At 42.9% G+C, this 144,179-nt stretch overlaps 1 protein-coding gene across 9 annotated transcripts; it reads left to right on the plus strand.

Annotated features, from left to right (window-relative positions):
* Positions 1 to 27,291: 27,291 nt before the first annotated feature.
* Positions 27,292 to 111,037, plus strand: TNC (tenascin C). Of its 9 annotated transcripts, XM_016152373.2 has the most exons (30): positions 27,292 to 27,661; positions 50,317 to 50,357; positions 50,581 to 51,172; positions 53,711 to 55,120; positions 56,368 to 56,631; positions 57,764 to 57,879; positions 58,579 to 58,735; positions 60,858 to 61,127; positions 61,838 to 62,023; positions 62,979 to 63,068; positions 64,538 to 64,801; positions 71,072 to 71,344; positions 71,889 to 72,161; positions 72,826 to 73,098; positions 75,617 to 75,889; positions 78,201 to 78,473; positions 82,338 to 82,634; positions 85,788 to 86,060; positions 87,637 to 87,909; positions 92,667 to 92,789; positions 93,905 to 94,048; positions 96,131 to 96,250; positions 97,890 to 98,033; positions 98,756 to 98,886; positions 102,116 to 102,248; positions 103,929 to 104,080; positions 104,856 to 104,952; positions 105,819 to 105,980; positions 108,313 to 108,476; positions 110,295 to 111,037. In XM_016152373.2, the coding sequence occupies exons 3-30, from the start codon at positions 50,716 to 50,718 to the stop codon at positions 110,403 to 110,405; spliced, it is 6,903 nt and encodes a 2,300-aa protein (XP_016007859.2). In that variant the 5' UTR covers positions 27,292 to 27,661; positions 50,317 to 50,357; positions 50,581 to 50,715; the 3' UTR covers positions 110,406 to 111,037. The 9 variants fall into 9 exon arrangements, with proteins under 9 accessions (XP_016007859.2, XP_016007850.2, XP_016007867.2 ...); XM_016152364.2 differs by lacking the exon at positions 50,317 to 50,357; XM_016152381.2 differs by lacking the exons at positions 50,317 to 50,357; positions 72,826 to 73,098 and having other exon boundaries at positions 27,293 to 27,661.
* Positions 111,038 to 144,179: the final 33,142 nt, after the last annotated feature.

The following is a 144,179-nucleotide window of genomic DNA, read 5'->3' on the forward strand; positions in this document are numbered from 1 at the left end:
CCCTAAAGAAGCTCTTACTTTCCCCTTGATTGTCTAAATGTTCAAGATAAAAGGGGGCCTCAGAGATCATCAAATGCATGGTGCATGTCGTATGTGTAGGTAAGAAAACTAAGATCAAGAAAAGTGGTATCCCACACAATATTGTCTGAAGAGTTAGTGCCAGAATTGAGGCTCAAATTCTAGTCCCCTTATTCTTCCTTCACCACCCTTTCTACTGGACTATAAGGCCATCTGTAATTGATTTACAAATCTCCTTTTTCCATCTATCCACTCACATCCACCCAGATCCATTCTCCTCCAACCACACGAGAAAGCTAAATTCTACCAAACATATCGTCATGTTCTCTGCTACCTTTGTGCTTTTACATGGGCCATTCCCTCAACCTCAGAGAAATTTTCCTCTTTGCCCTTCTTGACAACTCCCATTCATCCTCAAGACTTATCTTTTCTTTAAAACGTTTCCTAAGATCTCACCCACCCTGGTTTTCAGGCCGTATTAGGGCAGCTCTCTTCTTTTCTTCTAGAATTTCTCACAAGATTTATTGTAGCATTTATTACACAGAATTGGAATCTAGTTTTTAGATGCAGGCATTATTCTAAGTACTCTACAAATATCGATTCATTTAATTCTCATAAGAACTCTGGGGGAGGGTGGTTAAAATTGATTCATCTTATCTGTTTCCGGGCCACATGTTTGTTCCAAAAATACCTATTGAGCACCTACTATGGCCACACATTGGGCACATATTTGTAACCAAGATAACTTAGCCCCCGTCCTCAAGAAGCCTACTTATAGTCTAGTGAGAGAGGCAGGCAAGGAAGCAGCTGATTATTAAAAATATATATATACATATATATTAATATTATAACAGGAGGAGACTCTGAGGTCACATGGGAGGAGCTCAAACCCAACTTGAAAGGGGGTGTCAGAAAAACTTCCCATGGGGTGTGACTTTTAGGTTTGGCCTTGAAGAATCAGTTAGTTGAATGGAGAGCAGGCAGAAAATGTTCTAGTGTAGAGAGAAGTTCATGATCAAAAGAGAGAAGGAGAAGAATGTAGGTAGGAAAAGTTGGGAGAGTAGGGTGAGGAAAACAGTAGCACTAGTTGAGAAGAGCTGTCAAAGATGGACTCAAGTGGTAGGGTGGTAGACGATGCAGTGCTCTGTAAGCCATATTACCCAGTTGGCTAGACCATGAACTCCTGGAGGAATAGATTTGCCTGTGTTCTTCATACCCAGAATAGCATCTAATGCAGAGTAAATTATCAATGAGTGTTTGTCAAATCATTGCTTGAATGAACAATGAATGAAGAACAGAATGCTTTGAGGTAATGCCTTTTCTTTTTCTTTCTTTTATCCTTTCTTCTTTTCTTTCCTTTTTTCTTTCTCTAAGATTTATTTGTTTGTTTGTTTATATGTTTTCAGAGAGACAATTTCATCCCCAAATACTGCAATCGAAACCTCTTTGGGGCTTGCTATGTGCAAAACAGTTTATAGGACTTTTTTCTAAATCTTTCACCCAAAATTTTCAGTTCTATAGAGCTATATTGGGGACATGTGTTTGGCATTTTGTAGCTGGAAGGAAAAAAAGCAGATTCCTGAGAAGCAACAAGCTGAGCCCAAGTGATAAGAGGAATGATGAGAAAAAGAACAATACTAAAAGGAACTTTTTGAAAATACTTACAAGTACATAAATCATCCTGTAACCATGCTGTCTTGATTAGAAACCCAAAATAGAAAAAAATGATTTTCTGTGCTAATATTTCATCATAACTGGCAGCTCAAAACCCCTGGGAGCCTGGAGTTTGTGGATCTTTGAGTTGGGAGCTGGAAGGACTCATCTCAGAGCATTACCTTACAGCCAGTTCCCAGAGTAAACCACAGCACTGAGTGTGGGCTTCCGGAACCCTCATGGAGACCTCTGATTCTAGCACAGACTTTCAAAAAGGAGACAGGGCTCCCTCAGGGGGTTGGCTGACAAAAGAAAGAAACAGTTAAAGGATCAAGTCATACCAGGCATGCTGCCAAACCCCAAGTAGCTCTGTGGGTCACTGGCTTAGGACCAGGCTGTCAGAAGTCTGCCAATTGGTCCTTTACGCAGCACCCTCTGTGCCTATGACTGTATTTAGTCAACTGAGACCACAGTCCCTGCTCAACACTCTGGTAGTGGCATGGTGGGTAGAAAGAGAAGAGGCTCTATAGATATATAGATGTAGATTGAAATGCTGGCCCTACCACTGCATATTACCTAATCAAACTGTCAAATTCTTGAGTGAAAATTAAGAGCGAAAAAGAGAGAGAAAGCTGTGGGCAGTGGGGAGGAAGAAAGAAAAAAGAGAGAAGGAGAGAAAAGGAGACAGAGACAGAACAAATGGAAGGAAGGAAGGAAGGAAGGAAGGAAGGAAGGAAGGAAGGAAGGAACGAAGGAAGGAACGAAGGAAGGAACGAAGGAAGGAACGAAAGAAGAGAAAAAAGAAAGAAGAAAAAAGAAGAAGAAAAAAGAAAGAAACTCCCTCCTCCCTCCCTCCCTCCCTCCTCCCCTCTCGTCCTCTCTTTCGTCTTCTCTCTTTCTTTCCTTCCCCTCCTTCCTCCTCCTTTCCTCACGTACGAGGAAGGAAGGAAGAAAGGAAGGAAGAAGAAAGGAAACTTGTGAGAACTAAATGGAATCCTTTATTAAAGCGTGGTTCTTTGCACACAACATGACTTTGTTAAATATTTGCACCTTTCCTTATACTCACTCACTGTCAGTATAAGGCTCTGACTTGTTACTCAGCTTAGAGCTCCCAAAATTTGTGCAAATGCATATAAATTAGCCCTAGTCCTTGTCCACAAATAAATAAGGATTTAATAAACAACATTTTGAGATTTTCTCACCTTAGTGAGGGAAGGGAGGGATCTGTTCTTGTTGAGAATATTATGCTCCAGTGAAAATGCCTTTGATGACCATGTCCTTCGCTGCTTTCAAAAGTCTTTAATATTTTTTAGTTTGAACTTTGAAAAATCAGAATTCTAGTGGTCTAGGATATAGGTTTGGAGTCAGTCGGGCCTAAATGAAAATCTCAGTTTTACCAGTTACCAGTCATGTGGTTCTGGAAGTGTTATTTAATCTCTGAGGCCCAATTTCCTTAGCCATAAATGAAAATAATAAGTATATCTCATAAAGTTTAAGTATTAAATGGTATTACATCCACAAAATTGTGCAACACAGAAGGTCTTCAATAACTTCATTTATTCATTCAACAAATAGGTATCAAGCACCTGCGATGGGCCAGGAGGTACTCTAGGGACTAATGATGCTATTGTGAACTAAACAAGGTTCCTGCCCTCATGGAGTCTTAATTCTAGTAAAGGAGGTAGGCAATAAAGAGCTAGAATAAATGTTAAAGAAAAATAAGATGAGCGACAGGAGTGGAGGTGCTAGGAAAAAAGCACTAGATGCTTTTCCCCTTTGCTCACACAGTCCTTTTTACTTTGTATCCCAAACTCTCCCACCCCCTAACCGTGGGCCTCCAGGAAGGATGAATAAGAGGTTATGGTCTGTTGAACTGAGTCATCTGGAATCCTTTAAACAACATTGTGAACACCAATAGAAGAGTACATGGTCATCAAAAGGATGGACAGTTGGGGTGTCGCTTTGGAGACCCCTGCAGACTCACAGCTATGCCGTCTCCAGGCTCGTCATGGTTGACACTACAGAGGCAATTCTTGAGGAACAAAACTCCCCCCCACCAAAAGGAGGCAGTCCTCAATAATGCCATCTTTGTTGCTGCAGAACATCAGTGACCTTGTTCTGAGCTGGGTCCAAGTCGAGAGGAAAGAAGAGAAAGGCCAGCTGTGAAAAGATCAATTTGTTTCCAATCCACTCTTTCTTACCGTCAGAGAGGCTGGCTTCCCACATTGGCCGGGTCTCTCAGGGACAGATGCCAAGTAGGGCATAGACTGAAGAAACACCTCCTGTTCCCATGAAGCTGGAGCATTCAGCCTTCTGCGCAGAGTCTGTGGTGTATGCCATCACCCAGCTGTATTGCTTTGGGGAGACACAGGCTGAGCTAGCCAAGGGGGATGCCTCGAGTCTAATTTAAAACTATATTCACATTCTCCTCTTATTCATATTTGAAAATGCCAGTGTTAACCTAATATGGGAGAGTCAGTGCTTCCATATGCCATTGTTGGGCGTATAAATTGGTGAGACCTCTTCGAATCCATTTGGCAGTATCTATGGAGATCAAAAGCTTTGTTGCAGTCAGTCTACTTCCAGGAATTTATCTTTTTTAGATAAATTCTCAGAAGTGCATCAAGATGAATGCATAAGGTTGTTTGTTGCAGCATTATTTGACCTAGCAAAGGTCTGGAATCAACTGATTATTATGCTGTAGCTAAAAAAATAAAAATAAAAATAAAAAATAAAAAAATAAGAAGTCCAAAAGAAAAAAAAAGAAAAACAATATACAATTTTGTATGTACGGTAAAATGCATTTGTTATATATAAGTTAATCATTCCATCAGCATGTTCTGTCGTACTCTGGTCACACCTCCATCTAATCTACTCCAGTTTCAAGATATGATATTACTCAAATGGCAAAAGAACTCATGTGGGCCCTACAGGTGTGCAAGATGCTAGGAATGAACAGATACCATAGACAGGTGGAAGAGTAAAAGGCCTTGTAAGCCTCAATTAACTCTACTCTGTGGATCTGTCTTCCTGGGCCAGGATGAATTAGAATCAATGTCCAGATTGAACAGTGAGTTGCTTATATGGTTTATGATTTTCCCTGAGCTCCATCTGAGTGGGAAACTAAGATCATGCTCCCAGTATTTTCAGGTTTTCAGTCCTTCAAAATAGATGACCCATTTCCTTGGTTCAGCAAATACCACAGGAAACAAATGTGAAGGAACCTTAAGGCTCTCTCAAAGAAAGAACAGCTCATATTTGCAGTCAGACTTTGCTCCCTTCCAACTCTAAGTGACCCCTCAAATTTTCCGGTAACAACTGTTATCAAGTGCACAATGAGCACCAAATTTTGAAAACAAGTAATTCTGCCCATCCTGCTGCTAATTAGCTATGAAATTTCGATTGAGCTTCCTGCTCCCTAGGTTTCAGCTCTCTCTGTAGTCCATTCGATATGGACTGTATGTACTTGGATCAGCTCGGGGATGGCAAATATAGAGCACCTGTTCCACTACTTTCCCTGCTTTCCTGACAGGCATGGCTAATCAATCACAGCACTCTTTCCTACAGATGCTCCAGATGATTCCTCTGAATCTTTCTTAATGTAGAACGCTAAGAAGTCACTAACAATTAATCGAAATTGAAATAAAAGATAATGCTTAATTCCCTTCTCCAGAAGAGACGGTCTCTGGAATTTATTTCAGATTTAACATCCTGTTTCCATAAATCAAGGATTAATTTGAATCCCAGATCATTCATAAAGTCCACCTAGATTGATGAAACACAAGTTAGTTTTCCCCACTTTTGTATGGTCTGGTCCATAGAAGTCAATATGTATTTGTCTTCTGGCTGCTTTGCACTGTTATCTCATTGTTGTTATTTGTACAACCATGCTTCCTCTCTGATAATACTTAATTTAATTACAGCAACTTTCAAACTGTGGTGCACTGAACCCCCAGAGGTACTCAAGGATTTTCCAAGAGCTCCAGTTGGCAGAAAGTTTTAAGGGAATTTTCAGATTCTCCACTTCCATTTGTATTTTTTCTCAAGAATCAGAGCATAACGAGTCTCCTTTTCATAAATGCCTTTCTCCTACCTTACAAAAGGAAGCCATAGCTCTCACTCATCTTGAGTTCCCTTAGAGTACACAAATTTCTGGGGGACCAAACAAAGGTACAATTCAAAATTCTGCTGTAACTGTTGAGAAAGTGAATGACTAATGATCTAGTAACATGATTTTGCAAGTCATATGACTTACAATACTTTAGTTAAAATAAAACTGAAAAGACATCTAATTAAAATGTCAATTGAGAAATCTTAAAAATGCTTTTGGATCATTATCCTTATGTGATTTTTGGCGCACAATCTGGTAGGAGATCGTAAAAAAAAAAAAAAAAGTCTTTCTTTCCTAAGCCGTTTGTTTCTGTGAATAGGCTTCTCAGGGCTTACAGCCAAAAAATTCTAGAAATAGAACTTGTATAATACCATCTCATGCTATTATTAATGACTGTTTCTCAACAGATTTTTGATGTAATTGAAAAAAAGTAACTCATTCAGAGAAGCATTTTCAATAAAACCTATGATTCATGTCATAAATATTCATTAAAATTTTAATAAATGTATAGTGGATCAATAAACTGCTTCTAATGATTGTTATGATAATTCAATCTGGAAGAAATTGTTTTGAGCTAGAACTGTATATTTATCGAACATTAAAGAAATTTTAATATCAATTTTTATATATATGTATATATGTTTTGTTTCAGAGAAATATGATAATATGATCTATGAAAGATTTGCAAGTATAAAAATGTGCCACATTAGGTAAACTCTTGTGGAAGAAATGGGATGGAAATGCATATTTAAGGAGAAAAGAAACTATGTAGGTTTTCAACTGTTAAAAGATCTTATTCATGTATTTCTTAATAGGTAAATGGTGCCACCCAATCACTATGCAATTTAGATTTTATTAGATCCATTTAAAAGAGTGATAAGACAGTTTTATTTTTTAATGACTATGTTTTCAATATACTTGAAGTTACATCCTTTGCAACTATTTAAACATATAATTAAAAACATGTCAACTTAAAAAGATCTATAATTTTCTGAGATGATTTTAGAGAGTAGAAAAGTAAAGTCTTGAATACTACTCTATTTTTCCACAGTGAATTCTCTTCAATAAGTATAGCATGACAGATTAAAAGGTAAGTGGTCAAGGAAATTCAATATAATGATGAAATAATCCATGTAAAGGAAGGAAGAATGGCACATTTTTCTAAGTATAAATGTTAACTGTCAAGTTGGGCTGAGATTGGACTAGATCTGGGCCTCCTTGTCAACCCTAGCCCAGTATTCCTACCCCTAGACCCATTTTACCCTTTATAACTGGGTAACCTAATTTGCATTAGAAAACTGAAAAAATTTTAAACCCTGGGTCTTTATTGATATATTTTTAAAAACCTATAATTTTTAATTACAATATATAATACTGGTTCCTTAGAATCAATGTCTTGCCTGGGGAACACAAGCAAAGCAATAAATACATGTATCACGTTTTTAGGATGTTCTTTTCTTCTGTGGTCCATTCCAGATGCTCTGTTTTCCAAGCAGATTGCTGAGCTAAGGTGAAGGCAAGGAGGTGGTAGGAGTGGGGGGAAACATGTTGTCTACCTACTGTTGTTTCAGTTTTAAGTGAGGTTTATTTATCCATTGATTCATTCAGTAAGCTTTACCTAAATATCCACTCTATGCCACGTTCCAGGTTAGAATCTGGGATTTCGAAGGCCAGAAAGACACAGTTTCTGCTCTTGAAGATCTTAAAGTTTACTAAGGAAAGACAAAATTATGAACAAATAGTTAAGATACTCTGTAATAAGTGCTATATTAGAAATACTATCAAGGTGCTGGAAATCAGAGAAGACAGGGTGATCAATTCTGCAAGAGGTGGTGTTATCTGAGCAGGGTCTTAATTAAGAAGTGAGAATGAAGGGCAGTTCTAGCCGAAGGCACAGCAAACACTTGGACATGGAAGCACATACGATCATGACAGTTGAAGGATGGAAGATATATTGTGGCTAATGCATAGAGTAGAATCAGAATTTAGGAGGTTGGAGTAGGAGATAAAGTGCAAAAGCAAGTTATGTATAGGTCATAACGAGCCTCGAAAGCTCTGCTGAGGCATTTGGAATTTAAGCTTGTTCCTCTGAGCAAGGGCTTCCCCGTGAGTAGATCAAAATTTTAGAATGATAATTTTAGATGGCCATGGGTTAGAAGATATGAAAAATATCTAGCCCAGCACTGGATCCAAACAGATTCTCAAAAAAAAAAAAAAAAAAAAAAAAAAGAAAGAAAGAAAGAAAAAAGAAAACAGAAAAAGAAAAGAAAAAAAAGAAAGAAAAGAAAAAGAAACAAAAACAAACAAAAACACTTCATTGGTTTCTCAGTTTCTTTTTCTTCCTCAAAAAAGATCAGGACTTTGAATTCATGACATACAATGCATCCAGGGAAAGTTTTATACTGGGGAAAAGAGAAAATAAACCAAGAATAAGGTACAAATTATTCATTTGTCTGATCAATATTTATCAAGTGCTTATTCCCTTACATATGGGTCTACACATTTGTTTTCTCTACAACAAATTTTCAAGAAGGAACTATGATTCCTGCCTTATTAATGAGGACACTGAGTCATAGATGGGTTAAGGGAACTTGCCTTATAGCATATAGCAACAAATCATATAGCAACAAGAATTAGACTATTTACAAACCCAAGCAATATCATCTCTCTGTATCATGATCACTATCTCACTGATAAGGACTATGAGAATAAACACACACCAAACCAGCAGGGAGAATGCCTCTAGACATGAATTTTGCCTCCCCTTGGGTCCATTTCAAGTAAGTGGATTCTAGGTGTATGCGCTCACAGGCCAGGTCTGTAGATGAATGAAACATGGACACTGTGTTTTCCTATGCCCGGGCCCACTATGAAGTCTATTTGTCACTCTTGCCTCTGTTCCTGAGCTAGAACTCCCAGGTCATAATGGTGGTCACCCTCATTCTTCCTTTAATCTCATTTTGGTAAGTGACCTCTCCATCCATGGAGCCCCCCATTCAGAAGGCTGCTTCTCTCTGCCTCAGTCCCCACATCTAACCAATTGCCAAACCCTGGCACACTTGTCTTTAATGTCATTAAAATCTTTTTACTTCCCTCAATTCCCACAGCTCCCACCTTAGTACAAACTAATATCACCTCTTGCTTAAATGACCATGATGGCCTCTCACTGGTCTGACTCCATTTTGCCTTCTTAACTCAGCCTTACACCGTGGCCAGGATGATATTTCTAAAGCATTAATCCATCCTGGTCTCTGCTCTGCTGACACCCCGGAATGGCCTCCCTTCACCTATCTATAGGAGTGAAGTTCAGAATCTTTCACATGGCTCTCGAGGTCCAGAATGAGAATCTACCACCCTTGCCTGTCTCATCAGCCCAACCCCGAGCACTCCCTCTGTCCCCCACTGCCCCTCCACTAACATTCGTAAAATTCAACATGCTATTTCTCCCCTCTACATTCTGGTAAGGACAGACCTTTCTGCCTCTCTCCTACTGCCCTCTCCTTTATAACTCCAAATCACATTCAAAATTCTGTTCAGGTTTAACCCTCTCTAACAAGACTTTTCTTCACTCCCACCCACCTAGGTCTTTTACTCACTCTGATGGCACTTATCACACTGGATTACAATTGTCTCTTTACTTGTCTATCTCTTCTGGGCTATATGCCTCTTATGGGCAAGTCCCCTGATACATCTAAATTCCTCACTGTTCAGAACAGTGCTATATACAGAGCAAGTAATCAGTAATTATATATTAAATAAATGAATGAATATACTGATTATCATCTTCATCTCATAATGGATTCAGTATGTTCTCATAATAAATGCTGTATATTTGCAAACAGCATAATTGCAAAAGTTAAATAAACTTGAACATTGTCATTAACTCATTAGGGCCACCCCCAGACTCCCTCTTTCAGGGATGGTAAAGATGGCTTCACCATCTCCATGGGACCACAGGGGAACATCCCCCCACAGGGGAACCAGCTCATCCAGATGATTGGAAACGGGCTAACAAACTCCCTCCACAGTGGTAAAGGTCCGAACAGGCCTTCTCACTGTGGAGGAGAACATGATGGATTTTTCACACAGCTTTTCCAAAAACAGAGAGGAGTCTGCTCCAAAATCTGCAAAAGGAGAGTTCCTGTAACGTTTCCTTTTGGGGGAAATTTTCCAATTCAGTGGGCCCCAGGCTACTGAATGAGAACCATTTTCCCAGTCTTCTCCCTAACATACACTCACTCTCTCTCTCTCTCTCTCTCTCTCTCTCTCTCTCTCTCTCTCTCTCTCTCTCTCTCTCTCTTCTCTCTCTCTCTCTCTCTCTTTCTCTCACCCCCCTCCCCCCACCCTCATTCAAAAACAGATGCTCGAAGACTTTCTGAAATCAAGGGTTGACTCAAAGGAAAGTTGTATTTCATAAGCCATTTCAAGAGAAAAAGACAATGGGCTTGCTAAAGGTCAAGAAAGAAGATGAAAAAGAGCAGAACCCAGGGTGGTCCAGATGCCCGGCCTCTTCCCACATTGTGACACACAGCTGTTCGGGAGAAGTTTTGCAAATGTGATCCTAAAATATACCTCGACGTCAAGGAACATTCTTTCTATCATGACGAAGCACAGGACAATACACGTCCTATGGTAAGTGCCTGTGGCAGAAGCCCAAGATATTTAACACTGTGATTCCTTGGTTACATCACAGTTGAGCTTTCCTAATATTTTATATTTTATATATAAAACGAGCCTTGGGTGAATATTGGGTATTCACCTAATATTCCTACCTTGAGAAGGGAAGAGAAGAATTCCAAGGATTCAATAAAATTTATTTTGTTTCTTCCATTTTCAGGGACTGGTTATGTCATGCTTGCGGAGCACACAGAGTTAGATGAAGATGTATTTTTAAGCCCTCCAGAAGCTTAATATCTAGGAACCTTCATTTACTCATTTTTAATATGGAACTAGTTATATCTGCCCGCTGTCAGTCTGAGAAGAATCTACGAAATAGGATTTGTGGGATAGTTATCCCAGGGCATGGCACGTATTTAGGCTCATAATAAATGTCACTCACCTTATTTTATAATCTCATAAGAGAGGCACATATGGAAGCAACTATTTAAAATCCAAGGCAAAGAGTGTAATCGAGGACTAGAGATACTAGTAAAATATAGAGGGGCATTCTGTGCTAAATATTGAAAAATGAGCAGGTGGCATTTGGATTGAACATTAGAAGATGAAATGGCATTTTAGATCAGATGAGAAGGCTCTTTTCCCAGAAGTCTGTGTAACTGAAGTGTATCGCTTGAGTGTGGAAAGAAACACTTCCTGGCTCAGTTAGTTACTGTTGTGTCATTTGTTAACATTATCAAATCTTTTCCATGTGGCTCTACTTCCTATTCAAAAATAGATTAAAATGAGAAACGGAGATGCTAATTCCCAGCGCTTTCTCGTAATTTGTCTCTTCCAAGAATACTAATGGCTAGAGGGTGTTAAGTCTCTGTATAGTGACTCCTCGGTGACTCAATCTTCTTCTCTGGAGAACGGAAACTGCCATGAGTTTCTTGGGGATGGAAGGAGGAAGGACATAATTTTATCAAAGAGATTCTGGGAAAAAGAGAATGATACCCAAGTAAGTAGAGAATCAGTGCCCTCTCAGGCACACAGTTTTGCTACGACAGATGAGAATGTGTAGCAGAGATTGTCTGTGAACTACAGCTGCAAGCACACATGACTAGAGGAAGTCCCTAGCCCAGTGACATGCACACGGGGGTGTTGATGGTGCCCAAATCACTGCGAACAAGCAGCAAGTTCTCATCAAGGCCATCCATGGGCAGGTATTGTGTGCTGTGAAACTCTCTTTTCTCAAGTGGGCATTGTCATTTTGGGAATGTCGGAAAAGCTGCATAAATGCATGCTCCTTGGTTGAGTACACAGTACCCATCATAATCTAGTCTAGCCATATTTCCCTCTCTTGATCCTTTCTCCACCCCTCCTGAACTCCTCCTATACACTCTTTAATGCCTCCTTGCCTTTGAACATACTGTGTTTTCCACTGGAACATCCTTCCCTGATGGCTTTACTTTGAGAATGTTTTAAAACTCAGTGTAGAGATAAATCAACTAATCCTCCCTCTAGCCTAGGTTAGATGACTCTCAAATGACATGTACCTACTTCAGTCATGGGACTCATGCCATTGAATTATAACAGTTCTGTTCCTCCTTCTTTTTCACATTTGACTATAAGCTCTTCAAGAGCAGGGACTAGCTATGTAGGTCCCCTCTGCCTAGCATTGTAAATAGTCTGTTCAAATAAATGTCATGGAACAAAAGAATCAATGAATTATTTACAATATGGGCAGATTCACATGGAACAGAGGCAAGAGGGCCCAACAGACTCTCATTCCCAAAGAGTTTTATTTTCTACCCTACAAATTGGTTGACCTAGTCTAGTCCTTAGAAGAGTATTGCTTACCACCTTGTCCCTAGCACATCATTGTCACCAGGAGGAAGATCTGTATGTAGAAAGAATTAGTTATTAGTTGAAAGGTGAGATCCGAGGAACAGAGCCAGATCTGTTACACACCAAAATTTCCTCCTGAATTCCTGACCAGCTCTTTCAAATTCAAGAACAAACCCCAGAGATCCTGACTGTGGCAGAGACTTCTAGCTATTCATTAAAAACTTGTTTCTTCACCTTCCTAAGACACATAGATAAACTATATTTCCCAGATTTCCTTTCAATTAAATGTGGCCATGTTCCAGCCAATGAAAGGTCACTACCGTGGTCCTTAATCCCATGCATGCAGTTCTCCTTGCTCTTCGCACTTCTCCCGATTTACTGGTAAAACAAGCCTCCAGGAAAACCAAGATGACAGAACCATCAGATGGAAAGATTCTTCTATAACTGCTTGAAAGAGAGTCAACCCCTTGAGCAAGATATAAATTTCCATTTTGTTAAGCCACTGAAAATATGTCTTTTTCTATTACAGTAACTATTGTTACCCTAATAACTATACCCTCTACTTGCACGTGTATCACCCTTGATGTCATCAGTTGGGCATAAGAGCAAGGGGGGCCACAATGAAGACAAATAGCATCTGGAGCTTGAGATAGAAGTCAGTAGTAGCATGGCCAGGTGAGAAACGCATGCTCGGGTGGGAAATGGGCAGCACTAGGAACTAATTTCGCCTGTTCCCCTCATTTGGCAACTAGCAATGCCAACAGAGAAGTCCTAGATCTCCCATCCTTCCTCAGTGTTGGGGAGGTCTTGGATGAATCACGCTTTCTGTTGTGAGCTCTCTCCTCACTAGCGAGAAGCATCTAGCTTAGTGGATAAGACTCAGATTTCATAGAATATGAGACCTGGGTTGGAATTTGGCTTTGCCACTTAGTAGCTCTGGCCCTGGGGTGAGCCAGCTTTGCTCACTCTATTATATCAGTTAAACACATACACACTATTTGGAATATTAGAACTGCTCAATAATTAGTATCCATTCTTACTCTTTCATATGAAATACAAATACCTTCCAGATTTCTATCATTTATATATTTCTTTTTCAAAAATTACTGAACACTTCCCATTTGACGTTAGCACAAAAAATACACACACAGAAATATCCAGTTCCTGCCCTCGGAAGAGGCTGCTAACATCCTTTTGGCTTTTTTCTATTTCTCTGCTTTCCTCCTTTTGATAGATAGAACTGAGAACAAAGCCTTCTCCCCGCCTGTCTTGGGATCCGTTTGGGTTCTGGAAGGTGAAAGGTCAGCCCAGAGAGCACCAGGCAACGGAGGGTCCCTCGGAGCCAGAGCGCTGTCTATGTAATCGGATCTGACCACAGAGAATGTGACTAAGCGAAACTCCATCTGCTGCGAGGTTTCCCTGTATTCCCAGGAGGGACCAGAGCAGGATATGAGGTGGCGGCGGTGAGGTGAGGGTCTACACGGAAATGGTGAGCTTCCTCATGTGTAATGTGTCTCACCACAGGCCTGCGTGGGTCTCCCCCAGCATGACATCATCCTGGAGCTCACTCGGGCTCAGGTCCACACACACTGCTCCCTCCGCGCATCAGGGGACCTGGGCTGTGCATGTGTGTGAGCATGCATGAGCATGGTGTGTGTGTGCGTGCGTGCGTGCATGCATGCGTGTGTGTGCACATGCACATGCGTGTGTGCTGCTGGAGGATATAAACCAGGGTTTCTCAGTATCGGCACTATCTGTGCTGGATGAATCTTTGTTATGGGGGGCTGTCCTGTGCATCGTAGGTAATCCCACAGCATCCCTGGCCTCTACCCACTAGTTTCCGGCACCACTCTCTCTCAAAAAATGTCTCCAGTCAATTCCAGATGCTCCTGGGTGGCAAAAACTCCCCCAGTTGAGAACCATTGGCGTAAACTGGAGGGTGAAACAAATTAGACCCCTTCGTATTAAAGGCAAGGGGAAAGAACAAAATACATTAAGTATTCCAACACCACATCTAGTTTTAAAAATGAACTAAAAGCTGGGGAGGTAGATTCGTTTGATAGTTCAGATGAAATCTATTTAATAAAGAGGAAATTTTAGAACTAATAATAATTGCCAATTTTTGATCACTTTCTATGTCCTAAGCATGCATGATACTAAGCACTTTATCTCACTGATTCCTAATGCTAGACTTGAATGTAGGTGCTCTTATCCCCATTTCACAGATGAAAACACTGAGGCTCAGGGAGGTGAACAGTCTTGCCCAGGAGCATGTAGCTTGTACGTAACTGAGCTGGGATTTGAACTCGGGTCTGTATGAGTTAAAGTCCAAACTCAGAGCCACTGGTTTATCTTAGTTCATTACTTGGAGTCTGTATGCAACACATAAAAATTTCAAAGTCTGTGATTTAAACCAACGAGTATTTAATGAGAATTACGTTCAGCATCAGCCCAGACAGAAGGTGGGTGGATGTGAGTGGAAAAATCAGACTTTCCAAGCCTTTACTTAAATAAGACTAACTCACATTTTTAAATCGACATGAGATAGTAAACAATTAACCCCTAAATTGGTGGTAAAAGCAGATTAAGTAAAGAGTATGCTGAAGAGCAAGGATATGTTTAAATGACTGCGTTTCTAATCATCCATTCCTGAATGGGGCAGCCCATATTCCCTAAGACTTCTCAGTGAGGAGTTGGAGTTGAAGGCATGTACTTGGCATTGGATAATTCTGAGTTCCAATCACAGCTCTGACACTTACCAATTATGTAGCTTTGGGCAAAGCACTTTACAGTTGGGAGCCTCAGCTAACACCTCAGCAAAATGGATATTGAAACACCCACCAGGTATTAGGAACCAGTGTAGAGTGTCTCATAGCTACTTGACTTTTCTCATACTCACACTCATACTCATCACTGTTTGTAATTATATGCTTATTTGTGTATTTATGTGTTTAGTGAATGTCTCATCCATGAGCCTGAAAGTTCTATGAAAGTGGGGACTGTGCCTATTTTATTCATTGCCTCTCTAGCACCTTGACATTGAAAGCATTCGAACAATGAAAAAAACAGATTCCCTATCCCTCTGCATCTCTATCATATAGATCCCTCTTATAGTGACTTTCACTACAGCATATATCACATTGTTTTGCAATTACCTGTTTCTGTGCCTATCTCCTCCATAGGCTATAAACTCCTTCAGTGCTGATGAATCACTTTATAATCCCTGTGACGTGATCCCATCACCTGTACCCAAGCTATGATATATGTCCAAGTCCAATAAATATTTATAAAGTAAAGACATTGCTGCCTTAGAGGGCATTTGTGGACCAAATTCAAACTCAGAAAAATATTATCTTTCTAATATCTTCCAACTCATCAATTCTAGGAATTAGTAACTCTAACAGCTTCCAGTTCCGCTCACACAATAGCCACCAATCAGGAGCAAAAGATTGAGGCTGTTATTTTTATTGTTTTAGACAAGTGTAGACCATCAATAATTCTGTATTGAATTAAACTGGCCACTTTTAGAAGGAAAAATTGTGAGCCAGATTTTTCATATCTACACTTGTACTTCAAAGATGATTAGATTCCATCATTCACAAAGCCAATAACTATAGAGTACATATTATATGCCAGCCACATAGTAAATGGTGGCTACTTACTTTTGGGTCAAAGTACTGCTTAAATCCTGCTGGGTCATTCAACACCTAGTGAGTGACTGAGACATTAGGGAACCTTCTCAGTTACCCATAGGAAACTTGATATTCCTCTTGGATTGTTTGAGTTAGCATTAAAGGCTCAGAAGTCTCAGAGAAGGCTCGGAGACAAGCTCTTCAGCCTCTGGTCTCAGCAGCTTTGGAGAAGGGAACATCTGTACACAAAGAAAATGGTTCATTAAGCCATAGGTACCTCCTAGCCATAGGGTGGCCTCCAAAGCAGAATGCTGAGGCATTGGAAAGTTGGCATACCTGTAGGTCTCCTCTCTCCAACCATCATGCAACTTCCCTGAAAACAGGAAAATCTATTTCTTCATTTGTGGGAAGGAAGAAGGAAACTAGCATTTTCTGAGGCTAGCCATAAGCTGGTAGCTCTATGTCTATTGTCCAGTAGTGCATATAATACTCTACCATATTAGAGGATAAGAAACATTCATTTCTTTCTTTTTATTTCTCTCAACCATGCCATTCTGTTCGAAGTCCTCACCCAAGTAACTGGTAACTGATACAATTTTTTAAAATAAAAATAGAATAAAAGTAGCTGAGTAATTAGTAAAATTGAATCTAAACTGTGTTGGGGAGTTATTCCCTTTGCCTACTGGGTTTTTTTTGTTTTTTTTTTTTTTTTTTTGGAGTCCGGGAGTCTTACATGACCCAGAACATCTGGAAAGCAGTTACAGGCCTCATTTCCTCTCTGTCTGTGGTAGATATCCTCATTGTTCAACCCTGCATCCCTACAAGTGAGTGGCTCTGCTCCTTCAATACCCAGCTATGGTGTCTTACCAAGGCCCAGAGCCTGCTCAAGTGCGGTCCACAGCCATAACCAGGTGAGGTCTCCTCACATCCTGGAGCACTGTCCTGGAAGAGGCTGTTCTTCCTCACTTCTCATTAAATAACTCTTACAAATTCTCCCCCGCCCCCCACAGTCCCATTGTGTGTCTGTTATGTTAGTTCTGCCCAGGTGGTGAGTGTTAAAGTGTGATTTTTTGGTCTAAGTTATGATCTTATATATTAGGCAGTTGTCATCATTTCCATGTCCCTGCATACTTACTAAATAAGCATTATTCCAATGCAGCACTATTGACATTTGGGCCAAAAAATAATTCTTTGTTATGGGAGACTATCCTATGCACCATGGATTTTTAGCAGCTCTGCTCACTTAATCCAGAAGCATCCCTCAAATTGTAATGGCCAAAATGGAGAGATATTACCAAATATTTCCTGGAGGGTAAAATCACCCCTGGTCGAGAACCATTGCCCTAGAAGTAAGCCCAAGAGGAAAGGGACCATGTCTGTCATATTTGTAGCTGTGCTCCCAGTATCTGCTAGTACAGAGTCTGTGTATCCCATCCATATTCATGGAATGAAGAAATGAAGAAACAGTTGAGTAAGTTTGTCAATGAAAATATTGAAAATATTACTATGCCCATTTCCTCTCTCTCCCCCTGTTTTTTCAACAGGTAAAGTGAAGCAGTAAAATATACTCTTTAGAGAAACAAAGTGAACAGGATCCTGCACAAGATGAAAAGAGATCTGGATTCTAATCCCACAACTGATGCCTCAATTTGAGGTTAATAAGAGTGTCTATCCATAGGTTAGTTATGAAGATTAAATAAAGTTAATAATGTGTAATACACTAAAAAATGTATTCAATACACTGAAAGTGCTCAATAAAAATTAGCAATCACAATTTATAGCAGATTCCCAGTGGCAGAAGTAAAATTCCTCTCCCCTATGAAGGACCCTTCGAAAGCAGCCAACCACTCACACACTTGCCTAGGTGTGGACTCGCGAACACCACACCTTTTATCTGTGCTCCCTGCTCGTCTCCTTGACCCTCCAAGGTCCTGAATCTGTACTATGACAGTCACCACCTTGTGATATCTTGATTGGGCATCTTCCTGCTCTACCTAGATTCTACACATAGCTTTGATATTCATAGAATACTCACAGATGGGAGAAAGGAATCCATTGTCCAACCATTGTTCCTCAAACTACAGGCCCGGGCTACCTCACAAGGACCCTCCTCCACACCAACCTAGCTTGTCTTTCCACTGCAAGAGTGACAAATGGCCAAGCCACTTTATATTTAGCCAAATCTGATCTGGAGTTTATCTTTGTCACAGCTTTGATGATAGAACTGGGAATTTACTAACTTAAACGAATATGTAAGTGCCATTTACATAGGTCAAATGTAGTTGAAAACCAGCAATTTCATATAAATCACCTATTAGATTAGCTGTGCAAACAAAATTGCAACTTGCTAAAGAGCTAAAGTACTTCCACTTCCTTTAAAAGCAACCATTTCCGACTAATTTCTGCTCATTAAACCAGGCTCCCAGAAGAGCTCTCACTGGCAATACTACACTAGCTTACAGGAGTTACTAGCAGAATATACCTCAAAGTGAGCAGCCCTCAGCTCATCTTCTACAATGCAGCTGTCTCACTGATTCATCCTGGCCCCCACCCCCTCCTGTCCTTGGGGATTATCAAGGCTTCACCGTAATTTCCTTATAAAGTATTTTCACCGTGGGGAAATCTTCTATCATCTGCCTTAAACCATGAGTCATGTATCTATACTCATTCCCCATATACCATTCATCTGCAAGTTGAGTCCAATCCTGGTTTGGGCAGGTGTTCCAAAGAATTTAGAAAGTTTTTGAACTTTCCCTACAGAGGCCATTCTCTGAGACAGTGTCTGAAAGACCTGCTTGGTGTCTCACTGAGGGGCTTCTTCCATCTCCAAATACCACAGCTTTATCTGATGAGATCACAGAACAAAAAAGGAAACTGAAGAAAAGCTGAAAAGGGAGATGAAACTTGGGGATCTTGCCCAGAAGCAGTGAGGAGTGGGGACCTTGGCATGTGTCCACTTGCTCTTCTTGGTCACCTTTTTGTCTTTTCTGTCTAAGCAGAAAAGCCCAACCTAGGTGGAAAACTCTGCTTTTTGTGACTCTCACAATGATCTAGAGAAGTTACTTCCTCCATGAGGAACACCGTTCCAAGAATAAGCAGGTCTGGATTTTAGCCCCAGCTGACCATTTTCAGTGGGTGGGCAAAGTGAGCAACGGCTCTGAGCCTCCTTTTCTTATCTCTCGTTTGAGCACAATGATCAATCAATTAGCTTTTTTCACTTGACAAAGTATGCTGCGGATGAATTCTCAGAGTTACAGATGAGCAGTTACCCAGATAAGCCTGACACTTATTAGGGTCAGGCTGGCTCTGGAATGATAAGGATGTAATGTTTAAGTCCAGTTTTACTCCTCATTCTGGGCTACATCACTCAACACGGCAAAGCTCCTATATCAAGAGGCCACTTCAAAAGTGTCAGACTAATGGTGGAGGTGCAGCTCCCTCCAATTTCTCTTTCTTTCTCTTTCTTTCTTTCCAGCCAATACCTAAAACGTTATATTAAACAAATTGCAACAGGAAGGTATCTGGAAATCTAATGAGATAAAATTACCATTTTTAAGGTCCTATTATACACAAGACAGACAGATAGTATCTCATTTTTAACTTGTATTAGTTTCCTGTGGCTGCTGTAACACATTACCACAAATTCAGTGGTTTAAAACAGCAGAAATTTATTCTCTTACCTTTCTGGAGGGCAGAGTCTGAGATAAATTTTATTGGGCTAAAATCAAGTTGTCCATAGGGCTGGTTCCTTCTGAAGACTCAGGGAAAAATCTGTTCTTTGCCTCTTTCGACTTCTAGTAACTGCCAGCATTCCTTGGCTTGTGGCCACATTACTTCAATCTCTATTCTCCGGTCACAGCTCTTTCTCTTCTCTTATAGTCAAGTCTCCCTCTGCCTCATTCTTATAAGGTCACTTGTGATTGTATCCAGGATAATCTCCTCACATCACAAACCTTAACTTAATCATGTCTGAAAAATCCCTTTTGCCATATAAGGTATTTACAGGTTCTGGGAAATTAGGCTGTGGCTAGCTCAGGGGGTGGGGGTGGGAGGTGTGTTATTCAGTCTACCATAGTTCTGTCAACTCTATGAAGTGTATCCTCGCTTTCATTTTATAGACAATAACACAGATGGGGCTCAAGGAGTGAAGGAATTTGAAACATGTCACACACTTATAAATGACATTACTGGGATTAAACCCAAGTCTGTCTAGTTTTAAATCACAGGCTTCTTCTATTATACCATTGTACCCCATAAGACCATATATGGTATCTGCAGTGGAAACCCAAGAGCCCAGCATTTTACAGGAGACTTTCTGCCAATCCAATCCATGCACTGGCCATGCAACTTTAAACAAGTCTCTTGACCTCTCCTCACCTCAGTTTTCTCACCTATAATATGAGCGTACCCTAGGGTATGAAGACGGAAATAATTTTAATGCTTTGTAATGTTATTAGCAATTACGAGTGGTATATTCACTACCACTCCTGCTATTGGAAGACTGTGGGGTAAGGCAGAAGTAGCAAGGACAGCTCAGGACCAAGGCCAGCCCAGAAGTACTCTCCAGGGAGGAGAGTGATCCTCATGTCTCTATGTGCCAGCTCATCAAACTCTAGGCCCTGCTGGAGGAGCTTCCAGCTCAGAGGCAAGTGTTAACTATCCAGCTGACTGAATAAGGGAGGGATTTTGAGCATCTCCTAAAGAAATGGAAAATATAACGACTTGGAAAACAATGGGAGAATAGGGCTCTTAAAGTTCACCATTGAACATATAGGCAAATGTAGTTACAGTTTTCAAAGTGGATTAATATATTTTCTCTAAAATAAATAATCTCTCAGACTAACACTAAACATCCCCTTAGGAAAATACACATTTCAATAAACTTGCGTGTGTGTGTGTGTGTGTGCGCGCGTGCGTGCGTGTGTTTTGCATCAGGTACACACAAGGATGGAGGGGAGATTTATGAAGAGTGTTTGAGTAAATAGAGTAAGCAGTACACTCAGTTTGGTCTACCTGGGAATGTCATGGCCTGTAACAAAAGGAGCTACATATTTATTTGCTTATACATTTTTTATTAACTCTTCTTATTTTGGGGAGCATGTTTCTGGAACATATTTGAGATTATCTCTTTTCCATCATTTAAACATGAGAAAATAAATGCCCAGAGTAAAACAAATAACTTGCCTATAATTGCAAGTAGCCACCATTCAGAGATTACTTAGTATGTGGCAGGCATAAACATTTGACTAAGTGTATTATCTTTAATCCTGAGTATATTCAAAGAAGTTCTAATGTACCCATTTTACAAGTGAAATGGGACTGATAACAGAGAAGGTAAGTAATTTGCCTAAGGCTCCACCCCTTTTCATAACTAGTTAGTAACTGAATTAGGATGGGAACCAAACCTACATCAGGTGTATTCATAATTCCAGCATTAGAGATATAAACTTTTCCTTGGACTCTGCGGCCATAGCACCCAAAGAAACAACCAAAGTCCTCTTGCCTCATTAGATCATTATGCAAAAACTCCACAATCACTCTCAGTCCAAAAATGTCATCTTTGCCTTCGAGTAATTGTTGACTTAAATACATGAGGAAGACCCTTAAAAACTAGAAGTTGGAACTAGCGTCTACAACCGAGGTTCAAGTCCTCTTGCCGCCATTCATGAATCATATCTCTTGGACAATTCACCTAGCCACTCTATACCTCACAACCCCATCTGAAAAATGGAAATAATATCTACCCAACTCAATGCTTGCAAACTACTTAAATAGCATCTATGTCACGGGGACTACTGAATGTGAGCCACTGCTATCTATCATTGTCCACAAGAGAAATTTAAGAAAAACAAAGGAAAGAAATCAGGAAAAGGGACAAATTATACTTCTTCAGAAGTATCCAACTCAGCTGTGGCAAATCAAAGAAATTTAATCTTCAAAGCTGTGTGTTTTCCTCCCGAACCAACCCAAGATGGTTTGACTTACTTATATTCATCACTACGGACCAGTGAAGATGACCAAAACCACCTCCCCAGCCCTCTGTAGGAAATATACAGCTCCAGAGCTTCTAACAGTGTTGGCCAATGCTAGTCTTTTGAGCTCTCCTTTCCTTTGTCATCTAGATAGGACACAGTCTTTAGAAAGTGTTAGCAAACAAGATAGTGCCAGGTAGCTTCAACTTCCTTTTTTCCCCTGTTACCCTTGCAGGGCCCAGAAATACTTGAAACAAAAGCCAGGACTCACTCAGGCTTTCATAAGCACAGTACAGCTAGGCAAAGTGTGAGCTTTCAGCTGAAATTGAGGGTCAGGGAGAATCATCACTTATCATTTTAAAAATCTGCATAGGGCATCAAGTTTACCGAGCACTTTCTCTCCCACTCTCCTGCTTGGCCTTCATGCCAGTCCTGGGCAGCACTTGACAGGGATTCTTATCTGTCTCACTAAGAGAAATCTGAATTTCCGAGAAGGAACATGACTTTCCCAAAGTAATTTACCTTGTAAATGGTCGAACTGATTAAACCCAAAACTACTTGTGCCAATTTTATGCCTTTTCCACCTTTTCCATCACTCAGCCAATAAGTTGGTCAGTCAGTCATTTCATGGGAACATTAATTGACTTCCAAGTGTTTGGGGATAGAAAGCAAAGAGCTTGTCCTCAAGGAGCTCCCACAGTCCTGTTGGAACATGAATGAGTAAATCAGTAATAACGATAGGGACTTTCATCTAATAAATCATTTCAAGAAAGTTTTATTGTTTACCTCCAAAATCTACCATAGATCTATGAAATTTTAAAACCATGATATGCAGAAATGGTATTCAAAATAATTAACAAGTGGCAAAGCGTAGGCACCAGTCATTAACAGGTGCTGACTACAAACACATCTGTGAATAAGCAGATGCCTACCCTCAAAGTATTCATGGTCTAATGGAATAAACAGGCAATTTATACAATGTGCTAAAAATGAAAAATGAAAGTTTGGATGAGCATGGAGAAGGGGTCCTTCTCCTTCAATACAAGATCACAGAAACTTAGAAGTACTATGAAGTAAATCTTGAAAAATAATATAGAAATTCGCCATGTAGATAAAGTGAGCGGAGGGTTATTTTAAGGACAGGGTATTGAATGCGCAAAGGCTCAGAGGCCTCTGAATTATTTCTTTGAATTTTTTATTTAAAATGTTTAAGTTGCTAAGATCCTTGGAGATTGGGTAACCATGACGTTAAGAGTCAGCGGAGGGAAGGGATTTGAGTGAAGTCACACAGTATGCTGACGCAGCATCATGACTCATACCCGCTCTAAACCTAAGATCTTGTCACTCCGCTGACCAGAAAACCACTCATTGGTTAATCATGCGGCTGGTTTGCACTATTCCTCAGGCAGGGAAGCTTGCTCTCCTACATCTCACTACTCATTCAGTGACCAATAATGTCTTCGAGGTTTTTCGCCCTTGTTGTCCAAGAAAAAGCGAGAAGAGATAGAGAAGAAGAGCACTGAACAAAGACTTGCAGAGGGCAAGTTGGGGAACCTTAACTCTAAAAAATGCATCTAATTAAATGACTAGCTCATCGTGTTGGACTAGAGCTCCTTCGTTTCTTTGGGAGAGATTTCTAGAAAATACAGTCACTTGGGGCTTTTGGACGAGAGTTAACACAAGATGAGTTCCAAGAAGAAGAGGACGAGGTTGAGAACTGAGAGAGTGGGTAAGCAGGAAGGGGGAAAAAGGGGTCCCATGGGAAGTGGGTGACAGACTTCTCAAAGAAATGGACACTCGGCTTCCTCAGATAGTGCTAGTCCTCACCAACACGCCACTTGTTGGCTGATCTAGCCATGAAAAGAATGTATTACATTTAACACACCTTTAAGCAAATGAGAATGATCTCACCTGAGGTGAACCCCAACGTTCCCCCTGGCCTCCAAACCACAGCCTCCACCAGCAACTCGAGGATGATGATTGCAAACAAGCAACAACAAAATCAGTCTTTGGCGAAGAACTCTGTGCAGAGGTGGTATTTACAAGCATTTACTTTGCCCTGTCACGTGGAAAAAATAGCAATTACAGTACTGAGAAGAATGAAATGGTAAGAGATCGGAAGCCAAGACGCGCGGCCTCTGCCAAACAGAAGGATGACTGGTTATTAACCCCATGAACATCCTCTACTGTAATGTCTGGAGTGGCTTGGTTTCTCAGTTCTGACTGTGATGGCCATCTGTTGGTGTTCTTGGGTAAGTCATTTCTCCTCTCTGAGTTCCCTTTCTTCATCTGTGCAATGGATGCACTGGATACAATGATCTAATTTCCCTCTTACGTTTTATGGGTAAAAAAGAAAGGATTTAATTATAAAGCACAGCATGTCAAACAATCACTTGTTATTCCATTACTTTATTCATTCAACAAATATTCACGATACCCAATGCTCGTTACTAGGCACAGAAAGAGCAGGCATGGTCACTGCCCTCTGGAAACCAAGAAAGTAGGAAGGAAAATGAGACATATGTATGTGTAACTATACCATGTGGAGGCCATGAATATCCTAACAGAATTACAAAATGCTGTGGTGCATGGAAGCTTTGCTTGTGGAAAAAATCTAGGAAGCTCCATGGTTAAATTAGATCCGAATGGGATGATAAGGGATGCGAGGAAGTGGAAGTGAGGATTCCAGGTAGAGAAAAACATTAGCAAAGTTCCAGGTAATAGAGAACACATGACAGATGCAGACCCATTTGCCCGGAACAGAGGCTGCAAAAGGTCCAGAGATGGATGGTAACAAGTCCTTGTCTAGGCCCCCCTTACTGGAAAGCCAAGGTATGACTTAAGACGCCACATAGGTTTTGGAGAAAACTCTTTTTACCAGTAGCCTACTTCAAAGATATATAAATAAATCTAGTCATCTGTTATGTTATTGAAATATACTTCTATAATAGTTAACTTCATGCTTAGTAATATTCTTGTTTGTTTGCTCCACTGGCCTGTTTCCAGCCTCAGGGGCCAGCCTGGTCATATTTGGCTTTGTTTTCCCTGCCACTGGTTATGGCACTTGTAGTAGGCCCTAATCAGTGATTGTGGGTTACTACAGGGGGTGTCGGGTGTGGGATATTCCCTAAAGAAGCCATATTTATCACCCAGTTTTCCAGCAAACTCTCTCGTCTTATTCAAAACACATATAAATGTAAATATATATTCATTACGTATTATGTGTAAATGTAGTTTATGTGCCATATGACATGAATTGTATACTCTTGTAATATTTTATTCCCTAACCCAGAAGACAAACTTGGTAGACTTTGAAAAGCCAAGAGGCATGGAAGCATTCACTACTGGTTGAAAGACATGGCCTCATGCCATTGCAGTATGCTTTGGCTAAAACACAGAATTAAAAACTTACAAAACAACTAACATTTGAATTGGCCAAAATGGTTCAAAAGTTCAAATGAGCAGTTTTATGACATGACTATTTATGGGCTCTCTTGCTGTCTGGGACAGTCACTTAAACAGAGAACCCAAGGATACTAGAGCCAGAGCAACCATATGGGTAGCCTAATTTTGTCCCATTGTTTTCAGATGGAGAAACTGAGGCCCACAACAACAATGATAACAAGCGAGGGGATGATAGCATTCAGTGTTGAAAACAGGTGGGTGATTGAAATCTCTATTAGTAGTTAATAAAAAAAAAAACAAAACAAAAAAAACAACCCAGGGATCTCTGAATTAGCGCTGTGGAACAAAGAAACATATCTTCCAGATTCAAACACGGCAGTGATCTTTATACAAGCAGTGTTATAATCTAATAGGGCATAAAACATCATTTAAATATCATCTTAACGAACTTCCTGAGCAGTAACGTGTGATATTAAGAATTACGAAGCCCAGTTTGATAATCTCAGTGCTTCCCAGGTGAATTTCCTTAGTTACACTACTTCTCTGAACCTCAGTTTCTTCGTCTGTGAAAAGGGGACAGCACTCGCGCCGACCACAGATGGCGGTTGCAAGGATGCAATGAAACAATGTCCCTAAAGCGCCTTGTACAGCACCTAAGACAGACTTAACAAAGAGGGCCCAACAGCAGCTGCAGGCTACATGATGTCTCATTTTCTTCCACTATCATAAAGTTACTATGTGCTATGACAAGCTCAAGCATGGGTGCCGTGCCCTCGCTCCCGCCCCACTCCCTCAAATGCCTGCGTGTGCCCCGAGGATACTCGGTGCATGCTAACCACCAAACTAACATATGACTCAGAGCTTGGAAAGAATCCACAGCAGGCTGGAGAGCAAAGGCGCAGCTTATGTCTCGAAGATTAAGTTGTTATTGGAGGGGAACAGGATTTTGCCACCCCAAAATGTCTCTTTGGCATGATGATAGTTTAGGTTGATTATTTTTAAGAAACCAAAGACTCAGGAAAGGACTTTTTTTTTTTTTCTTCCCCCTTAACTGCCCAGAATATAGATAAAGAACCTGGCTCAGGATGAGCACTATCACCAGAGATATCTACAAAGAATATGGGGGCAGGACTTGGAAACAGAAGTCCTCTCCAGGGTCCCACTGTCTCTGCAGGGCCCAGCAGAACATTTGTTTACCAAACATTTGTTTTCCCATCTCCACTTGAATTGCCTTCCTCCCCTTTGAAGCCCCACTCCTGCCCCCCTTCCCTCCTTAGTCTCTGTGGCATATAAGCCCCGATGCCTGCTCATTTGTGGGCCTCATATTCTTATGGACCCCCCAGACATACAAAATTAAGTTTTGTTTTCTCCTGTTAACCCATGTCATGTCAGTTTAATTCTTAGACCAGCCAAAAGAACCTAGAAGGTTAGAGAGGATTTTTATTTTTTCTCCCTGATACACCTTTTTAGTTTTTTTCTTGGAGCAATCACCTTTCAGCGTTGAGAATAAACTTCAGAGAGCTTCCCCCAGGAGCTGCAGCTTAGAAGACAGGACCGTGTCAAAAAGCTGCTCCCCTACAGAACACTGCTTGCTCAGTCGATGAGGCCCCAGGCAGCTGGGCATAGCTGTCTCCCTCAGGGGAGAAGAAAAACTGATCTGAGCTCCCAGCAGTATCCCCACCTGCTGAGAACTAATCCTGGGTTATTTCTCTTCTGGCCCAGAGAAACCCAAAATTCCCCAAGCTTTTGAAGGGCTTTATCTCCTCTTTCCAGGAACTGGGCTCAGCCCATGTGCTTTCTCAGAGGTGCCCTGAGCAGCTGCTGCCCAGAGCCCAGGCAGCCCGCTGCTGCTCGTGTTTCCAGCCTGCGGGAGGTGCAGAGCCAAACCCCACGGATCCGGCTCCCTCTCCCTCCCCGGGCTTCTGTCTCACAATTAGAAAATCCGTTTGGGGAGCAAAGCAAAAATCACACTTCGCTAACAGCTGCTCTGCGTAGGGGGCTGGAGGAAGGGAAGCAGGAATTCCTCCTTTCGCCATAAATTGTATGCAAATGGGTTCTTTTCCTGGCAGGGAGCAGGGAGTGAGTGTGTCTTTCATGAGCTAACCCCGTTCCTCCGCTGGGAGAGCTGTTCCTTTAATTCGCCAACCGAAAAAGTGGGAAAGGATGTCTGGAGGCGAGGCGTCCCATTTCAGAGGAAGGAGCTCACTATATAAGCCAGCCAAAGCTGGCTGCACTGGCCACAGCCTGCCTACTGTCACACGCTCTCCCGCGCAGACACACACCCGCCTCTCCATACAAAGACAGCTCCTGGTGGGGTGACCCTGGGGGGTCTTGCGCGTGGGAGCCCCGCTGCTGCTCATATCCAGGTACTTAGTCCGTGGAGCTGGTTCATTCAAGGATCTAGGTCTCCCAACTCCAGAAAGGTAAGTCTGTTTTACCTCCATCACCAAAGATCATTGTGATACACTGTTTTCATTCCTGGTACCAAGTGGATTGTGTTTTCATAATTATAAAACTTTTGCTTTGTCTTCGCCGCTAGCAAAACGCGGTGTTTGTTAGGACTTGGGTGCACCTTGACTGTTTTCTATTTGCCCACTGCTAATCCGATAGGTTTTTGTCTGTTTGTTTCAGTTCTTTGAATAGTTACACATGGAAGGAACTTCTTGTAAAAGTTTTTTGTTTTTTCGTTTTTTGTTTTTGTTTTTAATACGTTGTTCTTCAGAGGAAAAGTAAGAATTTTCTCTTCTTGGCTGATTCACCTGTGAATACTTTTGTGAAGGTTAGGGAAGTAGAGTTTGAAAGTAGAGTTTGCTCATAGCCTTACTCTGGGATGAGATAGAGGGAGATTATGTTAAAGGATCATCTAGAGAGAACAATAAAATTTTACATCTAAACAGCCCTTACCTTATAAGCTTACAGTTTTGTATCCAACCCCTCATTCCACATCCACCCTTTGGTCAGACGTGGAAAGGGATGAAGGCTGGGGACAAGAGGGAGAAGGCATCTTCTAGGGCCTGATGAACAGCTTCAGGCGACAAGATGGGAGTGGTGGACACCAGTTTTCATTGTGAAGCACGAGGGGACTCTCTGTGGATACCTCCTGGTTCACCGATCCTGGTGCTGGGTACCTGAGTACGTATGGGTTGCTTAGAGCCAGTAGTATCCCAGCTCTTTCTACGATCACCTCTCCCTCCTCACCTCTCATCACGGAAAGAAATCCCTGAGAAGCAATTTCTCCCTGGGATAGGAGTTCTACTTCTCCGGCTGACTGTGAAAAAGCACAGGGGTTCCTTTCTCCCATCAGTTTTATAAGGGTTATGATAAAGAGCTCAGGTTTTAAAACTGGGGATCCCTTTAGTGTCCCCGCCACCACCACCACACGTGTGACCCTGACGAAAATACATAACCTCTTTGAGCCTCACTTTCCACTTCTCTAAAATGGGCATAGTAAGGTCTGTTGTCACTATGAAGAGGAAATAAGTGAGTGCTCAGTACCTGGAAGTTTGGATAATCATTGTCATTGCCAAAAACTGCCATCACCTTGGACCTTTAAAGAGGCACTTAGCCATCCTCGGATGGTTCCTTGTGCGATCCCCACCCGCCTGTTCCTACTCCCTGTCTTTGTATGTTGCCAGCACGAAGGGTGTCTCCCTAGGCAGGCAGGTCAGAGACTTGGCTGTATTTTACAAGCAGGAGGCTGTGTTGGCACAGGTTGCGAGAAAAGGGAGCTGCCTGGGGCTGGATATAAATGTCAGGTTCTGATTCCAGAATGCATGAGGGTTTGAATTTGGGCATTTGCAGATTCTAAAGCTGTCAGCTAGAAAGTATGATGCTGCCGGAAGACTCTTTGGAAATGTTTTCCATCCAAGGGGAGCGCAGGACAGAACCCCACTTGAAGAATGAATGCCTCTTTCTCATGTTTTTGTGGACCTTTCCCCTCTTTTTATAGAGCTTTCCCATATGTGCTTTAGAGATAAAACCCGCTGCCCACTGCAGCCAGCTTTCCAGCTTGACCTAGAATATGACAAGCCCAGCTCAGGACTGGGGAGAGATTCTTTGGGTGCTAAAGAAACCCGTGGAAAGTTTGCTAGCATAAGGTGTATCTGAGCCCTTTGCACTAGATGTGAGTGTGCTGTGACCCTGTGCTTTGGAGGGAGGTGAGGGTGTTTGGGAGAAGAAAGGGGTGCATAATATGAATATTCTGATTTGCTCAAAAATTGTGAATCGGATAAAGATTGAAAAGGATGCTGCTGCCAAACTCCACAGTTGTTAAGGTTTTTTTTTTTATGCTTTATTTGAAAAACCTAGCTTCCCTATCTCATCTTCCACTGTCTCCCCAAGCCCCAAGAAGTTACTAACTTTCTAACCCTCAGCTTTGTCATTCATATAAAGAGAATGACACTCTTGATCTCATTGGGCTCTTGTGACACTCAGATGAGGCAAACTCTTGGCATAGTACCTGGCACGTAATAAGAGCTCAATAAATGGAGGCTTTTCTTGGTTTTACCGCTTATCAATTTGCAAAAACGTTCCCAAGATTAATGTTCTAAGACAGTGGTTTTCAAATATTTTAGCAATTGAAATATGTATTAAATGAAACTGAGGGCAAAACCCCAGTATACGACAGGTAAATGTGAGGCCGATCGGGTTGAAATGGAGGTGGAGGGTCCAAGACTCACCATCTTGCTCTGTCAGCCACTGAGACATCACCACAGAATCTTGAACACACAGAACACAGTTAAAAATCATAAAGCCAGGTGGCATGCATTTGGGCTGCAATTTTGTACTTTGACAAGGCTCTGTGGCCTTCTGAGTCTCCACCTCTAATGGAAGTCGGAGCAATTTTCCAAGTAGTACGGTAGACAGAAAAATATGTGGGAAGTTTAAAATGCTTAATGAATGATGATTATTTTAATTAATTTTAATAACAATAGCCAAAACATCGAGAGACTACTCTTTAAGCTATAGGCCCTTTGTGTACCTCATCTAACTAAATAGCCACAACATGTCTCTGAGAAACAGACCATACCTCTTAGACAAAGGCATGGCTTGAAAAGCAGAGAGAATGAGTGAAGTTTCCTGACTTCTAGGATTTAGAGGAATGGAGCCTGTTTTCAGACCCACCTCTTCATGATCCCCAAATCAGAAGCACATTTCACTGTGTACCTGCCGAATGCTGCTACTTCTTGAACCGCCTTTAGAAGGAATAAACTTTCTTTCTGACTAAATCCGCCCCTCCAGCCAGACTGTGGCCACCCATAAATACAGCAGTAGCCTGATCATATAACCAGAATGGAATTTGGAAAGGGAATTCAGGCTGACAGAATGAAAAACACATCCCCCCTAATTCTACCCTTTCTAATGCTCACAAAGAACTCAGAACACCTACCTATTCTCTCCTCCCTCTAGATTTCCAAAGACACACAGCCGTGTTTGCTTAGAGAAAAAAAAAAAAATCAGTTGGCTTAAAGCATAAGGCTGTCCACACTGAAGTCACTTCAGTTCGAAAAGCAGAAAGTAGGCAATAAACATTTAGTTAACTCAATATGCAATCCTTTTGTGATAATAAAACACAAACACACACACTTAAAATAGTTAATATTGAAAGCTATGTATCACCCATGTGAAAGAAGGGTTTGCCCATGGTTTCCCATAATTCTCACTCTAGTACTGCAGGTTATGAATTCCTAGCTCCATTTTATGGCCAGAAAAATTGAGGCCCAAGGAAGTTAAGTGACTCATCCGAGGGTTTTCCAATAAGTGAAGGGCAGACTTGTCTTTAAACCCAAAGTTTCTGACTAAAACCCCACCATTCCTTCCACTAAGCTGCATTGTCTCCGGAAGTCAGGCTGGGCTGACCTTGTACAGAATCCCGACCAATGCCTCTTAGTGACTGGCCAAGATGGTAGAGAAGCCCCCAACCAGCAGTCTATTGATTTTACAGAAAGGCCTGGCGTATGTCATTTGTCATGGTGCTCTGAAAAGGTCAGCTCACGGGGATGTACTTCTCTGCCTGGAAACAGAAAAGTTCAAATTTCAGCCCCCGGAGAGAGAGGAATGACACTAGTGGTAGCGGTTAGGTTATTGTTGCTGATTTTTACCCAATAAAAGTAGGCACACACTTTGCCATGGACTACAACGGGGAGCTCTGACTGGGAAAGCAGGACTGTACCTATGTCTGCACTTTCTCTGAAAGCCAGGTAAACTGAGCACTTGGTTTTAAAAGAGTCAATTTGGAGATAAAGGCAAATGAGTATGTCCAACCTTGAGGCAGTGAACCCCAGGACAATCAGGAAATGGTTGTGGGCTCTGAGCCACAAACTCCCCGGAAGCCTTTGAAATGAGATTATCATTCGATAACTTGCCACTTTGAGAAGACTACAGGGAAACTCCTTGATATGTGAGAAACAATAGACGAAGTTTCCTTTCCAAGGAGGAAAATCCCCTCAAACTCCAGGCAATAATTCCATTCAAGACAATGGCAATGCTGGCCTCACCTGCCGTAAAGGGGCTTTACAAACCTTTTATGACTTCTTTGCAGAGGAGAAAAGTATGTGTGCCTACCTGAATGTAACCCTGGTGAGACAGATTTTTTTTTTCAGTTATGCCGTTTGGCCTAGAAATTCTCGTTCTGTTTCCTTCTCCTTTATCTCATACTTTCAGCTTCTCCTTAACTTTAGCAACAACCTAGTTCAATATTTCATTGCTCTCTTTGATCCTCCATCATAGAATGAAAGCAAAATGCCCAAGTCGAAAGCAGATTGTGAATGGAAAATCCCTTCCATGTGTATTTTTAGTCTGTTTGTGAATAGAAATGAAAAAAAAAATTACTTCATGCCAAGTTATCTCAGATTTTTTTTGAAATTTACTGAAACTCATAAGTCCTTAATTAGGTTACCATAGTAACTCAGATAGCTTTGGTTGGTCCTTTAACCTTCCCCAAATGCCCTATGTCAAGGGTGAGGGATAGTTCATAAGCTCTGAAAGTAGACAGCTTTGCTTCAAAATTAACCACTAATCAACTCTTATCCTGGAGGAGGTGAGCTGGCCACTACTAACCACTATCATCAACACATCCAAAAAGTTCTCCTAGGACAGGACTCAAGGCTACAGTATTAGCCAACACTTACTGAGTATGGGCATTGTGCCACTTAATCATCAACCATTGTTTCCAGCAAGCCCCTCCCACCCCAATTCAAACGTGAACTAGGTTGAGGCTTAAAAAGTTTAAGTAGCTTCCCCAACACAACACAGATAGTGATGCTGGAGCCAGAACTCAGAGCCAGTTCCAAGTCCCAAGCAAGTGTTTACAGCCATTATGGTAAGCAAGTGGTGTTCAGCATCATAATTCTATTCATCCTCTGACACCAGAGAGGGCTAGACATAGCGAAGCTAAGAAATAGTCAAAGCTTATCTCCCAGACCCTAGTCTTCTACTCAGCAGGGTGGCTGCTCTTGGTGTCTCCAGCTTGTTCCTTTAGGTTTCACTTCCTGTGGAAACTAATTAAACAGTGTGTGATTTCTAGTGTAATGTGTTTCCTCTGGTAGGCTCTAAGTTGCAGTGGGGCAAAACCTGATTGACACCTCATTGCTCCTAGCATGGACATACACACAAGCAGGTGCTGCCTGAGCAAAGGTGTGCTTGCCCTGCAGGCTGGCTTAAACGCCCCTCTTCCTGATTCCCACAGAGTCCTCTATTTCCCCCACTGACCTCTGTGCATCATAAAAATTGCCCTGATGATGGCCTCCCCCTCCACAATTATAAATTGTTGGCCTTGTTTAATTCCTTTCATTTTAAAGATGATGGCATTGAGACTTAGAGAAGGGAACAGTCTTTCTAACATTTCATGCCAGTTAGCAACAAAGTCAAGACTGAATCTTTGGTCTTTTGACTCTTGCTTTTGGAAGCCAGGGAGAATATAAAATGTATCAGAGTTAATGCATTGTTTTAAAAAGGAAAAATTAAGAGTTTTATTTTTTGAACAGCTTTGGTACACGTGGATGAGCTGAGGAGTCCTCTGTATTAGTTATCCGTTGCTGTGTAACAAGTAACCACAGAATGTGGTAGATTCAAACAACACACATTTATGATCTATAATTTCTGTACATCAGGATTCCATGCACAGCTTAGATGGATGTTCTACTTCATGATCTCTCATGAGGCTACAATCACAAGTTCGACTAGGATTGCAGTCTCATCTGAAGGCTCAGTGGGGGAATAATTGGCTTCCCAGCTCGCTCATGTGGCCATTGGCTGGATTTACTTCCTTGAGGTTGTTGGATTAAGGGCTTCAGTTCCTTGCTGGCTGTTGGCCCAAGGCCACCCTCACTTCCTTCCACATGGGCCTCTCCAGCATAACCCTTTACTTCATCAAAGCCAGACAAGAGAGCAAGAGAGCCTACAAGCGAGAAAGGCATCACAATCTTGTGTAGCTTAATAGTGTAAGTGACATCTCATCGCCTTTGTCATGTTCTGTTGGTTAAAAGCAAGCCACTAGGTCATCCCATGCACAAGGAGAGGAGATTACACAGGCTATGAATAGCAAGAGGCAATATCATTTCCTGCCACTGCTTCCAATGCTCCAGTGGCACTGACCTCCGACAACTTTCTGTCAATGACAAGTTATCCAGCACACCTATACTTCTGTTGATGAGCAATCAATAATGATGGCAGCTACTAAAGTAGATGATATCTTATTTAATCTTTCCATCCATTTATAAGGTAGAGCCAGGTATTTTGCATTAGATGTCATTATTTATTAGTGAGCCATGATTCCTTTTGAATACCACCCTAGGGTTCAAACTCCTAAGTCAAGGATTTCAAATGTATTTCATTCAAAAGCAAGACATCCAATGTGACTAAAACTGAAGCTCATCCATTGAATACCTTCCCAACCTATTTCTCTTCTAGCATGTATAATGAAGACTGAAACTTAGGATTAATTCCTTCTCCCTTTCCACCTCTTCCTTGCTTCTCTACCATACACCCAATATTGTGGGCTCTTCTGCCTTGACAAGTAGGTCAGTTGACTGCCCCCCCCATCCCCTCATCACCACACTAGTTTAGGCTGCAGCATCTCAAAGATGGACCACTCCGACAGTTTCCCTTTTGGTCCCCATCCCACCAGCTTTCCTTTTCAAGCTATTCCTCAACTGTGAGTTGCAGAAGTCAACATGCCTAGGCCTAAAGATTTCCAAATGGTTCTCTTCTGGCCTCAGGGAAAATTCAATCCCCAGCCTGGTGTTCAGTATTTTCCAAGGTCCGGCTATTAGTCTTTAAACACACCTTGTACTTCAGCTATAATTCATGTTCACACCAACCATTTCATGCTTCGTGTGCCCTTCCAAATGTCATTCCATTTCCTAGAATTCCCTTCCCTATGTTTTTCACCTACTTAATGTTCCTGTCAAAATTCAATTCAAGAAGCACCTCTTCTAGGTAGATGAGATGCCCCTTAACTGTCATCCCATTTCACCCCATGTGTTTTTCTGCCATCACTGTATCATTCTGGAATTGCCTGTCTGCTCTTCCTGCCAATGAATTTCTTGAAAGGATAATTTATATCTGGTTTAATTGTAATCCAGTATAACTAGAATCAAATTAATTTTCAACAACATACAGCAGTCCTTGCTATGTTCCAGACTTCTTCTTCCTTACAAGAGTTTACTCAGAAAAGCCAGACCTTGAAGTTTTTTACATGCTTTGCCCTACAGGCTCTGAGAGTGATATCATAACATGTGACAGGAGGAAGCCAGCCCAGTCCTGGGACAGGAAACTGTCTCAGGATGCAGACTTGAAGGAATGTCCTTGCTTTCAGAGGTGGCCCCCAGAATCAAAGCGTGCACTGCCTGGGGTTTTAAAAAACCAGTACCAAGGACAGAGGAGGCCTGTCTGGGGATTTGAGGTTGAGTCACAGGAGATGGGAAAATCTGGAAGCTATAACAAGGATCAGTCTACAACTAGAAGGAGGGAAGAAGGAAAAGGGCTCTATCATAGGACATGGAGAAATTCACAGCCCAAGGGAAGGATTAGATAATGGTTGAAAGTATGGCTTTGGCATCAGAAAGTTCTGAGTTTAAGAGCTTGCTATTTGCTTGTTGCGTGATCTTGTCCAATTTATTTAACTTCTCCAAGTATCATTTTCCTCATCCATATTAAAGCCAATATAGCAGCACCGACTTCATAAAGTTACTGTGATGGTTAAATGATACAGTGCAAGTGTGTTGCTTAGCAGAGAAGCTGGCACTCAATATTAATGTTTTATTGTCATTGTCATTGTTGAAGTGATTCTTGGTAATGAAACTCCATTAGACAAACAGTTCCCTAAAGTGTGTCCTGTGGAACAGCATTCTCATGAGATACATCTAGAAAAGGGTCCTGCGGCCAAAAGAGTTTGAGGAACACTTGATACTGTGTCCTGTTCTTCGAAATTCATAGCTCATATGTCCATTCAATACATAGTTCTAAAGGCTGGAGTACAATGGAAAACAAGATATATCAGATCCTTTTATTCATGGAGCTTACATTATGGTGGAAGAAGGTGGACCATGAAAAGTAATCAAATACATGCATAGTACAATTTCAGATAGATATTTGTTAAGAAGAAATATAAAACGTGGTAAGGGACTAGACAATGACTGGTGGTATAAAGGGTCCTCTTTTAGAAAGGATGGGGCTTGGAGATAGCATTTGAGCAGAGATCTGAGTGAAACGAGGAAATAAATTCTGTAGGTAGTGGCTAGGAGCGGGTTTTATTCTGAATGTGATTAGAAGCCAATGGGAAATTTGGGGTGGAAGAGTACATGATCCTGAGAAACTCTATAGCAGTCAGTCTATTCAGCTTTGTTTAACCTAGTGTCCCCAATCTTATTTGACCACAAATACGCTTCCCCATAAGACATCTACCTGAAAACATGTTGGAATACAGTCTGGTAAATTCTGCACTGGAGCACAAGGTTTCACAGATTTTAAAAAGACTGTAAATTTCCCTCCCTCAGCTAGACGTACGGTAATAAGCCAAACAAACCATTTAGGCCAAAACAGGCATGCCCAGAGCAGGAAAACCTAGCTCTAGAAGAAAGACATGCAGGATGTCACCCTAATTAACAACTCTTTTTGGCTAAGATGATCAGTGAGCACAGCCAGCTTCAGCAGACTCTGGAACCCCATCTCAGGCCAAGAGAAACTTGCCAACATCTGCCTAGAAGCTAATAAGTATTTGCAAACAGTACACCTTGGCTTGAGCATTCTCCAAAGGGAATGTGTATAAAACTTGAGCTCCTTCCAGAAGCTCTGGGAGAAAGACTGAGGTCAAATATTTCAGAGCTTACACGTGGACAGCCACCAGATTGCTGCTGAAGATCTAGGAAATGGAAGGTGAAGGGTTCTGCTTGGGCTCTGCTCTCATTTTATCGAGTGGTGCTAATTTAAGCTTTCACCTTATATAAACTGCAGGAAATTGCTCGATGATGAGTCAAGCTGGTATAGTAGTTAAGAACACATATTTTAGAGTCACAAATCAGGGTCCAAAAGCTGGCTCTGCCTCTGAGGCCAGTCGCTGAGTATCAGTTTGCCTTCTAAATAAGCATAATAATAACCTATATCACTAGGTTGCCATGACAAATGACAAGATAAATGATAACATGTATAATAAAAGCATCTATGATAAGTCTTGGCACAAAACAGGTATACAGTAGGCTCTCTACAGAGTGTTAGTTTCCTCCCTGTCCAATTTGTTAACTAACTACTATATTCTAGCAAGGGCTGGCAAACTATTGAGTAGCTGCCTATTTTTGTAAGTAAAGTTTTATTGGAACACAGTCATGCTCATTTATTTATGTCATGTCTATGGCTACTCTCTCTACAATAGTAAAATTGAGTTGTGACAGAGACAATCTAATCAAAAAATTAACATTATCTGGTCACTTAAAAAAAGTTTACTGACTCCTGCCATTCAGTGTGCTAAATTTATATATATAATTTCCAACCACCACAAGCTAGCAAGTTGAATATTATTATACTTACACATAAAAAGAGATTGAAACAGAAAGATAGACTTATCTAGCAAGTCCCCCTGAAAAAACATATGCCAAATCCTATACTTAAAGGAAGCTTAGAAGAATGATAGAAGAGTTATTCATTTGTATGAGTCATCCCACTTTACCCCTCACTACCTCTGACCTTGATCTCTCTCGAGCTAAATTTCTTGACTCTCTGGCCATATGTTTAGTTAAATAATCCTGCCTAGAAGGGATTTCCCCCCATTTATGTGTTTGTTTGTTTATTCAGGTAAATCCATTCTTTCGAAAATAAAAGTTGTAATGTCTAGAGCCTCTGAAATGCTATCACGTCTTGACTAATTTCTTGGACCAGATTTTTTTTTTTTTTAGTAGTATATAACATGAGGCCCAATTTTCCAGAAAGGGGAGATTTTTAAGCTCCCTTGTCTGCTACTTCTCCCTTTATCTTCCTCTCACTCACTTTCTTCCCGGGCCAAACTCAAGGGGAGTACTCTCTTTCCAGGGACTTTAGAAATTTGCTCGAGACATAGATACTATAGTGCATTCGTCTTTGTGCTTCCCCTTAAGTTACTTAAATAAGTTAAAAACTTAAATAAACACATGAACCCTAATTCCCCAACACCATCCTTTCAAGAGGTCCCATTTATATTGATGATGTCGAATCTCCCTCTGATATTTAATGCATGAATATTAGTTCTTTTAACAATGAATCTTGCTTCAAAAGATAATTTGGTACAGCAGAGAGAGCACTGGATTTAGAATTCTTAGACTGGGTTCTTAATTCTGAGCCAAATGACTACTGACTGGGCAACTTATTTAACCTTCTCAAGCATTCATTTCTCTTAACATACAAACAATGCTTCCTAACTCATAAGGCTGGTATCACAATTAAATGGCATCTGTAAAGTGTCAGGGATGGGATGAGTATTAAACCATTTGCCTCACTCTTAGTTTAAATTGCTAGAGAGCCTTCATCCTGGAGGTTTACACTTGTCACAGACTTGTCATAGGTATGTCATTACTCCCATCTAATATGTAAGGAAATGAAAAGAGAAAGGGTCTAGGAGTTGTTCCAAATCTGCATGCCCCTCATTGTGTGCCCTCAAATGTAATCCAGGAATGTACTTCAAACAGAAAATAATCAAGTAAGTTTGGGAAATGCTATATAAATTCTTCTCTTCTGAGAGATTTCCAGTGAACATGAGCATGTTAAAGACCCTGGAAAACCCTGAAGTAAAGAAAGCTGTGTAATTTGTTTGGCTTAAAATAACATATGGTTTAAATAGCATTTTTCAGGCATATTTAATTAGAGAATTTTTTTTCCTTGCATTAATACTCATCAACATGTTGTAGATTATACTTCAGAAAATGCTGCTTAAAGTTAAAAAGTTAAACCAAAGTTAAGGATTAGAAATTCTGTATTTCAGGCTCATGTGCAGCTTCTCCTTCTCTCTGTGAGCTTTAAAAGTCTTCCATGACCATTGTTTATTCTGAGCCCTGTCAACGTCAGTCCTTTTAACTTAGTCACATAAAAACCACCATTGGACGTCATTAAAGGACAGCAGAAAAACTGACTGTTAGGAATGGGGTCTCTGACTCACTGGTCAGTCCACTTGAATTAAATTCCTTCCAGTCGTGTGACCCCAAGCTGAGTGAGCCTCAGTTTCCTCATCTGTAAATTGAGAAAAATAAAGGTAGCTACCTCAGATCTGGGAGAGGATTCAGTAAGATAGTCCACATAAGACATGTAAAGCAATTTCTGGCACAGATGTTAATGTTAGTTTATTGTAGCATTTAAATGGTCCCATGAGAAAGAGAGAGTAGATAATGAAAGAGTGTCTATCTTGCCCAGGATCACACAAATCAATTGCTGGAGCAATCTGTTTTCCAAGAGTCCAGTTTCCTGCTCTCAGTCTTAGAAGCATATTTTCATTTCAGGAGTCAACCGTTACCAGAATGTATCAAACTTTATTAAATTTGATCTATATAGGCATTTATAAATGTCATTGACTCCATCTGGCTCCCTTTGACCCAGGTAGCATTCCATTCGTCTGAATATCAGCCTACTGGGTTCAAAAAACTTATCAAAACTATGTATTCTTGCTATGCCAAATATTTGGCATATGTATTAACATTCTCCCCCCATTCTAGTACCCACGGCAGACATTGCTAATCCATCACAGTATGCTTTGCCCTTGAGTCCAAACATCTTTGATTGTAGTTCCAGGCAGCCATATCAGCTAAATGAAGTTGACCCGTAAACTCAAACTTAGTTACCATCCCAAACCAATTTAACCTCTTAACAAATACACGAACCTCTACAACATTATTGTCTACTAATATGTTCAATGTTGTAGAATTTCCTAATAGGGAAGGCCAAAAAGGGAAAGGAGAGAAAAGGAAAATAGATACTATCATGTGGGTAGCATGTATTATTATTCCAGGCATTTGTGACACAATTATCACATTCAATGTCTCCAACAACCCTGCAAAGATCTGTATTTACAGTTGAAAAAAACCATAGTTGAGAAAAGTTATAGGACTTTGCCAAAGGCTCCCCAGCAGTAAGCAGAATTTGATGGCAGGTCTTCCTGGCTCCAAAGGCCATGTTCTCTCTTCTCCATCACAGTGCCTCCTTAAGTGTTTTCAAAGTCTTTTTGAGGCTACATCTTTGGCATTAGGTGCCTGGTAACGGCTTCACAAAGGCCACACTGTCATAACCATTTTTAGAAAATTTCTTGTCTAGAGTTGAGTGATGACTCCATCTACAACCTGTCCTTCTTAGATAAACCTCTTTAATTTTTAACCATGGCTCAAAAGATTAACAGTCTGCTTTCCAGTACTTTTTGAAGAGTCAGCTAGATTTCTTAAAATTCTGGATGAAGGCCAAAACAGAGGAGGCTATTGTTCCATTGGGAAACAATGAATTCAAATCTATTTTTGAAACAATTTTCCAAAATTTTACAGGAACTTATATCGTTGCCACTTGGTCATACCACTTTTTATTTTCTTTTCTGTCAAGGCAAGAAATAGAAGAGGGAAAGCAAGTGCTCTGCAGAATTTTTAGTTCAAAAATTGAAACCAGATCTTACCAGGGCAGTTTGTGGTCTGAACGTATCAATGGATCTAGTCATATTTCATCCAAGCTTTTCTTGGGTATAACTAAACCACAAATATGAATCTCATTATTGTGCTGGATGGAAATATTTTATGGATTAAGATTTGTGGGCTTAATTTGTTGGTAATGAAACTTCTGTTTGGGGGATGAGAGAATATTAATAATAAATGCTACCTACAACTTGAGAAAGAAACACTCCGTGTTTGGGAGTTTTTGTATATAATGTTGGCCATTTGACTTGGATCTAAAAGAAAATCCAAGATTAAGATTGATAGAAATGTTGCTGAACTAGCAATGGACCTTAGGTAACCAAAACCAAAGAGACTCTAGAATTGGAGCCACATACTTGCTTATTTTACAGGAGAGTGGATGTGACTCGCCCAAGGTCACCCGAGTGGTTGGCAGAACTGTGACCTGGGTTCATTTTTTAGCTCTTCAATCTATTGCAGTTTCTACTACATGCCCCTCTGAGAGCTTCAAGTTTCCAGGAGCTTAAAAACAAGTAATAAAGAGCCAAACTATGAAAGGAAAGAGAGTTGACCCAAATTTAACCAACAACAAATACTGCAATGAAATTGAATTACTGACAAATAATCCAGGATGTGTCCTTCACGCCAAAACCAGAGTTTCACACTGAAGATATCACAGGCCTGGTCAATTCCACCTCCTACCAAATATTCAGACAAGTTTACTTTGATCATACAGAATACTTGTCTCAAAGCAGACAGTATTGGGCAATCAAGAACGTTTGGGGTGTTGACTAGAATCTCATGGGAATAAACCTGATCTATCTTGGCCACTCTTGTAACCCCTGTATTTAGTGTGGTATCTGGCACATAGTATGTAGTGACTGAATATTTGAAGAAATAAAAATGAACTGATTCCAGGAATTAGTTCATTAGATGAATTCCTCTTTAGATCTTGCCTTAGAAAAGATCACAGGAAAACTAATTACATTATAGCCATCAGGAAAATAAGAATATTCGTTCATTCATTGATTTTATGAATATGAACATCTGTTGTATGTTAAGTTTAAATCAAGAAATATATTCAGCTTTATTTTATTTGAATATCAGTATATTGTGCATTTACCACATTCTAGACACAGTGCTTAGTTGGGTATTAAGAAATGAATGACTCAGCTATCGTCCCTGCCTTCAAATAGGAGTTTACAGCCTACAAATAGTCAAACTGCATTCTAACTATGTGAGGACTGACTGCATGCACACCAACTGCTTATAATCTAACCTAAATGCAACCAAGAATTTGCTTATTGCTCTAAAAGAACAAGATATACATCCATAATAAAGCCACCCAAAATCGTTTTTAGAATAGTATATGATGGAAATGATATCAAATCAAATACTCAGAGAATTCAGAAGAGAGGAAAAAGTTAACCTAGAAAACTTCTAATAATAGATTTTTTGAGCTTTATCTTAAAGGGCAGATAGATTTGTTCACTCAGAGATGGCAAAAGAGCTTCTGAAGAGGCTTCAAGGAATCTGGAATCCTCTCTCAATGATAACTAAGATGTGACAGCATGCTTCATTGCCACAGTACCCACAGAATGTCTGGCACCTTAAGGCCCTAATTCTAGGGCACCAATAGTATTTTCCTTTGAGGCAGGTGTTTAGAAGTTATATAGACAGAGCTTAGCTCTGGTCTTGAAGCATACTCCTTTTCTTAGCAATTTAGCTCAAAAGGCTATATATAACATTATGGTTCAGAACATTTACTCTGGACTCAGACCTACATTCAAATCCCAACTCTACTACTTAATAGATACCTGAACTTGCAGTAGACACTTAATTATTCTATGCCTCAGTTTCCACCTCTGCAAAATGAGAATAAAGATACTGCCTTAAATCATTTTGTGAGAATTTGAAATTAGATAATTAAAATGTTTAGCACAGGCTCTGGTCATTCAAACCAGTGCTGCTTCTGAAACTTGCTTGTGTATGTTCTTCTAGTTCCTGAGATTTCTGGAAACACAGAACAGTTTCTCACTTTAGCTAGTCTCCCCAGCACCCAACACATCGTGCAGCACATAATAAGTAAGTAGCAAGTAGCTCTTGAAAGGATCTTAAGATTTTTATTGTTGCTCCTGGCTGGGAATGTGTACTATGTTCTCAATCTACTGTGACACTCAAGAATATCACAAATATTAAATCCACAATACATAGGTTTAAAATCAATTGCATTTTGTGAGTTTTCAGGAGGAAATTGTAAACTTTATGATCATAGGGAACATGCCCATCTTTATTGTTATATCCCTCATACTTAACTTTGGGCTTGACACATGGTCGGCATTTAATAAAGACGTACTGAAAAGATCAAGTTAGATGGATGCATGCATACATGAATAGAAAAAAAATGAAGAAATGCACGGGACCAAGAAATCTGGAAATCTTTTAACACAGATGTTCTTTGAGATCCCATTGTTCATATTTCTCTCTGGGATCATTAAATTGACCTCAGACTAGGAATTACTAGAAGTCTTTCTTATGCACTTAATTTTGAAGCCCTCCCAGTGATCTGGGGAAAGAGATAATCAAACGTCTTGATCAAGAAGCAGAACCCATGAGTTTAATATCAGCTTTACCACTAATTTGCTGGTGGCCCTCTCTGGTTGTTTCAGTTACGCTCTCCTCTTTCATGTCATGTACTACCTCTAAGGAATCAGATATGGCTGCCCAGAGTGATATACTCATACCAGTTCTGAAGTGTGGCTCCATAGAAGTGTGTTGGTATTGATTATAAGTATCTGCCACTTGTACTAGAGTCCTGTGTTTGGGTGCCACAGATTTGCCACTCTTGGATTCTACAGTTGATTCTAAGCCCTGCTCAAGTCTGATTTTGATTCTATAATCTGATATCTGTCTGTGTCTATGGAAAGTGCTGAAAAGCTGAGCCAAACATTTCCCGTCAGGAGCAATGTCTTGGAAGACTAAACCACAGGCAGCCTGTTCTGGAGAAAGGCCTGGCTGAGCAGCATGGACAACCGTCCCAGTAGCAGCCCTGCCTCTTGGCCAGGGTACTAACGTCCCAGAAAAGAACTCCACCCCAGGCCCATGGACTTGATTTTCTTGCTACTGAATTAGAATAGATAGGCTAGAAGGAAAACCAGGACTGTAGCCACAGCCTCCTTACTCTCTTAAGGATTTCAAAGTATCTTTGTCGCTTGACAAGCTGAAAAACAAACAAACAAAATTATACGGTTCCCTGGAAAAAGCAACACTGAATAGGCAGGGCCGCCTCCAAAATTCCCTTATGAATTCTTCATCCTTTAGATGCTTGCCTTCACTAACTGCCTTCTCCAAACAAAAGACACAGATCCTTACATAATAACAGCACACACCAGTTACTGAGATCGCCCTCCTGTTAGGCACTATCTGAAGCATTTCCATGTATTATCTCATTTTCTCCCACTTGCAGTTGAAAGAACTTCATTGTAGGGTTGATATTACTGTTGTCATTTTACAAACAAGAAAATTGAGGTTCAGAAAGGCAATGTTATATATCTAAGAGCGTAGCTACTAGATGGAGCCATATGAAGTTGCCCCTATCCAACCATTTTTACCTATAAAAATGGCAATTCCATATGGTTTAAACTAAAAGCAAATGGCAGAACCAGGATCTGAAGTATTTGATTCTAGAGCAGACATTCTCAAAAAGCACACAGAATCTGCTTGGATATTTGTCAATTGTAGCATTTATCATTCTTACCTATAAATATTCTTTATGTGTCTGTTTCATTTACTGGACTCACTGAGGGCAACTACTATCCATCATTGGTCTCTGGAATATCTCCCTATGCCTTAGGCAATCCCATAGCCTGGTCCTAGCACTCACTGAACTCATCTCTATTGAATGCAAGAATGAATTATTTTTAAAATAAATCTGTTCTGAGATGATTGTTGGCTCCACTAGCATCCTTACTGGGCAGCAGTTAAGCCACTGTGCTACCTAGATGGATAAATGCTTTTCAGTGCTGGAATTCAAACACCTAGGGCTTGGAAGGGCTTTGGTTTGGCAATCGGAGTTTTTTTCAATTCTTTTAAGATCCAGGTTGTGCTGGACTCACTCAGCTATAAAAAATCAGATGTCCTTAGGAAAAAAAAATTCACACTTAAGGCTCTTTCCTGGCTCCCGTCTCTTTCTGACACATTATAAGAAGGAATTTATGAATGTTGGGAAGGACAAGGGGTGAGGAATTCGTAGAACCTTTAAGAACACCCGTGTAAGCAACCCCGTGCTAAATTGACTATGCACAATAAAATTCTCTTGGTGTGAGCTGTCTCATGGGTTGCCAAAATGATGTGGAAAGAAATTCTTGTGAATTGCTAAGCAGTGAGAATCCTTCTTGTTCCCCCAAACTTAGGATATTTCACATACATGCCTAAGTCAACAAGATAAATATACACTTTGAGCTACTAAAAATAAAGTCACAAGTAACTAATTCTGAAATATGACTCCAGCTAGTTGAAAGCCTTATCTTTATCTAAAAATGAAATTGTTTATTCTCCAGCTGTGACTAAGGAAAAATTTGAAGATTGTTGATTCCTTCAACTAGCAATGGTCATTGTCCTGTGGTGAGGTGCTTAAAAATAACCCTTAGTTTATTCCATGCTCTTTCCAAAAGATTAGCTACTAAACAGCTCTACTGGGGGAAAGCAAGAGAAAGATTTGATAATAAGCCAAGAGGCACTTCAAGTATAAAATTATTAACCAAAGACCCTTGGGACAGAGCTGCCATGATATTGACTATGGTTTTCCCTGCCCTAAATGGAATGTTACTTGAGAGTAATGTTCTAAATAAAAATCTCTAATACCAAAATCTGGAGAATCATCCTATACTGGCGATGTCTAATATCAAAGAAATTGAAACAAGAACTAAGACTTACCTTTCATCAGTAATGAAGTCCTAATATTTTAACCTACACCCCCTCCCCCAAAGAAATAAAGCCTTTAGGACCATTGTTTTAATTAATTTATTTTTTTATAGGGAATAAGTGCCACAAATGTGCCAAGTATTTGGAGACCAAGGGACTAAATACAGAAGCCTATGTGCTTCTCAGCAGATGACACTGTGAGCACTTAGACACCTAGCCTTAGAGAGAGATACAGTGATGCTTTCCGGGCTCAGTAACTGCTTTTCACACCGCCCTTAATCACCTCCTCACTACGGTTCTACCAATTTCATGTACTTTTTCCTTTCCACCTCCCTAGATGCACTTTATACCCAAGTAGAAGTCAACCTTCAGTATCTACACATGTTACGCTACCTTTACCTACCTCAGGCAGCCACAAAGGGAAGCTGCTGTTCTTATTCTCACCTCTTCCCATGTATTCTAACTCCATTGCCTTTTCTCATGCTGTTCCATCTTGCTAGTCTTCTGTAGGCTTCAAATTCTACCACCTCCTACAGTTGTATCCATCCACTCTTTAGAATCCCACCCATTCTTCAGACCCATCCTAGGTACCATCTCCTTAGAGATGTCTTTCTTGAGCACTTCTAAAGAATGTAGCCTCCCTCCACTTTGAACATTAATAGACTTAGACCGATCAATCCTTTTTGTACTTATTAGATTATTATTATAGTCATGATGCATCTCCCTGATTCTCCCATCCCTTCTCGATGCAAAATTTCCTTTCTAATCTTTTCTCTAATTGACCAGCATTATTATTGTTACTTCTATTATCATAAGTGACCATATATTAAGCACCTACTATGTGTCAGGCACCGTGCTAGTAGTTTAATATGCATCTTCTCATTTTGTTTCATCATCCCACAACACTGTGAGAAAGATATATGTATAAGCGAGTCTCAGAGGAGGAAAGTGAATGTTTATAGGTACCAGCTACTAAGTGGGAAAGTTAGATTCTAACACAGGTCTATTTATCTCCAAGGACCAGGCTGTTTCTCCCACATCCAGCTGCTTCATCTACAGAATTGATTAGACTGCCGAAGGAAATGGACTGAGTTCCTTCAAAAACTCTGGACCAGAGTAGTGCAGGGTCAACAGAAGAAGGAGAATCATGAGTTATCTTTGACAAGTTTTACCAGCTCCAAAGAGAAGGGTGAGGCAGAGCATGGTGTTAGGTGTCACCAAAGTGGTTTCTGGAACAGCTTGTTTTTGGTTTGATTTGAGGAGAAGAATCTTGTGAAGGACTTGAGGCTCTAAGTTGTACAGAGAGAGAAATAAGAAACAATTTCCTATGCCAAGGGCAGGGTGGAGAGAAAGGATGCTGATCTGGGGCAAGGCAGATGGAGGACACTGGTCTTAAAGACCATTCCTCCTTTGTACCTGGATGTTTTCGAACATGCAAGGTATGAAAATTATGGTGTGCATAAATATTTGCTTGTGTTTAGGTGAGTTACTGAAAAGAACTCCCTAATCTCCTAGCATCTGTGTCTGAGGTACTCGCCCATTTTCGTTAGATGGTACACTTAACAATATTATAACTTTCTTATAGATTCTCTTTGACCATCTTGACTCAGTTCCCTCATTCATACCATGGGCTTAATAACACGAACCACCCCTCTAAGCCAGTACTACTTAATAATCTTCTTCTGATGATGGAAATGTTCTTTATCTGAAATGTCTGGTCATATAAACACTAGCCATGTCACTATTAAGCACTTGAAATGTGGGTAGTACAACCGAAGATGAAATTTTTAATTGTATTTCATTTTAATTCATTTTAATTTTAATAAACCACTTGTGGGTAGTGGATAACTTTGGACAGCCAGCTCTAGAGCAATGAATTCAAAGTTTTCTACCTCTTCTTAAACCTTCTCTCTCGTGGGGAAATCTTTGTGATAGACTTTTTCCTCCAGATTAATTATGTTTTTATTAATTAAGTTAATGGGAAAGGAGATACCTAAAGAGTCTCACAAAAACAATTCACAGCAGTTCATTGGCTCTCAAATTTTATTTTGATAAAGATAGAAAGCGAAGTCTGGTCCACATGTAAATTTTTGTGCATTTAGCACACATGCTGAGACAGGGTGCAGATCAAGGCAACATGCATGGCCTTGAAATAGCCACTTAGTCCTGGATATGTAAACCCCAACAATCTATGTATTAAGCCAGTTCAAAGGCTGTGTCTTTTTCTGTTGCCTTTCTTTGCAAACACTGACTCACTAGATCCTTTAATTTCACCATAAAATATAGGTAAGTAGGAAAATGGAGAGAGAGAGAGAGAGAGAGAGATTTGCCTGGGAACTCTGAAAGAGGTCTCCACTTTACTGAAGAATGTCCATCCTTGCAGACTTGCATATGCCAAGGTAGTTTTCAAGAGTTGGGAGAAAGAAAATCCCGGAAAAAATATTAAGTGAAATTCATATTGTTTACTACAAAGCTTCCCTTTGTTTGACTCCTGTTACTGCCAAAGACTATACCATTCCCATTACACACACTGTCTTTCACACTTTTCACAACAGTCCTGTGCAGACACTCATATCACATTTTATTGACAACATGATTCTGGCTTGCGGTAGTAGACAACGACCTCCCTCAAGGAAGAGGAAGTGGTTGGACAGTGACTCAAACCCAAGACGATGCGTGTCTATAAACCTGTGCTCTTCAACACCATCTATCGCTTCCCCACTATTCCAGCACCTCGGAGCTTGCTATATTCTCAAAGATGCCCTTTTAATTGGATAATTCCAACTAGAGAAAAATTTCTCTTGTGCTGAAATTTTCCTTCTCTTAACCAACCCTCCTCTACATCTCCGACACCCACACACATTGGTGCTTTTTCTGTCCATTGGGGCCACCAGGGACAAACCAGCTTTTGCTTCCCCAGGATTTATTGATCTCAATCCTGCCCCTCTCAACCGTGGCTTTTTCTACTACAGGATGAACATGCACAGATCAACGCTCCTTCCTCCTACAAGATATTTTCCAGACTTCGCATTACTTTATCACTTCATACAAAGATAAGAATCTGCTTGTACTTTTTACAGAGTCCCTATAGAATAAATTGTTCATTATCGAATTTGAAAAGCCCTGCTGTCAGAACTTGATCCTTTGTGTCTAACCTAAATATCACAAACCGCAATGTACAGTCATTTTCCCTAGGTCTGTCTTCAAAGAGGACATTAACCAGACAGTTGTCTGCATGAGAATATTTTACATTCTTAAAGATTATTCTTCGTTTTCTATCTTTTGCCTCTTTGGTGTAAATATTTCCAGTTAGAATACATTTATCTTCATAAGATTTGCTACCTCTCCCATGAGTGATTTCCGCAGTCCCTCTTTAATCTAGATTCAAGTCACTGCTGAATTTAAGACAGGATTCAGTGAGGAAGGCAAGCTTAAGCGAAAGGAAGTTGTTGTCCTGTACTCGTGCTAGGCTTTGTTCCTAGAAGTGCAACAGAATTGCATCTACGTTTTAATATGTGCCTACCATGGGTCTGACAGCATGTTGGGCTAATCCATAATTCCCAGAGGAAGGATTTTGACCATCATTTTACAAATAAAGTTATGGTTTAGAGAGGATAAATGGCATGACTGAGTCACAGAGCAAGTCAGCGGCATTTGAACCCAGGTGTGTCTAATTCCAAAGCGGAGGCATTTTACACCTTACAGAAGCTATAATGGGTCTTTCCCAGAGTACAAAAACATCCACTTGCCCTCAGACCACCATGAGCCAACGGGAAATACACAGCCCTCAAGAATCTCATTTCTTTCCTCTAAACAATGCAACATTTGGCTGTGCCAATGCACGTCTCTTACATGCACAGTGAAAAATCCTCATTCGACCCATACTCCAGTCATTATTACCCTAGACTCATTGCTTAGAGTCTCAACCAGCAACTCTAGTGGCCTTTTAAATGGAAATTTAAGTCATTTAGCAGTACACACAAAAGTGCTGGGTAATAGTCCAAAAGCATTTTGAACTTGGCTCATGGCCTTTTCTCATTAAAAAAAAAAAAAAAAAAAAAAAAACAGAATTGATGGGGAGAGGGTGGGAAGGAAGGATTTTCTGGAAGGCGAAGAAAGTTAAAGCAATGGCAATAGAGTATGCAATCAATAAATATGTGTCCAGTAAACAAATCAGATGGGCTACACTGGTTTAAGAGAAGCGAGCTTGCCAAGTTCTCTTCTTCATAATAATTTTCATTCAGCAGGCTTGCCTACATCACAGATCCACAAATTCTTTAGGAAAATATTTTGAATGAGAAAGCATACTCAGAAGTTTATCGTTTCTCTTTTTGTCTTAGTTTTCGGTTTTTGTGTGTTTTTGTTTTGTTTTGTTTTGTTTTGTTTTGTTTGTTTTTGCCTAACTACAGGATAAAAGACCTAAGTAGATATTATAATAGATAGTTGGTAAAATATCAAATATGAATATAATTTGAATGTGGTATGGATAATTCTTGATTAAATGCACAGCCAGTATATCCTAGGTCCCAGGCCCCTTCTTGGTCTTACAGAAATGCTTCTTGGTTCAATTTTCCCTGCCACAATCCCTCTCTAGGTTTTGCAAAGATTTTCTTTCATCATGGAGGAGATGATGTTCATGCATTCTATCATTGGAATAAGATCTTCCTAGGGGGAAAAAATGCTGAAAACCCTCTTATAGGATAAGTAGTCTCAACACCACATCTAATTGGCATAAATAGCCAACTTAGAATGTGCAGATGTAAGAACAGCATGGACATAAGAAGATGTCAGTTTGTGAAATGATTGATTGAAAACCAAACAGCTCTCAATTATTGTCTTGAACTATATTCAAATGTATTCCTAATTAATTAAAGAGGACTATAAATTACTTAGTACCATATATAGATTTTTCTCACATGCTTCCAAGGCATATTTTAACTAATGTTATAACCACCTAGAGATTAATCATGTCTTCTCATCTTTACTCAGTAATATCACAACCACTTTTGACAATACCCCTTCCTTCTGCTACTTTGTATCCCATACAGGTGAACAATGATACCACAGATGACTAAGACAACTTAGCAGAGTAAGAACTGCCTCACAAGAGCATATTCTCCTCCAACCTCTATACCTAAACCTGTTTACTCCTTTAGAGATGATTGCATAACTACACTACAGTGAATATTGAAGGAATATCGGGAGAGTTTCAAACACAGAAGACATAAAATAAAAATTCACTTGGAATTTCAGATATTCAATAGATTCAATTAGTAAATATTAATAAGCCTGTTGGTTTTCTTTGCTTATAGAAGAGAATTCCTTCAAGAAGATCAGTAACAACTGATTTGGTTTCAACTGTGGGTCCCCAGATCCCCAGTTCTGCCTGAGAGTGAGATACCGAGGATCCTAGAAGCCCAGAAATATCCAGCCCACTCGCCTCCACAATGGGGGCCATGACTCGGCTGTTAGCAGGCATCTGCCTAGCTTTGCTCACTCTCCCTTCTGAAGCTGGGGTCCTCAAGAAAGTCATTCGGCACAAGCGACAGAGTGGGTTGAACGTCACCCTGCCAGAAGAAAACCAGCCAGTGGTGTTTAACCATGTTTACAACATTAAGTTGCCTGTGGGGTCCCAGTGCTCAGTGGATCTAGAGTCAGCCAGTGGGGAGAAAGAGCTGGCCCCACCATCAGAGCCCAGCGAAAGCATCCAGGAGCACACCGTGGATGGGGAAAACCAGATCGTCTTCACACACCGCATCAACATCCCCCGCCGTGCCTGTGGCTGTGCCGCTGCTCCTGATATCAAAGAGCTTCTGAGCAGACTGGAGGAGCTGGAGAGCCTGGTGTCTTCCCTGCGGGAACAGTGCACCATGGGAGCGGGCTGCTGTCTGCAGCCTGCTGAAGGTACGAGCTGGTGACTTGCATAGCCCTTCACTGTATAGATGGGAGAAATGATGAGCATGGCAGGATCCATCAAAGTGGGTTCCCTGAGGAGCTAATCTCACAAGGGGTTCATTAAAAAGAGATTTTATGGTCAAATCAATGTGGAGACTGTAACCATCTCTATTCCGCTCTAAGTGACAAATGTTTCTTAGAGGAATTTGCAGGCCTTTGAAAAGTCTTGCTTCAAAAAACTTTATTTCATTTTAATTACTAGTTTCTACAATTTACTTGACCCTGAAATCTACCCATTCTCTACCCTAAAACCTATGAGCACATTATGAAATTCCTGACTCAAAAGTCACATTCTGAACTATAGCCCTGTTACCGTATTGTACAAATAGGAAAACGAAGGCCCAGAAGTAGGATGGAGTCCTTCAGGTCTGCAGTGAGGGGGCCACAGTATTCCATACCACAGTGTTCTTACAAAGGCACAGTGCTGCCTATGGTGGTCCAAAGTCCGTGGAGTTTGGAAAAACCATTCCAGTTGCACGGCAGCAATGACAATCCCAACCATGGGCTGAGCCCTTTCATGTGCCAGGCACTGTCATTTGTTATCTCATTTAATCCTCCCAACAACCCATTCAGATAAGATCGAATGCGACCATTCTACAGATCTAAGAACTGAGACCCAAAGAAGTTAACCAGCTGGCACAAGATGATGCAAAGGGTAATGAGAGCTAGGCGCCTTGAGCATGTCTGTGTGTCTCCAAGACTCCTAGCCTCCCAGTAATACCTGCCTGCATGCTTTTTTAAGGAATTTTGCCATTTTGGAATTACATCTTCATCTCCATTCCCTAAAGTTGGTAGAGCTATAGGAGTTTCAACAGCTTCAAATCGGAAATGTAAATCTCTATTTCTGCCACTCAGAAAAATTACCAGAAATTACTCGGGCAAATTAATTTAAGAGTAGACTTAATCACCATAAGTGGAGAGTACTAAAATAGAACATGCTGTAAGATTCTAAGGCAAAAAATAAAATAAAAGTTTTCTTTATGAATAAATTATCTTCCACCTCTGTCAATTCCCCGACAAAATGCAGACAGGACTTTACACAATAGGATTAATTCTAAAGAGTGGACTGAAATCATTGTTTAGAGCAGTGCTTTCCAATAGGAATATAATGTGAGCCATATAAGTAACCTTAGATTTTCCAGTAGTCTCATTAAAGAAATAAAAAAGGTATAGGCAAGAATAATTTTAACAATCTGTTTTATTTAACCCAATAGAACCGAAATATCCATGTTTCAGCCTGGAATCACTATAAAAATTATTCATGGATATATTACATTCTTTTCTTTTGCACCAAGCCTTTGAAATCTGGTGTGTATGTTATACTTAAGCACATCTCAAAACGGACTAGCAACAATTTAGTTGCATAATAGCCACATGTGTCCTGTGGCTACTGTACTATATTGCAAAGGTCTAGATTTTCATTTTTCAAACCAAGCTTTGTTTTTTTTCATCACCATCTTTCCTGCTGTCAGAGAGGGGATCAAACATATCAATGCAACTATATTTAGATTCAGAGAAAATGGAGTGAGCTTTGTTACTTCTCCTTGGGCTTGCACCATGGAGACCATGCCAGTTACCCCTGCAAGTTAAGTAAAGACATTAAATAGACTTTAAAGAGCAGAAGTCATGTCGGTGCTGACCACGCATTCCTCAGACCCACTCACCACTGCAGACTCTAGGAAAGTCAGGAAAGAAGGATAGAGGTGCCTACGTTTTGTGGGGGCAGAGCCAAATTGCAGGTTGTCCTGACAGAATTAGAAAGCCATTCCTTTGCCTCATTTCAGTTATGGAAAATGGGAAAGTTTTGGTCACGTAGACCTATATACCGACTTGAGTCAACCCAAAAATCTCTGAGTGAGAACAGCACACTGAGCACAATGGTCAGCTCTTAATGTCCTGGTTTCACCCTGATACACCCCAGGGAAGTCGGCCGGGGGTCCCACTCGACCCACGAAGAAACTGAGCTGTAGAGCATCTCAGTCCCTTCCCTAATGCAGCACAGCTATTGAGTCAAAGAGTCAGAATAGAGTTCGGTTCAACAACTGTTTCTCGGACTTCTCTTTTGTGCTTGACCTTGGCTAGACACCAAAGTAACAACACAGCCCAGTGTAAAGCATTCCACAAGGTAGTGATTGTAATCATTGGGCTCATGGGACTGCGTGAAAATTTGATGAAAACTAGGGATCTTCTCTCCAGTGGTGGAAACACACATCCCCACATGCACACAAACACACACACACACCCCTAAACACACACTATCTTTGCATAGAAGTCCACAATTCCAGAGAGTACAGATTAACAATTCCTACCTGGTATAATTAGTTGTGAGGCCCCTCTGATTTCACACGCTAAGCACTAGTTTTTAAGCCAAGTGGGGCCCAAGGGTGCAATGGTGCTCTGGCTGAATTTGAATCTGGGTTTGGCGGGTAGAAACTGAGAAATCGGGCTGCTGCGCTCAGCTGAGAGCCTCTGTTCCCTTCGCTGCAGGCCGCCTGGACACCAGACCCTTCTGCAGTGGCCGGGGCAACTTCAGCACTGAGGGATGCGGCTGTGTCTGCGAACCTGGCTGGAAAGGCCCCAACTGCTCTGAGCCCGAATGTCCAAGCAATTGTCACCTGCGAGGCCAGTGCCTCGATGGACAGTGCATCTGTGACGAAGGCTTCACCGGGGATGACTGCAGCCAGCTGGCCTGTCCCAGTGACTGCAATGACCAGGGCAAGTGTGTGAATGGGGTCTGCGTCTGCTTCGAAGGCTACACCGGAGCTGACTGCAGCCAGGAGATCTGCCCGGTGCCCTGCAGCAAAGAGCATGGCAGGTGCGTGGACGGCCGGTGCGTGTGCCACGATGGCTTTGCGGGCGACGACTGCAACGAGCCGCTCTGCCTCCACAACTGCCACAACCGTGGGCGGTGTGTGGAGAACGAGTGTGTGTGCGACGAGGGCTTCACGGGCGAAGACTGTGGCGAGCTCATCTGCCCCAACGACTGTTTCGACCGGGGCCGCTGCGTCAACGGCACCTGCTACTGTGAAGAAGGCTTCACGGGGGAAGACTGTAGCCAGCTCACCTGCCCGAACGCCTGCCACGGCCAGGGCCGCTGCCAGCAGGGGCAGTGCGTATGCGATGAGGGCTTTGCAGGCGCCGACTGCAGCGAGAAGAGGTGTCCCGCAGACTGTCACAACCACGGGCGCTGCATCGACGGGCAGTGTGAGTGTGATGACGGCTTCACGGGAGCTGACTGCAGTGAGCTCAAATGTCCCAATGGCTGTAGCGGCCACGGCCACTGTGTCAACGGACAGTGCGTGTGTGACGAGGGCTACACAGGGGAGGACTGCAGCCAGCTGCGGTGTCCCAACGACTGCAACAGCCGGGGCCGCTGCATCAAGGGGAAGTGCGTGTGTGAACAAGGCTTCCAGGGCTACGACTGCAGTGAAATGAGCTGTCCCAACGACTGTCACCAGCACGGCCGCTGCGTGAATGGCATGTGCATCTGTGACGACGGCTACATGGGTGAAGACTGCCGCGATCTGCGATGCCCCAAGGACTGCAGCCACCGCGGCCACTGTGTGGACGGGCAGTGCGTGTGTGAGGACGGCTTCACCGGCCCCGCCTGTGCGGAACTCGCCTGTCCCAGTGACTGCCACGGCCAGGGCCGCTGCGTGAACGGGCAGTGTGTGTGCCATGAAGGCTTCGTGGGCAAAGACTGCAAAGAGCGAAGGTGTCCCAGCGACTGCTATGGCCGGGGCCGCTGTGTGGATGGCCAGTGCATCTGCCAAGAGGGCTTCACGGGGCTGGACTGCGGACAGCGCTCGTGCCCCAATGACTGCAGTAACTGGGGGCAGTGTGTCGCGGGCCGTTGCATCTGCAGTGAGGGCTACACTGGGGAAGACTGCTCGGAAGGTGGGTATCAGTGCTCAGGCTAGCGTGATCATGGCTGTGACGGAGTGTACACCTGGTACATGTTAGAGAACTAAGTGTTGTATTAAACATACGTACCCATTCAAACTCTTTGAAGGGGCACTAATCATTCAGCCTTTACAGAGATGTTATGAAATTGTCTCAAGGACACACAGCTGATATTCGAGTCTGCTTAACTGGTCTACGCTGAGTTTAACACCCAGTGTCTAGGACAAGGTAGATGAAATGATAATCTTCCTTTTGCTAAGCATCGACCTTCTTTTCTACTTCTCACTGACACTGATCCAATAACAAACCAAATCCCTCTATTTGGATGGAAGTAAAAATTCAGCTAAGTTGCATGGACAATGAAACTATATAAAGCAAACTGTTTTAAATACACACTCAGTTAAAGACTAGATGCTGATCACCTATGAGACAGGCCTGTTTCTTAAATCGTCTTTTCTTTACTGTCTTTGATCTCAAGGATTGTGAGCTCCTTAAAGGAGCACCACCCCTATAGTTAGCATAAGGCATGATATACAATAAGTGCTCAGTAAACATCGATCGAGTGAAAATACAACAAAGAACGATAATGCTCATGTTTAATGAGAGACTTCTTCGTACTTCTCCCATCCACCCATATTATCATTGTGGAGAATTTCTACCTTAATTAAAGATACTAGTAGATAAGAATAAGTAAATGGCTCTGTGTTCAATGTGGCCAAGGCAGGGGAGCCTGAGTGGAAATAGCCCCACTAGCAGGGGAGAGATGTGAGTTTCAAATTAATGACATAAGAAAAGTTGGGCAAGTCCTTCTGCATCGCACATCTAGAAAATGAAAAAAAAAAAAATTGGACGAGATGAGCCCAGAATATCCTTCCAGTGCTAAAGATGTCTGATTTGAAGTTCAGAGCAGGGAGCTCAGCTCAGGCTGCACTTTCCCATGCGAATGGCCTGAATCTGGGCTAAGGTCCAGGATGTGGAAAAGTCAGAGGGGCCAGTTCGCAGAGAACCTTGAAGGCCACACTAGAGACTTGAAATTTTAGCCTGAGGGCAATAGACAGCCATCAAAGCTTTTAAAGAGGGTCCCAGCAAGGGGTTCTTGATGAGTTCTGCATTTTAGAAAACAGAAGATGGATCTCAGGCCTCTGCGACTGGCAGTGGAAGAGTCAGGTCAAGAAAAACAAACCTAGAAAGGATTTATAGAGTATGATACTGACCCAAGCCGTCCTTCTTATTCCCATCAGTGTCCCCTCCCAAAGACCTCATCGTGACAGAAGTGACAGAGGAGACTGTAAACCTGACCTGGGAGAATGAGATGCGGGTCACAGAGTACCTTGTTGTGTACACACCAACCCATGCGGATGGCCTGGAAATGCAGTTCCGCGTCCCCGGGGACCAGACCTCCGCCACCATCCGGGAGCTGGAGCCTGGCGTGGAGTACTTCATCCGCGTGTTCGCCATCCTGGAGAACAAGAAGAGCATTCCCGTCAGCGCCAGAGTGGCCACTTGTGAGTGAGCAGGACTGCCCTTGGCAGCCTTGCCTGCCCCGCCTCGCCTGGTGCATAACTATCCCCATGAGTTATTGCCTTGCCTTTGCCCCCATAGCTCTATAGCTGGCCTTTCATAGTCACACTACTTAAGATCCTGGAATCCAATTAAGTGCATTGATTATTATTTTTAAAGAAACTCCTCGTGTACTAACTTAATTAACTCATAATAACCCTATAAGAGCTATTATTAACCCATTTTACAAATAAGGAAAACAGTTTCCCAAAGAGTAATTAAGCATCTCATTTCAAATCATACAGTTCGTAAGTGATGCAAGTAGAATTTGAACCCTGACAGTCTGGCTGTGTATTGATGCTCTTCATCACTCTGTTCTCCTACTACCTTCCTATAGATAGTGGAGCTCACTAGCTCTAGCTCTAGCTCTAGCTCTAGCTCTAGCTCTAGGTCTAGCTCTAGCTCTAGCTCTAAATCTATATATCTATATATCTATATCATCTATCTATATCATCTATGTGTACATACATATATATATGTATTTTTTTTTAATGGAAACATTAGGGTTCGAGTTCTTCCTTTAAGAGTCCAACATCAGTATAATTTTCTTCATACCTAAAAAAGCAAGTTATAGTTAGAAATGGGTCCCTTTTTGCTTAGTAATCATAACATCGTCTACCATGTCAAACTTACGCTACCTGCCAGGAACCATGCCCAGCAGTCTATATGGAATATATCGCTCAGTACTGAAAACATGCCCAAGGGTCAGGCATACTTACTTCCTCCTCCCAAGTGAAGAAACTGAGGCTGGGAGTATTTTGTGCAATTTGCCTAAGTATGCGAACTTTGTAATGGTGAAGCTGATTCCAGTCCAAGTCTCTGATTCCGAAGCTTCTGCACATATCAGGTTTAACCACATAAAATTGCCAATATTTAATCATATGGTTGGTCTTAGTATTAATTTTCATACTGCCTCACAGTACACAGCATCCCAGAAGAACGCTGAATTAGACTCCTGCTTGGATGATCAGCCCCGACTACGGCAGGCACCCAACCTGGGCTCCAGTGGAATAGGATTGTGTCGCCTCTACCACACGGGTAGCCGTCCTTATCTCCTCTCTGTGCTCTTCCTGACAGACTTGCCTGCTCCTGAAGGTCTAAAGTTCAAGTCCATCAAGGAGACATCTGTGGAAGTGGAGTGGGATCCTCTGGACATTGCCTTCGAAACCTGGGAGATCATCTTCCGGAATAAGGTAAGGCTCACGGAGGAGTCGGCGTGCTACAATCTGAAAGATGGTCAAAGGGCTCTGCAGACTTTCATATCAGCTCAATTTCCTTGGCTTTTTGTGGGGGACAAGGCTCTGATTAGCCCCTGTGGGTGTACATATTTTAATTAAGTGATTTTAATAAGTAATAAGCATAGTACTTAGAGCCAAGAGCCTAGGCAAATAGACATTAAGTCATCTCTGGGTTCCAGATGTTCTTCATAGTTTTGCAAATCTCTACTCAGAGACAAAAAAAAGAGAAGAAATGGTCTCTGTCCCAACATGCCTCTGGACCTAAAGCACAAGCAAGGGAGCAAAGTGAGTTCCTGAGTTCAAGTCCAGGCTCTGCCACTAACTAGGTATGGGACTACGATGCTGGCTTCTTAGGCTAGCAAAGGAGAGATTAAGCCTGTGGCTCTTGAATTCCTTTGTCTCTCCCAGTCTGTCACTTGATTTGAGTGTCAAAGGGATGAGCATAGAAATTTATTACAGACAGAAACACACTTGAGAAATGTCTTTATCATTTTTGTATCCTCAGCACTTACTATACTGATCAAATGCCTAGTCAGTGTTTAGTGAATCGACAGCAAAAGAAAAGAGAGATGAATGAACGTGAAATGAATGAGCTGCATAAAGGAAGAGGCTGCCGCCTCCTTTAGGTCTTATCAAGGTGCTTCTCTCTTTTAGAATAAAGAAGATGAGGAAGAGATCACCAAAAGCCTGAGGAGGCCAGAAACCACATACCGGCAAACCGGCCTCGCTCCTGGGCAAGAATATGAGATATCTCTGCACATCGTGAAAAACAACACTCGGGGCCCAGGCCTGAAGAAGGTGACAACCACCCGTGAGTATCACCTTTAGGACTAATATTACAGCTGATCGTACCTCATAGCACCTCTGGTTGATAACGTGCCTTCTGAACATAGCACTAGTACCAATTCACTTTTGCTACGTGAAAAGCAAGCCCAAAACTTAGTGACTTAAAACGGTAAATCTACATGTTGGTGAATTTGAGCTGAGCTCAGCTGAACAATTTTTCTGCTCTTGACTGGACCCCCTTATGCGTCTGTATAGGATAGAGGCTGGATGGCCTCAGCAGCGTGGTGCCTTTCTGTCCCTCTGGCCTCTCAGCCTCTGGGATGCTAGGCTCGGCCTGCTTTCATGGCAGAGAAGCAGGCTGAACACTAGTGCTCCATCACTTCTGCCAAAGCAAGCCTCAAGGCCAGTCCAGATTTAAGCGGTAGGGAAACGAGTCTATGTCTTGAGGAGAGGAGCTTCGATGTGACATTTCAAAGAGACACAGACACAGCAAGATGAATAAGTGAGACCGCTGCAAAACAATCTACCACGTCATCTGATTTAATATTAGCACCAGGCCTGTGAAAGAGGTAGGGCGAATACTAATGTTGTTATTTTTCAAGAGTGGAAACTCGTGCTTAGAAAAGCTAAATCGGTTTCACTAACATCATATGGCTGAGACTCTCAGGACCACAAATTTAAACCAGAGTCCAGTTTTATAACTTGAACCCCATTACCACTGGCATTGGCTAGGCTCCAGTGTGTTGATCCCATGCCTTTAATAAGAACCTAAATAAAATGTCACTCAATACTGATAATGGTAGAACTTCTTAGGGGGTACAATAGGATTTGGCACTACTAGATCATTTGGTGGGGAGAAACATCCAAATTTGGAGTTGTTCTACCAGAAAGCAAATTTTAAATAAATAAATAAACAGATAAACGAACAAATAAATACATCACGTTGGGTCGCCATTTGAGAAAACCTCTTTATCTTTTTCAAGATAGCATATATGCCAACTGCTTAAGGAATTGACTCTTCTTGGCAGGGGATGGTTGGAAAAGTTAAATCTGTTGACTAATGACAAGAAAGAACATCTTACATTTAAATATTTGCACACTTTGTTTAGCTCAGAGCCAATTTACAGGATTGTCTCCTTCACAAGCATTTTCCATCATCCTTATAACATCCCTCCGTGGTAGGTAGAAGGCAGGTACCAACAGGAAAAAAAAAATCATTAGATCACCAGAAGGGCATAAAAAAGATCAAGCAAATGCTTTTTGCTATAGAGAAGGCACACTGAAAATACAAAAGACATTTCTTTCATCAGCCCTTTTTCTTTTTAATCTAAACATGGGAATTGGCAGATTTATTTTCTTCTTACTGCAGGACAAACATCCTAACATTTGAAGTTCCCTAATCACATAAATATCAACATTGAGAGGCAGATATTTACTTCTTTATTTTGCCGATGCCTGAATTTTTTCCAGGTTCAAAGGACTTTAAAGTTTTGGTGCCAAAACACTTTTGACTCTTTCCCTCTGATCTTTATAGAGGTTGTATTACAACCATTTTTGGCACATGGATGTTTTTGAGAGGCCTCCACACTTGGAGGAATATAGGCTATGAACCCAAACAGTCCTGAGTTTGAATGAGGATACAGAGATAGGCAGCTGTGACGTTCCTGCCTAAATTTGTTTCATCAAACATAACTGTCCATAGCTGCTAAGAAAGTCATTGCCTCACAGGGAGTTTTGTCTAATTAAAAAATAAAAAAGACTAAGTCAATGTTTAGTTTTGTTTCTTTTTTAAATCAAGTAGCCTCTAAGCTTATTCCTCCAACCTATGAGAACAGTAATGATAATAATAACAAAGTAACAGCTACTTATCATTTAACTGTCATGCTCCATGGTCTGTGCCAGATGCTTTGCACTATCTCCCATACTATTAGAAAAAAAAAAAAAAAACCCTACAAAGCAGCAGTCATCGTTCCTACTTACAGCTTGTTAAACAGGACATTGAGACTCAGGAAGATAAATTAAGGTCAAATGGTCAGTTTTACACCTAAGTGTACACAGATGAATCTGGACGGCTGCCAGCCCTCTCTCTGCGTGGCCCCTGCCCTTGTCCCAGTCTCTGAAATGGCTCTGTCCTCTGCCCATCACAGGGTTGGATGCTCCCAGCCAGATCGAGGTGAAGGATATCACAGACAACACTGCTCTGGTCACATGGTCCAAGCCCCTGGCCGAGATCGACGGCATAGAGCTCACCTACGGGATCAAAGATGCGCCAGGTGACCGCACCACCGTCGATCTCACCCACGACGAGAACCAGTACTCCATCGGGAACCTGAAGCCAGACACGGAGTACGAGGTGTCCCTCATCTCCCGCAGGGGCGACATGTCCAGCAACCCTGCCAAAGAGACCTTCACGACAGGTAATGGGCCTTCCCCTCCACTCAGCGCTAGCAGAGGAAGGATTGTGAGACTTCCGTCCCCCTCTGTGTCGGGGTGTTTTCCAGGCTCCCTTTACAGGAAAACAGAAAGGGAGTTTTCATTCCTTTAAATTTTATCTTAAAATATTATAGCAGTTGGTCGATTAATTTTTCAAGAAAAAATATCCAAAATATATTTTTACATATATGAAAGGTGCTGGTCTGATAGTCTCAGACAAAAGTTCTAGTAAAAAACTTTAAATAAATGTTTTAATAATAAAATACAGCATATGGAAAACATGAATGACAAAGATCCCTCCTAACCTCTTTGCCTATGGCATTTTGTTTTAAGTACCAAAGTGTCAATCACTCATTTGATATTTTTTCAGAGCTCGGTAAGTATTGTATGAGTTATTAGAAATACAGTGATGAACACAAAAGACCAGTTCTTAAACTCATAGAGCTTTTAAAAAAGTTTTTGTATAGTTCTTTAAGCCCCAAATCTGAGGAAAACAAAAACAACTAAAGTATCACATTATTAATAAGAGGGCAAGGTGCCAAATATGTAGTATTTGTTTAGATTTGTGCATCAGCCACTGGGAAGAGTATGTGGGCGATTTTGTCATTTCTCTTCAATGGCAGGAGCCTTTCGTATCTCAGCTTTCCTGGTACCTGGTGTTTGCCATACAAATGTCCCTTCCTCTTTCAAATAGGCCTAGATGCTCCCAGGAACCTTCGTCGCGTCTCCCAGACAGACAACAGCATCACCCTGGAATGGAGGAATGGCAAAGCAGCCATCGACAATTACAGAATTAAGTACGCACCCATTTCTGGAGGTGACCATGCCGAGGTCGAAGTCCCAAAGAGCCAACAAGCCACAACCAAGACCACACTCACAGGTGAGCTCCACAGTCCAGACCTAGCCAGCCCCAAGGACATGTCCCCATTTTGCAGCCCTCCAGAGAGAGACAACAGAGCAGCTCCCTCTCACATGGACGTCAACGAGTCAGCCTGTACACTCCATTCACTGGGAAATCACAGCCTCCAGGGACAACTTAGGGCCATTGTTTTTTTTGTTGTTGTTGTTTTATGCCAGTTTATTTTTTTTATGTTATATATGCATAATTTTTTTAACTTTTTTTTTTTTTTTTTTGTATTTTCCCCTTTCCCTCTCCCTACTCCCTTCTGGTAACCTTAGTCCATTATCCATGTCCATGAGTCTCTGTCTGTCCTGTCCATTTGTTGTTTTTAGGTTTATATCCCACATATGCGATATCATGTGATTTCAACCTTTTCTGTCTGGCTTATTCCACTTAGCATGATTATCTCGAGGTCCATCCATGTTGTTGCAAATAGCAGTATTTCATCTCTTCTTATTCCATTGTATATATGTACCACAGCTTCTTCAGCCAATCATCTTTTGTAGGACACTTCGGTTGCTTCCATGTCCTGGCAACTGTGAATAATGCTGCTATGAACATCGGTGTGCAAATTTCTTTTTGAATATGAGTTTTCAAGTCTTTGGGGTAAATACTCAGTAGAAGGATTGCTGGATCATACAGTAGATCAATTCTTAGTTTTTTGGTTTTTTTTTTTTTTTTTGAGGAACCTCCATACTGTTTTCCATAGTGGCCGTACCAATTTGCAGTCCCACCAGCAGTGTATGAGGGTTCCTTTTTCTCCGCATCCCCTCAGCATTTGTTATTACTTGTCCTGTTGATTATAGTCATTCTAACAGGTGTGAGATGGTATCTCATTGTGGTTTTGATTTGCATTTCTCAGGGCCGTCGTTATGGTTCTGTGCAAGGCTGTCCAGTGTGGTGCCGAGTTTCAAATGTGCACATTCTCTCTTAGGTCTGAAGCCAGGGACTGAATATGGGATTGGCGTGTCTGCCGTGAAGGAAGACAAGGAGAGCAACCCGGCCACCATCAATGCAGCCACAGGTGAGGCGCTCCTGGAGTCCCGCCACCACTGGGCCAGCACTGCCTGACACAACAGGACCCAGGAGAGAGAAAACCTCCTTTAAAAGAAACGGTAGATGCCTCAAAAAGAAAGGGGCCCCTCGGATCATCTAGCTCAGATATCTAATTCAGAAGTAACTAAGCACGTCACATCTAAATGATGCCGGCAGTGCTCTCTCTATACAGAAAGGGGAGCGGGGTTTTTGGTTTTGTTTTTTAGGAAAAATTAGAACCATATTTTATAAGAAATCTGCGAACCTTGTAAATTGATAACCAATTCCATGTTTTGTTTCGTTTTGTCTTTTTAATACCATTGACTAATTAAACCACATCCGAGGGGTTTTCTCAGAAAACTAACCTGTATTGTACACCCTGGTCACACGGATTTATAAGTGGCAGGAACAGCTAAAGTCAGACTTCGCTCTTACCTATTGCTCCCTGCAGCTCCAGCCTATGAGTGAGGATGGCGAGGGGCTGCCTGATTTGAAGCCATTGATTCTTTGTTAAAACTATTTTTTTCCTGAAAAGTGTGTTAAAGAGGAAGTTCTTCTCTCTACCTCTCCGTCAGCCTCCTCTTTACCTCCTGCAGACACCGCAAAGCAAAGGAAGGCTGGTATGCCAAGGACAGATTACACTCTACGAGCCTCCTCATTATGCGAGAGCCTTCTGACTAGCCTTCTTCATCTTTTTGTTTTGAGGTCATTGTAGATTCACATGCTGTTGTGAGAAATAATACAGAGAGCTCCCCTAAACCTCTGGCCATTTACCCCAATGGTAACAAATGTGTAACTACAGAACAATATCACAACCAGGAAAGTAACATCGGTATGATCTATCGACTTTACTGAGATTTCACCAGTTTTACACCCACCCACCGTGTATGCGTATTTAGTTCTATGCAATTTTATCACATGTCGATTTTTAAATCCCCCACTAGTCAAGACACAGAATACTGTCATCGCTAAGATCTCTTTTGCTATCTTATTTTTATAGTTGCAGGCACATCCCTCTCTCTTCCCATCCCTAACCTCTGATAATCACTGATCTGTTCTTCATCCCTATAATTATATCATTTCAAGAATGCTACATAAAAGGAGTCATACAGTATGCAAACTCTAGAGACTGGCTTTTTCACTCAGCAAAATTCTCTTGAGAGCCATCCTAATTGTTTCTCGTTACCAATAGTCAGTTTCTTTTAAATGCATTTAATTAAGTAGCATTTTGTGGTACGGATATACATTATATTCTTTTTAATCTTCCAAAAATCCAACGACGTAATGTAAAACCACATTTACAAAGGTGAAGACTGGGATGCAGTTAGGCAAGTCTCCTGAAGTCACACAACCCCTCCATGGCAGACCTGGGGCTGCAGCCCAAGCTGGCCAATTTCCAGCCCCAGAAACAGCCTGCCTTACAGCCTGAAGAGCTTCATCTCTCTGTTTTCCTTCCAGATATGGATGCACCCAAGGACCTTCGGGTGTCTGAAACTACGGAGAGCAGCCTGACCCTGCTTTGGAAGTCCCCGCTGGCCAAGTTCGACCACTACCGGCTCAACTACAGCCTTGCTGCAGGCCAGCCAGTGGAGATGCAACTTCCCAGAGACACCACCTCCACTGTCCTGAGAGGCCTGAAACCTGGTCAGGAATACGCCGTCCTCCTGAGGGCAGAGAAGGGCAGGCACAAGAGCAAGCCTGCGCGCGTGAAGGCGTCCACAGGTGAGGTCAGCCCCTGAGCTTCCTGCGGGCCCTCTGTTCATTGTGAGGCTTGCAGACCCAGCAGCCAGGCCGTCTTCACATGAGAGACACAGAAAGGAAACATGCCGCTTTCTCCGTTCACAAAGCCTCTAAATGCCATTTAACCTTTTCCTCTTGTCAACGGATTCAGCAAAGTTCTTTTGCAGGGTGATCGGCAGTGGTTTTTAAATATTTCTTCCTGGGAGAATTGAAAGCATCAGGGTTTGTGTTTGTCTTCAGTTTTTCTTTTTAATTTTGTGCATTTTACAGTCTTGTAAATTGTCTCTTATTTTTACCCCCTTTAGCCTAACAATTAATTTACTTTTCTTTCTTTCTTTCTTTTTCCCCCCAAGATGATCAAGAGGCTGGTAAGAACTCTTTGGTTATTTTCCATTAAATGTTTTTATTCCAGGTCTTTTGCTTTCCTCTAAGGTTACCTGAAAATTTGCATACGGTCCTTGGAGCCTTTCATAGTGCCCTTCTCATTTTCTCTTTTCTTTTTTAGTCATTAAGAAGTGAACTTCATCTTCCCATTGCAGCTTCATCCTGACCACCAGTGTCCCTTCTGGCCCAATTAACTGTTCTTTGTACCTGCTGCCACATTTCCTCAGTGGCTAAATTGAAAACAAAAGTAGAAAAATATCCATTCTTCCCATATGAAAAATATGCACATATAGTTTTGCCCCAAAAATATTCAAGATATATAAGTAGAAAACGTTATATCTTCAGGATTTGACAAGTCATAGTCTTTAGTTTCAACTTAATTGTACATATTTATTGACGACCCCCTGAATACACCGTAGTGTGCTGGTATCTGAGAGAAGAGTAGGGCACAAATACGGCCTTGTTGTTTTGACTCATGTGCTACTCACAGATCTTGGGGAAGACTAGACATTCAGGGTGTTAGAACTCAATCAAGGAAAGGGAATCAAAAACAGCCAGGCAAAGTGTCATGGCAGAAATGTTACTCCAGCTGAATCTCCACAAACAGAAAAAGTGTTGTAATAACGGGCACATTTGGAAATACCTTGAAGGGACTTTGTCATTTACGAATACCTTCACCTGCATATAACAGAAATCTCAAATAACAAGTTACACAAGCAAGATAGAAGTTGGTTTCCTCTCTCAGAAAATAAGTATGAGGTCACATGATTCCGGGATAGGATAGTGGTTCCAAATTATCAGAAATGCAAACTCCTCCTCTCTTTCTGTTCCACTATTCTTAGTCCTTGGCTTCCGTTCTCGAAGTCACCTCCATGCCACAATATGGCTGCTGCAGTAGAGCCTTCACATCTGTGTTCTAGGCAGAATGAAGGAGGAAAAACCAAAAACAAAAGGGAGTACCTCCTAGATGAGTCTTTCTGGAAACTTCACCAGTGACTTCTACACATGTTTCACTGGTCACTCCTGGCTATAAGTAAGTCTAGGAAAGGTAGTCTTCTCTCTTCCCAAGTCTCCTACATTTACTCGAGTCAGTAATATACTACAACTACACTCTGTGCTAAGTTCTGAGTGCTAAGTTCTGAGACAGATCTTAACTGACCCCCAAAAAGCTCACTATCTAGTAAACGCACAACACTCTGCTTGCTATAACTGGGGGTGCTGAGGGTATGAAGGGAGCACAGATGCCTTCTAGGTATCAGGAAGGACAAAAAATAGGAGAAGATTTTGGACAGACACATAGAGGCCAACAGGACTGTGTTGTGGAATATATAAAGAAGTAGAAGTCCGGGCACCTGGCCTTTGTAAACATGTGGGAAGAAGAAAGAAACAGGATAAATGGGGGCTTTGGGGTAAATGTACCATGTGGCTATGCGTACTCAGATGTCTAAGGGTTACAGATTCAAACCTCAAAAGAAAAGAGTCCCTAGTTCTTCATCACTGATTCTTAATAGCAGAAGTGGGTAAGGTGCCATTCGTTGCCTGTGGGTTTTATGACAAAGATGTAGAATTGGCTGCCCCAAGGCATTTGTCCCAGGGAATTCCAAGGCTCAACCACAGAATTGAGCCAAATTGCAAGCCTTGTCCTTGATGCAGCACCAGATTAAAAATATGCATAACCTAGCTGCCCATCACACCTGAAATAAAAGCCGAAGACCCTGCCGTAGGCTGCAAGGCCCTACAGAACCTGACCCTTCCCATCTTTCTGACCACACTTCCACCACATGTACCCTTGCTCGTTTCACCATGGTTACCTGGCCTTCTCACTGCTCCTTAAATATCCCAACCCTGCTCCTGCCTGAGGGGCTTTTCACGTGCCATTCCTCCTGCCTGGGTATCTCTCTTCTCCCAGTTATTTGCATGGCATCTCTCTCATTGCATTCAGCTCAAGTGTCAGCTCAAAAGATTTTTCTGGCCACCAATATAAAATCGTGCCCCCATCTTGATTTACCCCTTCATGCTTCTCCAGAGTTCCTCATTATATTTATCTGGCCTGATATTATTCAGTAGTTAGTTTATTTATCTATGGCCTGCCTCCAACTACCAACCAAAGTGGAAGGACTTTGTCTCCTTTGTGTAGTGCTGCATCCCAAAGTGCCTTGAAGACAGCCAACCATGTGATTTATGAGCATTTGGGGACCCAGTTGCTCCAGAGGCAGCATTTCCATTGAATCTTCTGGTTTTCTCCTTCTGCCTCTGCATTAACAGCCCAAATCCTCTCCTTGACAATTAATAGGAAGGAAAAAGAAGTCATTCCCTGGAAAGTCTTTAATTAGGGTTAATTTGGATAGAAAAGGAAGGAAAGAAAGAAGAAATGAAAGGTAGGAGGGAGGAAGAAAGAGAAGAAGGAAGGAGGGAGGGAGGGAAGGAAGGAAGGAAGGAAGGAAGGAAGGAAGGAAGGAAGGAAGGAAGGAAGGAAGGAGCTATCTACATTAGCACTGAAAAAAATTAGTGTATGACAGCCCTTTCTTTCCCACCCCTCTCGGTCTCTGCATTTGTACTCTAAAAAAAACTCAAGAAAACCCTGCCAAAGGTGGAGGCCATGAATTTACTGTGAGCAGTATAGGATGTAAAGCAGGGAAGATATGTAGAAACACTAAGGCAAAGAAGCATCTTTCACAGCAATATGGGGAAGGGAGAAATTTCCCCTTCCCCTTCTTAGTTCTTCTTCCTGGTCAAATATTAAAATGACATGAGATAGATTAAGAGGAGACAATAATCAAATTTAATTCTGTATATACACACCAGGGTTCCGTAACACACACGGGGCCCAGGACAAATTGGGCAATTGAAGCTTATATGCCACATTGAGCTAAGGAGGAAGCATGGGTAGTGATTTGGGACTTTAAAGGAGAGGAAGGCAATTCATATGGAGATGCAGAAGCAAAAGTCTGGTAAACAAATGTTGGCTGGGCCATCTTCCACATGGGAGACAGAGAGAACTTTGATTGAATGGGCCTTGCTAGGTTCTTTCTCATCTGTCACACCTAGTTCATAATAAACTCTAGTTATCTAGGATGATACTTCCCTCCCTGGAGAGGTCCTCTACCTAATTTTTTTAAAAGCTGTAAGGGGTAAGGTCAAAGCTTCTTCCTAAGTCTTTTGTTTCTTAAAAATAGCTAGCTTAAAATAATGACTATCCCAAAGAGGCATATTTTGAGGTGGCAAATGCTGCTTCCTTTTGCCATCTACAAGATGGTGGGAATCTAAAGATTTAATGTTGACACAGTCAGAAATTTTTCCAGGCCAGCTGGTCAACACACTATCAGAACAGAAATGAGATTTCGAAATTCCGATTTCCCAGGCCCACTGACATTGTTCAGAGGATAGATGCCAGTGCACAGCTGTAAGGAAAAGACAACAACAGCCTTTTCATAAAGAAATGCCAAGAAACTGAGTGTGGAACTATGAAACGGAAACACTGGACTTCTGGGGCGGGAAGGCCACAGTGTGTCATTTGCTATCGAAATGTAGAGTCTGCATTTATTATGGGGAGCCTCTTAGTCCCTATCTCAACTATTCTTCTGTATTTTTATTCATATTATTCCCTCCCTTTTCATAACTTGTATCCCTCTCCCTTTAATTTATCTACTGATTTTATTTGGTGAAATCATACCTTTTACTTACCCGACTAGTACGTGTTTAGTGAAGGGATTGGGGGAGAATATGAATGGCTCCCTTAGCAGTCACAGCCCTGCTCACTAAATATAAACCGATGCTGATTTTGGATTTGTCTAACCTCCCCCCCCCCACCCAAAAATAAAAGGAAAAAAAAAAAAGGAAGAATAGCCATAACTTTTGGTGGAAGTATCATTATCATGATTGTTACTATTTACTGAGCAACATAACATTAGGTGAAAATTACTCTAAAACTGTAGGAACAGATAAAACAGGATGTGAGGGGTGTTGTATAACTGCATCAGTGGTGTATTGAAAAGCTGATTCAGGGAGAAGAGATGGTTCTTGTCAGGAAGAAGCATTTTCCATTGTGGATCTCCTCCTCGCCTCTCTCTGTCCATCTTTATGGCAACAGTTTATTAGATAATCCATAATCACCTCCTTCCTGCCAAGTCAGGTCACTCTCATATCTCTTATAACTTGGGACCTGAAATTTGTCATGGGAAAAAAAAAAAGTGTTTGATGTCAGAATGAGAGAGACAGCTTAAAAGGCAGTGACTTAGAGAGGAAAGACAGTGACTTGATTCACATCAAGGGGAAAACTGACACTGTCAGCTAAGTGTCTGACAAGCAGGAATAGAAAAGAGGAAAGCGGGATAAGAAAGGGAATTTATGGGCCACAGGATCAATTTCCTTAACCTAACTGTTCCTCTTAGATTGCTTTTGTCTTATGTTTCTTTGTGCATGAAGACCGCTGGCGACTAGCTGTGCTTTAATCCCAAGGTCAAGGATGCGACTGCTGTATCTGGAGCGCTGCTTCTGCCTCGCAAGGGCTGTGGGGTTTAAGAACGGTCGATTCTCCTTTTCCTTCCCTCGAATCTGATATACTGCTTTGAGTTCTGAGTTCTTCTCTTTCTCATGGAGACCGTGTTCGTGTGGTTAGAACTGATGTAAGGCTTTGGAGATGAGCTTCTAGACACATATTTGGGTTAAATGAGGAGTTCATAGAATATAGTTCACGATGAGGTATCTTAACCATTTTCTCTAAAAGGGCCTGATAGTAAATATTTCATACCATATGGTTTCTGTTACAACTACTCAACTGTGCCTTGGCAGCACAAAAGAAGCCATCAACAACACAGAAGTGAACAAGCGTGGCTATGTTCTAATAAAACTTTATTTATGACACCAAAACTTGAGTTTCTTATATTTTTATATGGCGTGAAGTATTCTTTTTTGGATTTTTTTCCCCAGTCATTTAAAAATATAAAAACTCCAGTGAGCTCACTTATTGCCGAAAGAGGCAGCAGGCCAGATTTGATCTTTAGATTACAGTTTGCAGAACTCTGTTCTAGATCATCCACAATTTGAAGGAGAGTGAGCTTTGCCAATATGAAATAATTAAGAATACTTCCCAGAACTTGGAAATGTCTGAATTAAATACAGTCTTGAAAAATGTTTTCCCCTCTGAAAGAGTTTCTTCAATCCAATTGCAGGCTAAGATTTTCAAGTTAGAAGCCTGCTTTAATGGACACATAGAGCTCATTTGAAATTAGCAGCTAGTGTGAGCCATCAATAAAAATAGTTGTTCTTTTAAATGAACTCAAAGCAGTTTTTACTCTGTTGTTTACGTGATTCTCTTCCAGAGAAAATCCTTACTAAGACATGCAAAGTCCACTTAAGCTCAGCCCTGGGAGGCCTATCGCCTTGAAGGAATATTCATACAAGAGAGTTTTTATTGTATTTTGTATGTGCAGGAGATGAATGAACTTAGCAAGTTCCATTTTCATAAGCTCTGTTTTTCCCACTCTTTCTTTCTGTCCAATAAGGTTGTTTTGCAAAGACTCACCGCTTTGCACACTTCAGCCTTACTTATACTGTGTTAATTTATCTCTGATCTCCCTAAGTGGTTTATTTAAACTGATTGGAGCCCATAAACTAACAAAAATCCCAATATAAAGAAACAATAAAACAGACCTTCCATGGGAGATTGAGGAAGCATGAACAGGAAGGGAATCTAAGAGGAATGAATTTTCTCAAAATACAGACGGCTGGACAGCTCAGACAGAGCAAAATATGGCATTCGGGCCACCATGGGCTTTCAGCACTGGCCATGGGTTTGTTATTATCAGGTTCCCAGAGGAAAGTGTTTTGAGGAATGGTTTAACCGATCCCATCTCTGTCATTATTTAGACCACATCCCTGAACTGGAAAACCTCACCATGACCGAGGTTGGCTGGGATGGCCTCAAACTCAACTGGACCGCAGCTGACCAGGCCTATGAGCACTTTGTCATTCAGGTGCAGGAGGCCAACAAGGTGGAGTCAGCTCAGAACCTCACGGTGCCCGGCAGCCTGCGGGCCGTGGACATCCCGGGCCTCAAGGCCGCCACCCCTTACAGAGTTACCATCTATGGGGTGATCCGGGGCTATAGAACACCAGTGCTCTCTGCTGAGGCCTCCACAGGTACCTCTTACCTTTTTGTCTAGAGCTTCTGTTTTTCTCAACAGGAAATTGCCCAAGGATAAAGAGATGCAACCTGCTTTTGAATGGACTTGTTCTGCCCTAACTTTTAGCACTAATATGTTTAAGAAAGAGAAGCCATCGGGCTGTACAGCTTAAAGGGCAGCTTTCACACTGCGCCCCAAGTGGACAACACCCTTGGGAACTGTGCAGAGCCCCGCCTGGGGACTAAACACGCAGTCCCAATGTCAAAGACATTTAGCTTCACAATTAGGTCCCCACTGATAAGATGTATTAAAGCATTTTATTTAAAAGAAAAAAAATACATCATGAAGCTAATCTCCTCATCTACTGGAGGTTAGGGTAATTCCTTAAAGATGTAAGAGCCCCTTTGCTCTAGTTCATAATTTTAGGAAGCTGCATGATGCATGTTTATCTTTTAAAAAGTCCTATTTTTTAAAGTATTCTAAGCCTATTCTTGTGTTTAAAGATGCCCTGGATCTTGGCGTGTGATTTGATTGTTAAACGGTGCTCTGTCCTTCTCCAGGGGAAATTCCCAGCTTAGGAGAGGTCACCGTGTCCGAGGTGGGCTGGAATGCCCTCCGGCTCAACTGGACTGCTCCCGAAGGGGCCTATGAACAGTTTGTTATTCAGGTGCAGGAGACTGACGCACTAGAGGCAGCCCAGAACCTCACGGTCCCGGGAGGGCTGAGGTCCGTGGACCTGCCTGGGCTCAAAGCAGGCACTCATTATAGCATCACCATCCGCGGGGTCTCTCAGGACTTCAGCACAACCCCTCTCTCTGTTGAAGTGTTGACAGGTATTCTAAACTAGTTTGTTAATTTGCTTCCCACCCATTCCCCACCCCCATCCACCTCCCCCTTCCACCCCACCCTCCCACCAACCCACCCCTGTTGTCTTTGCTCAGGAGGGATCAAAGCTCTTCCCTGCTCTACACTGGGTTCAGCCCCTACCACCTCGGGGAAAACCGGTGAATCACCCCTGATTCCATCCAAATGTCACATCCCTTATACGGCCAAGTCTTAATGTGGCATGGTAGCCAATTCCATGGAAAATTCCACCTACTCTTTCTTTACAAAAGTGAGAGGTGACTTTTCTTTCAAAACAAGTTTCAGTCATAATATTTAAGAAGTTGGAAAGTACAATTCGCAAGTGGAAAAAAATTGGTCTGGGCTCGTTTTAAGATCACACCAAAAGATTCCCCAAAGCCCTATCTGTATGTCCAAAATGGAAGTCGCGAACAATTCCTAGAACTATCTTTTATTCCCAAAGGCTCAAGAGAAAAACCCTGGCATTAGTGCCAACCATTGGAGGGTGCTCAACAGCTCTGTAAATAAATTATGCATCTGTCATCAACACTAATCAGACAGCTCATCCCAACCCTAGCCAAAATGCCATCTTACCTGAATCCCAGTGTGCAATTGCCTTTTTTAGTAACTCAGTAACTCTGTGTCCTTGCACAGAGGAGGTTCCAGATCTGGGAAACCTCACGGTGACCGAGGTTAGCTGGGACGCACTCAGACTGAACTGGACCACCCCAGACGGGATCTATGAGCAGTTTGTCATTGAGGTCCAGGAGGCTGGCCAGGCCAAAGAAGTTCACAGTCTCTCCGTTCCTGGCAGCCTGCGCTCCGTGGAAGTCCCAGGCCTGAGGGCTGGTACCCCTTACACAGTCACCCTGCACGGCGAGGTCAGGGGCCGCAGCACTCGACCCCTCGCTGCGGAAGTCACCACAGGTATATGACCCTCCTCCCAGACAGGGACGTGACTGAGCCAACCTGTCTTTGGAACAGAGAAAATTCTTTATGTAGCAGAACTCTGTTTCAGTGTTATTTACAGGCAGCATGAATATAAGCTGTCCCTCGGGGAAGTCTGGGTTGGAATTCTACCCTATGCTGATTATTCTTGGGTATATCATTTTACATCTCTGAGCCTTCTTTCCTCATCTTCAATTCAGTGATAATACCCCTACCTCAGAACACTGTCAAGAGCAGTGAATGAGATAATGAAAGTCCTCAGCAAAGTGCCCATCTCATAATAAATATTGAATAGCAAATAGCTGAATTTATCAGATAGCCAAATAGCATAGTAAAAACAGCATAAACAGTAAGGCAGTGGCGTGAGAATAAGGTCTGAGCTTTCTGGAGAAATCTCATCATTAGTGGCCTCAGAGTCACTAACTGCCATCCAGCTTGTAGTCGGATCTCTACGGAAAACATTTGAAACAATCTAGTCATCTGCTGAAATCATCCAAGTCCCTCTCTCCTAACAAAGGCAGGGACATTCTCAAGAAAAGACAGCCACATTTGACCTAATGTTTTTCATTCAGTTTGTGGAGGAAAAACAATTCATCTCAATATGTACTCTGAAAATATGCTGCGCCATCTGTTATAGAACACTCCATGCTGTTCATGAGGTTTCTAGAAACAGCCTTAAAGGGGACTCTGGGCAAATGGGCTAGATATTTGGTGATAGGATTTTCATGCCAGTCCCTAAGCCCATGATCTTCTCTATATACCCTGTGTTTTAATAATGCCACCCAAATAACCTAATTTGAAAAAAAAAATTTAATTGACTTTTTTTGCTCATATATACCAAATAAATTCGGTCCTTGCTAGAAACTATACACAATTCCAAAAAATGAGAAAGAGGATATTGTAATCCGCCCAAGCTGGCCAGGTTATCATTGTCCTGTGTTTCCTGCAGTCCCTTCAAACCAAACAAGAGCAAAAGGGGCCTTGAGATGAATATAATCTGGGTCCAGCATGTGAACGGCCTACATCTGCAGTTTGTAAACTTTTGTTTTCAGCAGCGGAACTCAATTTTTGCACATAGAATATTGCAAGGAACTCCATATGTGACAGCTAAACAAACCACTGTTCTTAGTGAGCTGGGGAAAAAAAAAAGGAGCTGCCTAGATCCCTGATCCCAACCCAGTTCTTCCACAAAAACGCCAAGTCTATGTGGAGCACAGTTTGAAACAGTGTCTCTAAACGGTAGACTTTGCTTAGACTCTCGCTGTGCACTGAAGCCCGGGATTCCTGAGATGAGTCCCTCGCACCTTCTCAGCTAAAATCCCTGCAGTTACTTCCATTTCTAAATTTGAATCCATGGCCACTTCAGCTTTAAAAAGAGAGATGAAGAGATTTCATTTAACCCTGAGAAGCATTTACTAAGGAGTGGGCTTTTCCATATTTGAATCTAAACTTTCTAAATCAGCAATAATAACTACATTAAATTTCTTCCTATGCTGTAGAAAAGTAGTGGGCCCTGCTCTGAGCCTTTTGCTGAGCAAAACGTAATCACTCACTTTAATTAAAAGTGGGCCCTCATTTCACACACAAACGGCCTGGCTTCATGATCCGGCCGTTTCTCATTCAGACACCAAGTTATCAGCAGGAGGAGGTAGGAAGGAAGAGAACAAGCCAAGAGTCCAGTATAGAACCTTTGACCCCTGAAAACTGAGAAAAGTCCAGAGATAAAACATCAGCCTTGTCCCAACCTGAGACATCATATGCTTTACAAACCCAGTCAGAGAGCATGTGGCCAGCAATGAGATGGCCTCACCGATGTCAGGTAATGAAACGAAACAGGGAGTTCTTTACGATATGACTGAGAAGTCTCAAGGGGAAACATCAAAACAATGACATATTTGTTAGGCTGCCAATTACCAGGCACCCACTATGAGCCAGGCATGATACTCAGAGGTTTAGAAATACTATCATTTAGTCATCACACAACCCAAATGAAATGGCACTGCCGGCTCCTTTTACAGGTGAGGAGAGTAAGGCTCAGAAATGAGCTGAGTGACATGCCCAAGATTACACAGCTAGCAAATATCAGCGTGGGAATTCTAACCCAAGACCCAGCTGCCTCCAAAGCCTGCGCAAAAAATTAAACGGTTAAAACCACTCCTGCTTCCTTTAATGCAACCTTTTCCAATTGCCCTTTAAGTTCTGGCTGTGCCTACTCAGAGACCCCCCGGTGGGTTGTGAGTAGTCCAGGGTAAATAATACAGATGTCCCCCTTCCTGGCCATTTTCAACTCCTGAAGAAAGCTGTGGACAGATTACCGCAATTCAGATTAGAAATGTTCAGAGTCCAAGAATGAGACACACACACACACACACACACACCACATGCACACACAATTCTCCCACCTCTTTCTCTCTTCCTTCGAGCTGGGCTACGGGACATTTGGTTTCCTCATTTATCGGTTTATGGAACTGACAAATACCTCTCTGTCCTTCTTCAGAGGAGCTCCCCCAGCTGGGAGACTTAGCCGTGACCGAGGTTGGCTGGGATGGCCTCAAACTCAACTGGACCACAGCTGACCAGGCCTATGAGCACTTTGTCATTCAGGTGCAGGAGGCCAACAAGGTGGAGTCAGCTCAGAACATCACGGTGCCCGGCAGCCTGCGGGCTGCGAACATCCCGGGCCTCAAGGCCGCCACCCCTTACAGAGTTACCATCTATGGGGTGATCCGGGGCTATAGAACATCAGTGCTCTCTGCTGAGGCCTCCACAGGTACCTTCCCCTCCCTGTCCATGCTTTCTTCTCAGGTTCCCTGCTTCCTCTCCGAATGATGGGTAGGGAGTAAGGAGTCAGCTTCTTCCCATGTCTGAATCCTTCCATGCTCCCCTTAACTGCTGGCTGTGCATGGTCAGAGATCTCCCACTGGGCTGTGCCTTGGTCCAGACGCCTTTGCCATCTCGAGAATGAAGGATGCAAATGTTGCCTTTTTTGACCTTCCTCCAGCCTCTCCCAGACATTACCTGTCTAATTCTACAACTACATCTTTATGGAATGACAGCTTTCTGTTTCAGGAGACAACCTGAAGGTTTTAATTTTTTTCCTCCAGTGCCTGGATATAACTAAAAGCCGACTCTTCCCCTGTGTGAGTTGTGGTGGAGCGCAGATTATTTACTTCAGAGAGTCTTTTTTGCTAGTTGGAAATGGTGCTTTACGATCCTGAATCCCCCAAGGGTATGAGCATTGCAGTTCTTGCATTTAAAAGAAATGTTTGAGTTTAAATGTTTCTTTAAAACACACTGAGGATAATAAGAGAACTGAATTGCCCTCCTCCAGGCAATTCTCTAAGATACTGAGTCATTGTTAGAACACCAAATTAGCAAATAGCTAGACCAAAAAGAGGAGAGAAAAAAATTACACAAATATGACTGGATACAATACCAAAGAAAAAGCCATTCATTAGGAGAAGTACACACAGCAGCATTTGAAGCAAGGAATGTCCCATGCTGTGAATGTCAAAGATCTGATGCCCTTTTTGCTCTTTTAATCAAGAGTTGCTCCCTGGAGTGTTGACCTTTGGATGGCACACTCCCAGCTTAGACCCAGGAGGGTGCATTACAGTTTACTCATCACTCTGCTGAGTGACAAGGCATTCAGTGTTTCCCCAGGAGCCTGCTAAAGTGAGCAGCCTTTCCAACACTGATTTCCATTGCTCATCTTCCTATATGCCTACACTGGTTTAAACTCAGTAGATGCTGTGTTGTTTGGTTTTGCATATGCCTGCCCCATTTTTATATAATTATTGCAACCAAACTTTCATGGAAACCTTCATGTCCTAGTTCATTCTGCCAAAAACAGCTCCATATTTTAGCTTCAGTCATTTCAGTATCTCTTGCTAACATAAACTTATAGCACAGGCAACTGTGAATGGTGACCCTAAAATGCCTAAAAATTGCAGCTCAGGGTGCCCTGGATGTACCCAGGGCTCCTTTATCTCACAGCCACAAACTATCTCTTCCCAGAAGGCAGATCAATCACCTACCACTTCTGATCTTTCCTACAGATCTTGTGGTTTGAGTGTTCTTAGTATTTTCGTGCTTTTTTTTTTTCTTTTTAGTGATAGCAACATTCTTGCCTCTGATGAGTCAGAATGCTGAAAGGATGGGCAGTAATTCGATCTGATTTTACCAAATCTCTTGAGAGAGGAAAGTCTTCTCCTTCCTTGCCAGAGAGACAGTATTAGCTTTTCAAACCCTGCTTCTGCCTGCCCTCTGCATGTTTTATTCCTGCTCCAAAAAGTTGGGGTAGGACCATCTCCAAGACAAAATATTATTTCTTGGCTGAACAAGGTTGCCTGACTGCTTTGTCTTGGCTCAGCTCTCCTGGTTGGCAATGCAATACTAGCCTTCTTGGCCCACACAGAAAGCAGTTAAGAGAAGACAAGCTATTTTAACAAAATATGAGAACTGCTGGCCCTTGTCAGAAGCATAAAGAACCAAGAATTACACTGACAAGTTGCCAACTTCCCATAAGTCACAAAATCGGAAGCCTGAGGGTACCACCTGGGGAGGGTAATGGTGTCAGAATTATCTAGTCTTCATTGGAATTGATGCGAGCTCTCTTAAAGCAAAGGACACCTGCAGGAGGAAGCCAAGTAATCTTGGTCTCCGGAGTGCAATTCAAGACAGCGGAGGCTGCCAGCACTCATATCTTTTGACCAATGGCCAGCATCCCGGAGATGGGGCTCCTGGAAGCACCTAGGCTTAGGCATAGCAGGTCCTGCCACAGTCATTTGGCATGTCTTCTCACACCAGATTCCAGCCAGCCTGGTCATGTGTGGCAGCTCCAGAGCAGGGAAATCTAATTGCCATACCTTCCTTTTTGCATTTTCCTTTTAACGAATCCCCTTTTCCTCTCCCATTGGCACCGACTGATAACACTGCTTCATTTTGCTCTAACCTTGAACCGTCAGATCTTTCTACCCAGCTGTGGTTCTATTAACAACCTCAACTTTAAAGCACAGCCAAAGGATTCACTCAAATTGATTTGTTTCTTCTCTCCTACCCACCCCCCTTTTTTTTTTCAGCTGGAGAACCCGAAATTGGAAACTTAAATGTTTCCGACATAACCCGTGAGAGCTTCAATCTCTCCTGGACAGCTACCAATGGAGCCTTCGAGACCTTTACCATTGAAATTATTGATTCCAATAGGTTTCTGGAGACGAAGAAATACGAAATCTCTGGTGCTGAACGAACTGCCCACATCTCGGGGCTACGCCCTGGTAACGATTTTATTGTCTACCTCTCTGGACTTGCTCCCAACATCCGGACCAAAACCATCCATGCCACGGTCACCACAGGTACACGTGCATTCTCCCGTTCATAACACCCTCTCTCCAGAGTCTTCTTTCCAGGATGAAGCCACTCCTCCTCACGCACTGAAGCACAAGCCACAGTGCACTATCTCCTCCAGGATGCCAGGCTGAAGTGCTATTTAACATAACTCTCTCCCAACAGCAGCTCAAATGGAGAATTTCCATTAAGCCTCTTGCCCGATTTATCACTGACCAGGACATTGGCAGTATAAAATGTAGTTTGGTCCAGTTTGCCATATAGAATCAGTAACAAAACAAAACAAAAAGTTCATAATGAGCATTGTCTTTGACTTTGAAAGTCATCTACATCGGTCATAGAGGCCTTGAAAATCATATATTTTTGTCATCCTACTGTCTTTGTCTTTCTAGTGCCTTCGACCTCCTAATACCCAAATATGCCAATGATTTAATGCAATTGTGCTGGTGCTATTTTTTTTTTTTTTTTTTGACTGGGAAAGTAATAAGAAAGAGCAGAGATTACTGAGCATATGAGTGCAGAGGAAACCATGCCACGCAGATCACTCCAATTCCAGTGCTATCTCTAGGAGAGGAGACCAGAACATGCTGTCTTGCCCCAGAGCAGTGAATGATAGGTGACAAACCTAAAAGTGAAATTGCTGGTTTAAAAGAGGAGCTTGGCTAGCAGAAGAGTAAATGGCTCTCACTTTAAATTTGTGTTACCTGTGACATACGTACTATGGAGATGTTCTTTGGCCTGTGACAAAAGAGGTTATTCCATATGAATTCAGAAAGGAGTCTTTCCATTCAAAATAACATTCTTAGCACATTTTAGATAATGCCTTCTTTTGACAGTTAAAGTAAGACATCACGAACTGATAAAAAAAAAAGTTATTTGTAACATAAACACTGGAAAATTTCTTCTTATAGTTCACAATCTCATATTCTTGGGAATTCAAGAAAAGGATTGACATTTTAGCATCAAAATTATCATGGGCCAGCTTTATCGAGTTCTCATCTCAACCAGATTAAAGTACAACAACCCCTGGGAAGAAATCTGGTAACCGTATATATTCGTTTCTCATAGTTTAACTGGTTTCCAACAAAGGACAAATTCCTTTACTAGAGGGTAAAGTATACAACTTTATGGATTTAGTCTTATGTGTTTTGCTTTGGACCCTATAATAGTGTTTTAAATTGACACACTTTCATATTGTTTTCTTCTCGCTTTGGTGGCTGAACCTCTCCTAAGCTACCTCACTATCTTAAATGTGACCTGGGACAGTATGTCCATCTTGTGGAAAGCTCAGGAGTCTGCCTTTGATGGCTTTCTCATAAAAGTTAGGAATTCTGACCACCTCCAGGAGACGGTGGTGCCTTCCGTGCCTGTGGCATCTCACAGCTCTGTCATTAACAATCTCAAAGCTTCTTCCAATTTCACTGCCCACCTTCACAGGCTGATTGGTAGCAGAGCACTCAGACCCAGATGGTCCAAACAACCACAGGTATTTCCCATGATGGGTTCTTCATTCTCCATTGAACTTCCTTTGAGGAGCATTCCAAAACACTCACTCGCTACTCATTTTGTATCCTCCTAGTTCCTCAGGATCTTCACCAAATTTGATAGAGCCAACCCAAATTAGAGCTTTAAAGTGTTTTGGGTTTTTTTAGAAAAATACTCTCACTCCAAATGAAGGAACTTCAGTGTCAACCTCTTTTTCCTAAATATCTACTCACATCTGGAGTTTTTCTGTTTGTTTTGAGAGAGGTAACCTGACATGCTTTGATGTGAATTTCTAAACCATCCTTTCATCTGATCTTGAATAATCATTTCCAGTTCCATTCATCATCATTTGCCTGTGGTCTTTCTAATCAAAATTTGCCTCTGTCATATTCAAAGAGATGTGTGCATGCCATTTTTGGTTCTTGGTCAGAATGCTATATATTCTTTTTCTCTCCAATAAGATTTTAAAAGTGGTTCCACTAGTATGCTGAGAAAAGACCCTAAAACACACCCCAAAACCACATGAGGGGATTCAGTGATTTCATCTTGTTCTTGGGATTTTTATTTGCTTACATTCCCTACAGATCGATCTTTTTTCACATTTACTCCATCAAGCATGTTTCGTCACCTACTGTTATCTGTCACAAAGAATCAGAGTCTTCCTTTCACCCATTATCTCATCCGAATCTTGGTGCATGTGGTGAATATTCAGAGCATTAAATTTTTGAAAATGTCCATCTTTATTGGAAGCAGGCAGCGTGCATGTCAAGGAATTGTTTCAAAGGATTAAAAGTAGTAAGAGAAAAATGTCCCTAGCTTGCATGAAACACTACCATTCTCTTTCTGAGTTTTTTCTTGCATCTCACTTTTCAACTTGGTTGCACCCTTTGGGAGACAGCTGGCAGTAAACCTGACCTTGAGAAGCCAGGTCTTATTCAACATGGTGAATGTGCTGGTACTGCCAGTCTCTGTCTGGCAGCATGAGACGAGTCCTAGCATGCATCCTTAATTTGGGAGATTGCTTCCACAACAAAATATAGGGCAAAAGAGTCTCATTTGGAGGATTTTACCTCCTGTGAGGTTAAGGTAATTTGCCAGTGCTGTGGCTAAAAATTATACCATCATTGGCTTCTTAAACTGATTAAGTAGGAAATCCCAAGTCATTTACTTATGGCTATATTCTGCTTCTAAACCAGATTGTTTTGTCCACAGGGACTTTATTGCTGTGAGTTATGCTGTGCAATTGTCCAGTTAAAGTTTATCCAAATGAGTCCATTCCTTTCAGCAAATACTGGAACTGCAGCAAAACAACTCCCAAAACTAATTCTCCTTAGGAGAATTAGTCTGCTTCCTCTCAACTCTAAAACCTGATCCTAGTATCTCAGCCCTCCAGGACTATTGCCTCTCTCTAAATGCATTCTGAATGAACTTGCTTTAATGTTAGTACTGCCCTATAAATATGCATTTATGAGGCCAGAACACATACAACCCAGTTGAAAGTAGCAGTACTGGCCTCCTACATTTGAAATGAGTTGCTGTCATCACTGATTGTCTAGACTTTAAAGGACAAGGGAAACTTAACCTCAGCGGTACTACCCATTGTTCCAAATTATCCATAAGTGAATTTCCTAATCAGAAAATACCATGCCTAACTTCAAGTTTTTCTTTAATGTTTGCACACACCAGGAATTTTTTAATGAAAGCCATTTTTACCTTTACAGTATTGGGGGTTAGATGTAGGTTTTCCTATGGTGTACATATTTGGGTTTCTAAATACAATGGAGAATTTCTCTTGTGTGAATATTAGCCTTTAATTTGTGCAATCCAAATAGATCTAAAGAAGACTAAATAAGGAAACTTCAAAGTAGCATTTTCTAAGCCATGCTCAGTGGAACGAACACTTGAGATGTTCAAAGAATATTCCTCATAAAGGTTATCCTTGATCAGTAAGTTTATGAAATGCTGGGCTAAACACAATTAAGTAGGCTTCTTTACAGCGCCAGTATTTCAGAGCCTTTAAAATGCTAGCATGCTTTGTGAACCTCTAGAGTGAGATACAATATATGCTTTACTATGAAGCTGTCTTTTCTTGGAACATCTTACAGAGCTAGTACCACATTACAAACCTTCAAAAATGTAGCCTAAATCCCCTTTATGTTAATTCTACCTACTGCTTTCATGGTTTGTGTTCACTTTTTTCACACATGACTAGCCAATGGTCAGGTTTATACTTAAAAAGACACAAATCCACACCTGCAGATAAAGAAATGCAGCCTAATATATTACCTTTCTGCAACTATTTGGAGGGATTGATACTTTCAGGTTCTATGGCTACCTTCTGGAGAAATCCACTGCTTCCTCTAATCACATCTCTCTCTTTCTCCCAGCCCATGTTTCTTCCCCTTCAGAGCCAGAGCCACAGCTGGGCACGCTAATCCTTAGCAATATTACTTCTGACAGCTTCAACGTGTCCTGGACCACTCAAGCTGGGCCTTTTGCAAAGATTGTTGTCAATATTAGCGATTCTCATTTCCTGCATGAGCCCCAACAAGTCACAGTCCCAGGAGATGCGCAACATGCTTATATCACCGGTTTGGTGGAGAACACTGGCTATGACATTAGTGTAACAGGGACCACCTGGGCCGGGGACCCCACCAGACCCCTCACTGCCTTTGTCATGACAGGTACTCATTCGAAGGTTCTCACTTGTCTGTTTAGAATTCTGCAATGGGAAAAGGGAAAATTGAGCTTAAAACACAATCTGCTCCATATGTAATTAAGTAAGGGGAGAGCAGATACTACTGCAAAGAGGGACAGCCACTCTTAGGAACTGGAAGCAATGTATTCAACAGTTGTATAAAGCTTCTGAGGATTTCCATGGCCAGTTTTATAGGTTGATCCACAATTTGGAGATTCTGGCTAAAGAGTGAGTTCTAATTTAATAATGGCCTATGGCATGAATTTTATCCATAAATCATACTGGGTAAGTCCATATACTACCTGCCCCAGAGATATAATAATTTACCTTTTTCTTCTAAAAAGTACTTCTTTAAAATTGACTTTACAACAGATTAATGAAAGCTTAAGCTAGGATAGCAGATAAATCTTGTTTAATTAAACCTTACCCATTCATTACTTAACTTCTAACTTCTCTTTGAATTACATTTAAAGAATTGGTTTTCTATTTTCTTCTGAGATTATCCTAAATTAATGGCAAAGGTAGCAAATGATGTGGATTTACCAAATCTCAAGTCTGAAAAATCTCAGAAAATATTTAGAATTCTCTTCCCTTCCACTAATGAGAATTTTCAGGAGACCAACTTTGCCATTTGATTTTCACATTAAACCAGGCCTCTCCTAGGGTCTAAATTTCTATAAGTAAGCTCTGCTAATATGTTCAATTAAGCATTTAATTGGAGGCAGCATGGTGCCCCAGAAGAGTAAGGATTTTGAGATCAGGCCCAAGTGATTCCTAATCTTCCTCCACATCTTTTCAGTTATATAACCTTGTCTGGTTCTTAACTTCTCCGAACCCCAATTTCCTTATGTTTGAAGAGAAGATAGCCACAGCTTTGTCACAGGGTCTTTAAATGGATATGATGAATTTAAACCACCTGGCATCCAGTCGGCATTTTACAGATGCTGGGTCCTTTCTGCTGTCTCCCGATACTAAGAAGAAAGTGACATTCTTAAAAATAAGCAACAAGCTAGACAGGAATGATTGACCAATGCAATCATGACTTTCCTATGGTTTTTAAGAGAATCCTGGACATGTTTTAATGTGAGATCAAACAGTGGTTATATTTTCTGTCCAGTGATCTAACATGAATCCAATCATTTAAGCAGTCTTCAAATGCAGGCCATGGCAATTAACTTCTTAGCAGGGCATGGGCAGACAAGGGTAGCCATGACATGAGAATCTCATGCTCAGGAATGACCGGGTGCAGATCTCATCAGGCCCTTACTTGTAGCCTCTTGCACGACCTCCCACAGAACAGAGAGAAGAAAAGGAAGCCAGGAGAGCTGGCCTTAGGAACCCTAGATCCAGTTACAGCATTGTCTCAACTAATCCTTGAAGTGAAAAGACTGCATTTTGAAAGAAGCTTATTTTAAAAAGAGGGGGAAATAAACTGAACACAAGAGACTATACATACGAAACCCTCGATTAACTAATTAGCCTGAATGCCCTCCTTTTCATTAGAATGTGCTACTTTGATGGCGTGGAGGTGCAAAGGGTCCAGTTATCAAAGCAAGGCGCCACTTATCTAAACAAAACTCGGCAATAGAATTCGAGACCCTTGTCTTGCAGACAAGGAAGCCTGTTTGCACAATAGATGTGATTTCAGCTTTGCCTTTGATAGAGTTATGATTTGGGGGAGATTGTTACATGGTTTAAAAAAAATGCCTCAAAATAAATGCCAAGTGTTTCAAAATAAGTACAGGAAGTCCAAGCCATAGCAAAATTTAATCTCTGCTTAGGGGATGAAGGCAGTCACTTACTTGTTCATTCAGTCACCAGACTCTTTTTTTAAAAACATTTTTATTTGCATCCCACGGATTAGACTGTGGGCATTAGTGTAAGACCATTTATCTCTTTGAAATTTTCCATTTAGCTACAATGGGGGAAAAGGCTACAAACTAGATGTAACTAAAGCAGCTCTAGCTATGGAATCTCCATCCCCTTGTCCCCTCGGATAAAAAATGAATACATTCACCATTACTGTGCTTTGTTTTTGTAGAGGGGAGGCATTGGGCCTTTTCCACTAATCCTGCTTATGCCTCAGGACTTGCCAGCACTGATAGGGTTGACTAATTAGATGTTGGCTGAGGGTGTAGAAAGAACATTGAACTTGGAGTCAGACAACCTGGTTGGATCTTAGTTTAGCCTCCTAGAAGATATGTGATCTTGGACACGTCATTGACCTCTCTGTTTCTTTAGATGTGACAGGGGAGGTTGATGAGTAGCAAAATCTACCTTACAGTGTCACTTTGGGGATTAAGTAGAATAATGAATTTGAAGCTCTGTCACTTGGGAACTATTGACGGAAACTCAGCTGATATAAACTTACTCCTTTTGGGAATCCCAATGTATGAAAAGACCCCTTGACACCTAAGAAGTGAGAGTGCCTGAAATACATATGTTTGGTGGGTGAATGAACAAATGATGAAGACAGAACTTACCGAAGATCCAGACGTGTCCTTAACCTCTAACTTTATCCAGGGAAATATACATCAAAATAATTAACTAATCTCAGGATTCTTTACTGGACCATAACCATAATTTGTTAATTTTGACACGTGAAAAATCTTACTTTCTCCTTTTATCTCAATTTGTAAGCATGCGTGTCACTAATTGGCCTAATAGACTTGATTCAAAATGTAAACTAGAAGTGGAATAGAAACGTGAGGTATAACAAAAAGGAAGTATATTTGGGAGGGTGGGGAGTGATTTGCTTCAAGACCAGAAGACGGTGAGAAGTAGAGAAAGGGTCCAAACCCAATATAAAATATCCAGTTTTATAAGAAGTTCATGGTCTTTGGAGTCAGACCCAGCTCTATCACATGCTAGCTACATGACTTTGGCCAAGTCAATCAATCTGTTTAAAGCTCAATTATCTTACCTGTATAATGGGAAAATTATCTCTCTCATAGACTTGTTATGAGATTTACACAAGATATCATTTACCACCCAATAAACTCTTACTAATATTCATTTTCTGAGCATATAACACATTGAATGATTGATGGGGTAACTATCAGTGTTTGTGGAGACTTGTGCTATCCCAGCATAGTCGGTGCTGCTAACCTGAGTTATTTTCGCTCCTCCCTTCTTTCAGAGGCCCTGCCCCTTCTGGAAAACCTAACCATTTCCGACATTAATCCCTACGGGTTCACAGTGTCCTGGATGGCATCGGAGAATGCCTTTGACAGCTTTCTAGTAACGGTGGTGGATTCAGGGAAGCTGCTGGACCCCCAAGAATTCACACTTTCAGGAACCCAGAGGAAGCTGGAGCTTAGAGGCCTTATAACTGGCATTGGCTATGAGGTCATGGTCTCTGGCTTCACCCAAGGGCACCAAACCAAGCCCTTGAGGGCTGAGATTGTTACAGGTATTTTGATTCCAGTGAGCCATTTTCTTCCCTTCCTGGTTTCCCACCATGTAATCCATCTACCAGATCACCATGGCATTAACATCCTTGTCCATGTTCTCTCCTTAATTCATAGCTGTGGCCTGCTCTTTTATGTTTCCCCCCACCCCACATTCTTCCTTGTCTTATGTCTCTAATGAGCACTCCCCTTCTCCCACTCCAGAAATGAGAAGGTCAAAATGTTCCCACTTGGTGTTCTAAATCCTTTGGACCGTGTCTTCTCTGTAGCTCTTGTGTGATTACTCCACATCGTCTTCCCCTGCGTTCATCCTGGCTGGTCCCCAGCTCCATTTCAGCCTTCTCAAAGAAAATATACCAATGAGTATATTTTAAGAACTTAGTTACAATATTTGCCAGCTCAAAGTTTCAACTTTGAGATTGTGACAAACTTACCAGGTGGGTTTGTCATTGGAAAACCAATTGTGAATTTATTATATTGGTAACCACTAATATCATAGATATTCTTTAGCATAGACTAAATCCATAATTTCCTCAAGACTATTAATTTCTAGAGGAATAGAGCATTCACAATGTTAACATTCAAAAATCTGTGTTTCCCAAAGTCTTTCTAGAGATTAGTAGTTCCATAGACTATTCAAAGGTCCTACATGGTGAAGAAGTTCCATGTTCAAATGAGCTTTGGAAACACTGACTTAAACATAGTTTAACAGGATCCTTAATCACAATGCTTTATAGAACATCATGACGTGCATGTGTCTCTCCAAGAGGGAATTACCCAAACAGTATTTCCCAAACTTATTTGACAGTGGATACCTTTGAAGGAAGAGGATCAAACGAGGGTAGTTCACCATGAGTACACTTTGGGAAACTCAGCTGTAAATTTATCTTGACTTGACATTGAGTTTTGTCTACTTCAGGCAATCCAAAATAACACCTTGGGTCCAAAGCATGTCGCACAAGAGGTTCCAAGCCTCAGTTGTACCATCTTAACACTCATCTAATGGTTAAAAAAAGCAAGCAAGTCAAAAGTAGCATCCTTCTTTAGTAAAACAGCTCCAATAAAAAAGCAAAAGACTGTAACATTTATATCATTTTAAAAGCCATTTTGCTCATGATCAAGGGAAATATAATCAGTGGTATCATCATGGGCAGCTCTACAGATCGTTAATGGTGGTTTATTTGTCTTTTCAAAAAGAAAAGAAAAAGATCTCACAGAAGATGGGCACTCAGCCACTGGAAGACAGCAGATGTAAATAAGTTAATGGCTTTGAACTTGTTTAAAAATGCAGAGGCGTGGCATGCTGAGTCCAGATGTAGATTTATAGAATTGCTTTTAGACAAAACTCACATATGCAAGCACCCACTTGGTTTGTATTAAATGTGTCAACTCCATCTTTCCCTTCTCCTATGCCTGCTAGACTTGTTCGTGTTGAATAATTTTATTTTCGGTATCTCAGGACACCTCTATCTCTAAGAGCCGGGCATCACTGCATATTGATACCTCCATGGAGAGAAGATTACACAGGCTGATAAATGATGTTTTCTTTCCTCCTTCCATCATTTTCTCCCCTTCTAGAAGCTGAGCCAGAAGTTGACAACCTTCTGGTTTCAGATGCCACGCCAGACGGTTTCCGTCTGTCTTGGACAGCTGATGAAGGGGTCTTCGACAGTTTTGTTCTCAAAATCCGAGATACCAAAAAGCAGTCTGAGCCACTGGAAATAACTGTACTTGCCCCCGAACGTACCAGGGACATAACAGGTCTCAAAGAGGCCACCGAATATGAAATCGAACTCTATGGAATAAGCAGTGGAAGGCGATCCCAGCCAGTCAGTGCTATTGCAACAACAGGTACTGTACATAAACAGGAGGAAACAGAGAAAAGTCATAACTTGGGGTTCTTCACACAGGGCTGGGAAATTACAGGAACTTTAGATAGCAGACAGGCTCACGTTCAGATCCTGGCTCTTCTGGTTGTCGACAGGTGACCATGGACAGTTTGGCTAAGTCTTTGTGCCATTTACTTAATAGCATTGTGAGGATTAAATGAGATAATTCATAGAAAGCCCATAACCGAAGGACTGGCACATAGCAAGGCTTCAGTAAATGAGATATATTTATAGATTCGTTGTTGTCATGAATACATTATCGTTAATACAATTTTCACATTTTTTCCACTCCGAAGACTCTTCTTTCTACCTATTATCTTATCATTTTTTATCTGGAGATATGCTTCCTTGTTCTTTGATCAAATGTTCAAACTACACTATACAGGGATAATAAAGGAATACCTCTCTATCTAGAAAAATTAATGTTTATAAAATGTATAAATAATCAGTAGCATGATTAGGAAGAAAAAAAGAGGAAGCTGGCAAGGTTAAGGGCTGCTCTTTATAAAACTCACTAATTTTATTTGCTACTTTTAGCAACTCTAAAAGGCATTAGGGGGAAATGCAAACTTTCATATGAGTTGTTTCAAAGAGAATAAAGAAAAATGGTAATAACATGACTTTATAATAATAATATAAGACTAACATGATCCTTTAGGAGGAAAAGGAAAGACCTATAACAGCTGAGGTGAATTTCTTCACAAAACTGAGGGAGGTAGAGAAAGCCTTAGTTAGAGATGACTGCTTCAAAGAGGAACCAGAGGAAAGAATCACAGAATCACGGGGAGAGGTAAAAGGGCCCTGAGAAATGATGTAGCCCCGCCTCTTCTGTTTGTGCATGAAGAATCTGAGGCCCAGAAAGTAAAGGGATCTGTCTCAAGTCACACAACCACATTTGGGGTAGAACACAAATGCCAACTTATTTTAATACTATTCAGTGTAAGTGGACTGGATGACAGACAACTGACAAATAAACATACTTGCCTCCCTGACAGGCGCAGAGCATAACGCTAGCCAAAACCTTCTCTTTGTCCATGAATGGGTAATTTACGTCAAGTTTCAGAACCTGGTGAGCTCCAAGAAGCCCCTATAGAAATCATAATCCGTATCTGTAGACGTAGAGGAAATGCTGAGATCCAGGCAACAATTCGGTCAGAAGAAAAGCCCTGTTTCTTATTAAGATGGGCACCCTATCCCCGGAATGTCTCTCCCCACTCTGTGGCTGCCCATTAAACAACTTCAGATCAGAGGTAGAGCCTAATTTGACCTTGGTTTATAAACACTGTTTTTTTAAAGTTTACTTCTGATCACTGATTTTGTTTCATTGGTCTTATTTTCTAGAGCCCCTGCAGTTCTAAAGCCAAAGGGAGAATGAATAATCATGATTTTTTTTTTTTCTTAAGAACAAAAGAAAAAGAAAAAGCAGCCCCTCCTTTTTTGGAAAGCCCTTTCTTTTATTTCTTTCTCTGGGGTCTTGTGTTTCACAGCCAAAGAACAGAGTGTGTGTGTGTGTGTGTGTGTGTGTGTGCGCGCGCGCGCGCGCGCGCACATGTACGTGTGCACTCACTCCAGTACTTTGAGAGGAACGGAGAGGCGACTCTTGAGCACAGCAGATGTCTAATTTCTACCTTCACCTCATAAACTTTAAAAAGGCTCCCTATTGTTTTTTAATCTCTCCTCCTGTCTTTTCTCCCTCGCACCATCATAAACCTTTCTCTGTGATGTTCTGCTCCTCTTCTTCCTTATAAAAGCTGCTGCAGGTTGTCATTCTCACTACCCACGCACAAGCTGCCAGCCCTGCGTGCCCCAGGCGGAGGGTGGTTAGAGGTGGTGTTGCCTAGTGGTTAAGCCTGCTGCAGCCTCTAGGCGATTCCTTGGAGTCTAATCCTGGCCTTGCTTCTTACAAGCTGTGTGACTTTGGGCAAATCTCCTTTCCACTCTGAAACTCAGCCCTCTCACCAGGCAGATAGAATTTACCTCAAAGATCAACCAGGAGATTTATTTAAGATCATGAATTCAGAGTATTTAGCAGATTTCCCTTGCTCATCATAACGAAATTATCTATTAATGAATTATGACTTATAATATGTAATATAATGTGATCTAATGTAAATTTTATTTTTAATTGACCACTTAGTTCAACATTCAAAGATTAAAGAAGGATATAGAGTGAAGTCTATTCTGTGCCCCTTCCACCCAGTTGCTCTATCTAAAGGCAACCAATATTACCACTTTCTTCTGTATCATTCCAGAAATATTTTATACAAATAGATGAAATTAGACATAAATTCACAGCTCCTTTTTTTAAATTCTTTTTTTGGCCCAGTGGTTAACATACCCACTCTTTCACACATTGTCGTTGCTGTGTGTGTTTCTTGCCTATTAATAGATCTCAGAGGTAATCACATATCTTTATTTATTTAACCATTCCCCTACTGGTAGACACTTAGGTTATGAGTTTTTTTATCCTTCTGCCTGTCATTCCCTGCATGTGCAATGGCTCCTCTTCCCCTCTGTAGTTTTACCCACTTCTTCACAATAGTCTGGTGCCCTGACCCTCCCTTGGGAGGCCCAGAGTTGCCAGGAGTTTCTTTTGCTTCTGGGGAGTTAAATTCCAACATGCCTCTGTGCACCATCTGAAAGATCCTTGGAATAGACAGAAAATAGTTCAAAATCCAACAACAGAGTAAAGTGACTTTGTCATTCTCTTCTGGAGTTTGCTTAACCTGTCCCCATTGCCACTCCCAGACATATACCGCCTGTACTCACTTCTATTCCCAGAGGCCAATGGGGGTATCTACCACTCTGCCTACCTTTCTCATCCAGGCGGCCTCTCAACTCCTCTGCTCAGTTCCAGGTCAGAGGCACTTGAAACCATGCACCACCACACTGCAATAACATTGTGTCTGGGGCCTGAGTCGATGGGTCAGCAGAGACCCTTGCTTGGCAATCCTCCCCTCTACATGAAGCAGGCTCTTCATGCAGAAGGAGGCATGCTAAAAAAGCAAATGGTCTTCCACACCTAGGTAGATCTGTTGTCCAAAAATATCACACACACTGACCCTGAAATTTCATCACCACTGTGCCATATTTTCGGGTTAAACATGGAAGTCTTCCTGCTGCCACTCTTATCGAGCACATGTCAGGAGCACATGACAGATGAGGCTTCTGATTCTGATGGTTTCTAAGACAGGGCAGATAATATTGCCATTTTGCAGATGAGAAGACTGGGATCTAGGTGGCTGCAAGATACACCTTCTAAAATGTGCCAGGACCTACACCAATGAGGTTTGCAGTTAGAGCGGACCAAGTTAGCAGCATGGAGAGCCTCAGTGCCTGAGTTTGCACACCTCCCTGGGGTTTTTCCTCTGCCAGCCTCATATAGATCTTCCTTGGAGCCTACTTCAAAATCTAAGGTGGCCCATGGCAGAAAGAGTCACATGGGAAAGAAAATAAGAGAGAGTGATCACGTTTACTGAATTCTTACTGTATGCCAGAGTCTGTGTTAGGAGCTTTATATGCATTATCTTTGCTAATCCTCAAAACAGGAGGGAGCAACTGACCCTCATAGCAGCGAAGGGACCTGCCCCAGTTTGCCCAGCATCTCCACGGCATTTGGACAGTCAAGATCTTGCAGGCTCCAGAGCTCTCGTGGTTTCTCAAGCTTTCCCAGGAAAGGGTAAAACCCCAGGCAGTCACAGAGTCTAGCGGTGGCTACCAGGTTGCAAGAGAAGGCTGTAGGAGGAGAAGGAAAGATAGAAATGGAAAGGGAAAAAAAACCCTCCCAAGAGTGGTCTGTGGGTTTCAGAAGTTAATGATCAACGTGGGTTGGAGAGGGGAAAAGATGAAGCGGGCTCCCTGGAGACCTGAAAATTGTTTCCTGCATCCTCTGGTTAAGCATGGTCAGCTAAAGAGGGCAGAAAGCTAAGCCAAAAAACACACAGAGTAAAGCCAGAGGACACTGGGTTTGGGGAAGAGGTATTTATGTAGCAGAAACTAGCCCCTGGGCATGGCGTTCCCCACAGGTAGACCCAATGTCCATCGGGTGTTTGCTTTGGTGATGAGCCTGAGGTTGCTCCCTGGCTCCAGACCTCCATCCAGTTCCGGGAATGGGTTTGATGAGATCAATTTCCATGTGAACATTATTTCCAGGATCGTAGGGTTGTGCTCTGTTCTACTGCCCAGTCCTGAGACCCAGAAAGGTCACACTACAAGAATGTTCTTTGGAGAACTGAGCCTCCATTTACTCCTCTGTAAAATGGCTAACCATTATTTTCTTCTCAGGGTTTTCTAAATGAAGGTTAATCTTGATAAATTGCAAAGAACTGTACAATTGTCAGGTCTTGATATCTTTAAATGAAAGGAACTATAAAGCAAAGATTTGAGGAAAAAAATGCTAAAAGTCCAAAATTAAAGGAGAGTGCATTCCAAGCTGAGAAACCACTCACCCACGCTAAGTCAGATGCCAGCTGCTGTGCTAGCATTCTCCTTGAATGAAACCAAATGGCAGCCCTACAGCCCTGAGCCCTGTACCTGAATGAAAGAACGGTTGTTTCTAGCAAGTCACAACTTGACCACAGATCACATTCTTCATCCTCAAGGCTTGGCCCAGACACAAACTAGGGGCTAAGTATTCCTGGATAAGGAATCCAAGAAGAATCTTTGATGAGCAACACAGTTAACTACTTCTGGTTTTCTCTCGTGTTTTTTCCTTGATAGCCATGGGCTCCCCGAAGGAAATTATTTTCTCAGACATCACTGAAAACTCAGCCACTGTCAGCTGGATGGCCCCCACTGCCCAAGTGGAAAGCTTCCGGATTACCTACGTGCCCATCGCAGGAGGTAGGGGGCTTGGAGTTGGGTCAGGGAGGACGAGTCTAGAGGGTTTGGATGGACTAGTGAAGACAACCTGATAATTCTCATCCTGCCAAACGTCATGGTCATCCTTACATTTGGGCCATTGGGATAGACCTCATTTGTAAAATGCTATGAAATCCTTGGAAGAAACTACTTCATGAGGGTCATTTTACAAAGACCCTTTCTAGCCCCCAAATTCTAAATGTCTATGAGAAATAAATTCCCAGTATCGTTTTTACACAATGACGGAAGACACTAAATACATTGGCCTTGTCTCTTTGGACACACTCAACTGAAAAACTGGTTTTGACCTGGATAAATGTAAGGTTTTGGCCTTAGATCCCAAAATCTGTCTGTCTCAGTAACGGATGGAAGTTGTGACTGAATAGAATCAGGGCTACTAGTTTAGAGCACATGAGCTGTAATAGAGACTGTGGAGGAAGCACAATCTACTCTGTCTAAAAACATGCTTGCAGACAGCGAGCTCTCTGCAAATGGAAGTGGGTACAAGAGAGAATGGTTGATAACCCCTTCAGAGTAATGCTGTAGCATCTCTATGGGGAGTTCGGCCAGCTGATGTCCAAACTCACCAGCCCTGAAATTCTAAGAAATATAAATTTTGGACTTTCTAATAAATATAAGTACAAATTATTTTTTACTATGACTATCTTCTTTTCTTAAAGAGAAGCATCTCTGCTAGTAATGGAATCTATATATTCCTAAGCGAAGACAATAGGTTAACTATAGCAAACATACATTATGTAGTAGGCTTCCCATAGTCTTTGTGAGAAACATAAATAAAATTTGAGCAACATGCTAGCTCTCTACTGAATGGAAATTTGACATTTTTAGCACATTGTGACTTCATGTTTTTTCCTCTCCTGGCTTGATTTTTGGCATCTGCTCGGATGGAAAAAAAAATCATACAAAAAGTAAGACCTCTTCTCTTATGCCAGAGGGTAGGAGCAAATGAGAAAAAGTCCAGAAAAATAGTTAAAGATGCTGTGACATTTTCAAGTAGGATAACCCATTCCTGGGGCAAGAGTGACTATGTTTCAGAGATGTTCGCCACTCCCAATGTTACTTTTGCTGTATTCTAGGTACACCCTCAGTGGTCACCGTGGATGGAACCAAGACTCAGACTAGGCTGGTGACTCTCTTACCTGGAGCCGAGTACCTTGTCAGCATCATTGCCATGAAGGGCTTCGAGGAGAGTGAAGCTGTCTCAGGAACGTTCACCACAGGTGCTGTGCTCACCTTCAGCTATATTGCTCATGATTCAGCAGCTGGAAAAATATTTCTATTTAGGAAATTGTAGTGGGAGGTGCACTGGATTTGGAGCATCAGAGGCCTCATTTCCCAAGTCTCTCATGGGCTCGGGAACATTGACTTGTCCTTAACCTCTCTCAGTCTCTGTGTTCTGGGGTCATGTGGAAGAAAAAGCTCAGGTTTGGGAGTCACACTGACCTGGGTTGAAATCCCAAGCCTACCAGTTTTAGGTACATGAGTGGTTAGTTCATCCCTCTAGGGTCTAGTTTCCCTCTCAGTGAAATGGGTACAATTCTGCTTCCTTTGCTATAAGATCACATGAAATACTCTATGTAAAGCATCTGTAAAAGGTGAATGACTGACTCCTCCCCTTCCCCACCTGGTGCCAGGAGCATCGCGAGTGTCTTTTCAAGAGGGTGCTTCACACAGACAGGTAATGGTGACAGCTACAAAGTAACTACTCAATTGGGCAGCAACTGTATTTCAGGCGCAGTCATTAAAGTCTTTACATTCAAACCATTAAAATGGCTGCTATCCCATTTTACAGAGGAAATAACTGAGACCCAAGGAAATTAAGCACCTTGGCCAAGGCCCCATAACTAGTAAATGCTGGAAGCAAATCTGAACTGAGGTCAGTCTCACTCCAGACTCTGTTCTTCTAAAATAAAGGGTTATTTTCCTGTTTTAACCTGATTTGGACAGCACACTGTAAGGAGGGAGAAATAATGAATTGCATTGAAGGAGAATGAAGTGGAAAATTTCTCTTCGGGAAGCCATGTCTCTAAACAATTTATCCTTTGATATATGAGCAATTATCCAGCCTAATCCATTCAAGGATCCAAAGAATAGGCCTCATAGGAAATTTTAAAAATATCCTAATGGTTCAAAAGAGTTGATAATATGTAATTAAAATGTCCCATCTGAACCCAGAGTCCTGTCCACCCTGCCACACAGGCTTCTATTTCCCCCCTTAGAAATCTTTCATTCATGGATTCTCCATAGCAACAGATGGCCAAAGCGGGGTGGGTTTCCTCCCAAGGCCTTATTGTTCTCATCAGTTAAAGGAGAGTCTGTACAGGCCTGATGAAGCAGGGATGAACTCAGAGCGGATGAAGTGGACTCCCAAAATTGCTCTGCCACCTCCTGACTGTTAGGCCAGTCATTTCATCTCTTGGGGCTCAAGCACCTCATCCATGAAATGAGCTGATGACAGCTGCCCTTCGCCCTCCCAGGGCTGTCGTCCTGGAATAGTTGAGTAGTAAATGCGAACGCAAGAGGAAAATAGTTATATTTAGGTTGTTTTTTTTTAAGAAAAGGTTATAGGATAATAGCAGCAGTCAGTTAAGTGGGCCAGAACTCTGTGAATATCCATCCTTTCTTTAATAATCCCATTAATAACAACTGCAAGTATTGAGCACTGTCCCCAGCACATTTGACACACACTGTCCGGTTCATCCTTACAGCAGCCACCCCTTCACAGCTGAAGGAGTGAGGTGTGGGAAAGAGAAACGATGCAGGGCAGACCAACCCTAGACAGAGAAGCCAAGGTAGAACCTGGACCACTGGCCTCTGGAGCCTGGGTCCGTGTCATCTACAAGCCACCTAAGCAGAGCTCTCACTCGAAGCTCAGAAAAGTCTTGGGCAGCATCTGCTCTGTGCTTTCCTCGGTTTTTTAAGTTCTTTCCCTTGGGATGGTGATATGAACTATGATGATAATCCTTGTCATGTGTTCAACCCTTTCCATTTTATACATCACCTTTCTACATATAATATCATGTGAACATCAAAATAACACTAAGAACAAACCTGGAAGGAATTATTGTACCCATTTTACAAATGGAGAAATAGAAACCTAAGGTAACCCAGCTGATAAGCAAAGGAGTCACGACTCAAACCCAGGTCATCCTGGTTCCAAGGTCAGGACTCTAAACCTTCCACGCAATTGACATTGTATCCCAGACCAGGAATCCAGAAGCAGTGTAGACAGCCGAGCAGCTGTGGCCCAATGTCCTACCCCATGACTGCTTGTCTGTCCAACACATTACTTTGCTTTGCAGCTCTGGACAGCCCGTCTGGCCTGGTGACAGCCAACATCACCGACTCAGAAGCCTTGGCCATGTGGCAGCCGGCCATCGCCCCCGTGGACAGTTATGTCATCTCCTACACAGGGAAAAGAGGTAAGGTCACATGCCAGAGCCTCCCCGCTCTGAGGAATGTCGGTCCTGCCGTAAACTCTCCTTCCGCTCCCTTCTCCATGTCACATTGGGTACAGGATGACAGAAATGCATGGGTCGGCTGGAAAGGTTAGCAGTGTTCTTATGGTTCCTGATTGCCACTTGAGAACAACCCATGAGCTGGGCCTGGGGCTGGGGTTGGGTGGGTGGGTGTGGAGGGGCCTGATCAGGGGGTCCCGAGAAGGCCCTGCCCATATTTCTCTGTTGTTGTCAAGTGAAAGAGAATCAATATTGTGATTGTGTAAACGGAGTCCAGTCAGCCATTTAAAAAAAAAAAAAATGAAGGGAACATCCCCAGCCTCTTTCTCCTCTCCTGCTAGCCAATCCTCCCATCAGCGTAAGCCGCTCTCTCTCAGAAGCAGCTTTCATCCCTTACAAAGAAAAGTCCAGAACTGAGATTCTTAAACAGGCTACATCCGGTGGCTTTGGAGAACCTGAGCTTCTCAGAGGCCACGGAGGAGGCCAGTGTAGCAAATTTGACTGAGAAATCAGAAATGATTAATCCTTGTCTTTGCAACCGTCTTCTCTAATTTACTCATTTGGCAGATTCAACACTTGTTTGGGGCACCGGCAAACCCCGGCCACCAGAATGTTAGCATTAAATACACATGAAAGGGGAGAAAGAGCGGTTCCTTTTCAATGAATGAAGCCATGCTTTTGTAGTGAGCGGCTCCAGAAAAAATTTACTATCTAAATGAAAGCATATAGGAGTTTCATATTTTAGTTCAGTATTGTTTTACTCGCAGTGACAATATGACGGGGCACCATAACTTGTGCCTGGGGCCTCTGAACATCTTGACTCTTCCGAGTCTGGGAAGATGGTGTGGTCTCATCTAAAATAAATCAGAATATAGTTCATGAGAATCATGGAAACTGTGGGTGCAGCCCTAAGAAAGGGCCTGGTCTGGAAGAGGGGAGACAGTGACTAATCCGTTCCAGTTTGCCCAGGACTTTTTCAGTTTTAATATGAAAAGCCCCAGGAAACCCCTTAGTCCCTGGCAAGCCAGGACGGTCAGTCATCTATGATTAGGAAATCAACACATACATCTGGGCACTGGTGTTTGGTTTCCACTGTCAAACCTGACCCAATGGGTCTCAGAGGCAGTAGCCGGGCTCTGGTGTGTCTGCCGCCGGTTTCTGTGGTCCCTCAGCCTAAAGTTTGACAACATTTGGCAAATTATGAAAGGACACATAAGTAGGTGAGAAGAACAGGGAGAACAAGCAGAGGACAAATTAAACGTGGGCGGCCCGGGGCTTGGAAACGGTACCTGCAGCAATCCTCCGGCTGGTCCCTGGGCCTTGGCCGCAAAGCACCACGTGAAAAAGTGTCCTGACCCCCAGTTCCCCTTCCTTCTGATTCAGTGCCTGGAAAAATCCAGTCTCCATACAATAAATCTTTTGCAAATGAGATAAGTGCTCAAGAGAGAGAAAGGGGCGTGAGTCGTCTCAGAAGTCAAACCTGCTTTTCTGCAGGGTCGCTGAAAGTTTCTGTGTTAGGAGGTGTGTGCGAGCTACTGGCTAGCGCCTCTGATGGCTCAGACCAGGAGTGGTAACTGCCTCGGTGTCTGTGTTTCATGTCTAGTGCCAGAAATTACAAGAACAGTGTCCGGGAACACGGCGGAGTATGTGCTGACCAACCTCGAGCCTGCCACAGAATACGTACTGAGGCTCTTTGCAGAGAAAGGGCCCCAGAAGAGCTCGACCATCAGTACCAAGTTCACGACAGGTACAAAGGCCCCCACCCACAGGCTCCATCTTAACTCTTTTTTCTTAAGTCGGACCCTTGCAATGTGATGACATCAACATCAGCTAAAGTCACTAGTGCCCAGACAATCAGGACCTTAAGAAACACACAATTTCCTTTTGCACTGAAGTGACCTTGTTCTCTCCAAGGACAGTTTTAAGAGGAGGACTTTTTAAGTGGAAAACCAGCCACTACTGGCCCTAAACCCATTATATAATGATCTATGTTCTAAGCAAGGAAATAGTTTTAAGAGAAAAATTTTTCAGTCACGTTTCCCTAAATGTCTACTGGGTTTTTATTCACGGAGATCTTTTTTCAAACTATAACAAGCACAGAAATAAAGGTACGGTCCTCCCAGTAGGGGTGGGTACCAATGTCAGCATCTATCTGTTCTCTCGTTGAGAAACAAGGGGCATCGGTGACATGCTCACAGCTGTGTCCTTCTCTTCAAATCCAGCCAAGGCCAGTCAAGGCCTTGCTGGGCTCGGGAAAACATGGCCCTTAGGATGAGATGAACCACTTAGAATATATGTCTTTGGAGCTCACATGGCTCAACCTCATTTACAGACAGGGAAGTTTCCATTCAAGGTCATATAGGGCAAAGGTAGGGAAGGGACTTGAACCCAGGCCTCCTGATACCCAGCCAGGGATTTTTGTCTTACACTTGCTGACTTGTTTGATATGTAATGTCTTATCTTCTCCAGACCTCGATTCTCCTAGAGATTTGACTGCTACTGAGGTTCAGTCAGAAACCGCCCTCCTCTCCTGGCAACCTCCCCGGGCATCTGTCACCGGTTACCTATTGGTGTATGAATCCGTGGATGGTACAGTCAAGGTATCTTGAAGTATATAAACAACTTCCCAGGGCTAGTTGAAACATTTACATGATCCTCAAGGCAGGGAGGAATCATCTGGGTGTGTTTCTCTACCTCAGTGCAACTGGGAAGCTGAAAAAAAATAACTAATAGGGACTGGATGCCATGCCAGACTTTCTGAATCATATGCTCCAGCCTCTCTCGTTTTAATTGGACTCCAGTTTTGATAGCCAGCCAAGGTCAAAAACACTGCTTCAAGACTTGAGGACATTATAGGAGCTGAAATCTTGGTCCCTTAATGTTTTATTGAGTAAAGGCCAAAGGCTTCTTCTTCATCCTCGTCATGTACATTATGTCCCAGATGGCATCATTCTATTATACATTCAAATATATACCAACACATTCTTATTACATCAACCGTTAATCTTATCAACTGTTAATACTGTTACAGAAATTGTTAATATTATTTACATTCTCTACCCTTGAACTTTTTTTCTTTTACTTTTTAATTCGATATAACTTTAGACCTTCACACAAGTGAAAGATTTTCAAAACTTGACCTTCTAAACGTGTTATTGAATTTTAAAGTTTGGTCATCATACTTTATATTTCCAAGATCTTTTACCTATTCTCTGCACAGTCATCTGTTTCTAGCATATCGTTTGTGTTTTGTCATCATCTTCTCTTTATCTATATGTTACTGTTTTTTTATTCTTCCGCTTGCACAGTGTTTCTTCCAAGTTACTTTTTTTTCACTGCTCCTGGTTGGTTTGGTTTAGCTCTCCATCTTTCATGTTGGAGACTTCCACCCTTGTCTGTTGGTCCTTCTGTTGGTCCTGCAGCCAAGAATGAAACAGCTGATTGGGAGTTTCCATCACATAGACAGGGCTCGTCAGTGATGGGGCTCACCATAGAGTGACTGGGTGAGTACCAGCAATTTTTGTGGGAGCCCAGCGAATGTCAGTGCTGTAAGCCTTTACTTGAGCTAAACAGTCTCCCTAGAGGACCCTCCAGCTCCTTCCAACCAGGCCGCCAGGAGTGTAGCTGCAGAAGACTACCATATGTACAAACCTTCTCTTCTTCAGTGTCTGGTATAGCATCTCACCCTTCCCTACCGCTGGGCCTGATGGGTTTGAACCCATAGTCTCTTCCCGCTCGACCTTTTTAGAGAGTAAACCTCAGCTTTCCATCTGGATGGGAAGGACTGTCATGTGGACTGGGAGCTGTTTCTTAGACAAAGCTTTTAAACAAACTTGTATTCGGCCACTCCTCATGCTGACCTTTGAAGGCATCTTTGCTTTGGTACACATTCCATTCCTGAACTTGCTGGGTTCTGGGCATTCATCAGCCAGCCTCAGACTGGCTCTGCCCACTTAGTTAGCCCCCAGCTTTCTCCATTCTGCACCCCCAGTTGTCACTACACCATACACTTTCCATCTATCAAGATTCTGTTGACATCGCATGCCCATTTCTGTCTCTTCTGCCATTTTCCTCATCTTTGTGGGTTTGTACATTATATCCCTTTTCTCTCACTTTAGTGGGCATCAGAAGCAAGTAGAGATAAACTGGCATGCCCAATCTGCCATGCTTAACCAGAAGTGGACACACATTGCCTTTCACAGCCCTTCTTGGAGTCTGTATAATAATGACCCATTCGCTGTATAAACTGGAGCAAATCTCTTACCTTTTCTAAATGTCAGTGTTCACATCTATAAAATGAGTACATTAGACTCACCAAACTCTAATGTCCCTTCCCGGGCAGGCATCCTAGGATTTAGTGTTTACCAGAAGTCGTGAGACTCATTTCGATCTATTTCAGTCGCTTGAAAAACGACTGCACAGCAGCCAAGAGAACTGATAGGAGGTAATTGTATCCCCGAGTAATTCAATGAGCCCAGCTTTGTACCTAATCCTTCCCCAAGGCCCAGACCTGCGGGTCACACAAAGGTCGCTGGGTCACTGGTATCAAATGAGCACTGGTTTATTTTCCCGTGTGTTCAATCCCTCAGCTTTCAGTGTTTCACTCAAGAAAATCAGCGTGGTATAGGAGGAAGAGTCCTGGACAAAATGCTGAGAGGCAGGATGTAAGACCATCCTCCGCCACCAACAAATCATGGAGTGAGAGCAAGTCTCTTACCTTCTCTGAAACTCAACTTCCCCCATTTGAAAAATCAAAACAACTTCACTTGCTGAGTCCTGGGGATGGGGGAGAACCTTCCAGGAGCCTCCACACTGACTCATTGCTGCCTAAAGCCAGTCAGCTGAGTTTGCAGGTTGTAGAGAGCGCTATTGTGTTTGGTTAGCTAAGGATGTAGGTTGAATTCCAATCCCAGACACCAAGGGCATTGGCTAAAAGGCGATTTCACACGCATTTGAAGCTAGAAAGAGGATTTGAAGTGAAGAGAAGGAGGATTTCCTGTGAACAGAAGCTGATCACCCCCTCCAGAAAGCAGCATGGTGACCAGCCACAAACTGCAAGCGCAGTTAGAATCGTTCTCGCAGCGGCTGCACGGCTGCCTGTCCTGGGTGACCCTGTTCAGGAAAAGAGATGTGCTGGCTCAGCTCCAGCCCCCCTCACGCTAGGCCTCCTGAGCACTGCACTCATCTCCTGCCTCGAGATCCCCACACTGTGCACCAGAATCATCTGGGAGCTTCTTACATATGCACCTGGCCCGGCCCCACTTCTGGCTCTCATGATTCATTCAGTCTGGGTGGAGCCTAGGCATGATACTGTTTTGAAGCTTCCCAAAAGGCTGTGAGAAAGAGCCATAGTAAGGGACCACTGACATAACCGTCTCAAACTCTAAACATTTTTTGCCTTTTGTGTGACTCATCTTGCTCCCAGATTAAATTAGGTTCATGTCATTCACTTGTTCAAAATCCTTTCATGAATCTCCATTTCTTATAGTAATAAACTTTAAATTCCGTAGTTTGGCATTTAAAACCCTTTGTAATCTGGTCTGTGCCCGCCTCTTCTACCACTCCCCCACCAAAAGCCAAGTGTGGTTGAGGTACATCGTTGCCTCCTCATACTATTTTAATTCAGTCTGCCTCCTCTGACATCATGACTTTTGCTCATGCTGCATTTTTCCTGCCTTTGACATTCCAGCGGTGAGCATGGAGCCGGGCACAGAGTGGGACTCGGTGGATTCTTATTGAATGAATAAATGGGTGGGTGAATGAATGAATTCCTCATACCCTGAGGATTAATGTAGCCAAAAGCTGTTATATTCTTTCTCCCACCCTTAGGAGGTTATTGTGGGTCCAGACACGACATCCTACAGCCTGACAGGGCTGAGCCCATCCACTCACTACACGGCCAAGATCCAGGCACTGAATGGGCCCCTGAGGAGCAAGCTGGTTCAGACCATCTTCACCACAGGTAAGGGGCTCAGGGAGCAGCCGACTCTGTGAGCTGAACCAAACTTTCACTTCTCCTCTGACTTCTACATGACATTTTTCCCATCAAATCTCTGAAAAGAATCAATTCCCTGCCACCACCTGAAAGTCTGAGGACTGTGGGTACAGCAGATAACAGGGCTCATGACGAAAGGGAAGGAGGGTCAGTAGTGAGAACATCTAGATTCAGTCCCCATCTCTACCACATGCTCTGTGTGACTCAGGGAAGTCACTGCCATTCAACAAGCCTCAGTTTCTTCATCTATACTATGGGATTAATAACTATTTCTTCTTCACAAGGACCTTGTGAGGAGCCTTGTATTGTTTTTTAACTCTTAGTCATTGTGTGACCCATTGTCAAGGCTCATTATAAGCTCAGGGTCCCTTCCTTTCTTCTTCAACATGTCGGTGTTTACAAAGCTTGTTCATACTCGAAATCACAGATAGTCCTCCAACTGAGGTGGTGCGAGGGGCCAGGATTATTATGCCCAGTTTTTTGTTGGGGAAACAGAGACTCATAGAGACTTAATGACCTGCCCGAGGCCACATCATGCAATAGAGTCAGCTTTGGGCTCAGGCATTCGAGGACGTGGGGACCACCCCTGCACCCTACCACTGAGTGTCTTCTGCAGATGGCAAACACTCAAGGTGTTTCATTGGTGAATAAGAAGAAGCATGCATACCTGAGGCAGGGAAGAGTCAAGCTTTGGAGAGCCCTGAGCCTGGGACACACAGAGCATGTCCCAGAGCTGCCTCCTGCCCTTCACACTTCACCCCAGTCACTCTGCACACACCTGCTGAGGGAGGTGCAGAGGCAAACGTACCTCTTTGCCAGAACTTAAGCCAGGTGCTGAAAGTGCAAAAAAAAAAAAAAAAAAAAAATGAGTGTGCCCTAAAGTTGCTCTCAGACTCAGACCATGAAATAAGCAACAACAACAACAAAAAGCAGCTAATGATACAACCTCAGGTGAAGGTAAAGCATCATGAGGAGGTCAGATCAGAGAAAAGAATTACTATGACCGTCAGTTCTTTGTCCCATCCACTAAGCACAGCCCCCTAAATTGTCCATTTCTATCAACTTTTTATTTTTTGCATCACATTATTACACTCGGAAATTCCCCAGGCATTCTTGTTTTCTCCAAGATTCTCTGGCTCAGGACAGTTAAATGCCTTCCCCAGCATTCCAAGGCAAGGAAGTGGAAAGTTCAAGGCGATAACCCTTGTCTGGCTTCGAAATCCTCTGAAGACACCGAGATGCATTCAGCCTAATAGAGCACCCTAAGCAACAGTGAGCCACCCCTTGGGTGCTAGAGACCCAGCCATCCTGGCCAGCACCTGGGTATTCATCGGGTGCTGCCTGGCTGCTCCAAGTAGAGCAAGGCCAACCCGACACACGCCCCTCACAGCAGCTTAGCTCTCTTCCCATTGACATCATTGGTGGCTTCCATCAGTATAAAGGACTGAGCTAGATGAGTCCTTTATATGCATAACCTCTAAGCCTTATTGCAGCCCCGCAAAATAGGCTTTGTCCCCACTTCACACACGAGGGACCAGAGGACCAGAGAGGGTGAGTTTGCTAACTAATGAACGACGGAGCTATAATCGCCAAGCTCCTACCCAGTCCCCCTGCTCCAATGAAGTCACTCTTCCTTTTTATCCTCAGTCGGACTCCTGTACCCATTCCCCAAGGACTGCTCCCAAGCAATGCTGAATGGAGACACAACCTCTGGCCTCTACACCATTTATCTCAATGGTGATAAGGAGCAGGCTCTGGAGGTCTTCTGTGACATGACCTCAGACGGAGGTGGCTGGATCGTGAGTATCACCAAAACAGACCCCAGATCTCTCAGGCATGGGGGAGTGGGGCAGAGGCCACAGCCGAGGCAGGAAGTGTGGAGGTCCTCCCCCTGCACTCTGACCCCAAGGTGCATGAGGTTTTGCAAGACAGTGCCTGTCACATGGGGACACTCAGGGATTCTCTCTTAAACAAAAGGATGAAGAAGAAGCTGGGGATAAAAAAATTAAAAAAAAAAAGAAAGAAAGAAAGAAAAGTTATTTTGTAATTTATCTCATCTGATCTTCAGCTCTGTGATGCATAAAAATGGGTCATGGAACCCATTATGTATATTAATTAGCATTCGCTGTCTACTAGGCACCGCACTAAGAGTTTTATGTGAATTATTTCAACCACATTACCATACAAGCTGGGAAGGAATTTTTCAATTAATAAACTTTATTTTTTAGAGCATTTTTAGGTTTGCAACAAAATTGAGCATAAAGTGAAGTGACACGCCTGGTCACATCACAGCTTCTCCCACTGTCAATCACCTGCACCACGCTGTGCATTTGTTACAAGTGGTGAATCCACATCGACACATCGTTGCGACTCAGAGCTGGGTGGTATTTTTAGTCTCTATTCTTTAGGTGAGAACACAAGACTCAAAGAGGGGAGGTAAACTGTCCAAATTAGTGACAGACGGAGGTAGGGACTGGTGCTTTCCCCACAGTCCCATGTTCTTCCTCTCAGAAAGATGCCTTCCCTTTCTTCCAGTAACTCACGTGCACCCAGATCCATTGATTATATTTATAGGTGTTCCTGAGACGCAAAAACGGACGTGAGGATTTCTATCGAAACTGGAAAGCATATGCTGCTGGGTTTGGGGACCGCAGAGAAGAATTCTGGCTCGGTAATGCAGCCCTGCATGTTCGTGTCCCAAATGCCATTGCTGCCTTCTTTGTCATTTCTCCTAACCCACAGCAACCTATGGGAGAGAGAGAGATGAATTAGAAGGAAACAATAGCTCTGGTAGTAAACACAGAATATCACATTTTCAATCAAAAAAGACTTTAAATATTCTTTAAGTCATTACAAATAAAAATCTAAGCAAGGGAGGGCCAGCAGCCAGGTCTTCAGTCATAAACCGAACCGTTTGTAGACTTGTCCTCACTGATATCATCAGCTCTCCTGTCCTCGACTCCAATTGCTGAGATGGGTTCTTTGGAGCCATAACTTCTTAGCACCCCAGCAAGGTACAAAATTCCCATCTTGCACATGGGAAATTAGAGCCTCAGAGAGGAATCTGGCCAATGCTGTAAGCAGCAGAGCTGCAATTTGAAATCTCCCAAGCCAACTGTACAATGCCACCAGCCATCCATCCACACAACACACTTTTTAACAACCTGCCTGCTCAGGGCACTGTCCTACGCACCAGCGCCTGGGCTGCAGAACGTCTATCCCGTTACCATCCATTGCTTTTCTCTTGTAATGAGCTTAGTATTTATAACGTGCTTTCTCCACCTTATCGCCTTTGATCATTGCAATACGCTACGAGGCTGGCAGGGCAAAGATATAATTCTGATTTTACCTGAGGCTCAGGAACAATCTATTTTGCTTGGTGTTGAGCCCCGGCAAGGAGCCCACCTAGCTGCAACCTGGGTCCACGTGACACAACCCTCCTTAGAGTACACCCAGCCACTTCTCCTACAGGGTGGAGTAGAAACAATGGCTTCAGTCATTTGTACTTCTGCATCAACCCTTGCCTGTCATCCACAGGGCTGGACAACCTGAACAAAATCACGTCCCAAGGGCAGTACGAGCTCCGGGTAGACCTGCGGGACCATGGGAAGACAGCATACGCCGTCTACGACAGGTTCAGCGTGGGAGATGCCAAGACTCGCTACAAGCTGAAGGTGGAGGGGTACAGTGGGACAGCAGGTATGGGGCAGCCGCACTTAGAGCCTTCAAAACCACACAGCCTTCTTGTATTTTCAGCTAATCCTTCCATTCGCCATTCCTTACTTCATTAATCCATCCATTGGTTAGACCAACACAATTATGTGAATCCATACTGGGTGTTAATCCAGAACACCTGCATCCAACCAGAGTTGGGTAGATAGTTTGGTCAATGAAATGGAGTAGGTTGGGAATCAGGACAATCCGGACCGATTTGAAGCTGCCATCACTTAAGAAATATGTCTTTTTATCCATTTTTAGACATCAGTTTTGGACTGATGGAAAAACAGCCTCTCAGGGGCCTTAACATCTGTCTGATCCAGTAGTTCTCATTTTATTGTGTACATATGGCCCCCAGGGCATCCTGTTAACATGCAGGTGCTAACACATGGGGACGCAGCATTTCTTACAAGTTGCCTGCTGATGCCATTATTGGTGGTGTTGCTGTCTGTGCATTGCACTTTAGTAGCAAATAATCTACTCCACCACCCAACTGTTTGAATCTCTTCTAAGATCCCTGCCATGTGGTCGCCCAGCCTCAGCCTGTGTACCCCTATAACCAGAAGCTCACTACCCCTTCAGCAGGCCTTTCGTTCCTTGACTGGTGCATAACCTAGTTCAAGTGTTGAAGATTTCTTTCACTTGAAGTGGATTTTATCTGGTTTTCTGGCTCTACATCAGAGGAGCAGTAAATAAGGAAACAATATTCATTCAGGCCTACTAAGCAGCATCCTCTTTTGCAGCTATTTCTCATGCATTGAACTCTCACAAAAAACTATTTCAGGAAGATATTGCTATTATACAGAGGAGGAAATTGAGGCCCAGAAAAATCTGGTGATTTGCCCAAAGTGGAACAGCTTGTAGAAGGTGGGCAGGGGGGCAAACCTGGCTACAGACAGGTGTTCTTGGTAAACAGGGGGGATCAGGTCTGATAGTATGACCATCCTATGCCCCCCATGCCCACTTTGGGTGGCTTTCAGTTCCGTGTATGAAAACAAAAGACAGAGATGCTATGGTCCATTTCCACCCTCTCTGATCTCTGGAAAAAAATATATCCCTAATGTTAAAAAAAAAAAAAAAAAGTCTCCAGACAAATGTGCATCAAAAGCCAGGCTCAGTCAAAGGAGAGACTCAGCTCCTTAGAGATGAGTCTGGTGGTAACGAAGAGAGAGACCCAGGGGCGAAAATTGTTTTCATTCTTGCAACCCTCAAAGAATTCTGACATTTTATCACCTGGCAATGCAATAAATACCTCTTTGCTTGAGATGGCTTCAGGCGAGGAGGATATAGTTACACGGCAAGCGAAGACACCGACTAAGCAGCAGGCATGAGTGAGCCTCCAGCCTCGTCTCTCTGTATGTCCAATGATAGAATGCGCAGTGACGGGTCCCTTCACCGAGATAACCCTTGCAGGAGAGCCTCTCGTTTATCAATGTCTCCCTGCCATGCTCTCGCTCTTGGCAGCTCATCAGTTAAAAAGGCATCTGAGTCCCTCTGACAGCTTGCTCCAAATATCGGGGGAGAATGCCGAGGCATCTTGACATTTTTATGCGCAGTACTGGCTGGGTTGGGGGTGAGGGGCCACAGAAAGAAAAGGCACTTAACTGTTCCTAAAATTTGGTATGTTCCATTATGAACTAGATTCTCACATAGCATGATCTATAAATGGGCCCTTTACGAATCAGGGAACATTGGCCTCATAAAAACTTTGAAAATTAATTATATGATGCATAGGCTACTTGGTGACCTGTAATATCTGAAGGGTGTGTTTTTAAGTGTGGCTCTGAATATTTGTGCTTTTGAGGAAAGAACACCATTCAAACATGCAGGTTTCTCATGTTACTCTCTGAGCTCCTTTGTGGAAAGGAAATGCAAGAATTTCATTAAAATAGCAGCAGTCATAACTATTTGCACAGCACTCCACCTGTTTAGCATACACCTCCTTATCTAACAGCACTCTGAGGTGAATAGAATCAATGTTCTAGTTCCATTTCATAGATGATAAAACTGAGGTTCAGCAAGAGGCTTGGCTTGTGCAAGGTCATGGCTAAGAGGTGAAAGAGATGGGACTTGAAGCTGGATCCTCTGAGGCCATCACAGCCCTCTTTCTACCACATTAGGCTGCTTCTATCAGAAACGAATCCTCAGGTGACACTCATGTCCCATCCAGTCCTATGAATGATCCTAAATCTGGGTCCAGAGTTCAAGACCATCCCACTCCAGGACCTTTCAGTTGTTACCCTTGGTTCTGCCTTTCAGAACCCACAGGAAACTCCAACTGGGATTTCTCAGATCTATATTTTCTCTCTCCCAGGTGACTCGATGGCCTACCACAATGGCAGGCCCTTCTCCACCTTCGACAAGGACACAGACTCGGCCATCACCAACTGTGCTCTGTCCTACAAGGGAGCCTTCTGGTATAAAAACTGTCACCGTGTCAACCTAATGGGCAGATATGGGGACAATAACCACAGTCAGGTGAGTGGCCCGTGAGGGCTCAGGACCGGGCTTGAGAAGCCGGTTGGGGATGATGGGAGAGCAAATCAGCCCCTCCATCCTGGCAGAGGCTACAAAGCAGGAACCACAGGCCAATGACATGGTGTTTCCCATCATGCCAAGGAGAAACCTCAGTGACACTGCAGGTCACACAGAGTCATAGAAACAGCACATGTTCATTCTCGAAGATCCCGAGGAGAACTACTGGTCAAGTGGATTCCAAACCAGAAAGTTTTCCTTAGACAAAATCTTTGCCTGAACCCCAGAAAGAAAGCAGAGAAAATGGAGCCCATCCCAGTGAAACGAGGGTGAAAGCAGGGGGTTCTCTCCAGCTGACTGAGCTGCCTCAGTTACGTTTCCACTCTGAGCATTGTCGTATCACCTTTGCTGCCTTGTGCCCTCACGCCAGTGCAATACAAAATCTTCCTGGGGAAAAAAAAAAAATCTACATGCCAAAAGTAATCTTCTTTTTCCCTTCCTTCCCTCCAATTTCGAAAGAAGTAGGTGATGTAAAAAGGCCACCAAGGAGGTATGGGAGCGCAGACCTAGATCTGGCTCTGCTCCCGTCGCTGTGTGGCTTCTGCAAAGTCGCCTTGCCTCCCTGGCTTCAGTCTCCAGCATAGGACAAGGGGGGGGGGGGGGGCGGGGCTTGCTTCTAGCAGTGGGAAGAGCGGGGAGAGGAAGGCAGCACAGGAATGACGCTGTCAGGCGACGGCATCTCCCCATAACTGAGAATTACAGACTCATTTGCCTGTGAAATAAGCCAGCTTTTCTCATATCCCACCTCCTTGTCAGACTCAGAGACCACCCAATATCAGCGAATGCCAAAAAAAACAACAGAGGATCAAATAAAGTGTTGCTATTTTTTCCTCCATTTCACCAGCCATTAACTTCTTTACGGATAGGTTCCCTCCAAGCTTAAATAGAAGAGGGGTCAGACAATGGGGTAGTGGCCTCACAGGAACACTCTCTGAAGCTAACCCCTCCCCCATTGGGACAAGGGGCCTTGTAGAGTTCAACGTGCAGAATCTACCATCTGTAGACTCTGCCAAAGGGTCAAACGTAGAACTAGGAATCCCAGACTCAAATATCATCTTTTCTGGAAGAAAACCTTTGGCCAAAATTTTAAGGATATTTCTCTTTAAAATCAATATTTACCGAGTACCTACTATGTGCCCAGCACTGTAATAGCTCCCTCACAAACTTATTTAATCTTCATAACATCCTTTCAAGGTTGACATTATTAGAATTTAAGAGAAAAGAGAAAAAAAGATAGTGAAACTGAGGCCCAGAAAGTTTTGATAACTTGTTCAAGACCATTTCTCTCTCAAGTAACAGCATTAAGGTATAAAACGTGTGTTCCACCTGTGTGCTTTCTACCATTCCATACCAACCCCCATGAAAGTACTCCACAGAAATCCTGTGAATTATAGATTCCCCTGCATGTAGCTACTCAAGTCTATAACCTCCAGTCATGACCAGAATTCTTTTTGCGCCTACTTTTAATGTCAGTAAATTTCCTCAGCCACTAATTTGTTTCAAGATGGTAAAATTAAAAGAAAAAAAATTGCAAAATCAGGTTGTTTCCGACTAAAAGTTAAAAAAAAAAAAGTCAGATAGAGCCAGCCCCTTGGAAAATTTTCACCGCGTACCTCAATAGATGGAGAAGCGAGAGACAGCTGTGAACTACCAAATAGTCTAATTGAAACCGAGCTCCTTTTGCTCCATGAACTAAACGGCAGTGGTCAGTGAACACCTTGCCTAATGGAAACCAACCTGGAGTTCTTCTCTTTCTCACAGGGTGTTAACTGGTTCCACTGGAAAGGCCACGAATATTCCATTCAGTTTGCTGAGATGAAGGTGAGACCCAGCAACTTCCGAAATCTCGAAGGCAGACGCAAACGGGCATAAACTCCAGGGACAACTGGGCAAGAGAGGAGTAGGGCCCAGAGAAAGAAAATAATTTTACCAAAGTGTCAGTACAACCCACCCAACCGTCAAGCCATGCCTGGGCATTGGGCAGGAGTTAGCGCTGACCGTGGGTCAGCCGGGCCGATGGCGGCAACACTGGCCTCCCCAATCTGCGATTCCTTCCTTCGCACCAAAGACAACGGTCTCCAACAGGTTTCTGTTTTGTTGTTTGAATCAGCAAAAATCTTCCAGTGACAGGATCACAATGGTTTCCTTCTCTTGGGTAGCTCTGGGCATGGGGGAGGGGCAGGCTGTACAGTGGTAGTTTGTTTTAGAACCAGCTGTAGTTTACACAAAGCTGTATAATTAATTATCATTATTTTTGTTAGCAGTGATTCAATGTGTGTCATTGGAAGCCGTCCCCCTTTTTTACATTTCATACAAAAGAAACCAGAAAAGCAATACTGTTTCGATTTTAAGGATATAATTAATATTATTAATATAATAATGATGATGATGATGATGATGATGCAAACTTAGGATTTTTAAAAGAGATCTTCCTTTCCAAAATTCATGTGGACAGTACCTGATTGTATTTTTTTTTTTTTAATAAAAGCACAAGTACTTTTAAATTCGGCTGTCGTTGTGCCTTTCATCGTTGAGCTTGAATCCCACCAAAGCCAATGTATTTGAACAAGGCGCGAACTGGAAAGGGAAGATGCGAGGGGCAGGCAGAGTGGGGGCGGGGGGGGGGGCAGGAGAGAGACAGGAGAGGCTGGAAGGTGGGGAACCCCTGTTTGGAAGAAAGTTGAACAAGGTCGGAAAAAGCTGATGACTTCAGATTCAGCTTCTTGCTCAACATTTCCAAGACTAATAATTTATGGTTTAAAAGATGTTTATACCCCTTTTCCAATGTAATCGCCTAACAATTCAGTGACGGAGGTGAGGTGAGAATTGTTGTCATGCGAGGACCAAAACCCCGGAGTCAGAACCGCCTGAGTGCAAATCTTGGCTCCACCATTCCCTAGTTTTGGCGCCTCTTTGTGCCTCAGTTTCCCCGTCAGTAAAGTGAGGATGTTCACACTTGTTAATTTCGCAGCACTCCTGTGAAAACTAAGTGATGTCAACCATGTGAGACCCTTGGCACAGTGCCAGGCATATGTGTCAGGCACTATTACTTTGTATAAGATGGGCTGGGGTTCATAGGAGTGCAGTGACTTGCCCGTGGCTACACTCCTAATTAATAATAAAACTAGGACTTAAACTCTGGCCTTCTGGCCCTAGTGCTCCTGCTCTCCCCTGGGCTCCAGACTTTGTGTGCCATGGTGACAAAGTACAGGTTGCAGAATGAGGAAGTTCACCTGGATCCTTCAACAGGCTCCTACAATCCAAAAATTATAGAGCCGGAAAGAATGTCTATTAGGAATAGCTTCTTCTCCCCTAGGCAAAGCCCCCTGAAGAAAAAAAAAGAGAGCCCAGTGTCCCCCAGCCCTGAATACATCTAGTGACTGAGGAAACTCAGCCCAGCAGAGCAGATCTGTTTGTACCCAGCAAGTCTGTGTCAGAACCACACATTACACATTTCTCTTTAAAACGAGACTGTTAGGGGGGATGCGAGGAGCAAGTCCCAGTTCACTCTCCTGAGAATTTTCAGCAAATTGACTTAATGAAAATGTTTGGGCTGATAGACCTCATTCAAATGGAATGTGATGGCTCAGAAGTGAGGAGCAGAGGAATTTATGAGTCTGGCCAGATCCTCTGCTGCTGAGTTTATCATGCTTTAATAAATGCTGTCATGTTATATACACAGTTTGCTGTTCCAGATCATAAGACTTGTTGCCTGCAATTCAGCCATAGCAACACTCGCCTTGCTTCGTAAACCCAAACAAATGGGCAGCCTGTAACCACCAAACCTTAGTGGGAGGCTTAACCCTCTGGTGGCCACTGCCTTGGGAATCTCTGAGCTCTACTCCTGTCCCTTCCTGAGATAGATAGACATAACTAAGCTGGTAAGGCATCCCCAGAAGCTGCACAACAATCGAATTCTGATCGCTGAAGAAGCCACATCAAACAGGTATCCTTCATCTCGGCCTCAGGAAGGTTGTGGGTACTCCAAGAAGCCGCCAAGGCCTTGACATTCAATAGTGTACAGCTGGTTTCAAACTATGCTACGCACCGTGAACTCTGGTCTAATGCTCTTACTGAAAATGCAATTCTCAAACACACCTGATAATCCAGTTGCTGACTCCATGGCTTTATTCAAGCAACTTCTTCCACCTTGAAACCTCTCTTGAAATTCTACTCAACCTCCAAAGTTCAAGCCCAGTTCCATCTCCCATGAAGCACTCAGGAGCTCTGTATTGAAAATTAACTTCCAGGGTGTTTGGTCTTCCCTTTGCCCATCCCGGACCTGCTCTCTCCCCTTCTCCCTGCTCTGTATACATCTAGGCCACCCTCTATGAATTATATCAATGGCCTTCCACGCCCTTAGGCTTCTAGCCGGGTATGGAAGTGAGCGGCGCTTGCAGGACACCGAAGGAAGAGGCCCGGAGGGGAGGTGTGGGTGAGGGAGGTAGTCAGGGCACTTATTTTCCAGCTTCATCTCTAGAGCATCATGGTGGGCTGACAGCTTCCCACATAACACAGTGGCGGTGCCTGTCAGTTGATGGCCTGCACACAAGTCTCTCTTTGGGTTTCCGATAACTGCTCCTGCACGCGCCCCTTCAGTCTCTGCACCTCAGTGGTTGCCCCCATTCTGCTCGTGCCTTTAGACATAGTCTTTCTACTTAAACTGTCCTCGGGGACTTTGACGGGCACGCCCACTCTCTCGGGGTTAACTTGGCGGAGCTGCCTGCTTGCCTTACCCCAGTACGTCTGTCTACTCACGCCTCTCTCTCCATAGTGGACGTTGGACATTTAAGGCTCCCCCGGCTTCCAAACTCCTTTCTAGTTTTGGAGCATTTCCCATTGGCCGATGACCCTGTCTCCCACCACGAAAGCTATAGAGGAAAATACTCTTTCCTCCTCCCCATGGCAGCCGGGAGCATGGGATATAACTTGGACTTTGCCCACTAAATACCCAGAGAGGGACTTTTAACTTTGAACAAGGAATGTAAACCAAGGAGCATGTTGGCTGGCGCCCACACCACCACCCTCGCAGTGTCTACCACATGGCCTTGTCCTTCGGGACTGCGGTCAATCCCACCTTCTCTCCATCTCTGCTTGCCCCTCCCAAGCCATTCTTCCTCCCACCATGACTTGCCAACACCGGAGTATCCCGGGCTCCTTGTGGGCTGTGCTGATTGATTCTCTTCTCCCAAAAGCCTCACTTCCATTTCCGTTTAAAAGTTAGTGCCGAACACCCCCATATGCCCGGCACTAAGTGAACAAGATAACCGTGGCCCTGACCTCGTGCAGCCTCCATGCCAGGGAGAGGCTGGCAAAGCCCCTGCATCAGACGAGCCAACGTGTAACTGCAGACCGAGGGCATGCTATGGGAGCAAGTGAAAGAGACGATGAAAACATCTAACGGAAATGACAAGGAAGGCGTCTCTGAGGAAGGGCGTTTGAATCGCGATCCAAATGGAAAGTGGGAGTTAGCCAGTGAAGGAGGCAGGAGAGGCCGAGGGCGGAGTATCTCTATGGACCTTCGGGCCGCCGGGCTGCACAGAAAGCGAGCCAGAGGCCCAGGAGGAGGGGCACAGAGGGCAGCAGAAACCCTCTCCTGCAGCTTCTTTTGGTCCAGAATAAGGATTTTGACCTTTTTTCTAAATTCAATGGAAACCTGCTAAGGAATTTTAAGCGGGGATTGGAGGGGTGGGGGAGAGCTATTATAATCATGTCTGCTTTTTAAAACCATCATTTTCTGGAAGTTTGGACCTGGGCCGGGAGGTGCTAGAAGGAGAAGCCTGTGGGGAGGGCACTGCAGGACTCAGATGAAAGGCGATGGGGCTTCCATCAATGTGGTGTCCTGGAGATGCAGCATATGGTGCTGAGAGATGTTTAGAAGGTAGAACCCATAGGACTTGGGGTTCCAGAGAACGTCTCCATGTCCACACCCCTGTTCCTGAGCTGCCCTCTGTTTCTACAGGTAATCTTTCCTATACACAGGTGTCATTTCCATTAGGCCAGGCTAATTAGGGATGTGGGGAGCTGGAGTCAAGCCACCCCCATTAACTCCAGGAGCTAGGAGGGCTGCAGCGCCTTGCAGACTAGCGCGTCGCTCCTTGGAATGTGGGTGGGGTAGGAGGCAGAGCCAGGAGAGGCTCCCTTGAGGTTGCTGTGCTTAAAATGAGGACTGTGGGGACACCAAGAGGAGGCCGTGGCTAGAAGCAAAGAGCGTAGATGGTACAGGGCCTTGCCTTGGGGACTTTGTGTCCTGGGAGTGCAGCTGAGAGTCGCTGAAGGTATTTAGGGCAGGAGCGACAAAATCAGCATTGCTCTTTAGAAGTCTCACTCTGCACTAAAGACATTTGCCCCATCTACCTGAGTCCTCTAGACTCCTTTGTGTGCTTGGGTCCTCACCTGTACGCCCTGCCAGGATGAGAGCTGGTGTAGTATATCTGTGGCCAGCAGAGGGCTCACTCCCCTTGTGCTCCTCCCTCCCCGAGTGAGCACCCAAGATGAATTGAAAGCTCAGAAAGGAAGCAGGAAAAGTCTCTCCCCTTGAGAATCACTCCAGTGCCAAGACTGGAACGTAGATTTCAATATATTATAGGAAACACACACACACACACACACACACACATTCAAAATAAGTAGCTCTCACATTAGCTTCTATTTGCAGTTAAGAAGTGTATTTCAGAGCAGTGAAATGACTTCCCCCAAGTTCACTGCTCTTGAAATGCTAGAGTTAGGACTAGGACCTCGGTCTTCTGAGCCCACACCATCTGCATACTTATTCCTTTATCCATTCTCCCATCAGTACGCACAGAGCACCTGCCCTCTGCCTGTTCCCTCATACCCCCTTACAGTTTGCAAAGCCGCTGTGAGCATAACGACTTCTTCAAAGTAACCCTCTTTGTAGTCACTGAATCCCATGTTTTCCAATTGCCGGATGATCTTGGCCTAGCCACTTAATATTCCTGAGGATCCTTAAACATGAGAATGAAGAAGACCTACCATAATGAGAATTTGTGATACTTAAGGAGAAAATGTACAGTGACTGGCCTGGAGCAGATGCCAACACAGGTTTCTCTCTCTAAGTTAGCTGAAGGACGTTTGTCCAATCGAAGCGTCTGGGTGCAATACTTAAGTCAACCAGCAGATGGCAGGCTCCCCCGGGTTTAGGAGGGCACTAACTGCCCAGCTCCTTGGGAAAGTGGAGATGTGGACGTGCGAAGCCAGCTGGGCTCCCAGGCTCCGACACTTTCAAGAAAACACTTGTTTCACCTCCACTTTACTTTTTTCTCCGTAAGGAGCTCACACCCTGCGTGGCAGGCCTCTTCTTCTGTTCTTGTCTCCCCCTCTGCCGCAGAAAACCTGTCAACAATCACAAATCCTCGAATCGCTCCTTGCAATCGTATACTAGGGCGGGGGTGAGGGGTGGGGAGAGAATAGGAACGAGGGACAGGGACAGGGGTTCCGGCCCACGTGTCCAGTCCCCACTTGGATTTCTCAAGGACCTCCTGGCAAGGACCACCACCCTCCTCCAGCAAGCGCCATAGACCCGCTGCATTAACGCTCCGCCACGGATTCGCTTCTGTTTTCACTCCCTTCTTGCTGGCCGTGAAGGCTCAGCTCATGCTTCCTTACTGTCCTGCGCATGTCCCTCCGGCTTGTCCCTGGCCCTTCAGAGACGAGACTTCTAATCTCCTTTCCAGACGCTCAGCTTTCCAGCACAAAGTGAGGCACGTCTGGAAATGGAGACTAGTTCCTGCTGCCGTTCCCGTCGTTTTACTTTCTCTTCACCTCTAAAGCCTGGTTTAGAGGGCCATCACTCCGGATTATCCCGAGCGGCTTGGGCAGCATGGGAAACAAAGTCAAAGGCCTCCCGTCCGTCCCCAGCGCTTGCCCCCTGGAGCCAGTCTATACCCCCAGAGTCATAGAGTGATCTGCTCGAAATGCTGAGGCGTAGCTTCTCATTCCACTGCCCGAAAGCTTGCCTTCTGGCTTAGAGCAAAACCCCAGGTGCTATGGTGGCCTTGGAAGCCCTGGATGATCTGTCCCCTTCTGTGACCTCGGTCGCTCACGGTGATTATCTAGGCACACGGGCCTGCCCGCTGTTCTTTGAACCCAGCACTCTCCCACCTCAGACCCTTCACCCAGCATCCTCTTTCCCCCAGCACATGCCTCACTTTCTCACTTCCTTCAGGCACTGCCCAGCGTCGCCTTCGCCATGAGACTCTCCCTCGCCACCCTCCGTAGGCGCGCACATGCACGCAGCCCCTCCCGTCCCCAGCACTCGTCTCTGTTTTTCTCCGTAGCACACATTTCCTCGGAACATACCGCCGAGCTACTTATTTACGTGTACGTTTTCTAGACTCAAGCTCTGTGACAGCGGGGACTTGCTATGTTTCCCCGCTGCTGTGTCTCCAGCACCTAGAACAGAGCCTATCCCGTCATTCTCAATCATTACATGTTAACTAACTACATGCCCAGACGTGGGAGGAAAGGCGGGCAGTCGTTATTATCCTCCTCTTCTTTTCTATTTAATTTCTTGAGTGTCAACTCTGTTCCCAGATCATCAGTTTAAGCAGGAACAAACAAATTCAGAGAGGACATGATTTTCCTAAGGCTGCCATGCAACCGGTGTGGATGCAAATTCAGTTCCTATTCACTCAACAGGCCAGAACCCAACAGTGGAATTTAAAGAAACAGCAAAAGAATTGCTCTATCGAGCTCCCCAGGCAGGTGCCTCTCCCGGGGAAGGGCAGGCTATGGGCTGAGATTGTCTTACAACCCAGGCAGGCGAAATCCAGCAGGACTTTTAGAGGGGAAAAACACCATAAACATCAATCATTTCAAAGATAGAGCATGGTATATAGCCAATCAAAATCACTTCTCCGGGGACTTTCCACACATGTGGTCTCTTGGAGAGCATCCCCCCAGTTTTGGACAGAGGCCCTACCACCCACGCTGAGAACCATCGTTTCTCAAGGGTTGATGGGAAATCAGCAAAATTAGCTGACCTCGCATTAACTTTATTTACAGGCATTAACTTTTAAAAGGTTGCTAAAATGATAGGGAGAGAGACAGAGACAGAGAGAATTTTCCAGGTATGGTAAGAGCATCGATAAACTGGTTTTACCTGGTTATGGCTTCAAGAGCTTTCCCCCAAAGCACCTTAGTTTCCCAGTATAAAATGAGGCCGGATCATCCCGAGGCATTCAGCCACCCTGTGTATACATTTCCCTGCACTGGAGGCCTTCTAAACAAACAGTTCAGCAGAGGAGATTGTGGAGCAGGCCCCAGATGCATGAACAGGGTTTGGGAGGGAGACACAGCAGACCCAGCTCAGTGGAGGCTGAGGACCACCCTCTGCATGGACACCCTTCGGGTAAGCCTCAGAATCAAGTTTGAAAAGGCATCTCTCTCTACCAAAGGCCCATGTCCAAAGCAGCAAAGAGCTTTCAACTCAGTGCAATATGAAGTTAGCTCCAAAGCAGGACGCAGGCCCCACGAGGACATGGATTGTTCTGAGCTCACACCGTATCTCCAGGGCTGCTTCTAAAGTACATAGCACATGAGCACAGTAGCTGCACAATGAAGATTTCTTCATCAATAAATTGATTTATAATAACTACCTGGAAGTTATTGAGAAAGATTCCAAGGCCACAACCAAGCCCAGTAAAAATAGAGTCGAACTCAATTGATATATCTTATTAATATATTTGTCATCCTTAGGATGGCACATATTTAGACAATCAGGATAATGAAAAGACTAGAAACACCACCTCAGTAGAGAGAGAAAAATGGGAGAATAAGCAGGAACATCTCTCTGTCTCAAAATCTCGGAAGGTCTGTCATGGAAGAGAGAGAGAGCAGACTTATTCTGTTGAGGGACAGAGAAAACCTGGTCAAACCTACCAGGGAACAAATTGCACTCAAGTAAGAGAAGAACTTTCAATGACCAAAGCCATCCAAAGGACGAACAGGCTTGTCATAGAAGCAGCGAACAGCTGATACTGGAAGAGACCTCGGTCTTGATAATGCTTCACATTTAAAGTGGTGGTTGTAATGTCCTTTCCAGCCCCAAAATAGACTTACTCTGCCCCTCTACTCCAGCCAGTTGTTTCACACGAGGTGTCCAGAATGCTCCTACTCCAGGTGTTCAGACTCCAGCCTGAGTCTTAAATGCAACAAAAGGAAAGGCAACCGGGAAAGAGTGAAGACACCACAAAACACAGATGTTATTCTCCTTGGGGAGACAGGAGGCCAAATAAAATTTTTGCCTAGTGACTGTTTTTCTGCACAGACAGAGCCCTTTCTCCAGGGGACATGCTGGGGAGGAGCCATACTTGCAAACTATCAAAAGCTTAAACCTCTTAAAGCTTCTAGGTTCAATTAGTTTCTCCACAGCAAGCTCCTTACAGAAAAAGAAATTTGCAGATCCAGCCATGACTTGCTGCCAGGGTCTTACTGCCTCCTTAGCCACATGAATGCAAGAGGTTGCTCAGGACCAAAATTGTACTTTCTAACCTTCACTTAAGAAGTTACAGGAGGCTTGTGTAAAGTGTCCTCTCTATAAAGGAGAGCTTAACTATAAAACGATGTCTGAAGTTATCATTCAGCTCCCAATCTCAGTCACCACGTAATCCTTTTTCCTACTTCACCTAAATACCAAGAGCATGCAAATGGAATTTAAATGGCTTCATTTACAGCATGTAACACATGTTTTTAATACTAAAGTTTGAGGTTGATTATAACAAGACCAGTAGACATGGAGTCAAGAAACAGCCTCCCTGACCAGACTGTGGGTGTATTGGGGGCAGGAATCATTTCTTAGCAAACTCTGCATCGGCAGCATCTGGTAAGGAAGATAGCTAAATTAATGACTCAATAAGTCATTCAACGGTTTCCATTTCTGGATCTGCTTCAGAACCGACCCTATTACCTTGCTTAAGTTACACCACTTCTCTGAGCTTCAAACAGTTTCATCTCTAAATCAGAAATACTAAGAGCTGCCTTGTATGATTGCAATAAATGCAATAATGTGTACAAAGTGTCTCAGAAAGTGGCCGGCACGTAGCAGGTGCTCAGTGAATGGTATTCCCCTTCTGCTCCCCAGAACCATACTTCACATAGAGTAAACGATTTGCCTGGTGGTCCATAGGTGAAACTAACCTGCACACTCTCAGTTAGCTAAGGGAGAAGCACGGGTAGGTGAGTTCATGTGCTTTGGGCTCAGGCAGCTGCCCTGTCGAGGAGTTTGAGGCAGAAGGAGGAAAGAAAATCTAAAATTTAAGTATATCTCTGCTGACAGCGAGAGGCAGCTAACACTCGTATTTGTCTTCTGTTGTTCAGACCTTGATTTCTGTTTGTTCCTGTCAGCTCCAAAAAAAAAAAAAAACAAAGTTACCAGATCTTCTAGGGAATTCACAGAATTCACAGCATTAACAGCTTTTCAGTAGCAGAGCTGAACAGACAGACACAGTAAGCTGTACTCAAAGTCACTTATGCCTAAAGGAATCCGATAGTAAATTCCTATCATGTCTATTTCCCCTCCCTGCCACGGAGGAGTTTATTTTTGCAAAGGAATGTAGACTTGATGCCGTGATCAGGAAGCAAAATGCATGTCATCCGGAATGTTCCCTCACTGACCACACTGCAAACAAAGTGAGTACAAGCCCATTGTCCACTTTCTCCAATCATCACGGCCCAGGTCCGCAATACAGTCTATTCCTTCTGGTTCCTTCCACTGATCTCCGCTCTCTTTTTCATCTTAATAATTTGATTTTACCTTGTGTTGAATCTATAAACCACGGCAAATCTTTCTGCAAAAAAAGAGAAGATAGAAGAACGTTAAAAATGTGAAACTGCACACAGATTCCCAATTTGAACTTTCCCGGTTTGAAAACAATACCAGACTTCCCCCACCCCACCCCAGATTCATGATCTTTAAGCGAGTGATGATGCTAAAAACAATACCAAACACTTATAATAGCTCTGGATATACCAGGCACTGTTAAAAGTGTTTCCCATGTAGAAAGTCATTTAATCCTCCCAAAAATCTTATGGCATAAGTAATATATGTTCATTATACAGAGGAGAGACTGAGGTACACAAAAGTTAGGGAACTCCAAAACACATTATTGAGAAAGTACCATATTTAATCCCATTAGTATTAGAATGGAATGCTTTCATTTAGAACTCCATCATATCGGAACCCTGAAGATGGCTGTGCAATAATTAATACATTGCAAATGGTGGCAGTGGAGCCAGGCCACACAGTGCAGACAGTAATTTTCATGATAAGGAAGAAATTTGGCTTTTCTTCCACCATTAAAGTTCTAGTAGCAGGAACTTCAGAACCTGACAGGAGAAACAATGAAAGCCAAGAGGTCATTTATCCTGGTGACTGGGTTACTGGAGAAAAGATTCATTAGGTGAAAGGGCACACACCAATGTTTCCTCTGGCAGCCAGGTAGACACGTCACTCCCACGGCTTTTCCTCACCTAACGCCTTTCCCGCAGCGTGGAGAACCGAGACAGGAATTGCGAGGTCACACTGAAAGAAAAAGCTACAGCCCCAGCTCCAGACCACAGTCTGGAGGGTGACTCACACTGTACTCAGGCCCGCTGGTCCTGCTGAGCTGGTCTGATGCAGAAGTGGCTGCTCTCAACCGTGGCTTGAAAAATTATGAGCGATGAAGGGTACTACCCTGCTGCTCTGCATTCCGGAGTCTCCGGAATTCCAGGGACCACGGTAGGCTGCTTCCCCTCTGAACCAAGACTCAAAACAGAGGCTCTTTCAAGTCCAAAAATCCCTTTGCCTTCAGTTTTGGAAGGAGCTGCAGCCAGGTAAAAATGCATCTTTATTGAGGTATGCGCAAATGTAGTCACTTCTCCCAAACTTTAATGACATCATCAACATGACCACACTGAGGGAATGGAAACCAGACACAGAGAAGTGCAAATGGCAAGACAGGACCGGGAGGTGCACCTTGTGCATTCCCAAGACAGCCTCCTGCCAGCCTGGCATTGTCTGGAGAAATCACACTGGACCTTCTGGTCTCCTCCTAAGTCCCCACTTCCTGCTGTCTGGTTATCTTCTGGTAGTTGCTTACTTTGCCTGCTGTTCTTGACTCTGATATCTTCCACTCCAACACCTGATAATTAACCAAAGTTTCAGCACTTCTTTGGGACCTGCTTCCTAGACTGGCATTGGAATTTGACCTTCTTCTTTGGTAATGACCCAGCCCAAGTCTGGTGCAGATCGTGGTCCAACAGATCCCAACATCCGGACACACTCACCGACTCATAGGTCTTAAGCTATACTGGCCAGGCTCATGGAAAGAAAAATATCACAGTTTGGAATAACCACAGGTTGGCTCCTTCAGAGAGGATACCACGAAAGCCCCCTCCGAGAAGGTAGCATTTGAACCTAGACCATTAGTGTGATCCAGGGCACGATCTGAAGTGGGGAAAAGCTTGCTAAGTGAAACAGCTTTAGCAGACACTTCCGGTGTCTCGTGTCGCCCTTGATGTTGGTACAGCTGCAGTGGACATGTTCTCCTTCAAGCACGTGCTCCTAAGTCTCCCCACTGTCAGTCTCGAGGCTTTCTTCTGAGCCTGGGAAGCCAGCTCAGATCTAACCCAGGGACATTTTCAAAATGAGAGGTGGGCAGTCCCTGGGAACCCTCGACCACTGCGGGATGGGAGCTCTGGGGGAACAATGCCAGGCCTCTCATCTTCTACAAGACAATCCTGAGGCACGCTGGGCATGCCTTCTCACAGGGGCCCCAGTGAGAACCTGACACATAGCACATGTGGGCCTTTCCTTCCTCCCTTTCTCACCTGTCCACACCCTCATTCCTGCATCCTGGGATCACCTCCCGAGCCCTTGTCTCAGGCTCAGCTTCAGGACCGATAAGCTGAGGAGGAAGCTCACCGCAGTTACAGTGAGAATCAGCAGTGCTACGTAAGATCAAGCCTGTGAGATAAGACGGTGCATGGGTCATGGAAAAGCTTCAGATCTCAGACTTCACTGCCTAGGTGGTCAAGATGCTGGAGCCTGGCCTGAGAACCCAGCCAACAGGCTTTCAGGTAGCAGTGGTGGCTGGGGATCTGGGCTCACCAGGGCTAGATGGAGTCTTTGGGCCCCTGCTAGGCTGGCTAAAATTCAGGAAAAGAATTGGGACCGGCAGGGAAGGGACACTAAGGCAAAAGTGGCCTCATTGAAATGGGGCCACCAGGAAAGCCACAGGGGAAGTTCTGACTCAACCCTTATGCAAGTGCCCAGAAGTCATCTCTAGCACATTGGATATGGCATGAAAATAACCGCAGCTTTCCTGAGTGCTGCTTATTTTCAATCTGCTAAGCAGTTTTCATAATGAGCTCATTTAGTTGTCAAAACAACCATATAAGTCATTCTCCCCATTTTATAGATGAGGAAAATGAGCCCGCTAAGCCCTAGAACTAGGACCAAAACTCTAATCCAGACTTATTAGATTCCAAATTCCATGCTCCGGCCAACCTACTACAATGCCAGGGTCTGATGGTGCTGCAGCCCAAGTTCAAGGTCAGTGATTGACCCTGCAGATGTAAGTTTTCTGGCTACAGGTAGGAAGGACTGGAAGGGATAGGAACTGATTCTCCATGTCAAAACACACCTACAGACTGGGTTCACCGGCATCGTCTGGAGAGAGATGCTCTCTGCGACTTACCTCATGGCAACAGTGACCATGTCCTACACAGTTACATCGCAGCTGTCCATCCATTCCAGAGGAATGTTTCTCAGATTTATAATACTTTCAGGGCCCAAAGGGGAAGGCCCCCAGATTGGGACAAGCAGGATGCTTACTTCCTTGTCATTTAGAAAAGAAAGCACAGCCATGCTTATATCCGCAGTGCACGCTCCCATTTAAAAAAAATATATTGCCGCTTGAAGTCACGATGCTGAGGATGGGCAGAGCAGGCTGTGTGATTCCCACGTGAGAGCAGAGTAAACAGGATCAGACATACTGAAAAGCAGGACAGTGTGGTGGAAATCCCAGCCACCGGCCGTGGAACCAGGAATTCCCACTCTAGCCCAAGCTCCTCTCCTGATTGGCCTTGACTCCCCACAGGTTCCCTATCCACCCTGGACACTGGCTTTGCAGGCGGCATGTTAGAGAGGGAAGAGTCCAAAGCTGGGCAGAAACTAACTCCCTGAACAACCCCATAAGGCAGCGCTCAGACCCACCAGTAACACTGGACCGAGATGTGAGTGAGCAGCCAATTGTTATAGCATTGTGCCAGCGAGCACGTAGAATTGTATGTTCCAGCAGTCGGCCAACCCTGGTCAGTACAGACCCTCTGCTGTCAAGGCAGCTTTCTCCTCTGACCTCAGTCCAGCAGGTTCAGCATCACTTGGAGCTTCCATGTGGTGCTTCCTAAGCCGGACTTCATATTTCCTGGTTTCTGTGATGTCTGTTCCTGGTCTCAGTCCTTGCCACTGCCCTTCATCATTGCTTCTGAAATCAGTTAGATGGCAAAGCCATGTACCACTCAACTCTCCTCTCTGTTGGAGAAGAGCCAGCCCCATTGGTTAATTCAAAAGCCAGATCAAAGGGCACCAGACCCGGTCACAGGAGACCCAGGACTGACCATAGCTTGGTTTCTAATTTACTGTGGCACCTTAAGCATGTTTCTTCAGCACCTCAGTCTGGCCTTCCCATCTCTAGAATTATGGGGCTGGTCTCACTGATACAAAGCATCCTGCTAACACGTTAGGATTCTAACATGTAAACTCAAGGCCCAAGAGAAAAAGATGCCGGTTACTAAGTCAAAGCTGTGGGATAATTAATGAAGGTGATTTCCCCAGACTGTGAGAGGGGAAAAAAAGATTTCATCAAATGGGAGAGAATTGTCAAAGAGGATGTCATGGGTATGAAGGCAAAAGATAACACTGTTTCCATATTCACAAATCTGGCTATTTGACAGGTAGCATAAGAGAATGGAGAGGCCACAGGCTCTGGGTATGCATAGACCTGTGTTCAAATCTCCCCTTTACTCTTAACTGTGTAGTGGCAAGAATTCACTTCACCTTTTCTAAGCCTCCATCTTATCACTTGTAAAATGGTAAGTCTCAAAAATTTGTGGTAATTAAATGAGATAATGCAAGTAGCACACAGTGTAAGTTGTGGCAGAAAATTCCCTGACTCTTGTCATGATAGGCTGAGGGAGAAAGCTAGTTTGGGAAGGCAGGTGGAGGGATGGAGGCATTTTGTTCCCTCTTCATTTATCTTAACATCATGTGTCAGGTACTGGTAGTACAGAGATGAATAAAACACAGCCTCTGACCTCTAGGAATTCATCATCTAGGTGAAAATACGTCTAGTACGATAACTACCTCATACAAGTACAAGCAAGCCAGCACTTCCACTTCTAGAACATGCCATGGAGAGATATGGGTGCTCATGGGAACATGTTAAGAGATGACCATTGAAATTCTGGCTATAAATTTTAAAATTAAGGGGGAAAAAATGAAATGTCGATCAGCAGGAGAGCAAATAAATTATAGAAGATGAATAATAAATCAATAACAGGTAGTCTCATTAAGACTGAATGAAAAATGCAGTTATCAAATTATATATACAATCAGGTACTTTTGCTTAGATTTCAAAATACACACAAAACGTTCTGTATTTTTCATTGATGTGTTCTTTTGTGTGTATAAAAGTTTTTTTTTTTTTTAATAAACTAGAAGGATCCACATCAAATTCATGAACCTGGCTGATTCTGGGGAAAGGAGGAAGAAAACATGTGTAGAGATTGATGGTCAAGGGAACAACAATTTCATCCCTAAAAGGACTAGCAACAAATACAACAAATTAATGTGGATAGTAATGTATGTAATATTATTCTTAATACCTTTCTGTATTTTTTTAAGTTTCTCACAATAAATATAAGTATAGCAATGTGTTGAACAAAGACTGATGAAAGTGTCCTCCCCTCAAGCCAAAGTTGACCTTCTAACATTTACATGTTAGAAGGCCATGGGTAGATGGTGAGATCAAGACTGGCAGGAGTTAGCCAGTGGTGGTAGAAGGCCATGAAGCATGTTGGTTCATCACGTTGACATTACCTGGGAGTCTGCGTGAAACTTCGTTTGAAGAAAAGAGGACCTAGTTTTTACTCCTGGAGTCACCACTTTTAATACAACATAGTCACAAATGGAATCACACATCGACTCTGAAATGTACTGTTTTCTCTAATAAATCCAGTTCTTCATACTCATTAGTAGACAAAATGTGGACTTTAAAATTCTGTATGATTTAAATTTTATTTCAGGCAATAATTTAAATAGACGTTTTAGGAACATCTCAGTCTCTCTAAGAGAAAAGGTCCAGTCTCTAAAATGATGTTTTCTTGTCTGTCATCCCCAATTCCAATCCAAGATAGCGCCTGGGCATGGCTTATACAGTCTTATGATGGAAGCAAAATACTGGAGCCATAGGGCCAAAATTCAGTTGAATGTTGGTGTCAGAAGTAATGTCCTTTGTCTAGCTAATTACATACTGACCTGCCAGTCCTTCAACTGAAGTTTGCGACAGATGAAGCTTGAATTCTGCTGTTTCTCTCATTCTCTCTCCGCTTGGGACAAGTCCAGGTGCTGCTCCCTGGCTAACTCAGCACCACTACCTGTAGACCTTTTTGAGGCCTGGTTGTGAATCTATTCAGGCTAAGCTCGTATGATTTGTTATCTCTGCAGCCATTTCTACAGAATGCCTTGGTCCTACTATGATGGACCTACTAACCAGTACCCCTCCCCAAAGCACACAGGAACTGAGGGAAGCTTGAGAGAGCTAAACCTCTAAGCCTCCCTCAGCCTCATAAATGCTGCACTGCCAAGTTTATTTTGAAATAGCTGCTCTGACATCATCGATGTAACATTTTGTGAAGTGGCAGCTCCCCAAGCAGGAAGAAGTTACATGTTTTTTTCATTTATCTAAAGTACTTCCCTTTTCTTCATTAACTTCCCATCACAAGATGGTTCAATCTCCTCTCTTTCTTCTCTCTCAGGCTTCTCCTTTCCATAAAATTCTAGGCTGCTGAAATGGTTAATTTTATGTGTCAATTTGGCTAGACCATGGGACCCAGATATTTGCTCAAACATGTCTGGATGTTGCTGTGAAGGTATTTTTTAGATGAGATTAACATTTAAATCTGCGGACTCTGAGTAAAGCAGATTGCCCTCTGTAATGTGGGAGAGCCTCATCCAATCAGTCGAAGGCCTTAAGAAAAAGAATCCCTCAAAAAAGAGGACTCTCTGCCAGCAGACTGCCTTTAGACTCAAGCTGTAGCATTAACTTTTCCTTGAGTCTCTAGCCTGCTGGTCATCTTTTCCTTCTTATAAGGCCCAGTTTGCAAGGCTACAGTCTTGCGACAGTCTTACTGAGAAAGCCCAGTACTTGTCCTCTGGGGCAATAAACTTGAAGGAGGTAGGAGGCTGCAAGGAATCTACGGCTAAAGGGAAAAGATTTAAATCTGTTATTAAAAACTTTTGTCACCATTGCACTGTGTGGTCTTGGATGAGTCTTTTCACATCTCTGAGCTTCCAGTTGTCTCACAAAGTTGCTCCACTAATCGAGATATTATTATCTTTAGTAGTAATAGTCATTCTTGGAGATTCTACCATGCACTAGACACAATGCAAAGGTCAATGGGGACTGCGAGTGTGGAATTTCAGGATTTGGGGCCATGGGGTTGGATGATAAGTCAGAGTTCGGGGCCACAGATGGGATCATATGAGGCGGATGTGAGCAAGTTAAGTTCAAGATGGCCAGATTGTGTCTGGGTTATAAGATCCAGGGGGCGGGTAGCATCGGGAAGAGCATGGGTCAGGTATGATGAGAGTAGTGATTTGGGGACAATGGGATGACGGTTGAGAGAGAGAGAGAGAGAGAGCAATGACAGCTACTTCTTCCCGCTCTCTTGTTCTAAGTGGTGTGATCTTAGTAAGTTTTTCTTTGATTCAGAAAAAAAAAAAAGAAAAAGAAAAAGAAAAAAGTCTGTGCTGGAGCCAGCTTTCATGTCTGCCCTGCCAGGTAAGGAGTGAACATTCTAGCAATTTCACCCATGGAGTCCGAGGAGGATGGGAAATTCCCCTGGAAGCCCAGAATAAACTGAGGCCAAATTCTGGGCTTTTTCTGAGCAAACATTTTGAGAGAAACTGAAGTGATGATGATGTGGGAGAGCCACTGGGGCTGTCCCCTCGCTCAGACGCAGGGCTGATGAAAACACAGGGATTAGAACAGATGAATCATGGCCAGGCCTCTCCCTGACAGCCTTTGCTAGTGGCAACCTAATAAATACCAGCTCTCCGAAAGCGCTGACAAGTCACCCAGTGGGCCTGGGAGTCAGAGAGATGGCTTCCGAACTTGGTGGGAGGAGAAAGCGGGGAGTGGAGACCTGGGGGCGTATCCCCCTTCCAGAATTCACGTTCTTCCTTTTGGTGAGATAATGTCCTACTCTTTCAGAAGTGTGGGTGATTCTAGAATCTAGATGAATGGCGCCCACAATCCTGACCTTCCGCGCCTCCTGTGTGGGTGGGAATTCACATCCTTCTATGACTCCTGCCCTTGACAGCCAGGAGCGGGACGCTGTATCTACTGGGAAGCTTGGGAGGCTGCCTTGCTTTAGGTTATTGACAGTGAGGACAGCCTAAAGGTCTCTGGAGCACCAGCTCAGACAGAATCTAGGAGGAACAGAGCTGTAAGACGCAATATTCCATCAGTCGCTTGACCAGGGTGGTGAATAAAGACCTACACATGTGATACAATGTACAGAGCTAAGTACATCCATACACAAGTACGTACACACACAGCAAAATGAGATGAGAACGTCGGTGAAATCTAAACCTTGGTGGATTCTCAGTCTTAACATCTGGTCTCGACATCCTATCACACTATAGTTATGCAAAATATGACCATTGGGGAAAACTGGGTAAAGAGTATACAGAATCCTTTGGTGTTATTTGCTTTTTAAAAAAAACAGGTTTTTTGAGATATGATTCACATACCATACAATTCATGTAAAGTGTACAATTCAATGGCCTTTAGTCTATGCAGAGTTGTGTATCGATCACCACAATTTTAAAACATTTTAATTATTTCAAAAGAGAAATCTCACATCTTTTACCTGTAACTCCAAAATTCCCCCATGCTCCGATCCCTGGGCAACCATTAATCTTCCTTCTGTCTCTATATATTTGCCTGTTTGGGATGGTTCATATAAATGAAATCATACAATAGGTATCCTTGGTGACTAGTTTCTTTCACTTAGCATTTATTGTAGCATATATATCAATATTTCACTTCTTTTTATTGATGAATAGTGTTCCATTTATGGATTTACCATGTTTTGTTTATGTATTTATTAGTTAATGGACATTTGGGTTGTGTTCACCTTTTTTTGGCTATTTTATGGACAATACTACTATGAAAATTCATGGACGGGTTTTTTTGTGTGGACCTATGTTTTCAATTCACTTGCACGTATACCTAGGAATGGAATTGCTGAATCATGTGGTAACTCCATGTTTAAGCTTTTGACAAACTGCCAGACTATTTTCCAAAAACATCTGCATCATTTTGCCCTCCTATCTGCAGTGCGTGGGGGTTCCAGCTTTTCCATATCCTCACCGAAAAGTATTAGCTCCCTTTTTTTTTTTTTTATTACAACCAGCCCAGTAGACATAAAGTGGTATCTCATCATGGTTTTAATTTGCGTTTCTCTGATGGGTATTGAGGCTGAGTATTTTTTCATGTACTTATTGGCCATGTGCATATTTTCTTTGGAGAAATGTCCGATTGAATCCTTTGCACACTTTTCACTGCAATATTTGTCTTTTTATTATTGATCTCTGTATTATGTCTTACAATTGTAGATGACTCTATAATTATCTCCAAGTGAATTTCATTTTTTTAAAAAAGGACACTAGGGAAAAACTAAAACTTCAGAGGAAAAAAAAATGAAGCAATATTTCTCCAAAGAGGATATATAGGAGGCAACCTAACACATGAAAATATGTTCAATAACATTAGCCATTAGGGAAAAGCAAATTAAAACACAATGAGATACAACTACACTCCTATCAAAATGGCTAAAATAAAAATTAGCGACAAAACCAAATGTTGATGAGAATGCGGAGAAACTGGGTCACTCATATATTGCTGGTGGGGGCTGTAAAATAGTTCAGCCATTCTGAAAAACTGTCTGGCAGTTTCTTACAAAAATAAACATGCAACTACCAGACAACCGACAATGGCACTCTTGGGCACTTATCCCAGAGAAATGGAGATTTCTGTTTATACAAAAACCTGGACATGATTGCTTGTAAAAGCGTTATTAGTAAGAGCCCTCAAGTGGAAGCAACCCAGATGTCATTCCATAGCTGAGTGATTAAAGAAAACTGTGGCAGGTCCACACCATGAAATGCTACTCAGCAATAAAAAGGAACTAACTATCGATACACTGAACAATTTGCCTGAGTCTCCAGAGAATTCAGCTGGGGATGGCAGGGGGGTGGGGCGGGGAATCAAAAGGTTACATACTATCTGTTTCCATTTATGTAACCCTTTTAAAATGACAAATTTATAGGAATGGAGAGCAGACGAGTGGTTGCCAGGAGTCAGGGATGGGTGGAGTGCAGGAGAGGGAGGTGGGCGTGATGATAAGAGGGGTAGGTCTGTAGAAACGGTCTGTACCTCGACGGTCTCGGTGGCGGCATCCTCGTGGTGACTGAGTACTATACTTTTGCAAGATGTTACCAATGGGGCCGTATGCCAGATCTCTTGGATCCCCCTATAGCATTTCTTACAATAATGAATCTGCAATTATCTCATAATAAAGTTTAATTGAAAAAAAAAGAAAAATGCAGTACCTTCCTGAGTGTACTTATGGCTATACCAATTACTAATTGTATGATTTGGGATGGATTAACATTGTCAGTTTTCCACCTGTAAAATAGGGATAATATCCACTCGTATGACTGTGGTAATGGTCAAATGAAAATAAAAGTGAAAAGACCTACAACTAACAAAGCAATTACTACTACTACTGCAACTATTACTAGAGTATTCCCTGTCCTTAATATACATCCCTTAGTAAATGCCACAGTGTCAGTAACGTTCACTCACCATTAGTTGACTTCTCCATTGCTAATGTAGCCTCTTGGAGAAAGGTAGCAGAACACGCTAATTCGCACTCAGGCAGGCGTGGTAGGTGTTTGCTAATAAGAAAGAGGTGAGCAGCTCAAGATTGAAAGGAAGTCGGATAAGAACGAGGCACTCCCCAAGGCCTCTCAGACAGAAGGGGCAGGACACGGGGCCATGCTGGAATCAGGTCACAAGTTTTACTGACTTTTGGTACCTGGGAGTTGGGACTTTCGACCTACCTGCCTGAGTAGAAATGCAGTCTTAACCTTGTGTCCCTTCCCAAGGCTACTTCTCCTCCTCGCCTGCCAAACAGGAACAATCACAGCTCCCTTACGAAGCCGGTACGAGGGCCACCCACCTGAGGTAATTCAGTGTTTCTCAAACTCCAGGCATTCCCATACCAGCATCCTCATTTCTACCAAATTCATTTAACACCAAAATTGTCATTTATTTACATTTTTTTCATTAAATCAACACTCTTCTTTACTTAAATAACCTTATTTGTTAAAAGAAACAAAAGCAGATACACATATTCGTTCACATTTTAATATCTTTGAAAGCAGCACACTTCTTACAATCAATGGTGTATAATGGTTGGATGAGTAAATTATTTTTCTTTGTTAATGGAATATATAATAATGTTTGATAATAAGTAACATTTTAGGTTCTATTAAATATGAAATGTCATTTCATTGAGTAGAAAACCAGGTTGCTTATTAAAAACAGAAGAAACCATTTAAAAAATGTATTTCATTAAATTACATTTTAATTAAATTTCCAACATAATTAAATTTCAGCTAGTGTGCTGCCTGCAAACATGTTAGCCTGAAGCCTGCTTCCAATCTATTTAAAAAAAAAAAAAATTTAGTGAGCAAAGGTTAGCAAAGACTTATGCGCACCGAACGGATAGGATCTTCATGATACAGTATAGCATCTCATTTCATTCATTAACAGCCATACTACACAACACCTAAAACTATCTGCATTCGCAGCAAGTGTCTGCCTTTCAAAGGCACTGGGGATAAAGCAATGCTACCCCAGCAGACATCCGAGAATTGGAGGTGATACGCTTGTCCTTCCTAGGAGAATGAAGTACAGTGTAGTGGTTCCACACTGAGATATTATGTAGCAATTAGAAACATCTGCTAGAAACACACCCATTCATATAAATAGAATCTTCAAATGTTGAGTGAAGGAATAAGAAACTGAATGAGATGTAAATCACAGATGTATATCATATAAGGACATTAAAAGCTTATACATTCACCATAAACACTACGCATTTTCAAAAATGTACACATGTCCTTAGGATAGGGTAGAAGGAGGGTGGCCCAAAGGCGCAGGGAAGAAAAATAATATTATAAAATAAAAATTTTAAAAAGAGAGGCGGTTTGGACTGATGATGATACTGTGCCCTGAGAGTATTTGAGTAACTCAACTATCTGTACAAAAATATGAAAATAAATGTAAAGCCTATAAATATATACAGTAGGTACTCAATGATGAACAATTGCTTTCCTTCAAGGTAATCTACAAAGGCTGTCTGGAGTGTACTCAAGAATTCCAAGTGGTGGTGAATTTCCAGTGACTGTCCCTAGGTAGGTGTCACATATCCCCTTAGTTTAGCAGTCCCCTGGTGCCCCAAACCCTACGCGCGCGCGCGCACACACACACACACACACACCCCAGACACCTCCAGTTCAGGACAACCCAGCACCAATTATCATCCCTGCCCAACACCATGGGGCATCTGAAGCCCAGCTGGCTCTCCTGAAACAGACCATAAATGTTGATCCAGGTGGATGCTGCTTAGGGCCTGAGTTTTGCCATCCCGTTGTACAGATAGGAAACTGAGGCCAGAGCGGGGCAGAAACTTGATGGAGTCACACGATGAGTAAGAGGCAACCAGAACCAGGTTGCTTTCCTTTCATATGTGCATACATCCTCCCCTCCCCACACACGGTTGGCAATGCCCTTTACCTGACCTACCCATATAAACCAGTGGCAAGGCCACTGAGATAGACTTTCCATCCTTGAAGGGGCAAATATTTGTGTCTAGGCTGCTGCTCACCAGCCACTGGGAGACAGAGACATTGGGGGGTGGTCAGGAAATTAGTACGAAGGCAATGAGTGCCCTAGCAGATGTGACAGAAGTGATAACAGCCAATGGTGTCATTTCTAAATGCCATCATCACTGAAGATGATCTAGTCCCTGGAAAATATGCTGTCTATCATCTTTTCTCCAGAGAGAGGGTAGGTGGCGGATGTATTAAAAGTGGTAGCAGGGCCATAAGCCATTTTATGAGAATTGGTTCGTGTTCCCAAAGTGTATACTATTATCTCCTTTTCACAGATACCCAATGACTCAGAAAGCCTAAGTAACTTGCCAAGATTCAAAAAGGTAGTAAGGGGCTGAAAAGGGATTTCAACAGAGCGTGTCTGTCACCAAGGCCTCAGCCCCCACTCCCCTCCCTCGCGTTGCTTCCTTATACACCAAGAAAATAAGAGGTTTAGGGAATGAGAGTTAAGGTTTGAAAGGAGTTGAATCCAGGAGGACTTCACGTGCCTCCATCACCTGACACAGGTCTTAAAGGAAGGATACGATTTCCACAGGGCGTTTCAGGTGGGGAGAATGTACAGCAAAGGCATCCGGCTAGGAAAGCACAGCACATGCGTGGTGTGCCAGGTGGGTGGCTGGGCGAGAACCTCGGCCATGTGAAGTGGAGCAGAGACAGGTCAGGGTGAAGGATGGCTCTGTACAGCGGGAAGGAAGTGCCAGCCATCAGGTCAAGGGGTTTGCAGGCACCCCAGTGGGCACTGTAGAGTTCATGCAAGAGTTTTAAGGTAGGACTTGGCTAGAGAATATCCCCCATCCTCCCCAGAGCCTCTGTGGCTGAGAGAAAAAGGGGGAGAGGGATCAACAGCACAGGTTTGGGGCCAAACTGACTTGAGTTTGAATCCTAGCCTTGCCATAAATTAGTTGCAATCTTGGGCTAGAGGCTGATCCTCTTAGATAACACTTAGGACAGGCCGGTAACCGAGAAAATACTCAATTTGAGTTAAAGCTGATGATGGTAAAGAAGATGATGATGACAATAAGGAAGGCAGAGGAGGGAGGAGGAGGAGAAGAATTTGTGGTAATATAGGCAGGAAGATGGCTCCATGCATCAGGACTTACTAAAGAGTGAGGAGTGGCTAAGTCTATCCAGCTAGTAGGATTCTGAGAAAAGGTCTGGAGACACGGCCAGGGATTTCTCCATGGCCAAGACGCCTGTCTTCTGCTTTGTCCGTTCTCTAATCGTTCCCAGTACCTTGCTGGATCTACTTCAAAATTAAACAAAACGAACAAAAAATAAACATGTATCAAATAAGCCCATGTGCTAATCGCCATGCTGGGCACTAGAGGCCCTGGAATGAATACGGACCAATCCCTGCTTTCAAGTTTACAGTCTAGTGGGTGGCGGTGGGGAGGGCCACAGACACAAGCAGTGACCTAAAGCAGAAAAGCCCACCAGCCTGAGTGCTAGGTTGAGCTTCCAGTGAAGAGACGAGTGTTAGGGGTTGGGGTGGAGCCGGGGAGGAGGCGGCCCGGTGGGTGGGATGAGAGCCCTTCCGACGGGAGGCAGCTAGGAAAAGAGAGCAGAAGCTTTGGCTCACTGAACCTGAGAAAAGACTAGAACATCAAGTCTGAAAAGAATAGACCTGGACAGCTCCAGAGTTCTAGGTGGCAGGAAACAGCCAATGGAATGCAGGCGCTGCAACTGTCCTTCCATCTCCGTCTCGTTTGCCCGGGATCCAGACTCCTGAAGGCCCATTCTTTGATTTCGTGAAGGCAGACAGCAGGAACTTCCATCACGGGAGCAGGTTCATTTCCAGAAAGAAAATTCAGTCGATGTTGCCAAACGTGGGAAAAAGATACAGATTACCAAAAAGAAATAAATATCAAGTATAATTTGGGCAGATGCAGCTAGTGTACCACCCAGTCTCCTCTGATTTGGTTCGAAGAGGCAAAGTGCCCAATTTAAAATCCTTCTCCTCCCCAGACATCATCACAATGAGGAGTAGATCCTAGAGTGAGATCCAGTTCTAGCCAATGAGATGCGGGCAGAATCCAATGGGTGGAGCTCCTGGGTAAACATTTTGAAAGGAAATTCCCCTTTTGGTGGTCGGTCCTTCCTTTCTTTGCACCTGAACATAGTCGTGATGCCTGGAGGAGCAGCAGCCCTTCTATGACCTGAAACTGAAAGCAATCTTCGAGGGCTGGAGAAGGAAGGGTAGAAGGAAGGGGCTTGGGTCTTCGATGGCGTTGTAAAACTATTTCATAGGGGAGACAGATTGAAATTAAGTAGTCAGGCCCACATTACAATTAGTTTGACAAATGTTTGTGGTAGGGGGTTGGGAAGGGTAGGCTCCTTTCTTTGGAGTTCACCTCTCAAATGGCTATATGCAAGAAACCTCTCCTGACCCCCAGAATAAGTCAGGATTTGCCCATTTTATAGGTTTGTGGCTCACCAGTCTTTCCCCCATGGGCAGTTACCACAATTATTTGTGCCATTGTTTACATAATACCTGTGTCCATTACAAGACTTTGAGCTTTGCAAGGCTCCAGTAGATGTCTATGTATCTATATGTCTATATCTACATCTACATCTACATCTACATCTATACCTATATCTATCTATACCTATGTATGCCCAGATCCATATCCACATATCTAGCTAGCTAGCTAGCTAGCTACTTAAAACCACTGTATCCCCAGTGTCCAGCACAGTGCCTTGCATAACAAAGCTCCTCAGATCTTTGCTATATAAGCGAATGCATAAATGTATAAATGAATGAATGAGCTGAATGAAAGCCAGTAGTTGAGATTATATCTTCAGCCTTCTCCATCGCCTTGTTTCTACAAAGAAAAGCAAGACGTGAATAGGCAAACGGGGGATTCCTCAGTATGTTACAAGAATTCAGACACCTCTGAAGATTCAGGGGCTGATTATTCAATGTTTTCTCTCTCCAAGGACTTCTTTTGAGCATCGCCTGGCTTCTCGGGGTACACATGGATTCTAAAGGCCTATCTGTTTTCCTCTTTAAGGGAACTTGGGTGGAGAAAAGGTTAGTCCCCCTGAAGTCTGGGGCATCCTGTGGGTTGTGATGATAAAGGTTCATGTTCTGTGCCATTTCCCCAGTGGACATTCTGACTGCGCCCCCACACACACCCTCGGTCCGTTGGGTCAGTGTCAGCAAGCAGCAAGCTTTCCCGCAGCTCTGAATCATGTCAAAGCCACATCAAAAGCTAGAGCTGTGTTGCCAGGTCTACACTGAAAGTCCTTAGGAGCCACAGCTCAGGGGACACGGGGCTCCTGAGGCAGCCGCTGGCTCCCTGGTGGACCAGGTACTTTCCTGAAGAGAACACATCATTCAGCTCTTCCTGTGCTTTTACTGTAAACTCTTGGTTTATTACGCACCTAAGAGGAAGGAGAAAGGGGAGGAAAGAGAGACAGAGACAGACACAGGGGAGGTTTGATGTGAAAGAAGCACAGCAAATAGCGACAGATTCTTATCCGTTCAGAACTGTGAGAGACAAGCCCCCATCTGAGAGGCGGGGGCTGAGGCCCAGAGAGGGAAGGTGGCTGCCCATGAGACAGGAAGCTGAGAGGGTAGGGATGGAAAGCCAAGCCTCCCGATGTTCTGCTTCCACACACTTGGAGAGCCACCTGCTGAGACCTTTCCAGAATCCACGTCTTCAGGATGGGGGGGGGCTCAGGAAGGAGAGGCAGCAGTCAAGGCCAAGCATGCTTGTGGCACAAAGGCGCACAGAGATGGCATCCATTCTACCAAGTGCCAGTCACTGTGATGGACATCTGAGCAAACACAAACATGAAGAAGCGTTGGGCTCTGCCCTTGCAGGGCTCCCAGTCCAGCTGTGGAGACAGATACATGCTCAGCCCCGTCCCCCTCCCCGCCCCCCAGACAGAGGGGAGAAGGGTTAGACGTGCACGAAGGTAGGATCTGAGGGTCAGGATGGGGGAGTGGAGCAGGCAGGGAATGCACAAAGGTTTCCTGGCCTCCGGGGTGAGCATGTGTTCACTGCAGGAAGGAAGGTCACCTCAAGCAGAGGAACATATGTAGCAAAGGCTTCGAGGTGGGGAAGTACGTGGTATAATCCTGGTGTGTCACCCTGTGATTGAGGCTTAGCCTGTTTGCAGGAGACAGTTGCAGAGAGCTCACTAGGAAGGCAATTCCAACCAGCTCTGAGACCCCCAAAGCCAGAAGCCTGGCTTTGTTCATGCCTGAGTGCCCAGGACAAGGCTGGGCACAGAAGAGCCAGCCACCAAGTGAATGGCAGTGGGGCCTGATTGTGAAAACTTTGGGCCTTAATGAAGCATTAAAAACATGTTAGCAACATCTTTATTATGGGGAATATGTGCAGAAATACTGCCCAAAGACCACCCACAAAGAAATACCCACCAAATAGACCATATTCTGAAGGTTAGAAATTCCATGTTAAGACATGAGGACAGGTGGCCAACATCACTCACCCTCAGGCTTTATGAAAGGGCTTACAATGAACGCCTCCAGAGGATAAAGAGATCAAAGAATGGGGGCATTTTTAGAGAGAAAAAATTTGCTGGGGTGTTCTGCTTTTCTTCACTCCACAGCTCAACCCAAATGAAGTGATGTGGGAAAAAAATGCCCAAGCTCATGGGTCGAATTGAAGAGAAAAATTACTCTGTAGACCAAGTATGATTTGCAACTTGGACAAGGACCTGGACCAGTGAGTACGTTATTACAGATGGGAAAAACAATCACAGGGCTCTGCGAGACTAGGCTACAGCAGCGCCACCACGTGGCTGGAAGACGCAGGTACTCAAAATCCAGCTTCCTCCTCAAGCTTGAAATTTAGAAAAGGACTGATCACCATTTAACTGAATAAGCATCTAAAATTCGTGAAAAATATGGAAAAGTGAGGGGAACTTTACACACACACACACACACAAAGGGTTATACTGCATTTACAACTAGTGGGCATGAGTGTTTGAAAGTAACAATGTGTGACCTTTTCTATATTCTGAGCAGGTCAGAAGGATTTTAGAAAAATCTTTTCCTCACCCTATCAAACTCTTCTTTTCTTTCACATACCTTTTCCAATTCATATTTCAAAAGTCAAAAAAAGAAAAAGAAGTGGGAATTGGTTGACTAAAGTCATTCCTTATCCACCACCCAAAAATAGCTTTAAAAAGAAAAAAAAAATACAAGAATATTTTGTTATTTTTGTGAAATTTCATGCATGTGTCATTCAGTTAACATTGGATTATGACATTCTTGGATTATTGATTCTTGAAATCGAAATGTAGAGAGTGACAGAGAAAAAAACTTAAAAGCATTTAGCTTTGGGAACTGCTCAATAGTAAATGTCACTCACTTCTACGATGATTTGTATAGTTAAGTGTTTTTGCAGAGCTAGGCATAAATTCTGCTCATGTCTTCCTGCCTTTTTTGCCCTCTATCTTCACACCACCTGCCCTTGATGTAAAGAGTTTATAATAGGAAATCTAGCGCTGATGCTGTCTTACCATACTGTGGCTAATCTACAAGTCCCAAATGTCATTCCTTACTCGGACAGAGTAAGGTAGAATGGAATTTATGCAGCTACCTCTGAATTCTTGCTTTGCTGTTGAGCTCTGTGACCTGGGGTAAATTATTTAAACTCTTGGAACTTGTAAAGGACTATAGTCACAGAAATTATACTGTGCCTATCTAAGCATTATATGAAATCACACTTACTAAGACAAGGTGGGCACACAGTAAATAAATAGTGGATATAGGCAATGTGCTTATCTATTTTCTCCTCCTCATTCTTCTCATTCCTCTGACTCCGCCCTGGAAAATCCATTTGTGGCTTACAGGCTAGGCACGAACCATTAATGAGGGAAGGTGGGTAGCTGTGGCAAGATTTCCTAAACATTCCTCTTGGGTATGCTCTCAATGGAGGCATACCCAACACCCACACAGCTCTAGGGGAGCCAAATTGGGGGTCTTCAGCCGGCTCCTGCTTGGTGCTGTGCCAGGCCTGGAGTACTCCAAGATAAGATGGAGATCCCCTAATGCCTATATCTCTGCCTCAGGCAATCCCATAGAGCTAAAGAACCCCAGCAATTAAATTGGGTGTGGGCTGATTATCCTAATCTGTTAATACCAATCAAAGAGACATTTGAAAGTTGAGAGATATTCCTGCAATACCATGCATTCCAACTCTTTCCTAAACATGTGTTTCTCCATTATCTCTTCTGGTCTTCACAACAAACTTATAAGTTTCACTAGGCAGGTACAAGTATCTCACCTTTGCAAGTAAAGAAAGAAACTATAGTCAAAAGTGAAGAAAACGTTTTGCTCATGGTCTCACAATTAGTAAGTGGTGGAGTTGAAGCCAAACCCACAGGTTTCTTCTTTACAGTGACCTACTGGATCAAGGACAACTCAGCTTCCACATCCTTCTATGTCCCTGGGGATCGGTGGTATTATTTATTTTAGTGGCTGGTCATACGCCCCATGACTTTCCCACTACTGAGTGCATTTACTAGTAGCCATGAGATTATTACAGAAACATGAGGAGAAAAAAATAGTTACAACCCTTTTCATTCATGCTTCAGACAATTACTTGGTATGAATGACACACTCCTAACTCTGTAGTAGTTTGTGCTAGTCTTTCCCAAACTGTTCAAAAGAAAGAAGGGTCCAACATCTAAGTCTGCAACTTCGTTGGTGTTTCCCCAAAGCCAATATCCTGGCTCTCACAGTATATACTAGAAGAAAATTGTAGTAACATATTATCTCAACTAAAATTAAAACAGTAATTACTTTGATGAGTCGGAAGGCATCTTCGTTAAGAAAAAAAATTTAAATATGGAAAAGTGTAAAAATGAAAGAATCCATAATTCCACTATGTGTGTGTGTGTACTCTTTTCTTTTCTTTTCTTTTCTTTTCTTTTCTTTTCTTTTCTTTTCTTTTCTTTTCTTTTCTTTTCTTTTCTTTTCATGCTTATAAAACTCATGGCCCTGGAACAACTGGTAAAGTCGTGTTGGCCTTCGGCTCCCATTCCTGATCACTGAGCTCCAGGGGTGTGGGCATCTCCATTCACACTGGGAAGCAGAGGCCGAACCAAGAGAGGAATGACTCATCTGTACACTCACGGTCCCCTCCTCCCACGGCAGGAGGAGAACTGCGCCCGAGAACGTTCCAAGGAGGAAAACGCCTGCTGTGCACATAGACTGATCCAGCTTAGAGAATTAATATTCGTGTTATAGGAGAGTAAGAGGATGCATTCGAGTGGTCTATATGTGCGTATGGGAGAGACTGAGAGAGAAAAACCAGGAAGAATCATCAATTTCCACCTCTTACTGGCAAGAATAATTTAGTACTCATCACCAAACTGAAGGAAGGAATAGGTGGTATAGCCCACAAGGGGACACTTGGCAATGTCTGGAGACATTTTGGGTTGTCTCAACTGGAGGGAGGTGCTATGGGCATCTAGTGAGTAGAGGCTGGGACGCTGCTCGCAGAGGACAGGACAGCCCTGTCCCCTGCTGCAACAAAGGATCATCCAGCCCAGAATATCAATATCAAGAGTGTCGAGGTTAAGAATCCCTGACCTACAAGAAAATGAAGATTCACTCTTCATATGATGAAGGAAAGGAGAGCAGGGACCAGAAGACAGGACGACAAGGACCCTCCAGAAAAGAGTCAACTTAAAGAGAGAGTTGGAATTATATCGTATGTATTATTAGTGATTTTTTATGATTCAACATTGTAGTGAAGTATTTCCCTATATCATAAAATATTTTTTGAAAATGTGGCTTTTAGTGGTTTAATAATATCTTTACATATGCCTGTACCACATCTGTTTGACAATTTCTTTATTTTTTATAGCCCGAGTATTTCTAATCACCTCTCGGTGTCAGTAATGGAGTGATGACATCTTGAGTAAACAGATCTTTGTGGATGTCAGATTGTTTCCTTAAGTTCTTAAACATAAAATTTTTATATGAAAAGATGTGCATATTTTATGTCTTTTCCTACGTGTTGTCGAATGGCTTCCAGAAAACGTCCTCAATCTACACTTCCATCAGAAAAAAACCTGGAGGTTTTTTCAACCTTTATGCTAAAGGCTCACTCGCTCCCATAAGAGATATTCCTACCTGATCCTTCTCACTCCTTCTTTCAAGGGACAGGTCTATTTACAAACATCATACTACTCTGGATGTCTCCACCTTCCAGATCTCAAGTCCCTCTTTTATAAAATTATTGGAATTAGTTGGCAGTTGAGAAAGCCATCATCTCCCTACTCATATCCTAGAAATGTGAATATTTTAGTTTTACTTTAATGTCTAGTGATTCCATTTGAAAAGAAATATGATGAATAGGTAAGCATCTAATACACCCCCCCCCCCCCCCACTTTCTTCCCCTGTTCTCAAAATGTGAAGAGTCAGGTCTGGAACGAGGATGAGATTGGTAATCTTCCAAAGTCAGGGGAATGTTCAAGCTCCAATCCAAATCTTTTATGCTTGGTCCAGTGTTATTTCTGCCAAGTCCAGCTTCCAAAAGATAATTAAAAAAAAAAAAAAAAGATACCACAACATGCAACAGTTTTACAGGTAAAGACTAGGGCTCAGAGGAATTACGCATCTCACTCGCAATGACATAGCTGGGAAGTGGCAGAGCTGGAGTCCACCCAGGTCTACCTGGCTTTGCTGGTTGGTATGGGCAACTGGTGAGACCTTTGATGACCCACAAAGTGACTATGCTATGGTCACTTATCCGTTCTCTTTCATGTTCATGTAGACTATAATATATACTGAATTAAACCCGTATTAATTAGCACAGACCTTTTATAACAAGGTAATTTATAAGTGCATACAACGATGCAATTGTACTAGAGGACTCTTTTGATAACCGTATTGTCATAGGGCCACAACTCACACGTGATTATCAAGCACTGGAAATATAGCTCGTTCACATTGAGTTGAGCTGCAAGTTTAAATTGTAGACTGAATTTTGAAGACTTGGTATGAAAACAGAAGTGTAAAATGTCTCATTAACAATATTTAACATTCCTTATATGATTGAGTTAATTAAACATATTATTAAATATAAATATTAAGGTAAATATATTATTAAAATTAATAACACCTGTTTCTTTTGGTTTCTCTCATGTGGCTACAGGACATTTTTATATTTGTATGGGGCTCACATTATGTTTCTGTTTCTACTTGCTAATTCTGTGATCAAGGCATCCTGACTATCGGGCAGAGAGAAGGCCCTATAGATGGAAAATGATTTGATATATGATCATCCAAACTGTAGACAACACCTAGAACCGCATACTGCTAAGTCTGGAAGGAACCCTCAGCAGAGACTTCTAATTATTCTCTGACACCCATTCTTCTCTTCTCTCACAGTGAGGAAAACCCCAGTTGTTTGCTGACATTGTAGCAACTAAGTCTAGAAACTATATTCCCCAGCCCACTTTGCAGCTAGGTGAGGCCATATGACAACATTCTAGCCAATGGATGTGAGTTGAAATTCTATGTGTAGCTTTCAGCTTGTATATTCGATTATTAGAGGTGGTACGTTCTTGGCTCTTGATACTTTCTTGCTTTCTGGAAAAACAAAAGGATCCTGGATCCTTGAGAATTTCTTAGAGTAGCCCATCTCAAGACCTCTACATGAGGAAGAAAAACATTTCTACCCTATTTAAGTAATTGTTTCATACAACTAATTTAGTCTTCATACAGATGCGAAAGACCATTTTTATTTAACACTCCTATGTCACAGGACAATTATATTTCAGGGAAGGCCAAAGGATACCCAAAATCACACAGCAACTTAGCGTGAGAACTGGTCCTGAACCCAGGGCTTCTAACTATTTACCCTTCCATACCATGCATCGTACTCAGCTAGCTCATCCAATTACGAAGTCTGGAAAAATACATTCCAAAAGTTATGGTGCATAAATGAATTATTCTCCTTTGTATCCCAGAGATAAGAATCTTCATTTGCTCATATAATTGGTGTTTTAAACTGCATCCTTAAAACCTCAATGATTTGTGTAAATTACCTGTGATACAATAGCAGCTTACTTGAGCAAGAGACAGCCACAAAATAAACTTATCAATGTTGTCTTGCTAGAGGCACCAAAACAATGAAATGTCATCCTGATTTGTTTCTTTCCTGCCCTTTAATATCCAGATAATGTTGGCTCAAATCATGAAATTCACATCTGTGGAAAACTAAAGCCTGTAAGATTTCTGCAAATTTCAGGGCAGGGTGTGGGGGTCATTCTTATGTTTCCAAATCTAGGTAACTGATTCTGTGAGTGCAGTTTATTCCACATTGCTACAAACCAGGCAAGAAATCCAGCCCTTCTTCAATTTCTACACATACGTACACACATATGCAGCATCTCATAGAGCTAAATATAATACACTTACTTGAAGATTTACGTAGGAGATAGGGAAGAGATTATATACCAAACAACTTCAAATTGAGCGTTAGGCATTTCTCTTGCGAAACTTTTCTTTGCTCACCCTGTGGCAAGGGAATTCCCATGGGATGCTTTTCCCGGGGTCACCACGAGGCCATAGAGGCACCCCCTGCATAGACCATATGGAGAGCAGAACCCTGGTTTAATTGCAGCCCCAACTCGGCCCCTCAGCCAGCCAGCTTGAGTAGTGGCAGCCTGCAGAACCCGCGCATGGCGGCTCCGGCTTTCCCTCGAGCAGCCCTCGGTCACAGACCATCTCTCCAGCCCCTGCTCCCCCCTCTCCCTGCTATGCTCTGATCTCTCCTCTTCCTCGCTGACATAAAGGTAGAGACATCTATAAACTCCTCGTATATTATCAGGCTGGACCACAACTGCCAACTTCCTACTTTTTCTTCTGCTTGAGTTCTTGCCAAGCCCCTTGGGGTCTTACTTGCCACTTTGCATGACTTGATATGTGATCTTTCCAAATCAGAAGGATTCCTTCGCAGACAAATTTTGGTACCAATTATTAAGATAATTTAAAAGTTCGCTAAGTTAGAAAGCAAAAATGCATAGAACCTCCACCCAGTTTCTTTCACAGAGAGAGGTACACGAAGACACCTCCCTAAGCCAAGCTGAGGGCTGGGGCCATCCTTTGGGGTAGAAGGAATCATAAAGTCCTGTCCAATGCCTCATGCAGTAGTTGTCTGTCTGTAATCTAGCTCCAACAAGGCACTAACCAGCCTCTGCCCAATGAACAGTCATTCCTCCCCAAGGCAGTTCTGACCCACCGCACCTACCATTACTGGTTGGGGGGTAGGTGATACCTTTTATGGCTCCCATAGCAAAGGTTCAAGTGTATTAGCATAGAATTTGAGATTCTTTACATTTTGGAAGCCACCTAAACCTCTAGCCTTCTCTCCCTCCTCTGTCCTCTACATAATCTACTTTT

This window comes from Rousettus aegyptiacus, unplaced genomic scaffold, assembly GCF_014176215.1.
Source record: "Rousettus aegyptiacus isolate mRouAeg1 unplaced genomic scaffold, mRouAeg1.p scaffold_m13_p_3, whole genome shotgun sequence".
Lineage (NCBI taxonomy): Eukaryota > Metazoa > Chordata > Mammalia > Chiroptera > Pteropodidae > Rousettus > Rousettus aegyptiacus.

Coding starts and splice junctions, on each gene's coding strand:
- TNC (XM_016152373.2), top strand. CDS start 50,716: ATGGGGGCCATGACTCGGCTGTTAGCAGGCATCTGCCTAGCTTTGCTC. Junction 57,880..58,578: donor AGATCATCTTCCGGAATAAG/GTAAGGCTCACG, acceptor TCTCTCTTTTAG/AATAAAGAAGATGAGGAAGA. Junction 98,034..98,755: donor CAGTACCAAGTTCACGACAG/GTACAAAGGCCC, acceptor TATCTTCTCCAG/ACCTCGATTCTCCTAGAGAT.